Source organism: Indicator indicator, chromosome 29, assembly GCF_027791375.1.
Source record: "Indicator indicator isolate 239-I01 chromosome 29, UM_Iind_1.1, whole genome shotgun sequence".
Classification (NCBI taxonomy): domain Eukaryota; kingdom Metazoa; phylum Chordata; class Aves; order Piciformes; family Indicatoridae; genus Indicator; species Indicator indicator.
In genome coordinates, this window is record NC_072038.1 from 3770762 (window position 1) to 3911800 (window position 141039).

Here is a 141039-nt window from a genome sequence, read left to right on the forward strand (position 1 = left end):
ATACCAACTGAAGAGAAACTTAAGAACAAAGCACAGCCTGCAGACTCCCTTTTCACCCATCCCCGTCCTCTGCCTTTTTGTCACTTCACATTCCAGTGGGCACACTGATTTTTTTTTTTTTTTTTTTTTTTTTTTTGCAATTTTCTGGAAATTGTAGAAGAGTTACACCTGCTGAGGTCAGGAAGATGAAGCCAAACCTTTACCTGAGTCCACAACTGAGAAGACAACACAGCCACAACCCTACCCCAGGCAGTGAAGATGGCCTGTGCAGCCAGCTGGGTTTCCACAAAACATCAGCTATGAAGTCTTTTAACCATCTCCTTGTATACAAGACTCCCATATATTGTACAATCATCCCTTTGCTTCAGTGCTCTCTAAAATTTCATAGAATCTTTTAGTTCTGGTATTTTACTCCTGAATAATTGTTATGTGTCAGTTCTGGGAAAAAAAAAAATCACAGGCACTGGAAGAGCTCAGGCTGACCCAGGAAGACAACTGAGATACTGTTTTAAATCGTGACTGCAACTCAAAGAGGTACTCCTTTGAGCTGTGCTTTCCACTCCTGCTTGTGTCATTTTACTTACCATCAAAAGACTGTTCCAATCACTCTATCCTGCCAGTTTTCCCTGCATTTAACTACTCATGCTGTTATTTTCCTATTTGTTTAAGCTACTGGGAGGCGAGAAGCACTTGTGGCTGGAGAAAACAACACAGTTTAGCAGTTTCCTACGACCTGCCTTCACATGGCAATGCCATTTGGACCTTCTGAACTCCATTATCACTGCTAAGAAGCAGAACTTATGTGTAAGAACAAGGGAATAAAGCATCTTAAACCTCACTCTATTCTACTTCGTACAGGGCTTTTTAAAGCAGGACTTTCTAGAACAAAAGACGAGTGCCATTTCCCAAAGGGCCTCTTCTATTTTTAGAGATGATGCAACATCATGGAGAAGTTGTAAAGAAGAGCATCACAAGACTAATGTGGTCTCATTTTGCTCTTCCAACATCTTCCACCTCCATCCTAAGACCTCTCTGCTGCAGATCGAGTCGAGGCCTGAGAGCAGCATGAAAGAACTGAATGCAGGAACGGTGGTGAGATGTACATTAAGGCCAGCATCACAAATGTGCTTACACGGAGACAGGAAAATACACTAGATTTTATGAGAGCATATGGGATTTTGCTACCACAGCAGAAGTTCTGTGTGCTCAAAAAAGCTGGAAACTGTTTCAGCTTTATCACCGTTGGTCTCACCACACAGATCCCCAATCACAGAGCAGGTTTCTACAAGCCTCATATTTATATGTTTTGTGCTTCTTACATAGCAACAGAGGAAACTCATGTTGTACAGGAGCTTCAGTGGACCTAACAATAATGTTAGCATCACAATGTCTGTGGTGCCAAACCCCATGGAGATAACTGGCTGGACAGCCTCACTCAGAGCGAGCGGCAGGGGAGAAGCCACACTGGGAACTACAAAGGACCCAGTCCTGCAGGGTCCAGCCTGCAGCAGAGCAGGGTAAAGGCAAAGCTTTTTGTCTCTCTGAGCTCCTCCTCTTCAATGCACGGAGCTGAAGGGAAGTGAATGAGGCAGCATCACAGTGAGAATTCCAGAGAAATTCCATCTCTGGGGGGAAAAAAAAAAATCCATGTGCTGTTTCCTAAAATATTTCCATGCCTTGTTTCATTCCTGTACTGCAGAAGAAATATGATATAGCTAGATCTTGAAGAGCTCTTTGGCTGGACTCTCCACCCTCTTCTGTAGAAGGCAGGGAACAGAGATGCTCAATGTTCTCTTCCACACTGAGATTTTAAAACATGAAGATGTTTCCAACATTAAACAGCTACAAGTAGGTGTCTGCTACTGCACATTAGGAGGCATAAGCCTACAAAAGCAACTCCAATCCCTTCAGAACTGTCTATCACTGTGCAGGTATTTCAATGCAAGAATAGAAAGCAGTTATTTGAAGGTGTGAGTGAGTAGGGCTAAAGCTGCTTTCTCAGCCTGGACCCTGAAGGTCTGAGTGGTTTATTCAGGCTTTGCTCTTTGGTAACACTAGTTAACACTGGGAATAGAAAATACCTTTTGCCTGGGGCATTGTCTGTTCTGTGCCTTCCCTATTCATGATACTGAACATTCACTCTGTTTCCCAAGTCAGAAAATAGCTTCCAAAATACCCATTTCACAGTTTGCTAACTCCTTCATTGGGAGAGATGGATTTTTATTTTTTTCTTTTATTTTGACCCTGACTAGAAAACAGTAACACAATTTCCTTTGCTTTCCTCACTACACTTGCAGCTTATAGTCCAAAGCCACTTTGAGCAATATGAAGTCCAATGCTGATATAGTGGTTCCCAATTCTGCTTGATTACATAAACTGGACAGGCACAGAAGCCTTGTTGCAAGGCATGCAGGAAGGTCTCTCTTCCAGATATGTGTACACCTGGAGCCAGCATTCAAGGGAGGAGTGAGAAAGGTGAAGATTTCCTACTAAACCTCACCTTTCCAAAACTGACTTTCCCAGGAACCAGTTACTTTCCTTAACAGTCCAAGAGCAACAGACACACTGCAGGTATGAAAAGCTACTTACACTTCTAGTGAGCAGAATGGACTGTACATGCCAGGAGACAGTGGGAGAGGTAAAATTGTTCCTGAACCAGCTTTGAAGTGTTTCTCTATGCAGAAAGATCCTGGGGCAGAGGAGGACACTGTCCCACTCTTGGATCTACCACCTCCATAGTCAACACTTCTCTCTCCATGCTGGTAAGAGAAAATAAGTCCAGTGAGACCCATGCACACTCTCGAGGGGAGTCAGGCCCTGCAATACAGTTGGGAAAGCTTGATGCCTGTCTTTTGGCTGCCTCTCCCTGAAGGCTGTGCTTCCCCAGAGTCTGGTGCAGAGAGACAAGTGCTACACATGGAAAAAGATAGAAGGAAAGCAAGAACACAGGTGGCACAGTGAAAGAACACAGGAATGCTCCAGGCACTCAAGTGTCCCTAGGAAAGCCTCAGGTGGCAAGTTCTGCTATCACAGATGATACTCAAATGAGCTCACATGGAGAGAACTCCTTAGCTGCACTACATAAGAGAACAAATAGTGTCTCCCATCTTTCTAACAAGTATCTCATTTGGTAGGCAAGTCTCAGATTTCCATTCAGTTAGCCAGCTCTATAGTAATTATGCATTTTAGTTCATGAGTAGCATTTAGTGATGATGCCCATACAAGCAGCAGGCTCTCTATTTTCCTCCAGCACAGCATTTGATTGGATAAGCCATTAGAAAACTTCTACCGCTCACCAGGAACTGATGTACATAGAGAGGCAGCACCTTACACTTGGAGAATGGTGGCAGAAGACCTCTTACTGGTGAGTTTTCAGACATCCACTTTTGTATCTGGAGGCGTTTTAGCAATGTGTGGAAGCGTATTTTAGATCTAGATATCAGCACTAACTTCCTCAGAAGTCTGCAGCACAGAGCACCCTCATTTTGTAAGACAGCAGAGGAATCTGACTTTGTACAACAGACTCAAATCCATGCACATTCCCAAATTCCCCCAAAGTAGACTCTTGCCCACAATACAGCATGAGGTTTCTTAAAACTGATGAGTCTTAGTTTCCCAAGCACTTTTATAAAGGTTTATTTTAAGTTCTCCCACCCTGCAACAAGCCATTCCTCCTGACTGACCTGAGCAGACACTTCCTTTTCTCAGCATGACTGATGTCAAAACAGGCTTTTACCAAAGCTAACTGCTAGCTTTATTTTTACTGGAAATGGTGGATGCAGTAGCCAATAAACTTAAAAAAAAAAAAAAAAAAGACAATTTAGCTATGGCATTTGTCATATGAGGACAGAGAATGATTTAAGCTATCTGAAAAATTAATTCTTAGTGAGCTTCTCTGAAAAGCATGTCAGAGAGGGACCAGCTGCTCCTTGCTGTGAGTTCAGCCAGGCAGCATGGCTAACGTTTTCCAAGTGTATCAGTGAACAAGTTTGGCGTTGCGAGGAAGAGGCAAAAAGTCAATATGCAGAATGGAGGGAAGGAGCAGTGTGTGGTTACTGTTTTGTCACACCGAGACTTTAATGCATACTCAAGTATGCGAGCTCCCAGAGTTAGCAGGTTGACTGGGCAGTCTCCACAGGCAAACTCTGTCCAGTATTCTGGGGCTTTTAACTCCCATCCTGACCCCTGACAGACAGAGACAGGAAAAAAAAATCTCATGACCCCAAGTAAGGGACTAAGGCACAGCAGAGTTCCTCCTGCCAGCACATCTCCCCAACCTGCAGTGATAGATCTAAAGCTTCATTAGTCCTCCAACCTGCAGGCAACTCACTGAAGTCATAAAGCACATCATTTGGTTATCACAGAGCTTGTCCAAGAGCTCCTGCAACTCTGCTGCAGAGAAGGTCACCTTCAACAACCCGGAGGCTCATTTATCTGCAAGTGCATATAGAAATACGAGATGCTGGTTATTACAGGACAATCAAGTCAATGAACTGAACCCGAAGACAATGTTGTCTCATCAACCAGCTCACGGGGCACCCACAGCCGGCTCTGCATCACGCAGCTCTGAAAGACTGGAGAGAAGGACACCAAGTAGACAGAGATGGAGTGGCCTCCTCCGCCCCGACCCGGGCCCTGCGGGCCGCGTACGAGGTGCAGAGGGGCATGTCCAAGCTGCTCGGAGGGCATCTGCCCGAGAGCCGCTGCTCACAGACCCTGGGCTGCACCAGCCCGCCAAGGGCTGCCGCTGCCTGACGGGGCTCCGGAGGCCAAACCTGGCCCGGAGGTTCTCCCGCGGTCCAGCCTCAGCGAAGCACCCGAAGCAGCCCCTTCGAGAGCACAGCGCAGACTGGCCCGTCCCGACCTGCCCCGTCCCGCCCCGGCGGGGCCTCTGCAGTCGGCTGCGCTTCCGGGGCGAGCGGCCAGCGCCTGCCCCGAAGCGGCGGGGATCCAGCGTGTCCCATCCCCCGGCCGATGCCTGAGCTCGGGCCGGCAGCGGGGCGGGGAAGAGCCGGGAGCGCAGTTTGGGCTGCGGGCGGAGGCTGGCAGCGGCGCGGGCAGCGCAGGCAGCGGCGCGGGCAGCCGCGGCGGGGCCTCCCCGTGTTGCCGGCGGGCGGTGAGGCGGGAGAGGAGCGCGGCCGCCGCCATGGAAGAGCTGGATGTGGAGCCGCCGCTGATGGTGTGGGCCGGGGAGGGCCAGGCCGGGCAGGCGGGAGCGGGACTGAGCGGGGGCGGCGGGCGCCGCTGACGGGTCGTCATCCCCTCACAGGTGGTGCCGGGTGCGGACCCGTTGGCCAGACAGCTCTGCTTCGCCTGGGGACCCGCGGAGGTGCTGGTGTGCGAGACACTCTTCGGCCGCAGAGGTGGGTCCCCGTCCCGGGGCGAAGCCGGTCTGGGCCGGACCGGGAGCTGCTGCCCGGGGCGCTGACCGCGTGTGGTGTTGCAGGGGCCGGGGAGGGAGGGCCGAGCTCCTCCCGAGTCTTCGTGGTCCGCAAAGATCAGGACATCTACATCCAGACTCTGCGGAAACTCTTCAACGAGTCGCACGGGATCTTCATCGGGCTCCAGCGGAGCGAGGAGGAGCAGGCGGGGAAGTCGAGGAAAGCGCAGTGAGTGGATGGGCGTGGGAGGGTGAGAGACAGCCGCTGCCTGCTCCTTCTGCCAGGCAAATGCCATTGACCGACCAGGCTGCTTAGAGCTGCAGTGATCGTAGAATCGTTTAGGTTGGAAAAAAAGATCATTGAATCCAGCTGTTAACCCAGCACTGCCAAGCCCACCACTAAACCACGTCCGGTCCCTCGGTGCCAAATCTGCATGCCTCTGGGGATGGTGACTCCACCACTACCCTGGACAGCCTGTTCTAAGTCTTGACAACCCTTTTAGGGGAAAAATTGTTCCTCATGTCCAACCTAAACCTCCCCTGGTGCAACTTGAGGCTGTTTTCTCTTGTCCTGTCAATGGTTACTAGGAAGAAGAGACGTCCAGCTGGCTCCAACCTCCTTTCAGGGAGTTGTAGAGAGCCAGAATGTGTGCCCTCAGCCTCCTCTTCTCCAGACTAAAAATCCCCAGTTCCCTCAGCCGTTCCTCATGAGATGTGTGCTTCCACTTAAAAGTATTTTACAGCCTTTTTTCTGTACATGTGTGCCTTGCACAACCAATGCACAGCATGATACCACCCAGGCAAATCCGCAGCAGTGCAGAAGCAATGTTTGGGGGAAATCCTGATCCTTCCAATAACCATGCTGATCAATGCTTCTGCCTGCCTGTAGCCACCACACACAGCCTCACTGATCCTCATTGGATTCAGCCAAGTATTGGGAATTTCTGCTGCTGCAGAGAAACTTAAAGGCTTTAGTGGAGCATAGTCATGAGATTAAAACTCAAAACATCTTTCTCTGACAGAAGCCTTTTTGTGTTTGGCAGATTGGTTCAAGTGAGTAAAAACTACCGGTCAGTGATAAGAGCCTGTATGGAAGACATGCACCAGGCAGCCAGTAAGTTTGTTCATTCTCTTACTGCAATAGAAGGAAATGCTATTTGTGATTTAAAAAGCAGCATTTCAATTGTAAGTTAATGCAACTGCTGTAAAACAGCAAGCATGGATGGATTTCAGGAATTATCAAGATTCCATTTCCAGATGGGAGGCTTCTAAGTTGGTTTGTAAATCTAGTCAGAGATTTCCCCACCCTACCCCCCCAGTATTTTAATTGATTTTTTCTGGGGACTTGCAGTCATTTCTCATCTGAGGTTGCAGTTTTATGGGGAACTGAGTCCAAATTAACACCTTGCTCCTCTCCAAAAATGGTAGATTTTTCTCTTCCCTTCCATCTGTGCCCTGGAGCAATATCCAGATATGCACAGGATTTATAGGAAAAAAAAGAGAGTGATACAGTTTAAATAAAAATTAGCTTTCCTATGTGTGTATTCTGTAAAGTCTGTGCTTGATGAGTGATCATGTATTACTGTTTTTCAGCCCAGAAAGGGCTGTGAAAGGGAAATATGTCACCCTTTGACTTTCCTCATTCTTCCCCCAGTTTCAGCCCGGGACCCTGCCCTGCACGGCCAATATAGCACTCAGGTAACCAGCACTAAACTGAACATGAATCACTGGCTAGGAAATTCATCAAGGCCAGGGATGGGGCACTGGCTTGTCAGATTTAAGTCTGGCTTAGTATAGTGGATGTGTTTGTGACCAAGAATAAATGGAAATAAATGGCTCCTGTATGGGAAGAGCAAATTGGTCCCAGTATTTTGTCCTGTGAGCTGTAATAATGTTGCTTCATTGGCCTTTTCTTTTTTTCTTCCTTTCCTCCTTTGATGTTTCTACCCTGAAATCTCAGAAGTGCAAAAAGGCTGAAAATAACACTTTCTATGCTGTCTAGTATTTTTTACTAATGACAGATAATCATCACATTTCAATACACAGCTTCAATATTTTTTAAGTTTAGTATGGGTAAAGAAGTTGTGCTCTGTTTCTACCTTCATTTGTATCTCTGAAATGTCAGTATGACATCTCCTGTCTGTAAGAGCTGAGCTTAACCAATTGCTATGGGCAGCAGATGCCTTCATGTGGTTAAAAATCTAACTGGAATAGTTACTAAAACCTGAAGCATGGCCTTGCTTTTTTTTTTTTTTTTCTTTTCAGGTTTCTATTCTCTCTGCAATGGAGTTGATCTGGAACCTGTGTGAGATTCTGTTTGTTGAAGCAGCTGCAGGTGAACACTGAACTATCAGTTAAGACTGAAGGGCTCTTTATTTGCATGTTTATGTTTAAAATGTGTGTCATATTTAACATGTTTCAGAGATGACAAGTGTCAACAAGCCTTTTAATACCTCCTTTGCTTCAGCAAATTGCTTTCTTCATATTGAATTATATCAAGCTGCTAGATTTGCCTTCCACTTTTTCCTTTTGTGTAAATCACTACAATTTAAATTGCTGTTTTAACAGAAAGGTAGCAAAGAAGAGGGATATCAAAAGTTATTGCAAATTTATTTGACTTTTAAGCAGAAACACATCTTTAAACAGCAAACGTGTTGATGCCAAGTAACATTATACATTCTCTGCTGTTACTCCTTTAACTTTAGGATGCCAGCTTTGAAGTCAGCATTTTAAAGGAAATTGGATTATGCACACAAAAATACTACTCACACAGTCCCAGAACTCAGAAGAGAGATTCACAAATTGTAGATTACTTAATCTCCAAAATTAACTACCTAGTGCCAGATTTCCTTCTCACACTCAGTTAACTGATGAGTTGATACTAAATTAAACAGAAACATTCAATGGTTCTTTTGGTATTGCAAGATTTTTGATTGGAATCACTCACCTTTTATTTCTTCAAGTAACTGCCAGGCTCTACTGCTGTCCTGTCTAACATCTGCCACACAGAAATCTGTCGGCAGCCTGGTGCTCTCAGTCCACACTGAAGGAACTCCATTCCTTTGTGATTTGAGGGTGCCAAATAGAAATCCAAGCAGTAAACCTTACCTTAGGACTGTCAGACCATTAATATTAGAAGCTTGTAAACTAGCAGCCTGGGAGCTAACAGAATGAAATCTTCTCTGCATAAAGCTGGTCCCCTTCTCCTTCGCCTCCTTGACTGGGTTCGACTTCATGTCTGTGATGTGGACAACATGGTCCGGGAGGTTCTGAGCAGTGAAAATCCATCGAAGCATGAGCTCTTCTGGAACGTGGTGAGTACAGTCACCTGTGACACTCTTCATTCAAAAGAATCCCTGCCTGTGTGTTCTGCCTTCCTCCTCACCACTCAGCGCTAAACTGCATCTCAAAACCTATACTTAGAACACTGCTGCTGTCTGCCTATACAGGTCTCAAGGTGAAGCCATTACTGAGGATCATCCCACCCTTCATTCCCATCCCGATCCTTTCACTTTCATGCTCCACAGAGGTCGAAACACTGCGTATTTGAATTAGCAGAGCCTACAGTTTAAACGTTTTAGCTCCACTTAACTTGCCCAAATCACAAGTTCAGATTCCTCTCTGACAGTCTTCTCGGGTATTTGGTGTCCTTGCACAGCGTGGTGCTCACAGGTGGTTTTTGCAGGTGGATATCTTTGTCCTGCAAGGCCGAATGGATGAGGCACGGCACTTGCTCTCCAAGGAAGCCAGTGCTGATCCCACCTCGCTGAACATGTACAGAATCTTGGATGACTTGATGAAGAAGATGCCTGTGCCCAGTGTATGTACAAAGTGGATTATTTTCACATGGTCCTGTTGGGAATAGAGATCAGAGGAATGGCAGCATTAGTCCAGTCTATTTCATCTCTGCTGTGGCTCCTGTAACACTGCAGCGTGTTGACCACTGAAACACCTCAGCCTCAATGATTTACAGAAATAATGTTCTTGAGTTGCCCAAAAGACCCAACCATGCAGACAAAAACCTGTGAGGTGTCAAACCAACACACTTATGAAGATAATTTTTGCAGCAGGATACATTATCCAGCTGCTGATCCAGCTCCTGTGAAGAATTGATCTCTTGTAGAGAGTATTTTCTGAAGACTTTGCCAGCAGAGGTTCCTTTTGCAGCGGTGTCTCCTTGCAGAGGGAAAACTGCAGCTGCAGCAGAGTTATCTTTCATGGGACACTCTTAAGGTCCTTTGCCTTTGATGGGTAAAGAAAGACACTTCAGGTGCAACTGTAGGGCAATTAAAAAATGTTAGCAGCCTTGTGTTTATCTTTGTAGCATGAATATCTGTGAGTTCAGCACAGGCACCTGTTGTGATTTGACTTGGTGTTTATTTTATGTGTCTTGTCTCATTCCAGCTTGGCAACACCCAAACACTGACTGAGATGGAGCTGAAATGGCAGCACTGGCATGAAGAATGTCAGCGGTATCTACAGGATGGAACTTTTGCTTCCAATTCCCACATGGAATCCATCTGCAAGGTGTGTTGCTGCTGGGAAGGAAGGAAACTGGACAAGTATTTGAGCCACCCTTGTATTTCAGGAGCCCTATGTAGCTACAAATAGCTTCAATATGTCTGATGATCAAGAAATTTCAGGCCAGTCTTCTGTACTGTGTTCTTTGTTTTGCAACAGTCTTTGCAAGCCTGGGCAGATCATCTTCTCTTTGTGCTCAAGGCCGTTAAGGCTGATTAGGAAACAAGGCTCTGAGGAGGATCTTTTGTTACTTAATTCTGATTAAATCCTCAACTTTGCAAAATGGGAGTAGTGCCTGTGAGGAGTTGCAGCGCAGCTGTGCTGCACTTGCAGAATTACTGCCTGTTTTCCTCCCCTTAGGTCCTGCTGGGAGATGAGGATGCCATACTGGAGAAGAAGGAGCTCATGACCACTTGGTACCACTTCCTGGTTACACGACTCCTCTACTCCCACCCCACCGTCAAGCCCATGGAGCTGCGGTTTTATGCACAGGCAAGAAGTGCAATCATTTTGACATCCTCCATCATTTCTTGCACACAAGGGTTGCTGTACTGAAAGGAGAACTTTGGGAGGGTTGATACCTTCACAGCAACTGCAAACCTGTGAGGTTTCCTAGAGAGGGAAGATTCCCCTACAGAGGGAGACTGATAGAGCTGACAAATAATTGTTTTAAGGCCTGGTCTCTTCAGTGTCTGGTGTCACCAGTCTTGTTCCTGTTTTCCCAGTTTCCTTATGCTAAAGGAAGGGCAAATCTTTTTTGTTAATGTGTTCAGTCTCTATGACTTATCATTTCCCATAAAATAACCTAAATGAGGCTGCTCCATCCAAATAAATGTCTTCCTTTTACCATCTCACAGCTTCTGCATTTATCTTGTCTTGTAATTTCATTCCACAGTCTAGCATGGACCTGTTCCTGGGTGGAGAAAGCAGCCCCGAGCCTCTAGACATGATTTTAATGGCAGCCTTTGAATTTGAGATCCACCAAGTGATCAAGGAATGCAGGTTGAGTTTTAAGGTTTTTGATTCTTTGCTTTTACACTTGTTTCTGTGTGCATGTACTCCAGTAGCAGCTGGGGTGGGGGGGGATATGGGTACACCTCACCTGCTCATCCTTCTGAAGAATTTAACAAAAAGAAGTGAAGCAGACAGCAATGAAAAGTATTCCATTAGGTCTGGGACATTGCAGCCAGACATCACAGCTTCTGTGTTGGTAAGAAGTGGCTGTGGAAAACCTGACACATCCCGTGGCAGTGGTAGGCTCAGTTCTTTTCTTTCTTTTGCTTGCTTCAAATCCAGCATCGCCCTGAGCAACTGGTGGTTTGTGGCTCATCTGACTGACCTGCTGGATCACTGTAAACTCCTGCAGTCTCACAATCTCTAGTAAGTGTTTATTTGGCATTAATTATTCAGACACCCAGCAGCAGGGATGACTGACACAGCATGGGGAGTTTGGTTTCAAAAGGAGCATCTTGGGCGTATACAGAAGATGGAGAATAAAGGTGCTGCAGGTGCCTGCAGTTACAGGCAGCCCAGATGTGCTGAGAAGCAGCTGCTGACCTGATGAGTTTGCCATGGTGTTCAGCAGTGCCTCAGTACAGTTAGGAATTTTTAAAATATAATTGAATCTGAAATATAATCAAGGGTCAAAATGTTTGTGATTATTGAGAATGGTAAGAAACTCAACTAAAAAGAGTTCTGTACCTATTTTCTGGATTAATTCAAGTCTGAGGAATTGAATTTTGCTCTCTGAATTCCCCTGAAGTTTCTTAAAGCACTTTCAGTTATTGAGTGCTGTAAAATACTTGGGCAGGCAGAGAAAGCTGACCTGCATGCTTAGGCCTGAGGTACTAAGCTTATTAAGACAGCCCATGAGAAAACATGCTGCATAAATTAAAAGGACTTGTGAAATGAAACCAGGCTGTTTTTTTTCCAGTGAGGTGCACAGAATGATGCCATCTTTTCTCTCTTCCTCCCTAGTTTTGGTTCAAATATGCGTGAGTTCCTTCTGCTGGAGTATGCCTCAGGACTCTTCTCCCATCACAGGTAGAAACTTCTTCTTAACTCAGAGGACAGACTAACACTGGGGCAGCCAAAGCAAATAACACATTAATGAATTAAAAAAGGAAAAACTTCTAAAAGCCACTGTTAGGATTTCAGCAGAGATGTCCCTAAGGATCATATAACACCAGCACATCTCCTTTCCTGAACCAAAGACAGAAGCTATCTATTAGAAGCCATCAAACATATTGATAAGTACAGAATTGCTCCTCCCCCTGTGGCTGTTTTCACACAGAATCACACAGAATGCATCAGGTTGGAAGGGGCTCTCAAAGCTCATCTTGTCCAAGCCCCCTGCAGTTAGCAGGGACGTCTCCAACCAGATCAGGTTGCTCAGAGCCCCATCAAGTTTGACCTTGAATATTTCCAGGGATGGGGCCTCAATCATGTCTCTGGAGAACCTGTTCCACTCTCATTGTGCAGAACTTCCTTCTTACGTCCAACCTAAATCACCCCTGCTCCACTTGCAAACCATTGCCCCTCATCCTATCACTCCAAGCCCTTCTAACCAGTCCTTCTCCACCCTTCATGTTAGTCCTCTTCAGATACCAAAATGCAGCTCTAAGGTCTCCCTGGAGCCTTCTCCAGGTACAGAGTAATTGGCACCAAAGCACTTGTGAGCTGCAGGTATTCCAAAGCTGTGCAACAGGCAGCGAGTAAAAGCTGAAGTCTGAACCCCAAGTTAATCAGAGCTGTTATCAGTGCAGACTCAGATTCTCCTTGCAGCTTTCCTGTTGTATTTATTTAATGACTGGAATGCTTGATGGTGTTTCCTCTCTCAGCTTGTGGCAGCTGGGGGTAGATTACTTTGACCACTGCCCAGAGTATGGCAGAGTGTACCTGGAGCTTCACATTGAGCGGATCCCCCTTAACACAGAGCAGAAAGCCCTCAAAGTGCTGAGGATCTGCGAGCAGAGGCAGATGCACGAGCAAGGTGATTGATTTTTTTTTTTTAAATCTCATTGTTTTCTAGTGATAGAAATGAAACTGCTGAAACTAATCCTGTCCTCCTCTCTTATGTCTTCTCTGCAGTCCGCAGCATCTGTAAAATCATGGCCATGAAGGCTCTGCGGAACAACCGCCTGGGCTCTGCCCTGTCCTGGAGCATCAGAGCCAAGGATGCAGCTTTTGCTACACTGATATCTGATCGGTGAGTCAGGCAGCAGCCCTCAGGTGGGGGCTGGGGTGGGGAGAAGGCAGCTGCTCTGCAATGGACCAGGAAAGGTCCTGCTGCAGAAGGGCATTGTCTTTCCTGCAGACCAAGCACCTGCTTCTGGAGTAGAAAAGGACATCCTTGGGTACTCTCATCTGCAACACTCCATGAAGTGTAGATAAGCAACAGATTAGCTTTATCTAACAGTCCAGTCCTCTTTGACCTTGCTTTGCTAAACATTCTCTTGACAACATCTCCACCTTATGCTCTGCCCTTTCACTTGCTGTTTGATGGGCTGCACAGTGAGCCAGGGAACTGAGCTGGCTGGAGGATAATCCCCTTCTGTGCTTTACTCAGCTTTAACCAGTCTAGTTCACCATGCAGTGTCCAGACAAGTCAGTGGAAGGTACTTAACCATTTCTGTGGAAAAAGATCTCAAGCTAAAAATTACAAAAGAGGTAACAAAAAGGAAAGCTTTATTGTATCCCTGGTTTTGCATAAGATTGTCACAATATCTGACCTTACAGGGGTGGGAAGGTTGGTACACACTTAAGAGGATGCTAATGCTTAGCTTAGCCCTAGGTAAAAGCTACAGAACCTTTTCTGGTGCTTTCTAATCTCTAGCAATCCATGTCATGTATTTTTTATTCTTTTTTTGCTAATTGGAAATAGGCAGGTACCAAACCCTGATGTAATTGTGAAATTACATCCTGGGTAGGTGGCCAGGCAATACCCCATCCTCAGCAGTGTGAAACATGAGCAGTATGAGATTGCTGGTTTGGGTATTTTTGGTTTAGTTTTGTTTTTCATTGGTTCTTTGAAGTAGTGGAAATCATTATATTTCTTTCAACAGAAGGTAAAAGAAAACATCACAGGAAGCAGCTCTGAAAAAAAAGCAGCATAATGAAGGCTGTGACAAAAGAGATGAAAAGCTTTTAGAATTGTTGTTGTTCCTGCTGCTTACTAACTTTGTTTTTCCACACAGCAGAAAAATGGAGCTTTTCTTGTGATCTGGGAGTGTTATTTAGGCATCCACCAAGCCTCAGCTTCCTGTGCTCCTTCCTTCACTTACTCTTTTTAAAGAACAGATCACAACTATCACAAAACTACAGAGCTAGATGAAGTGTCTGGTTCAACACACACTAGCCCAGGTCATTGGCCACTCCCAGGAAATGGTTTGATGGCTTCTGAAACCCTCGCAGGAGGCTGATGAAGATGGAACTCAGTTCTATAGCAGAGTTTTCTGGGAAGGGATTAGGAGATGGAGAATGAATGAGGACAATGTTGCCCCCTCTGAGCTTTGATTATGTTTTACTTTCTCCCTAGATTCCTTAAGGACTATTGTGAAAGAGGCTGCTTCTCTGACTTGGACCTCATTGATAATTTGGGACCATCCATGCTGCTTAGTGACCGCCTAACGTTTCTTGGTGAGAAGTGGCCAGGGTTTGCATTCTGCTCTAATTTAGAACACAGTTAACTCCACAGAATTACTTGGATCTGTCTCTTCCTCCATCTGGCTAGGTCCTGGTTTAGTGATGAAGGGAAAGCAAGTGACTGAAGGTGATTTGGGATGCAGTCTGCTTGCTACCAGAGGACTGCGCTCACAGCAGGCACTTGTTCTGCACTCTTTGGTACAGGAGAGTCTGGAATTCTGACTTTTGTAGGTTTCCCCTTTCTTAGTTTTTTTTTCCAGACTGCATCACTGGCTAGAGAGACTTTGAAATATTAGCAAACACAATCTGGAAGACCTTAGGGGGCTTCCTTGGAAAAGTAACCCACTGGTTTAAGTTATTTTGGCAATGTGGTGATTTTACTGACTCCATGAAGTTCTCCAGTGCCTTCAAAGCTTACTTAAAGAACAGATCTCTCCTATACCTTCACCAGAGCAGCTGTGCCAAGCAACACTGGAGGCCTCCAGCTTGATTCCTACATACCACAGCTTCCTTCTGGCTGGCACAAGGCTGGGCTGTGGTAACCTCCCCATCTGGCTGCAGCTGCTCTGGCCTTTGATTAATGGACTGAGACAGGAAATGGAGCTAAAATGCACCTTTCTCTGGAACTGGGGCAGTTAGCAAGCCTCATTACCAGGGCCAAAATCTAACAGAAATTTGGAATAGCAGCTGGTAATTGGACTGACTCCCTTCTGGCTGACACCAGCATTACACTGAGGGTGATCCTGAATTTGATCTGTTCCTATTGAGTGCAAGCTTGCAAATCTGGAACTACATTTACTTCATTTAAACCTTATCCTAAATTAAGCCTAGAAGCCAACTGAGAGTTGCCAAATCGGTGATCCCTCATCTCTCTGTATGCCCAGCATCAACCAGTGACCCTTGCATCAGCCCCCAAAGCTCTGTAGTTCAGTCGTGTAGCTGTGGTATAGAGCAATCCCCTCCCTTTCTGCTTTTTATAGAGAATCAGAGAAGGGTTAGGTTGAATGGGATCTCAGAGGTCATCAACTCCAAACTCCCCTGCCACAGGCAGGGACACCTCTCAACTAGACTTGGCTGCTCAAGGCCTCATCCAGCCTGGTCTTGAGCACCCCCTGGGAGGAAGCAGCCACAACCTGACATCCAGCAGCCCAGGTCTGACAGACACTGACTCCTTTTGCCCTTCACCACCACCTGTGTGCAGGCAAGTACCGAGAGTTCCACCGGCTGTACGGGGAGAAGCGCTTCTCTGAGGCTGCCAGGTTGCTTCTGATGCTGATGACAGCTCACATTGCTCCTTGTACCTTCTGGATGACCCTGCTGACAGATGCCCTTCCCCTGCTGGAGCAGAAAGAGGTGAGCACACAGCACAAACAGCACCACACAGCCTTTCTTTGATTCCTGACAAGGTATCTCAAAGAGGTGAGCCCCTTTCTGCCCCCAAAAGGGCTGTTGGTGGCAGTTCCAGAACTGTGTGGCTGTCCAAGTGTCTTGCCAGTAGGAGCACACAGGACATCCAGGACAGGATATTCAACTCTCACCTAGAATAGAGCAGCAGAATCCGCGTATGCTGATGATTTAACCACACAGTTGCATCCAGTCCCTTCTGCTGTTTGGCTTGGAGATTTTTCTAATGTGCTTCCTTCTTCTAAGCCTAATTTTTCCTTTAAGATCCATCCAGAAAATGACAACTTAAGAAGTTACAGATCCATGACTGGATGACGCTCAGAGCACCTCCTCTGACTTCATAGCTGGCCCTGCTTTGTGCAGGCAGGAGGTGGCACTAGAGCCCTCCCAAAGTCCCTTTCAGCCTGAATTATCCTTGGATGGTGTGATGTAAGGGGTGAGGATGGAGCTGTGGGAGTGTGAGAGCATTCCCTCGCTCTCAGCTGCGTTACCTGGGGCTGGGTGATGTCCCTCACCTCTGTCCCTTGCACTGTCACTTCCACAGGTCGTGTTTTCAGCAGAGCAGACTTACGAGCTGATGCGATGCCTGGAAGACCTGACAGCAGGGAAGTCGCAGCAGCAGAAATTCCAGGTAGCTCCTGTTTTGAGGACAACTGGATAAGGAATTGGTGGGGTTGTGGGGAGGGTTGGGAAAAGCAAGCTCCAAATCCTATTCCTCTGTGAGGGCAGAAAAGAGGGAGAGAGCCCAAGCTGCTGAGGCTGCTGTGTGCTGGTACTTTTAAAGGGCAGCCAAATGAGGCATCAGCAAGAGAGATTTCAGTGGAGGCAAACTCAGCTCAGGAGGGACTTCCACTCCTCACTGATTTGGATTGGACTCTGATGCTTCTCCAAGAGAAATAATCACAAATGACACAGGCAGTGATGAGCTGAGATGCTGCCAACTAACTGCTCAAGCTATGGGGTGTTCAGGTGCAGAACACGGAACCATTTGCTACACAGGCAAACCACTGCAGCTGCCAGAAAAAAAAAAAAAAAAAAGGCTGAGTAGTGCTGCCTCTCTACAACTACCTGAAGGGAGGTTGGAGCAAGGAGGGGGAAGCCTCTTCTCCTTGATGGCAAGTGACAGGACCAGAGGAAATGGTTACAAGCTATGCCAGGGCAGGTTTAGGCTGGATGTTTGGAAATACTTCTTCACTCAAAGGCTTCTCAACCATTGGAATGGTCTGCCCAGGGCAGTGCTGGACTCGCCATCCCTGGGGGTGTTCAAGCAGCGTGTGGACTTGCTTAGGGACATGGTTTAGTGTTGACTCTTCAGTGCTGGGTCGAGGGTTGGACTGGATGATCTCTAAGGTCTCTTCAAATCAAATATATCCTGTGAGATATATTCTGTAAAAAGTAGGCAATGTAGCTTTTGTTCTTCTCAGCCCTGGAACAGGGCTCATACTGTCCCTCTTAATGACCTTTCCTTTCCAAAACCTACCTCCAGCTCATGACTGGGTCTGTCAGTCTAACCCAGACTCTGCTTGCTTTCAGGATGATGACATTGAGAACACCAAAGTGGAGATGCTGAGACTTGCTCTTGCACGAAACCTTGCACGAGTCATCGTCAAAGAAGGCACCTTGGATGGATCCTGAAGGTGGCAGCATCTGATTTTACTCCTCCTCTGTGGCTCACTGTACATAAACCTGACTGCTTTTCTAAGAATAAATGTCTTGTTTTGCATATCGTTTGGGCATTTATTCTTCTTTTCCATGAACACAACTTTAATGTAGCTTTTAAGAGGAAGCTGCATCTAACCATTAAGGTTGCTTGTTCCAGCATGGCCTAGCAACCCTCTCCTGGTGAAGTAAACCTCACTACCAATAGCAGCATAGAATCATTAAGGTTGGAAAAGACCTCTGAGATCTTTGAGTCCAACTGTTAACCCAGCACTGCCAGGTCACCACTAAACAGTGCCCCTCAGCACCACATCTATATGGCTTTGAAACCCCTCCAGGGGTGGGGACTCCACCACTGGCCTGGGCAGCCTGTTCCAGGGCTTAACTACTTTTTCAGTGAAGAAATTGTTCCTAATGTCCAACCTAAAGCTTCCTTGGCAGAACTTAAGGCTATTTCCTCTCATCTTGTTACTTGAAAGAAGAGAATAAACCCTTACCTGGCTCCAACCTCTCAGGGAGCTGTAGAGCCAGGTGGTCTCCCCTCAGCCTCCTGTCCTCCAGGCTAAACAGCCCCAGTTCCCTCAGCTGCTCCTCACCAGCCCTGTTTGCCAGACCCTTCCCCAGCTTTGTTGCCCTTCTCTGAGCATGTTCCAGCACCTCAGTGTCCTTGGAATGAGAGCCCCAAAACAACCCAGGGCTTGAGGTGTGGCCTCACCAGTGCCAGTACAGAACACAATCACCTCCCAAGGGTTTCCTTGGCTTTTCCAGTTGCTTTACCTCTTAACATCCCGATCTGACATGAAGTCCACCTTTAAACCACTGGGCTTCTGCCAAACAGCAACTGCTCCATTTTTGCTTTAGTTTGGGTGGTCCCAAGATGCTGGGCTGAGAATTAGGAATCCCAGAGCAATGGTCAGTGAGGGCCTTGCACAGCACAGGGTAGGGAAAACCATTTATTGACCATGCAGCAGAGCAGACGCGTTGGAGCTGTATGTACAGGTGTGGCTGTTGGGATGAAGCAGGAACCTCACCCTGCAGACAAGGGACATTCATAGTTTCATTTCCAAAGCTTTGAGCACTGGAGTCTCACACAGCCAGACCACAGCACTGAGAACAAAAAAGCCATTCTACAGAGGGAACTCGAGCTCTGCTGACTCCCTCCAAGTCACAGTGAGATTCACCTGTAGGCATCTAAAGCAGTGAGACTTGCTCCCTCAGGACACACTACCCTCATGCCTACTGTGTCTAAAGTGCTGGCAAGAATGTGAGGCAGAAAGGATTCTCTCCTTGTCCCCTCTACCCTAGTCCACCAATTTAAGACCCCTTTCTCTAAGGATTCAGGCAACCTACTCATCCCTTTCACCTGCATTCTACATCTACAAGGCTGGAGCCTTCATGAGCTTCAGACCAAGAGATTACAGAAGTTCCTTGGCCGAGCTTTGATCCCATCTTCAGGGCTTCTGCAACTGCCTGGTGCTTTCAATGAGGACCTCAGGCCTTTGAACCTGTTAAGTTCACCTCTACTGATTTTTACGTTGCAACACAGTAAGGAAAATTCAACCACAAGTAACTCCAAGCTGTGTTTGCAGCAATGTCTTTATCAGCCAACGTTAATTCCAGCAGCAGGTTCTCCTCTGGAGCTCTCCTACAACATGCAGGGCTCTCCTGTACTGAGTCTCTCAGTGCTTGAGCTGACTGCTCCCACCCATAGCTTGGTGAGAGCTGCTGCTTGACAGCACTGCTAGAAACACTGAGCTCAGAGTCCAAGGGCCCACCCTGCCTTTGCTTCAGTCAATGGATGATAAACCCCCTGATAATTCAAACCACCTTGTCTCAAAGTCCATTTGAGGCACTGCTTCAGGTTGGAATTCAAGAGGGAGAAGGAAGAGGCTGCTGGAATCAAGCTCTGGTGATTTAAACCTCGTTTCTGTGAGACTGGAGCTGGAGGGGTCAGCTCTTCTGCCCCTGATTGTGCAGAACACTGATGTCCAGCCAAACTGCCTTCTCCTTTGTGGAGACAATTGCACTTAGCCACTTAATACAGGGAACAAATAAAAGAGGGCATTAAACCCAGCACATGCATTGTCACAGCCCAGCAGAGCCTTCTTTCCTTTCACTGTCTGCTTGTTCCTATTTAGGTATCCTATAGCTCTATTATTTACATCTTGTGTGTCATTGCACTCCTCTCAATAAAACACTGTATTCTACTACAATAATAACACTGCCTGCATAAGGGGATGTGAGAGACATCTCTCCCATCCCTGGATTCAGTCACTGCACCTCATTAGTGATTGTAAAGACATTTCTGCACTCCAGGTGCTGTCCTCCACCAACACTGACCACTCCTCTCCAGCCCTCTTTACCTCCTCACTACACATTTCCTCCTTCCCCCACACTATGGAATGCAACAAAGACAGAAAACTAACCAGTGGAACCCTGGTGCCCAAAACAGATAGGAGAGGGACAATGTAAAATAAAGAGAACTGCAGACAGAGCAGTGTGGCACAACAGGCAGCCAGGCTCTGCTGACACTGACCCTTGGGAAGGAGGCAGGGAGCTAAGTGCCGCTTCAGTGTGACAAAGCAGCATCCCCTCACAGAGCCAGCATTACTGCTCAACATGCTTAGTGGGTCCAGCTCTGAGGAGGTGAAGTCCAAGGGAGGGCACACGTAAGGGCTCTGCACTGAGGAAGCTCATGGTGGCATCATCACCCCACCAGCCTGTAGGTATCTCTGGACAGCAGCACAGGAACAAGCCAGCTAAATCCCCTTCTGCTGGCAGGTCTCCCCTCAAAACACAATAACTTCAAGTTTAAATAGAGTGGAAGATAGAACCAGATTCACCCAGAGGTCAAGATAAAAGCAGCCAGCACTGCCTGTTACTGGCTGCCGCTCAGTTCACGCTTACAGAAATGTTTCAGGACCCCTTCAACGTGGGGCAAAACATTCTGGACTAAAGCTACAAGCAGAGTGGTCAGGACATGTAAACAAAGCTGAACGTCACCAGTGGATAGCATGTGTGTCCCTCCCCACGGCACACTCCTTCCAGTCCTGTGGGATCCTCTCCTGGTCCTGTCCCAGAGTCTCTGGCAGTGTCCTAAGGTCATAGATTCCCCCACTGCTCTACCGGGGGAAACTGATCCACTTCTCCAACCTCTGTGCTGGGCTGGTCTCCCAGTGTGAAGGTCAGTCTGTATCTCAGCCTCACCTTCTCCTGCAGGAAAAACAAAACCCAAGAGCAAGATGAGAACAGCCCCAGTTGCTCCTGAAGGAAACACTTCACTGTTAGAGCTCTACAGAGAGCACAAGGCTCTGGTTGCACATAGCAGGGGGAGCAGGGCCAAGGTTAAAGGTCATGGAGCAGTTCAGCTATTCAGCAAACCTGAGTTATTTACCTGACAGGTTTTATACCACAAAAGCTTTACTGCTGAGCATGGAACAGCAGGAGAGGAGCAGGAATGACCTGAGATAACAGTTTGGACACACGTGGCCAGCACTCATTGCTCAGCTGCTCTCCAGTAAGCCTGAAGTATGCTGCTGGAAGAGGTCAACATTTTCAGAATTGAATTCCTCATCATGTGGAGGAAGATAAAACAACTCCTGCTCTGCAAAATTCCCACTAAAAAGGGAAGCAGGAGATGGAACCAGTCCTTTAGTGAGGGGAACTCCATGTGCCTCCTGTGCTTTCAGCAAACCCCTCTAAACAGTTCTCCTTTTGGACCTCAAAGCTTCCAGCTGATGCTTTCAGGACCTTTTTGCTGTAATTCTCAAGCAGCAACCTGTAGATTTGTCAATCTTTAGAAACTGCTTCAGCACACAGCCCTGAGCTTTATGGAACAGGCTACTGAAAGGAGTGACTACAGCAAGGAAAAAGAATTAATCAGCAAAGGAAGTGTGAACCATCTTGCTGGGCTGCTCACAGGCACTTCCTCAAACACTGGAGCTGATGTGCTCTGACATCTGCCTGCTGGCTCAGGTCTGTCAGGCTACAATCCCCTACACAGCAGAAGTTATTTCTGCAGCACCAGCTAATTTGACATCAGCCACATTATCACCACAGCCAGGCACTTGCAGTGCATCTGGGAGTCAGACCAGCTACTGACAGAGCTCTGACAGCTGCCCTTTAAAGCTGAGCTTTAGATGTCTGTTGCCCTTTTGCTGGGACAGAAGAAAAGGACCTCCCTGTACCTCTCCTTGCTGACAGAGTCTGTTGGAGAGGAGATTACACAGAGGCCTGAGCTGAAACACCAACGTTGTGCAGTGACCTCCTCGGGAGGGCAAGGTAGGAACAAACAGCTCTCTCTGCTCAAATGTTTGACTCATCCTCCCCACAGAATTCAGGTCACAGCAAATTTGTCCAAGGAGGACAGCAGAAATCCCACTCCATGATGATCTGCCCCTCTCACCTTCGCAGGGTTTGCCAGAAGCATGACTTGGGTGATGGCAGCAGGAGGCTGGATGGGATTGAATGGAGACAGCTCTGTGCCAGAGGGTGGTTGTAACTTCACTTTCATGGACTGCAAATGAAAAAGAACACAGAACCTCAGAGATCATCTCCTGCCTTGGGGACAATGAGAGATTCACACACAGGCTGGGGAGATAACCACACACATCCAGTCTGGAGAGCATCAACCCAGGTGTGAGGATGAGGAAGCAAGATCAGCCCAGCTTGCACAAGGTGACAGGCACAGGTAGGCTGACAAATCAGCATTGGTCAGGTGAACACCAACAGCACCTTCCTATCTGAGTTATCTGCTGTCAGAGAACACTTTCACAACAACAGGTAGAGCACAGCTGAGACATGCTGGCCACCCAGAATTACCTAGGTGCAGTAAGAATCACACAGAATGGTCTGGGTTGGAAGGGACCTCCAAAGGTCATCTAGTGCAACCCTCTGTGCAGTAAGCAGGGACATCCTCCACTAGATCAGGGTAGCCAGAGCCCTGACCACAGTGGAACTTACTGTCAGATTTAGAATGTCTTTAGGACAAGAGAAAATGGCTTCAGGTTTCACCACGGGAGGTTAGGTTAGACACTGGGAAAAACTTCTACACCAAAAAGGTTCTCAAAGACTGGAACAGGCTGTTCAGGGAAAGTGGCTGAATCATACCCCTGGTTGTATTTAAAAGCCATCTAGATGTGGTGCTCAAGGATATGCTATAGTAGTGGCCCTGGCAGAGCTAGGTAATGGTTGGACTTGATGATCTTAGAGGTCTTTTCCAACCATGGAGAGTCTGTGACTCTGTCTTTCAGAAATTCTGGTTCTAAAGACCTCAAAGGTGGCTCTGTCCAACAGTCCTTGCTATCTGAGCCACCTTCATCAACAGATACAGCTGGACTGATGTTACCAAGAAAAACAGAACTACCTGCAGTGCTTGACTCACCCTGTTCAGTGTCCTCTGCCCCTGACAACCACCTTTATCTTTTGGAAACATCACAGCTATAGGAAGGTAGAGCCAGACCATCCCCAGTCCCTGAGCTCATGCCCAGGCATTCCTGACCACAGAATCAGGGCCAGGCTTCCCTACCTTGGGCACAGCAGCCTGCAGCACGATGTTCTTCACAGGGAGGGGTGCTGTGTTCAGCATGGAGACCACCACCACCAGCACGTCCGACCTGCCCGGGGGGCACTCCCTGGCGAAGTGCAGCAGGATCCGGAAGCCGTTCTTGTCGTAGGCTGTCACCGGGAGGGCACTGCCTGCCACGGGGAGAAGGGCAGGGGGAGGCAGGTTTGTGCTGCAGAAATCACCTGCAGCAGCAGCAGGCAGTCTGACTGCCCAGCTGGGACACCTCATCCTTGCTTTCTGCTTCGTCAGCTTTGTCAAGCAGCTCTGCTTTTAGAAAGCGTTCGGAGAGAGGCGAAACACTTGGGATACTTACTGGGTTTAATGGATTCCAAGGGAACGTGGACACTGGCCAAGGAAATCTCAGCTGCTTTCATGGGACTGCCTTGCTGCTGGAATGATGCTGGCTGGAAGAGAGGACTTCCTGTGCCAGCAGTAGAGCTGCTTGGGAAAGGAACTGGAGGGGCTCCTGGGGCAGTGGCTGGCAGCCCTACAGGTGCTATCAACGGGGCGGAGGTGGCAGCAGTTGGCAAAGTAACCCCAGGGTACCCTGAGGGTGTGGCCATGCCCTGGGTGACAGTCCTGCAAGAGAGACAGAAACACATGGGAAACTGAGCTGAAAGGGAGCCCAGAGAGAACAGCAGATCATGAGGACAAAGCAATGGCCTGAAGGCAGGCTGGAGCCTGTGACTCAGGATGGCCTCATGTAAGAAGCAGAGCTACAAGGGAAGTAGTGGTGCTGGTAGGGTCAGGCCTCACCCCTCTAAGTCAAAAGGACAGCAGAATCCCACCTTGGCACATATGAGCAAGGCTCAGTGGGCAAAGGCCTCTCAACTTCACACCACACATCTGTATCAGGCAACAGCACAGCTGCTGTGCTCCACCAAGCGGCGCCTGCCTTGCCCTCCCGGAGGGGGGACCCTCGTGTTAGTTTGTAAACTGAAACCCTCTGAGAGCAAAAGTGCCCATCAGACATTTCTACCAAAGCAGAAAGTCTGCCTCTGAACCTGGTGCAGCAGCAAGCTGGACTTTGTAACTGCAGAGACAAAGCAAAGTCCAGGACTTTTAGTTACCCTTTGGCTTCTTCAAGGAGTTGTCCCAATGCATCCATCTTCTGTGATGTATTGCTCCCTACAGAGGAGCCGAAGTACCCAGGAGCAGCTGGAATAGTCTTAGGAGGTCCAGCAGGGGCAGCTGGTCCAGCAGAGAATACAAACGGTGCTGAGTTTGCTGCTGGGATGCTAGGAGCAGTCTGGGAGGCTGTGAAAGCTGAGGGCAGCGTCACTGATGCTCCACACGTGGTCTGTGGTGTGTGATGGAGAAGTGGGTTCCCTGCAGGGTTGCAAGCAGTCCCCATTTTTGGGTTAAAGAAGTCCAGGTCCAGCTGGTCATTCTGCAAGAGAGGACAGGCAGATGCCCTAAGTCACTGCTACCCCCTGTGGCAGGTGGCACTGTTACAGAGGGAGAGAGATTTACCGCAGAAACAGGTGCTGGGTGGCAAGCAGCAAAGCCTGAGGCCTATGTCAGGGCTACATCTGATCTGTAATTTAAGCAAAGGAAGTGCTAGCATCACAGGGGGCAGGATGGGAAGCTGAGAAAGCCACGTTCAGGGATACCTACTCGGTTCAGACACAGATTTCAGGGCTAAGCCAGACTTGCCCTCACTTGCCCCAACTATGTGTGTAGTTTCTCTGAGGTGACAGAGTGTGTCCTGAGACCTTCCATGATGGCAACCCCTCCCTCCCCTTCCCCTGAGTCTCTCCTTTGTACCTCAAACATGCTCCACTGATTGTTTTCTGATGTCTCCTTCACTGCTGCAGGGGCTGGGTCGTTCAGGCCTGAAAGGAACAACAAGAAGTAGGTGACTGGAGGAGAAAATGAGCGAGGTGCAATCCCTTGGCACTTGTTCCAGAACCATCAAAAGACTTCATTCAGCTCTGCCAGAGACCAAGAACCTGATGAAAGACTGAAACAGGCTGCAAGTCTCTGTTAAGGAAAAGAGACTGACAGCACCAGTAGCTGACAGTCACCCCCTGCACACAGCTCTTCCAACCCTTCCTCATCTGCAGGGCCTTCTGCTGCTCTATCTGGGCTCCACAGGCAGGCATTCTGCAGGCAGCCTCTCTAAGGCACCTTGATCTTTAGCACAGTCACAAAGTCAGGGGTGAAATCCATACCAAACTGCAGCCTGCATGTCCAAGCACCTACAGAGATCAGACTACAGCTGCACTCCACTCTTACTTGACTTGCAGCCTGCTCTGGGGTGATCAGAGTCCTGATGCTGGCTCACTGACCAGGGTCTTCCACTCTGGATGGTGCAAGGGAAGTGTCCTCTGGGCTTCTCTAGAAGCCAAAGGCACTTCATGCTCCTTTTAGACACAGCACACACAGCCAGCCCTCACACTCAGGCTGGAGGAAGAACACAGCCTTACTGTTAGGCATGGCTTGAGGAGCCCTTCACAGAATCACAGAATCAGCCTGGTCAGAGAAGACCTCCAAGATCATCAAGTCCAACTGATCACCCAACCCTATCTAATCAACCAGAATATGGCACTAAGTGCCTCATCCAGTCTCTTCTTGAACACCTCCAGGGACACAGACCCCACTACCTCCCTGGGCAGCCCATCCCAAGGCCAATCTCTCTGTCTGGGAAGAACTGCTTTCTAAGATCAAGCCTAAACTTCCCCCTGCACAGCTTGAGACTGTGTCCTCTTGTTCTGGTGCTGGTTGCCTGGGAGATGAGACCCTTGCCTGGGTCCTTCAGTGTCTCACCTAAGCAGAGAAGCTCCTCATCCAGCAGGGAGAGGGAGTTGGTCGTGCTACTGTGCGGAGCTGGGGTGGCTTCCACCTGGCTGGAGGAACTGCTCCGGAAGGCCTGGGGAGGAGGCGGGAGAATGGGGATCTCAGCTGGGGCTGGGGCTGCTGTGGGGGCTGGTGCCAGGGTGCTGGGTGGCATTGGAGGTGGCGGGGTGCTGGTGACGTCCAGTCCAGCAAGGTCAATGAGGGTGTTGAGGTTACTTGTGGAGTTACTCCCTGCAGCAGACAGGAGAAGAGCACTTCTAGGAAAGAAGGCAAAAGGCTCAGAGCAAACCCAATGCACAGAAGAAACCATGGGAGAAATGGTTTGGATAACTCAGAGCTCCTCCTCCCCTCCTGGCTTGTGGCTCTTTATAAGCCCACATGCTTCCCACCTAACCATTTGCTGGCCACAAGCTACTCCAAACAACTCAGACACTTAGGAGATGTCTCTGTGAAAAGCAACACCTGCTCCAACCACTGCTCCTCCCCAGGTACTTCTTGTAGCAGAATTCAAAATCTTCTCAGCTCAGCTAAGGCTCAGGGACAGCTCACAGAATTGCATTAAACAAAAGCTACCAGAGAGGAAAATTCAACCTGTCTGGATCTTGGTATTCAGGACAAGTATCTTGCCCAGTAAGGTGCTGCCAAGAGGCACTGTGCACTCCTCTGCTGCTCCCCATGGAGCAATGCTTAAGTGGCTTCCAAACAGTAATTCTGTCACACACATCTCCAGAGCTTTCAGTGGTGAGACTGCAGTACAGGGTGGGCAGCTGGCCTAAAGTCACAAATAGAATGGCTGGCAAAGTCAGGAACAGGACCCCTGGCCTGGCTCCCACTCCTCTGCTTTTGCTCTTGCCCTTTTGGGAAACTCCTCCTCTTACACATCACTAGTAAGAAACAGGACAAATGCTGAGAGGAAAATTTATGAGAACTTCCAGCCACACAAACTGTTCAGCTGCAGGCTGTCTACTGATGTTATCAGAGGGGGTTACAAGCAATGGAAACAGCAAAGCTGCAGCACTGCTGCTCACATCCAGAGCTGTTTATTCACCACTTAGGAGCTGCCCTGTCCCACTCTGATCCATACTTGGTTGGCCACAAGGACCATCCAAACCTTACTTTACCACAATTAATAGGAAATCCCTGGCCAAAAGGTTCAGAGTTGCAGAATTCCAAAATGAGAAACAGTTGGCTTCCCAGGAACTCACCTTCCCCTGCAGGCATCTCCGGGAGATCCACCTCACCATTGATCACCTGCCCTTCGATGATTTTCTTATAGGAATTGATCACACGGGATAAGTTGTCACTGGCCTGCAGAATATCCCCTGTGTGCAAGACAGACAAATATGACCTCCCAAGACTTCAGTCACTTTGCTCCCACTCATGATGAGAGCACTCAGTTATCAACTAAAGAATCAGCAAGGAGAAACAGAAATATTTAGCTATGAGCTCCACCGCTCCCTGTCTTTGCAACAGTTCTCTAAGCTATACCCTGACCTTCCTAGGTCCATCCACTTTACAATAACAATGAAAACCATGAGTCCAAGTCTTTGCTCCCCACAGCAACTCCCTTCCCCTCCCAAAGCAGCAGCTCTCCCCCATTATTGCTCCCAAGCTTCCCTAACCTCCTACTCTACTGCCAAATCCTTGCCTGAATTGAAATAAGCTTTAAGAGGCAAGGATGTTGCCTTTCATCTGCTTGCTCAAAGTAAAGTGCATCTACAGTGAAGAAGGGTCCTCACAGCAGCCATTCCCTCCCTCAGCCCTGGCACAGTCCCAGGTCACAGAAGTAATTCAAAGCAGAAGTGTGCCTCAGTTTACCCAGACTGCTGTCATTATCCTCAGTCTCACTGGCCAGCTTGAACAAGGTCCGTCTCTTGGTTTCACACCTTTCATACAGCTCCTAGGAAGACAAAGGCTTTCATCAGCAACAGCAGCCAGCACAGAATGACCCCTCAGACACACACTGGAAAGCCCAGAAGAGAGAAACCAGCCTCCTTGTGCTGACCACACCAGTGTGGCTGGACACCCAAGATCCCCTGTCCCTGCCCTGCTGAAGCATTCCATGAGCCTGGAAGTCTGAGCACAGCCTGCAGCACCAACACAACACCTCTCAGTCCTCCTGCACATCAGCACTTCTGGCCAGCTCTAGTCCAAAAGGGATGTTTGTTCCTTTTTCCCTAAAAGCCTGAGGAAGAGGAGAATTGTGCTTCAACTGTCATGCTTCAGTTATGCTGCAACCACGCAAGAAAGGTGGCAAGAAGGAAACGTTTCACAGACACAAACCAGTTCCTTTAGCTTCTTATCACCATTGCAGGAGCTTGTGGTTAAAAATGAGGAGTTTTAACTTTTTTAGTTAGGTGAGCAGCACCTCTTGAAGGTCCCGGGCCTACCCAGGCATCCCTGGTGGATGATTTTTACCTTTCTGATGTTCTCCCAACTTGCTAAAGGTCTTCCTCTGAAGGGAAAGACCTACTGGCCACTCCACCCTGCCTTTAGCTTTGTCATCCAGAGAGCTGTGCAGTGAATGATCTGCAATCACTCTGTCCTGACAGGAGCAAGAATTACAAACTGCAGCTTCCTGATTCAGCCACACTGCACCTTTGGAGAGCAGCTGTAGCTCACTTCAGGCAGAAGCAAAACTGAGTCCTTTGGTGAAAGAAAGGATTTCAAACCATGGTTATTTTCTTTCCTGCTATTTCTAACAACTACTTTTTTGTTTCTCCCTGGTGCTCTCCGTTTGACTGCACTCTTTGTAATTCTCTGCAAAACTCAAGTCTGTAAGGAGAATCATGGAATTGTTCTGGTTGGAAAAGACCTCCAAGATCATCAAGTCCAACCATAGACCTAACACCATGATGGCCATTAAACCATGTCCCTGAGTGCTATGTCCACACATTTCTTGAACACCTCCAGGGATGGTGACTCCACCACCTCCCTGGGCAGCCTGTGCCAATCCCTGACCACTCTTGCAGCAAAGAAATTTTTCCTAATATCAAACCTAACCCTCCCCTGGCACAATTTCAGGCCATTTCCTTTCATTCTATCACCTAATACTAGAGAGAGGAGACCAAGCCCCACCTCACTCCAACCTCCTTCCAGGAGTTGTAGAGATCAGTAAGGTCTCCCCTCAGCCTCCTCTTCTCCAGGCTAAACATCTGAAGCTCCCTCAGCTGCTCCTCCCCAGCCCTGTTCTCCAGACCCTTCAGCAGCTTTGTCGCCTTTCTCTGGACACACTCCAGCAACTCAATGTCCTTCTTAGAGTGAGGGGCCCAAAACTGAACCCAGAAGCAGCTCACACTCACCTTCATGAGCTCCCTATCAGCCTCTGATGAGTCCTCTTTGCTGTAATGAACCAACATCTCATTCAGCAGCTTGACATTGTTGTTCACCTCCTCCAGCGTGTGCATGCGTTTTGTCACCTTCTGAATCCGGGCCTCATCCTTCAGGGTGTAAAGCACAGACATAAAAAAGGGAGTTTCCCTCTCAAGGTCTTCACCATCACAACAGCAGGGATCAGCTGTAAATCCTGTCAGGTAATGTCTATTTAAAGTTAAGCTAGAAAAAGCCCACCAAAAGCCCTCCCCGTTCATGTGAAGCTTTGCTTGCTCTCTCTTCACCACCATTCAGGAGCAAGTTCTTGACTATGAGGGTGGTGAAACACTGGAACAGGTTGCCCAGGGAAGTGGTTGAGGCCCCATCCCTGGAAATATTCAAGGTGAGGCTTGAGGAGGCTCTGGGCAGCCTGATCTGGTTGGGAATGTCCCTGCTGACTGAGGGGAGGTTGGACTGGATGACCTCTGGAGGTCCCCTCCAGCCTGGACCATTCTATGATTCTATGGCAGACGACCTCTTATGTTTCCAAACAGTCTCATTAAATAGACTTGAAGGTATGATTACATCACTAAAAATGGAAAAGTTGCCCAAAGTTCCTTTCTGACAACTTCAGATTGGGTTGGGGTTTTTTTTTGGGGGGGGTCACTTGATGCCACTTTACAATAAAGATGTGTTTGAAGCAAAATATTTACTAGGAACAAGCAGCAGCACAGTCTGCTGGAACACATCCACCCATGTCTGATCTGAGATTCTAACTAAAGCTGTAGGAGGGTCCACCCTGGGGACAAGAGAATCTTGAATGGAAGGATTTCAGTAACCTATCCCTCCTCTTCAGTCTGGAAGCTATCTTTTTTTGGTGAGATTCACAGTGAGTCATCTCCTGGAACCCAGGGCTTCTAATGACAGCCACGGGTGGATGCATCACAGCTCTGCAAACAGGAAGGTGTTTCCATGAAGCCTGCCTGGGAGAAGAACCAGTCTAAAGACTCAGCTGTGATGCTCCCATCAAAACCTGACATGAAATGTCACCTTGAGTGATGAGAATGTAGTTAATTACAACAAGGAACATTCAATCTTTGCCCCTTCTGGCCCTGTCCTCCCCCAGAGATGCCAACTTTAGACATTTTTCTGACACAAACATCTCCCACTTGTAAGCCTGAGTCAAAGCTACAGCACACTCATGTCACACAGAGCCCTGCCAGGGCATCAGCTGCCATCCCCTCTATGCAGTAACCACAGGGACTAGATCCAACTTAGCACTCTTGGAGGATTTCAAAGACATCAGAAGGCTACACATTGCTGATGGGCAGTTTCATTTGGTCCCACAACTCCACTAAGGAATTCTGTGCTCATTCCCAGAGCCTGGAAAACCCAGGTTCTGCCATCCACACGATCCCAAAGCTACTCAGCATTTTGAAGTCCAGTTGCTTAAAGCCTGGAAAGCAGACTGTTGACTGGGACCAATCCCACAGGGATTTCTTACCTCTTTTACCATGGATTTTATAAGTTTGTTGGCCTCCTGTAAGTCATCTGGGTTTTTGCTTTTCAGCAGCTTGGCTAGGAGCTGTAAGACATTCAGCAAACAAATAAAGAGCCTTTGGGGCAAAGGGAGGCAGTGAAAGGAATCCAACTAAACAATTCCCCTTTACTCTGCTCTGCTGAGACCCCACCTCAAATACTGCCTCCAGTTCTAGGGTCCCCAGCATAAGAAGGATGCAGAGATGTCAGAATGAGTCCAGAGGAGGCCACAAAGGTGATCCAAGGGCTGGAGCACCTCTGCTGTGAGGACAGGCTGAGGGAGCTGGGGGTGTTCAGCCTGGAGAAGACTCTGGAGGGACCTCTGTGACCTGAGCTAGACTGTATGGTCCTGCTCTGCAGGGGGGTTGGACTTGGTGATCTCTTTGGGTCCCTTCCAACCCCTGGCATCCTGTGATCCTATGACCTTAGAGCTACCTTCCAGTACCTGAAAGGATCCTACAGGAAGGCTGCAGAGGGACTTTTCTTGAGGCTGTCTGGAGACAAAACAAGGGGGAATGGTTTGAAGCTGAGGGAGAGCAGGGTTAGACCGGAGCTTAGGAAGAAGTTCTTCATTATGAGGGTGGTGAGACTCTGGAATAGGCTGCCCAGGAAGGTTGTGGCTGCCTCAGCCCTTGAGCAGCTGAGTCTAGTTTAGAGGTGGTCCCTGCACACAGCAGGGGGTTGGAGTAGATGATCTGAGGTCACTTCCAACCTGAGCCTTTCTGTGATTCTGTGAATTCAGAGGCAAAGGGATGCAGCTCTACAAAGCTTGCACTGCTTTCATGGATTCAGTGACTTCAGAAGTCATTTATGGTTTATTATCTTATGTGAGTTGTTGCACTCTTGCTTCTACACAGGACACAGACTGTGAAATCTTAGAGACTTCTGCCACTGGGTTAATTATTCCTCCCACACAAGATTTCTGGTCCTGTGTGTGAAACGTTCTCTGCCTTCCAGTACTAGAGCAGGAAGGTTCTTTAACCAGGAACAACTTCACTATGGTTACACAGATAAAGCCTTAACTGGAACTTCAGGTTAGGTGGGTGGAGAAGGCAATGAGTTCTGTGAAAGTCCACACCAACCCCCCCCCAGAACACAAACCAAATCAGTGCTCTGACCATGCCCTCAGCAATCACTTTTCATTAGTGATTTCAACACAAGTCTTCACTGTACCTTGGATTTCTCCTCATCATCAAACACAGGGTTTTTGGGACGAGGTGGAGGAGAAGGAATCAGGGTTCTGTCTGCAGGAATCACAGGATCAAACATAACAATGCCTGAAAGCAGAAAGGGAGCCCAGGTGGGTTTGCAGCACGGGCAGCCACAGCAGGCAGTGCACCTCATCACTGACAGGCTGCTGCCAGCAAAAGCAGGCAGGCAGTCTGCCCCTGGGTACCAGCACACTGCCCTAATGAGCACTACAGGAGCAGCTCACTGAGTGGTGCCAGCTGCAAAAACAGTTTTCTTTGATAAAAGCCAGAACCCCAGCAAATAAATGTGTTGCCATGTCCAGATTGCTCCTCTCATAGCTCAGGACAATCAATAGCTCTCCACTATTTGTCTTTCCCCCTTTCACTTTAGCTGTTGAACCACTAAGTGAAGCCCCAGACAACCCAGCTTTGTGCAAGCTCAAGGGCATGACACTTGTTAGGATAAATGAGCTGAGCAGGAAAGCAGGCAGCACTGCAAAATGGGGTGAGGAGTGGCCCCCCAACCACGGGTGGGGAAAGAGCTAAGCTCCCTGTGGTTCTTCCATTGGCTAAGCCTTACATCTGTGCTCCACCTCAAGGGCTTTCCTGGAACCAATTTTTCTTGTGCTGCAGCCACATGGCTTCTCAGCTGGGCTTTTTGCACTGTGCCTACACAAGGAATTTGTACCAGTTGAACCAGAAGTACATTGTAAAGCAACCTAGTGCAGAACACAAAAGGCTACAAGGAGGCTCTTCTTTCATTTTAAATTAGCCTCCTTCAAATCATTTAATAACCAGCTCCAGAAACACTAAAAAAAAAAAAAAAAAAAAGGCCTTGCAAACCAAACCAGAAGTGTTTGCAGGGTAGTTAACTAATCTGGTTAAAGAAAGCCAACTCAACCCAGCCCACAGCATTAAAACATAATGAGAAGCTTTGCAGGGGATTTCTCCCTTGTTTTGCCTCCCCTCAGAGCTTGTCTTGCTCCACATAATTGGAGGCTGTGTACTAGAAGCTGGTTCAGATCTAGGGAGGTTCTCCTCTCCCTCTACTCTGCCCTGGTGAGACCACACCTGCAATACTGTGTCCAGTTTTGAGCTCCCCAATTCAAGAGAGACAGGGACCTGCTGGAGAGAGTCCAACAGAGGCTTCAAGGATGGTAGGGGGACTTGAACATCCCTCCTGTGAAGAAAGCCTAGGAGACCTGGGGCTGTTTAGTCTGGAGAAGGCAGAGGTCATCTTATCAGCATCTACAAACATCTGAGGGGTGGGTGTCCAGGTGAACCTGCCAGGCTCTTTTTAGTGGTGCCCAGTGATAGGAGAAGGAATAATGAGTACAAGCTGGAACACAGGAGGTCCCACCTCAACAGGAGGAGAAACTTCTTTACTGTGATGGTGACAGAGCCCTGGAACAGGCTGCCCAGAGAGGTTGTGGAGTCTCCTTCTCTGGAGACTTTCAAAACCCACCTGGATGCATTCCTGTGTGACCTGCCCTGGCAGGGGTGTTGGACTCAATGATCTCCAGAGGTCCCTTTCCAACCCCTAACAATCTGTGCTTCTGTGACTCTCCTGCCTAAAGCACAGGCTGGAGAGAATGGCATCAATGAGCAGCTGGCTTCCCACCTTGTCGTTTCAGCATGTAGTAAGCATCCTTGATTTTGGATTCCTCTGGCAGTGCCACTGTCCAGCTGTACAGCAACTCAATGACTTTGGACTTCACCTTCTCTGAGACTCGGTCTCCCAGGTACTAACAATGGGGAAAAATAGGTCAATTCTCCACAGCCTTTTGGAAAAGAAAGCCTACAGCCAGTGCTATACATTGAAAGGTGATAATCCAAGTTCCAAGATGATCTAAGATACATCATCTTAAGAGTCAAAAAAATGCTCCTCTAATATATTTGAAAGAAGAGTGAAGAGGAGCTTTGTGATTACCTTCAGCAAAAGCAGCAGCAGCTGTTCTGCTGGCTTCAGGATTTGGCTACTTAAAAATTACAGAGTACAGATAACCACTCCCTCCCCTGTCTTAGGGGAGAGAATCTGGGAATACTTTGCTGCATCAATCATGCCATGGGGTGCTTCTGTCTGGGTTTGGCTAAATGAAGCTGATCATGAGTGCTGAGGGACTTAGCCAGGCACTCTTCACACAGCAAGTCAGCAGCAAGTTGAGGACTAGAACCCTACAGCACCCTAACCTCTGCATCACACCTCCCTTGCACTGATGCTGGCGTTTTGTTTGGGTTTTTAAGGTATGCAGCCAAGCTTCAGAAGCTCTTGAGTCACAGGAAGGTTTAGAACAATGCAGGGATGGCAAATGAGTACAACTTACTAAGAAAAACAGTAAGCAAAGCATTAAACCCCCCCCAAAACTTGGCTCTAGAATCAACACAATCAGCCAGCCAGAGCAGTGCAAACATTCTGTATGTTGCCTGTAGCTTACTGAGACCACACACACACACACAAAAAAAAAAAAAAAAAGGTAAACACAGCCATAAAGCTCAGGGACTAACCTTTGGAGACACAACTTTGATTAACTCGTTTAAAAAGCGAAACTTCCCTACTTCATTATGAAATCTTCTTCCACAATTCTTCATGCAAGCTTCCAGCACCTGCATTCAAGGAACAAAAGCAAGGGGCTGAAATGAACACCAAAAACTCTGCAGTACCAGTGTAGCTCAGAGGGCAACTGAACGACCCATAGCCAGCAGGTCGAGGGAGGTGATTCTCTCCCTCTACTCCGATCTGGTGAGACCACACCTGGAGTACTGTGTCCAGTTCTGGAGCCTCTATTACAAGAAGGATCTGGACAAGCTGGAATGTGCCCAGAGAAGGGCCAAGAGGATAATCAGAGGGCTGGAGCACCTCTCCTATGGAGACAGACTGAGAGAGTTGGGGTTGTTCAGTCTGGGGACCTTCTTGTGGCCTTCCAGGATCTGAAGGGGGCTACAAGAAAGCTGGGGAGGGACTTCTTAGGGTGTCAGGGAGTGATAGGACTGGGGGGAATGGAGCAAAACTAGAAATGAGTAGATTCAGATTGGATGTTAGGAAGAAATTCTTCCCCATGAGGATGGTGAGACACTGGAACAGGTTGCCCAGGGAGGTGGTGGAAGCCTCATCTCTGCAGGTGTTCAAGGCCAGGCTGGATGTGGCTGTGAGCAACCTGCTCTAGTGTGAGGTGTCCCTGTCCATGGCAGGGGGGTTGGAGCTGAATGATCCTTGAGGTCCCTTCCAACCCTAACAATTCTATGATTCCATGTCAGTGAGACCCATACTCCAGCTCTGCCATGCAGGCATGAACCTCCTGTCTCCAGGGGTGACACACCAAGACAAGTTGCTCTCCCATCCTCAGCCATGAGCACCTGGGTCAGTGACATCACCATTAGGTCTCATAACAATGAACACAAACCTTGCCTGAAGATAGCAACCAAAAGTAGCTGACACTAAACCAAACCAGAGTTATTTCTGACTACTTCTACTACAGAGTTATTTCTCTACCGCTACTGAGCAAGTCTGGAGTCTTCAGTTAGTAACTCAGCTCTCTCTCACTGCACACTCCCCCAAGCAGAGGGGAATCAGGGCATTCAGCCCCAAAACAGCCCCAGTGAACCCCACTGATACACGCTGGACCCCTCACACTCCACACAGATGACACAAAATGATATAGAGCTAGATTTAAGATGAGGGGTAAGGACTACCTACTGTCAAGGCTTGGACTGCCTCCCATTCCTGTGGTGACTGGATTTTATGAGCCAGGAGTCTCACAGCTATCTGTGGCCTGAAACAAAGCAGATCCCCGTTACAAACAAAGCAGGTGAACACTCTGAAGGCTTTTCAGACTTGCACAGGTTCTGCTGTGCTTAAATGAGACACTTCTCACACAATCAAAAGGAAATGCCTTTCAGTACTTTTCATCTTTCCATCGGTGCACAAAGCCTAACAAGAAACGTTCTGGGGATTTTCACCAGCCTTTGTGTCTGTACACAGGATGGGAAGTGAGGGCTGGTAGTCCAAGCCAGCAATTCCAGATTCCTGCTTGGGAGGGGCCAAACAGTACAGTTCCCAGCCCAGGAAATCACTTCATTTCTCCTGCATGAGTTTCCTTTTTCCAGAAGAAAACACTTCTTCCTTAGCTCACAGGAATGTTGTGACCCAGGAGGTTTCTTCAGCTAAGCCTTGTGAAGATTTTCAAGGCAGGAAGCCCTTCCAGGCACTCAGAGTTATAACCCCATTTTCCAGCCTGGCAAACAGACCCAGCCTGGCTGGGTGAGAGCCCTGCAGCTGCAGGAGCTGACAGCAGAGGCAGGTTCAGAATTCCCTTTTCCCAGTGCTCAGCTGTGTCTAAGCCATGCTGCCTTCCATGAAGGAGAACCCACATTTTGCAGCATCTTGTTTCTTATGCAGCCAGATCTTCCTTGTGGGATCAGCATATATGAAAGGAAACATGAAAAGTCCGATGAACAAATGATGTATTTTAAACTGTGAGTGCTGATTTAGCAAGTTCTACCCACCCTTCAAGTTCCTTGTTGATCTGGTCACAGAATCCAATGATGTATTCCCAGTCTTCCTGCCTGTTAGATGGGTTAGTGGCTTTATCTTTGGCAAGGGAAAAAGAACACATTACCAGTCAGGCACATGAAACAGGATAAAAGGTCATGCATTTCCTAGACAAAAGCATTTGATATCCATTGCCAACTACAACAAAAAAAAAAAAGGGAGAAAGACCAGACAGGGTATGTCTGGTCAGGGTCCAGCTGAGACATCCCAACCTCCTGCAAGAAGCCCCAAGTACTTCGAAATGTGCAATTTCCATACTGTGACTGAGAGCACAGAAGAAAACATCTGAGCTCTCTCAGCTTCCCTCTGCCTGAAATGCTTCTCTCTTTCTATTTGGCTAGAACTTGAAATTCCTTAAAGGCCAAAGCCTCACAATTTTCTACATAGGAAATTATTTTTGTATTCCCTGGGAGTTTCGGAGAGGAGCTGGAACATCAGATGTTTTATCTAAGCCATTTAGCACTGACACTTGCTTTTAGAGTGCCAGCTGATTTGTTAGATGTCTTTAGCATCCCCCCTGGGAATTATGAACTGAAATTTATTATTAGACATTGAGTTGTTCTTGCAAATAATAAACACCACAGCCTGTACCTGATCAGGAATTCCAGCCCTACACGCTCTGCTGGCTGGGCTATTTCAGGCTCCTGAAGGATCCTCCCTTGGGTACCAGGCCTTGCTCATTGTACTGATTGCAGAACAGTGAGGCTATCAGCATCTCTTTTTTTTTTTTTTTTTTCCTGTTGTGAATGCATCTTCTGCATGTGTTCTACTTAGCTCTGATGGAGCACTACACTTACAGCAGACAAGATGCCTGCTTTAACCCCATTTCCCAGCCAAGATGTCTGGATGTGATGGTTTTTCTTTCTTGTGAGGGAAGAAACACCACACTGTAGCTATGTATCTAAGGGTTGGCATTTAAGAAGCCTTCCTCCAAATTTTAATGCAAGGGAAAGAGCTAGAGAGAAGGAAATACTGCTGAGCCAGGTAGTATAGAGCAGAGGATGATGGACAGGAAAAACCAGCACACATCCCTGCACTTTCATCACAGAGAAATAAACACTAGGTTACAAAGTGTCATCCCCCCCATCATTAAAACATTTCTTTTTACCTTTCCACAGGCAGATGAAACAGCTGCCAAACATCTACTCCAACACCTCACTTTCACAGTGCACCTTAGTCCTCCTACTGTGGCAACCCCACAAGGCTTGCTGATGTTTTCCTCCTCAGGAAGGACAGCTGGAAAGCCATTCTGTAAACTGTGCCATGGACTCCATCTGCAGAGGTGAATCTGTGCCTGCTGCTGACTTTCATGGGACCCTGGGTAAGCAAAAGGCAGCAGCCAGGGAGCACTAACTGCAGGATCACATCTCGTTGTACAAGCTGAGCTGCCAAGATACTTCTTGAACCCAAGAGATTCAAAGGAAGCTTAGTTTAAATTGCAGCCTCTGCAGAGTCAAGCATGTGGCACTTAAACCTTATTACCACACTCACAACTGCTGAGCACACTGGAAGCATCATGAAAACAGGGACTTAAAACAATCTAAAGTCTTTTCCTGCAAGTCAAATGGCATCGAGCATGGCTCAGTGCTTCAAAGCACCTCTGCTGCTCTGCAGGCCTAGATGAGACAGACAGTTCTTGGCTGGAGCTGATGGAATTTATTTACTAAATGCAGGAAGAGCACAAAGAAGTAAAGACACTCAGCTGAATGACCTCCTTGTTGGTTGCACATCCTGAAATTAGCAAGAAGATCCAGTGCAAACAGGAAAAGGTAACCAACATCCCAAGCATTAATTTTAAAACTGCTCTGAATATCTCAATGACTTCTTGGAACGACCCTGGGTTGGTTGTTTCACACTCTCAGACTGGGTTCAGACTCATTTAAGCTTCTGCACCAAAGGCTCTCACACAGCAGAGTCTCAGAAGGAGAGATTACTGAAGGGAAGTTACATTCCACGTGAAGAAACTCCCTGTTCCCAACATTCATACAATCTCCACATGAAACCCTTGTTCATAAAAGTTAAGAAGCTTGATCAGAAGTCCTGCCCTGGCTCTGGAGCCACTCAGTTACAGCCACCTGAGCACAGCATCCCCAGTGAGCTAAATCACTTCGCTTAACCTTTTCAGGACATCCCTACCTGAAGGTGCATCATGTCTACCAAGGCATAACTTAAACCCCTCTATGTGTATACAGAAGGCTTAAAATGTGGGTAGGGAGCTCCTCTGCACTGCCTTATAAATATGCTTCAATCCTTATCTGTAAGGATTCATTCCAGGAAGGAGAGTTTGGTGCTGTGGAGTATCAAATCCTTGGCTTCTCTGCTGAAACCTTGTCAATGGCCCATTTGGCACTGGTCACAAAGCTTGCTTTCAGAGACACTTATCCACCAGGTCCCATCCTGAAAATCTCATTTCACATTGGCAACCAAGTGAATCTGAATTGTCAACCTGGGAGCAAAAGGCTCAGGACTACTCCAGTCCTGCCACCATCTCTGATTTGGCTTTCAGACAACTACACTGAGGACTGGAAAAGCTGCTTCATACCTGACCTAAGTGTCAGAGTCATCCAGCCCCAGTTGCTCTGTCAGACCCTGAAACACTAATGAGTCAACATTCAGATGCATCATTAGATATGGAACAAAGGTGCTTATTTTCTCTGTAGAGAAAAGATGCTGGAATGCAGAGAACCACAGACCACTGACTGGTAATGAATGCTTTCTTTTCCTGGGTTTACTTCTCTACTGAAATGAGCCAAAAGCTATCCCAACAGAGTTTCCCCAGGACAGACTTAGAATATGAACTGGGAATCCCCAGCCCAGGCACACTGAGTCTACCCTCCTCCTGGGGGTAGTTTGTATCACCAGGAGGAGGAGAATGTTGACTTGCAACAATAAAAGAGAAAAAAGAAATTAACACAATCTAACCTTTTATCCATCTGCATCTATTGCACACATGGACATTGCCTGGGCCTGACATGAGCATAACACAAGCCTCCCTGTGGATGCAGTAGGAAAGGCAGCACTGAAGTCAAAGGATCCAGCTGTTTTTGTACAACTGACATTATTTTCTAATCTCCTGTTTCAGCTAAGAGCAGAAAAGGATCCTGCCCACATGGAAAGCACAGGAAGGATCACCTGCTCTCATGGCAGCTGCCTGAAATGAGTCAAGGAGACATGAAGATGCCAGAGCATCCCTGGCTTAAGAGCAGATCTTGCTGCAGTATCAGGACACGAGGATGCTGTTGCTTCATGGGTCTGTGACTCTCCCTGATGACAGAGACAGGGCAGCGTGGCAGGCTGCACGCCGCCGGTACGGGAGAAAATCATTGGCAGTAAGACATTTTCCACCCCCCTGTGCCTGGGAAGTTGGCTGTGCTGCTGGGCAGGGCTGGCCCTTCCCTTTCAAGCACACCCTCAAGGTTAGCATTAGACACAGCTCTGTGATGCTTACAAGACCAAAGCCCTCAGGAGGCTTGGTGAAAGCTCACAGACGCAGGAGCTTTGCACTCTGCTTTCCTGGCCTGCAGGACTCCTCCGGTAATTCACCTACAGCAAAGGCTGCCCTGCCATGGGAGGAGCGATGCAATCACACCAGCACAAATCACTGTGGCAGTGACCTGGCATAAATGCATCCTCTGCCATGAGAGAGCAACACTCAAGCCCTGAAAAACGTGTACACCTCTGCAATCAGCTCACTGCAATACTTCCTACAGTGAGTAAGGCCTTTGCTACACCAGCACCACCCTTCAGCATACATCCTCTGGTGGAGAAGACCCTACTGCTTTGGCCAAGCAGAGAGAACTTCTCTCTTAACTTCCACCATTAAAAAGATAACCCCCACCAAACAACCAGCCAGGAAGCTTTCCAGGCTATACACCCCGAAATATCCTTCCTACTAGAGATATTTTCACACACAAACTGAACTTGGTGAGTCAGTTCTCCTTGGAGAAAGATTAAAAGGAAGGGATGTGGGCGTTGCTTCATGTGTCTCACTGGCTACAATAAAAGATACTGGCAAACTGTGGGAGTTCAGAGGAGGAGCAAAAATGCTAAAGGGACAGAAAGGATTGATCCATAATGAGAAAGAAGAGCTGAAAACGTCGTTTAGCCATTAAGTCCTATAACAGATGCTGCTGCTGTGTATGCATTTAAATTCTATATATGAAAATAACAAGAAAGAATAAGAATTATTCCATCTTGTTAGAGAAGAATAACTCCAAAAAGATAGCTGGGTTTATCCTTTAACATATTCTGGTTAATGCTCACCTTCTGCTGTTTGCCTGGTGCCTGACTACTTGGGAACCTCACACACTGCTGTAATTAAATAGCTATTAAAAAAAAAAAGAAGAAAACCTAGGCAAGAAGCCGGTGACGTGCAGGACAGGCTGCTGAGCACAGCAGCAGGAGCCCCTGTACATGGAAGATATGGAAAACAATTCCTGTTCTGACTGATTCATTCAAGAATCACATCCCAAGCTGCCAGCACCAAATCAGGATCGCACAGCACCAGGTTCTGTGCAGCCAGCAGCTCCAAAGCTCACAGGCAGTATGGACAGACACCCAGCAGAGGAGATACTCAGCAAGGACTGAGGATCAGCAAGCCATGGATGGGGCTTTCTCCCCGACACACTGTCTTCAACGTTTAAGGTTCTGTGTCAGAAATACCTTATCCTGACAAAGGATTTCTAAATATTCAGTCAGTGTGGAATGGACGCTGATAACTCCTGCCCTGAAACTGCAGCCAGGCATAAAGCAGAATGTATCTGCTTGAGAATCAGGGTTGTGTAACACACGGATACAATTTATTTGGGAAAACCCTACAGTTCTCAACCTCACCAACAGCACCGAGGCTGTGCACTTGGCCAACCAAACCCAGGCGAGGGAAGAAGAGGCAGCAGGGACAGGCACGGGCCATGAGCCTTTATCGCCAAATAAACTCAACAGCCTTGCAGGTGCTGAGAAAGATGAGCTACGAACCCGCCGGCTCCTCACATTTCCCGACAAGGAAACTGACTAACGGCCCCGACCCGCTGCCGTGCCCTTGCAACCACGGCTCTGCACCTCCCCTGCTGCTGTCGCGCCGAGGGCGCTGGCAGCGGAGCGGGCGAGTGAGCACCGGGAAGGGGAGGCCTCAGCCCCCTGCCCTCAGAAGGGCGCGTCCCCCCGCAGACAGAGATGTGTGCTCCGGGAAACCATCCTCAGGGTGCCCACATCCCCCCTGCCAGCCTCCCCTGGGCAGCACCGACCCCCAAGCAGCTGCGAAGCTCCCACCTCGCTAAAGCGGGGAGTGGAGAACGGGAGGAGGAGGGCGGCGGTGAGGCGACGGCAAGGGCATGGGAAGCCTAGGTGGGAGGGAGCGGGGCTGGGAGCCCCAGGCAGGGAGGCTGGGGGCAAGGAGTACTCACTCAGCCACGACTCCAGGCTCTCACCCTCTGCCTCCGCCATGTTGCCGCCCCGGCCGCGGGCCCCGCCCCGGCCGCGCGAGAACCGCGATTAGTGGGCGGGGTCATAGCTAAGGACCGCCCCCTTGGTCCGCGCTGGGCTCCGCCCCGCGCCTGGCCCGGCCCGGCTCGGCGCGCGCAGGGAAGATGGCGGCGCCCAGCGCGGCGGGGCTGAGCTGGAGGCTGCGGGCCTGGCTGCCCCGGTGAGCGGGGCTGGGGAGCGGGCGGGGGGCTGCGCCTCAGCTGGGGACTCACGGGCGAGCGGTGGGGTGCTTCCCGGGCCGCGCAGCGCCCGGCTGAAGTGCTTTGTGGGCTCGCGTAGGAGGCCGTGCAGGCAGGGCCGAGGGGTGTCTGCGTGTGGGGCACGGCACAGGTAGTGCAGGGGTCTCGGTTCCCTCCTTGCTCCTCTCCAGACCACACCGAAATGCCGCCTCCTCCTGCGAAAATTAATAGAATTCCAGTTTCAGGTATTCATGCCCGTTCCTGCGAGCACAGAGCTGCCTGCAACCTGGGGGTCAAGGCGGCGGGGCCCTGGGGAGGTCGATCCCTGGGTACAGGGAGGTGTGCTCAGCCCTGCCTGGAGCTGCGGCGTGGGACTCCTATTCGGACCCATCCAACTATTGCCTGATAGCTTTGTAGCAAAACTGGTGGCCTCCTTGATTTCTGGCTCTGCTGCAGCAGAGAAGTGAGGACGCAGAGGAAAGCGGAGATGCGGCTCACATCTGACACACCCTCCTGAGGTGTGCTCACTTCTGTCCCCATCCCGGCTTACATCGGTTTACAATCCCTCTCCTCCTCTTGTTCTTTGCAGGCTGATGCAGGTGAGATGGAGTCGCTACAACCCCAGTTATTTAGAGCCAGAATTGAACAAGGAATTGTTTCAGAAGCCTTTGGAGGAGCTGTCTGAGGAGGAAAAGGAGAAACTGGAGCTTAGGAAAATTCACCCCATAAAAGCTGCTCCTTCCACAGTCTCCAGCTCTGTGTTCAGCGACCCTATGATCAGGTCAGAGAAAGCATTGTCTCCTCTCTTACAGCCAGGTTCCATGGTGCCAAAATGCTTTGGAGCTGTGCTGTCCTCCTCAGCCTTCTCTTGCTGTGCTGCCCACTGCCTTCTGTTACAGCACAATCCCTTTATTCAGGTTAATCTTTTCCCACAAAGCCAGTCACTGACGTGCAGTGATTAGAGATAATTACAGCAGATCTGGCAGCACCCAGACTTAACTATGGGAACAACACAAAAGGGGGGTGGAAGGGCTTTTTTCTGTGGGTGATAAAGTCAGAATTTAAGTCAGACCTCATCTGGCTTTGTGTTTTCAGCAAATTCACCAATATGATGATGAAGCATGGAAATAAAGTGCTGGCCAGAAGCCTCATGGCTCAGGTAAGAACTCATGGTTCTTCTCACTATTATGTTAAAACAATTGCAAGATGGAAGGCTGGGATGTCAGGCCCACTGGAATTGGGAATTACCAGCCATTGGGTCATCTCTGAGGTCCTTCCCCTCTGCACACACACTATCTCACCATTGTTTGTCTGATAAGACATATTTTGCACAAGCCCAAACCTCACTAAGCTCACAGCCCAGTTGGTGACAGCTTAATGCAAAACATTCTCTTTCCACTCTTCAGTATCTCTGGGACCTTTGTACTGCAGTAAGCTCAGAGGATACCCTTAAAAGCATGATTTCCTCAACAGATCATCCTTCCAGCTCTCTTCTGTATAACTTGCCAATGAAGTCCCACAGAAGTGTCACCTGTATGACCCAGCTTTGACCCCTGCTCTGACCTACAGTAACTGGAATTAGCTGATGGACCCATCTGGTGTGTTCCACCCTTGAAATGGAGACACACATTGTCCAAGTATCTGCTGGTTCCTTGGGACAGAAAAAAAACCCAGGCTCTGTGCTCCTGAGTCCAGGCTTTGGAGGGGAGGATGCTCAGTGCACACAGACCTCTGTTCCTGTATCCACTTTGTCCCTGTCCTTCCCTCCTGGCCCAGATTTGTGCTGTTTGGCCTCCTCACCCCAATGCAATGTCTGATCAAGGGACTGAAGAGCTGGAAGAGAGTGAAGTAAAACTTGATTTAGAGAATCCCCTACTGGCCTGTTGCCTATAGGGCTAGAAAGCAGCTGCTCAAGTGAAAATGGTGTGCTTGTGAGAGTGCTGTAACTGCATGGAGGGGAATGATCCATCTGCTCTGCATGTCTCCTCTCTTGTCTTTGTCCCAAGACCCTAGAGGCCATTAAGAGGAAGCAGCTGGAGAAGTACCACAAAGCTCCAGAAGAAGAGAAGGAGACAATTGAATGCAACCCTTATGTCATTTTCCACCAGGCTCTGAAAAACTGCCAGCCCATCATTGGGCTCAGCAACATCACAAGAGGAGGCAAAACCTACCAGGTGAAAGGAGAGGAGGGGGGAGCTGGGAGCACACCTGGTCAGGAGAGAATTAGCAGGGGAAGCAAATGAACTGGTTTCCACCTCTTCAGCTCAAGGTTTCCTCTCCTTGGAAAGAGAGAGACTTTGCAATCCAGATTAAAGCAGCAGCTGCTAGAAACTCTGTCCAAGATCAGGACTCCAGCCTGTGAGCATGGCAGTTCCTCTGAGAGCAGTGGTCTCTGCTGCTCTCAGTAGATAAGAGGAATATGCAGGAAATGTTGTCCAAGGAGACAGAGATCAGTGACAGGCAGCCAAAGAATTGGCAGTCCCAGGGCTCCCAGTTCCATCCTCTCTGCTGCATCATGTTTGGGTAGAGGTCACAAAGCCCTGGGGCAGGGCAGTGGATCAGAAAAGGTCAGCTAGATGCAGTGTGATCCCTAAGGAGCAGACTCTGTCTGTCCTGGTGTGGGCTCTGCAGCACTGGAGTCCTGTTGGAGAAACAAGACTTGGAGACATATCTCTAGTCCTGCAGTGCAGGGGAGTGGTGACCATCTCTGCTAGCACAAACCAGCCTGGATTCAGTGCCCAGACCAGCCAGAATTCCTGACAGGGGCCATTGTCTGCAGTACCCAGGGCTGATCAGAACTGTGGTAGCAGTGGGCAGGTTTCTACAGACAGAGGAGATGACCTGATTCGTGTTGATAAATACATAAAGGGTGAGTGCCCAGAGGCTGGAGCCAGGCTCTGCTCAGTGATGCCCAGTGACAGCACAAGGGGCAATGGGTGGAAGCTGAGGCATAGGAAGTTCCATGGAAACAGGAGGAAGAATTATTTCACTGTGAGGGTGACAGAACACTGGAACAGGGTGCCCAGGGGGGTTGTGGAGTCTGCCTCTCTGGAGATATTCAAGACCAGCCTGGATGAGTTCTGTGTGACCTGGTATAGGTGATCCTGCTCTGGCAGGGGGCTTGGACTGGGTGACCTCTCGAGGTCCCTTCCAGCCCCTAACATTCTGTGATTCTGTGAATGGGCACAGAGCAGCTGTTAGGACCTGGTTGTACTACAGAGAGCAGCTGTTAGGACCTGGTTGTACTGCTGAGAGCAGCTGTTAGGACCTGGTTGTACTGCAGAGAGAAGTTGTTAGGACCTGGTTGTACTGCAGGGAGCAGCTGTTGGGACCTGGTTGTACTGCAGGGAGCAGTTGTTAGGACCTGGTTGTACTACAGAGAGCAGCTGTTAGGACCTGGTTGTACTGCAGGGAGCAGCTGTTGGGACCTGGTTGTACTGCAGGGAGCAGTTGTTAGGACCTGGTTGTACTGCAGGGAGCAGCTGTTAGGACCTGGTTGTACTGCAGGGAGCAGTTGTTAGGACCTGGTTGTACTACAGAGAGCAGCTGTTAGGACCTGGTTGTACTGCAGGGAGCAGCTGTTAGGACCTGGTTGTACTGCAGGGAGTAGCTGTTAGGACCTGGTTGTACTGCAGAGAGAAGTTGTTAGGACCTGGATGTACTGCAGGGAGCAGCTGTTGGGACCTGGTTGTACTGCAGGGAGTAGCTGTTGGGACCTGGTTGTACTGCAGGGAGCAGTTGTTAGGACCTGGTTGTACTGCAGGGAGCAGCTGTTAGGACCTGGTTGTACTGCAGGGAGCAGCTGTTAGGACCTGGTTGTACTACAGAGAGCAGCTGTTAGGACCTGGTTGTACTGCAGGGAGCAGCTGTTAGGACCTGGTTGTACTGCAGGGAGTAGCTGTTAGGACCTGGTTGTACTGCAGAGAGAAGTTGTTAGGACCTGGATGTACTGCAGGGAGCAGCTGTTGGGACCTGGTTGTACTGCAGGGAGCAGTTGTTACGACCTGGTTGTACTACAGAGAGCAGCTGTTAGGACCTGGTTGTACTGCAGGGAGCAGTTGTTAGGACCTGGTTGTACTACAGAGAGCAGCTGTTAGGACCTGGTTGTACTGCAGGGAGCAGCTGTTAGGACCTGGTTGTACTGCAGAGCAGCTGTTAGGACCTGGTTGTACTACAGAGAGCAGCTGTTAGGACCTGGTTGTACTGCAGGGAGCAGCTGTTAGGACCTGGTTGTACTACAGAGTAAAGTTGTTAGGACCTGGTTGTACTGCAGGGAGCAGCTGTTAGGACCTGGTTGTACTACAGAGAGAAGTTGTTAGGACCTGGTTGTACTACAGAGAGAAGTTGTTAGGACCTGGTTGTACTACAGAGAGCAGCTGTTAGGACCTGGTTGTACTACAGAGAGCAGCTGTTAGGACCTGGTTGTACTGCAGGGAGCAGCTGTTGGGACCTGGTTGTACTACAGAGAGAAGTTGTTAGGACCTGGTTGTACTACAGAGAGCAGCTGTTGGGACCTGGTTGTACTACAGAGAGAAGTTGTTAGGACCTGGTTGTACTACAGAGAGCAGCTGTTAGGACCTGGTTGTACTACAGAGAGCAGCTGTTAGGAGCTGGTTGTACTACAGAGAGAAGTTGTTAGGACCTGGTTGTACTACAGAGAGCAGCTGTTAGGACCTGGTTGTACTACAGAGAGCAGCTGTTGGGACCTGGTTGTACTACAGAGAGAAGTTGTTAGGACCTGGTTGTACTACAGAGAGCAGCTGTTAGGACCTGGTTGTACTACAGAGAGCAGCTGTTGGGACCTGGTTGTACTACAGAGAGCAGCTGTTGGGACCTGGTTGTACTACAGAGAGAAGTTGTTAGGACCTGGCTGTACTACAGAGAGAAGTTGTTAGGACCTGGCTGTACTGCAGAGAGCAGCTGTTAGGACCTGGCTGTACTACAGAGAGAAGTTGTTAGGACCTGGCTGTACTACAGAGAGAAGTTGTTAGGACCTGGTTGTACTACAGAGAGAAGTTGTTAGGACCTGGCTGTACTGCAGGGAGCAGCTGTTAGGACCTGGCTGTACTACAGAGAGAAGTTGTTAGGACCTGGTTGTACTACAGAGAGCAGTTGTTAGGACCTGGTTGTACTACAGAGAGAAGTTGTTAGGACCTGGCTGTACTACAGAGAGAAGTTGTTAGGACCTGGCTGTACTGCAGGGAGCAGCTGTTAGGACCTGGTTGTACTGCAGCACACAGCTTGCTGCCCCTTTTGCTGCAGCACAGTGCACATCCACACCTCTCCAGCTGGGCCTGTGTGGCTGCAGGAGCAGGGCAGGTCACTGCACCCCTGCAGTTTGGTGACTGTTGTGGTTCCAACCTTGCCCAGGTCCCAGTCCCTCTGAAGGACAACCGGAAGCGTTTCCTGGCCATGAAGTGGTTGATCACCGAGTGCAGGGAGAACAAGCACCGCAGGACACTGATGCCTGAGAAGCTCTCCCAGGAGCTGCTCCAGGCCTTCAACAACGAGGGGCCCATCATCAAGAAGAAGCACGTGCTGCACAAGATGGCAGAGGCCAACAGGGCTTACGCCCACTACCGCTGGTGGTAGGGACGCTGTGCGCGGGACACGATGCCACCAGCCCCAGGGCTGCCTGCCTGATGGAAGCTGGGGAAAAGAGGGAAAGGTGACAGATCCCCCTCCAGGCAGCTTCTGAACTAAACCAGGGACAGCCCAGCCCATCCCCACAAGGTTCAGTTCCTTTGTGCTCGTTTGGGTGGGGGAAGGGGGAGCCTGAGTTACCAACCCTGCAGACGATTCTTTCATCATCACTTCTCTGTGAGGAGAAGCCTGAGATGTTTTTCTTGGAACAAGGCTGTACAAAATAATCTTCTCCTTCCGTGCCTCCTGGGGGACCTGTGTGTCTCTGCTCCTGTAATCAATGTTTTTGGCTGCACTGCTAAGAACAGAGCTGGATGTTTTCCCACACCACAACCAACCTTAGTGTGGTTGGTACAAAAGGCAATAAAAGGCCCTGTTTGATTTTTTTTTTTTTGTTGTTCTGGTCATCAGCAACACTGTCTGCACAGATCTGATAGGATTGTCAACAGCAAAAATAAATCCAGTTTTATGGGGAAGGTTTCTTGATTCCAAACCTTTGTCTCTGTTGTTTGACTCTCACCCTGCTCTTTCCACACCCTGGTTGTGTAAAGCCATGCTGAGCCTACACAGAGGAGAAAATGAGCATTGCAGCCTTAAGGCTTCAAGCAAGAGCAACCTCTAAGTATTGTTCGTAGCCTAGCAGCTACCTGGAGAGCAAGCAGGACACATGATAGTGGAAAACTTTTTATTAGAAAAAAATCCTTCAATAGACCTATTTATTTCCTTTCTTCCTCTCCCATTGCTATAAGAAACCATAGCTGAAACTTGCTAAGATCTGAAAAAACATGGCAGTTATTGTATAAAACTTAGAAAACCTCTTCCTAGCTACATGTCCTGCTGCAGGCTACCCTGTGGCAGGTATTGGTGGCTTGTGACCTGTGGGGGAGGCTGTGTGCATGCAGGTGCAGCCAGCGTGCTTGAAGGATAGCCTGGGAAAAACAGGACTTGGTTGAGCTGTCTGTGAGGCCACAGTGTTTTCTGTGACTTGTCCCAGGGAACCAGGTACAACCTGAGCTGTGAAAGGTTTTCCCTCTGTCTCCCGTAGCTCTGCTGGTGCTCAGGTGAACCAAAACCTCCTCAGCCTAGACTGTGCTTTCCTCAACACCCATCTAAAATGCTGGTTTGACTCAAAGCCTTCCTTGCCCTTTGCTGGCAGCAGCCCAGTGTTGGACAAAAGCCAGTGGGAGAATCTGGAGGGTGAAATGTTCCCTGCCCCTCCCACCTCGCCAAGCCTCCAAAGTGAGGCCAGCACCACTTGGCAGCCCGACAGTCACCTGCCCAGAGGCTCTAGCCAATATAAATCCTATTTACAGGAAGTGCCAGAAAAACATTAATGTGAAAAAAAGAAATTCCAAGTTGGTTTGAAGCTTGCTGGTGAAAGTGCTGGGGGCCTCTCTCCCCTCCCTGCCGCAGAGGTTAATCTGTCACCTCGCTGTAGTAGTATTTCTGGGCAGCGTCCGTCATCTTCCAGTCGGCCGCTCGGAACTCGATGATCTCCAGCAGCAGGAGCTGGGAGAGGGAGCTGAGCCCCTCCTGCAGGAGGAAGCCATCTCTGAGGAGGGAGAAGAGCTCGTCCATCCGCTGGGAGTTCATCTTCTCCAGCTGCTCGCCGATGCGATGGAGCTGTAGCACCAGGCAGTCCACCTTCAGGAGGAAGGGGAGAGGGCTTGAGTACACCACGGGGAGCTTGGGTGCATCTCTCTGCAAGTCCCCAGCAGTCACTTAGGGATCAGCTCAGCCTGTTCCCCCTCTTCTGCATTTCCCAGAGGCTACAGTTCTGCTTCCCCCAAGGCTCTGTCACAGGAGATAGGAGAGGCTGAACGTCTCTGGCAAAAGCATATCCTGAAATCCCCTCTCACAGACAAAAACTCCCACAAAAATGCACCCACAACAGGGGGAAAACGGTTAATGTCCTGCAGGATATCCAAGAGATGATGGCAAGGCTGAAGCTGAGCCTGGAGCAAGGAGGTGCCTCTAAAAGAACAGAGGGAAGTGGCTGAATGTGCACTAAAGCTCTTGGACAGTCCAGTGTCCCCTTGCAGCCTGGGCAAGGGAATCACAACCAGCACCTCCACCCTGCTTCCTTCTGGGCTGCAAACCCTCCTGCCTGGTGGTCTCCTTCCAGCACATACTGGGGAGGCAGCTCTCCCTCCTCTGCACCCCCTGGGCTGTGCTGCTCCTGATCTTTGGCAGGCCAAAGGGGACATTCACAGCCCCTCTGCCCTGCACTCACCTCCTCCTCCTTCCGCAGGCTGTCAGGCTGGGCCAGCCGGAACAGGCAGTCGTACACAGGGTTCACCAGAGCCATCATGGGCATGTTGTTCACCTGCAACGAGGCAGGAGCCAGGGTCAGCTCAGGGGCAGAAAGGGGAGAGTCTGCACTTGCTTGAAAGAGCTGCTCCCTTGCTGCTCTTCAAAAGAGAAGAGCAGAGTTCAGCTGTGCTGCCAAATGCTGTACCAGTGGGATTTGCACGGAGCAGACGTTCAGGTCTCCACCGCCAGAGAAACTGAACAAATGGTGCAGAAAACACCGAGTTTTAAACGTAAGCAGGTAGCCATGGGAAACAAACCTGTGGCCACAACATTTTTCCTGCCTGCAGTTCTACTTGCATAATTTTTACATCTACTCCAAGCAGGCATCCAAGCACACAGCACAGTGAGGGCCTGGAGACAAAGCCAGAATGTGGGCTAGAAATTACACAACCATCCACAGGTGCCCCCAGCACCTCACAGCCACTAAACTGTGTGGGACGTTTGGGAGCAGGCAAATCAGGGGATTGCAAACATCAAGGTACAACACGAGGAAGCTCAGGCTTTGTGACTGTTCCCAGAGGTGGCTCTGCCTTCTCCAAGCCTCTTTGCTTGCCTGTGGGTAGCAGTACCTCCAGCCGCATCCTCATGCTGAGAACCAGCTCCAGCTCCCACTGCTGAGCCTTGGGGCTCCATCCAACACCTACCCAACCCCCCTGCCCTGCTGTCTATGAAACCCTGGGCCCTTCTAGCAGCCCTGGGCTGCTCCTGCTCTGGCTCCTTACCCTCAGGTAGTCGAAGATGTTGCAGATGAAGGTGACGTAGCAGATCCACGCCTGGAGCGAGCGGCTGCGCAGCTCCTCCCTGTCCTTGTACTCCTGCTGCAGCCGGTTCAGCAAGCTCCTCCGGAAGATGCTCTGCCCAGCTTGTTTGCTCTCTGCCTGTGAGCCCACAAAAACAGGATGGAGGGATGAAATGGGGATGTGAGAGGGGCAGGGGGATGCTGCTACCCTGCAGAAACCCTCCTGTGATGGCCCAGAAAGACAGGGAAGCTGCAGCTAACTGCCCGTGCTCACTGGTTGTTGCTCTGTGTGCTGCAACTGCAAGAAGCAAGTGGCAGAGAGGAAAGCTTGGCTGAGGGGACAGAGCACAGGCCTGGGGCAAAGCCCAGGGAGAACCCACACAGCTGAAGTGTTCCATGGTGTGAACAGGAGGAGCTCTCACCTGGATGATGGTGTAGCAGATGCGCCCTGCCTCCTTGCTGAACACACAGTCTTTGAGGGACTGATCCACTATGATATTGGCCACTTTCTCCAGGTCCACGTTGCTGGGGTCTGCAGAGAGAAGAAAAAGTCAGGACCCAGCACCCTTTGTCCCCTGCTTGCTTTGGGGTAACTGGCAAGACACCAAGGTACAACCATGCTACGTGGTGCTGTGTCGGTGTGAGCTGAAACTCCCCCCCCACCAACAAGTAACCAGGCTAGCCCAGTCTGGAAGCAAATGAAGGCTGTATTTACAAAGCAGAGTCTACAATCTACGATGAAATGCAATGAATATGTACAAATATACAAAATGCACAACATTTACAAATATATACAATCAACAGAAAAGCACAACCAATGTCCCTTTGCTTCCCCACAAGGGGACCCTCCCAAAGGGGCCTCTCTCTCTCCCAGGAGCTTCCCCCCAGACTCCCCTGGACAGAGAAGCAGAGTTAGTTAAGCAGAAAGTTGTTAACTTAGCTGCCATGGTCAGTGTGTGTTATCTTCAGCCAGAAGAGAAGAAGAAACAGCAGCCAGACAGCCCAGCAACTGCCCCCACTGCAGAACGCAGAATGTGCAGAGTGCCTACTTTGTTTTGGGTAATAGTTCTTAAACATTTCTATCTATCCAATGGAAGTGTTTAGAACAATTGTTATTTTGCTTTCTTACACCCAATAGTGACTTATTTACACTCTTTCACTTTCTCTGTTTTGAACTTTGCAAGGAAAAAATTAAAAAGACAGTTTCAAACCACCACAGGTGCAAAACCTCATGCTTGCTCCAACATCAAGAGTCACAGCCACTCACACACCAGCTGCTTTGGAGATACCATCACCAATGCTGAGTGGTCCTCCCAGGCTGAAGATACAGCCAGAGTGATGGAAAAACAATGGAGGAACAAAGATACTACAGAAAGGAAGAAGTTGGTCTGAATCTGAAAGCCCAGTATTCCTTCAAAGCTGGATTAGCAGGAGACAGACATCTAAACTCCCCCTGGGCTTAAAATAGAGATGTGACTGGTGAGCAGGAGACCCCAGGGGCCAGGAGGACAAGGTGGCCCTGCAGCTGAGAAGGGCAGAGAGCAGCACTGGAGAGGGGTGAGAGGCCAGGTCTGTGGAGAGATGCTGGGTTAGAGCAAGAGAGAAGAGTACCCTGAAATTAGAGAGAACCCTCCATGATGAGAACCAGGAGCCAAGTTGGATCAGCTGCACCATTAAACACTCAGGAGGTGAGAGGGGGCAAGAAGAAGCAAGGACACAAAGACCTTCCCTGAGGAGATTCACCAACAGGACCCAGTCAGGGATGAACAGCATTTATGAAACAGCTTTTCTGCTCTTAGCAACTGGTGCTCCTTAAAGGGGTCCAAGCATTCAGCCTCATCTGCCAGCCAAGCTGCACACCCTAGAGGAGCTGGTAAAAGGCCTGCTGACCTTTGAGGGCTGTTTTCAGCAGCTTCTGAGTCTCGGTGTCGAATGACTGTATTTTGTACTCCTCTTTGCCCGTTTCCCCCATGACTGGACTCCTCAGGCCAAGAGTCAGGGCAATGTATGGGCTAGTGACAGTCCCTGGGGAGAGAGCACACAGAGCTTAGTTGGATGCAGAGGTAGACGTCCCCCCAGCAAATCCCATCTAGTGCTGGAGCACTGGCTGCTATCTGACAACCCCCAGCTCTGTTATTAGAGCAACCAGCTCTGGCCCTAGATCTGAGCAAAGCTTCACTCCCACATCTTTTTAAGCCTTATTTCCTAGCAGCCTGTGATAGGACTACATCTTCAGAGACTTTAATTCTTTCTGGTACAAAAACCGTGTTGCAGGCTGTTACCTGCAGGTTCAAAGTGGGCAGCACAGCAAGGCAGCCCCAATATATACCAACCTCCCCTCAGAAGGCTTCCCTATGACTGTATCACAGGGAAGCACATGCAGGAGCACCCCATGCAGCCTCTCCCTTGTGCCTTTGAAACACCAGTTCTGCTGGTTTCACCCAACAGCCTGGGAAGAATCAAAGCTGGCACTAAAGCATCCAACACAGACTCACCAGAGTGAGCAGAGCCCCTCTGAGTCAGGCTCCCTCAGCTCCTGGTGAAACACAGCAAGCTCCGCAGCCAAATGCCCAAATGCAACAGCTCCTGTCTGCAGTCAAGCAGAGCTCTGCAGCACCAAGACTGCTCCTAAGGAGTCTCTAATTTTCTTCCACTTCATGCTACAGTGAAGACAGCAAGGAGGTACACATGGTACAGAGAGGAAGGGCTTTCTTTGCCACAAGCATGAGATGATCAGCTGGGTTCAAAATGCTGGGCTGGGCTGGCCAGGCCAGCAGCACAAACAGGAGAAGGCAATTGGCTAAAGGAGTTTTGCCAGCTCGTCGAAATTCCTGGGCCATTACTCATCCCTCTCTGCAACCAGGTCCCTCCCCGGATTACAGATGACAGCCCATGGCCCTTTAGAGGCATGGGACACAGGAATGAGACACAGGCAGCCCAGCCCCTCGGACACACCACTTGCCATGAAGCCGTGGCACAACTCAGGAGTTTGCTGGTAGATAGAGGCCCATCTCTGCCTTCCCCACGAGGCCCGGGGCAGATCCTGCCCCACATAATGACAACCTGCTCCTGCTGCTCTCACAGCGATGCTCTCACCTGCACAAGGTTACCTGCCCTGGGACCCACACGGAGCTTTCCTCCCCAGATGGACTCACAAGTAGCTGGGTGCTCTCTGTGCCACGTCTGGTTGGCAAACACCTTCCCAGCTGACCACTCCTCCTTCTGCACCGCCTCTGTCCCCCGGATCTGCACTCACACTGTTCTGCACCGCCAGCAGAGTGGCCCCAACTCTCCAGCAAGCCTTGCCCCCCACCAGCAGCACCTCTGAACAGCAGGAACCCAGCGGGAGCTCAGCGCTGCGCACAGTGAAGCATGAAGTGCCCGAGCCCGCCTGGCAGCGTCACTGCTGCCACCGCCCAGCACCTCCCGGAGCATCCTTCCCCACGGCCCCCCGGGGACAGGGCACGGCTGCTTTGAGCTGCCGTGTCAAATAACCCTGCCCAGAGCAAACCACAGCGTGCGAGTACAACCTGCCAGATCTCGTCTGCATCGGAGATCCCGGCAGCACCAGGACCACCCGGCTGGTGGCAGTGGGTGACACTGGACACAGCAGCACCCGTGGGGACCGAGTCCTCTTCTGCAAGTGGTCCCCACTAGAGGAGCTGTCCCAGGGACTGGCGTGGTTGGGGTCAGCACCCTCGGTCAGCCCAGGTTCTACCCTGCAGGGTCACACCCGGCCACTGGAAGGAGAGGGAGAGGAGCAGCCTTGCTCTGCCGCCCCTGAGCACCCACCCGAGGAGCACCACCAGCTGCCCGGGAGTCCTGTCCCACCCCCGCCCAGCCGCAGGAGGAATCCCCAGCGCCGAGGCGCCTGCTGCCCGGAGCTCTGGGCCACCCGAGGCCCCCGGGCACCCCCGCTGCCGCCCCGCCGAGCCCCAGCCCCGAGGACGGTACCGTCCCCGGTATGGAGGCAGCGGCGAATCTCGGGGAAATACCCCACCCCCGGTGCCGCCGGGCAGAGCAGGGGGGAGCCGGACGCAGTCCCACCGACCTGCCGGCCGCCCCCGCTGGGTCCTCTGGCCACCGGGGCATCGTCGGAGCGTCCCGGGCCCCGCCGCCCCGGCCCCGCTCCCTCCCGGCACGGCCCAGGTTTCCTCTTAGGTCATTTCCTAGCCGGGGGAGGGCCGGGCCGGGGCGGGAGAGCGGCTGCAGCCGCCGCAGCGCCACCGCCTGCGAGCAACGGGCCACGGCGGCCCGCGGGGCTCGTCCCCGGAGCCTCCGCCTGCGCCCACGGATGGCTCCAGTAAGCCCCGCAGGGCACGGGCGGCTGCCTCCTGGCTCCCCCGGGCATCCTCACCTGCGCCTCGGGCACTCCCAGGTACGGCCAGTAACGCCCTGGCTGCTCGTCCGTTCCCCTGGGCACCCCAGGGAAGCCCCCCAGGGAAGCCCCCCAGGCACGGCAGACTGCTCCCCGGTCCCTCCCACTAAGCACTTACCCGCCTGTCCCTGTCCCCCTCGGGTTCCCCCGCCGAGAGCTGCTGCTCTCCGAGTCAAAGCCGCATTTAAACAGCCCTTCCCTCTGGGCCAGGGCAGATTGCATGGGACTGGCATGGAAAAAATAAAAAAAAAAGCTGAGGGAAGGGGAGATGCCCTGAAGCAGCTCGCTGCAAGAGGAGCCGCGTGTGGCACAGAGCACTGCACCGATGTCTCTCCACTCCCCACCATTTCGCGGTGAAGATCCATCGTGGGGTGAAGACTTTGAAGGGTTTAGAGCAGCCGAACTGCTGAAACCAGAGGACAGCCCCAGGCAGGGCAGATCCAGCAGTTTGAGAACGTTTTCTGCAGCGCTGCAGGGCTTCGCTGCATACAAACACAGCCAGAACTCATCCCCCGCGGGTGCAGGGCTCGGGAGCAACTGCCGCGGCTCTCACAGTGGGGCCGTGATGGGATGGGGGCTGCACAAACCTCCTTAGCTGATCCTCCTCGGTGTGGTGGCTCTCAACGACAACACCCAAATTGTCACCTCACACCACAGAGGAGATGGGGACAGCTTTATCTGCTGGTGGTGAGCACCCAAGACCCAGTGATGGGAAGGGAAAACCAGAGGGCTCCTGCTGCCCCACGCTCTGGGCTGTAATTCTCCCTTTTGGACAGCAGGAGGGCCAGGAGGGTGTCCTGTAGGCTCCAGCTGAGCCTATACACGAGGAGGAAAGGAATAACCAAACTGCAGCCAGACAGGAGCATAACAAAATATTTATTGCACCTCTCCTCAGAGGCAGGCAGGTGCTGTGCTCGGGGGCCTTCAGACAACAGCAGCAGCAAAACGCCACAGAGGACAACAGTTCCAGGTCACAAGAAAAGCTTCACCCCAAATTAAATACAATCTGCTCCAAGCCCCACTGTGGAACATTCATTTCTTTTTCAAACACCACACTGTGCAGCTCTGGATGAGCATCCTGAGGACAGGAGTGTGGTAGGAACTCAGTGAGCCAGCTGAGGACACAGAGTGTTCACCACGGGACTTGTGCGTTGATGTCCTGATGGTGAGTCCCCACAACCACAGCACAGCTTGCATTCAGTGCTTGGCCTGCTGCTGAAGTGCTTTTTGGATGCTCTGATGGTAAAAGGCACTAGAAGAAAACAAGTGCAACTCCTGAGCAGCTTGTGAGGTGAATTTCAGGTGACACAAGGGCCACTGATAGGATTACACCAGAGTGAGATCCAGGCTATCCCAATGGGAGAACCCCATGCAGTCTCACAGTGAGTCACCCACCCTGTGGAGTCACTCACACTGAGCTGCTGTCTAGTCTGAGAGCAAATCTGTCCCAGCTTATGGGAGAACAAGGTAACTGCAAACCTCTCCCTTCTTCCACTCCTCTGATTCTAGGAAGTTTAGCTTCACAGGGTGTGTTGTGCCAGAGCAGCATCAGAAACGAGACCTGCCCTCCTAGTGCTCTGCACTGACTGCTGCCCGAAGACAAGACAGCATTCCCGTGACAGTCCTCACCCCTGCTGTGACTCCCATTAGCCCAGTGCGCTGGAAATTTACAAGAGGGATGCTGCTGACCAGAGACCAGGGATGAAGCAACTGCTAGATGCAACTTCTAACACTCCACAGCTGAGGTCCTCACTTCTTTCTCCTTCACTCACTAGACCAGGTGCCTTCACGGGCTGCAACATTTATGACCAATAGCCCCAAGGGATATACAAACCAAAGCGCTATGACCACGGAGTGTCTCTTCCACAGCCTGGGCCAGCCTGGCACAACTTAAACTGGCTTTGCCATCTGTTGGGTGGAGGCAGGTTCATTTAATGAGAGGTGGAGGAAAAGACTACTCTAGAGAGGAAAAGCTGCTCAGTGTCACCCTCCCGGCAGAGCAGCCAAGTTACTCACCCCTGAAGCTGTTTGCCTGCATCACCTCAAGCTCCACAGCACACTCGGTGAGCATCACCTCAGCAGAGCACACAGTTTATTCTTTTACCCCTGTGACAACCTAAGCAGCAATCCTCCTCCTATTCCAGAGGCTGATGAGTTCCTGCCAGTCTTCCCCTGTTTTGTGCAGTTTAACAGCAGCTCTTTGACATGAAGTGGCAAAACCAAACCAAAACAAACAAAACAAAAGAGTCTCTAAAATTTAGAGAAGATGGATGGGACCCAATTTCCTATGGAAGCCCAGGTCAGCACAGAAAACTTCCTGCTGTGGCCAGTCCTGTGGCTGCTAACCATGAGGGCATTCCTCTCCATCAGCAGGCAGCAACAATCCCAACCTGTTTGTGCCTGTTTCAGGTGAGACATTCCTGCCCCTCAGAAGGATGTCGTGAAGCTAAGTTCGTGCTGGTTATGATGTCTTTCCAACAACAAGAGATGAACAATAAACAAAGGCAAAAATACTGTTAAGATGATTTAAGGGGACTCTCAGAAGAGCCTAAATAACACAGAAAGTGTTTCTAAATAGGACTGAGAAACTTCACATTTTCTCCTCCAAGCAAACCTGCCCATTTTTAGAGTACATGCAGCTAACAGCACCTCTTAGAAGCTCATATATTTATCAGCCTCCTGCCACTGATGATGCTCAATCAATTTAATTTTATGCATTCTGTCACCTGCAGCCAAACAGCCTCTTTGCACTCCAAGATCTCTAACCACAGCAGATGCAGTCACTTGGCCTGGGCTTGCAAGGGACCTTTCTAGATATCTCATCCACCAGTCAAAGAACCTCTCACAATAGCTCAGGATAAGTGAGCAACACTGATATGTTCAAAAAATCCCCAGGAGAAGCTGCATCAACAGAATGGAATTGGTCACTCTGGAATCTGGCCAGACCTTTTGGGATTAACACCCTGAATACTGCAAAAGGGCCACGGAGAGCTCTGTGTTAAGAGCTGTCAAACCATGCTCTGAAAAACTGCTGTGCTCTGCCCTATCCACCACTGGCCAGATGACTAACATGAACATGCTTTTGTATCACAGTGCCTCTCCCTCCATGTCTGCCTTCCACACACTGCTCCAACCACACCCTGCTCGGCTTGAAAAAACAGAGAATAAAAAAGGAGGAAGAAAGTAATTTTCCTCTTTTCCCCTGTTACGTAAATCAGAGTTGTTTTCCTGGGGTTTTAACCACTCCAAAAAGCCCTTTGAAACTGCAGAAAAACACTTCTCCAGGTCTAACTCAAATCATCTTTTCCTTGTCAAACACCATGTCACACCAACCAATTCCCACTGGATGTTCAGTCCTCTCACTTTAAATCTAGTCAAAACACTTTCATCCCTTAACACCACTGCAGGACTGAGGATCAGAAATGTATCGAGGCCACTACAGAAACACTTTCTAGAAACACGTAAAGGTGCTGTTAAACAACAACAAAAGACATTTAGTAGTTTCCACAGGATTTTTCCTTCATTCTCCCAGCTTAGACTAAATATGTCTAAGGCTCTGTAAAGCATTTGTTTACTCACTGCATTGATGCAAAGAACCCTGAAGTAAGATTTGGGCTTGTGCGTTGAATCCCCTTGAAGAGGGGTTCTCAGTCTTCATGTCTGCTTGGAAAAAGGGTGACTGAGGCAATGCAGGACCCCAAGAGATGTATGGCAAAACACAAAGGAAGAGAAATGGGCACTTAGGATACAGTCAAGCTCACCAGAGTTGAAGAAAGAGAAAGTTTGGGACAACATGAGCCACTAGATTCTGTGTTTAAGGTGGCTGAGGACATGCAGCCAGTAAGTTTTAAATCAGGACGCAGCAGCTGGCAGCAAAGAGAAGGCAGAGTGAGGAGCTGTGCACATTAAGGAGGTGTAACTGACTTCACAACAGCAGGACAGAGCTACCTGTGCAACGTTGAGAGAAGAACGTGCTGCAAACAGCAGGCCATGGAGTAAGGAAAGAAATCTGTGCGGGTGCAGCAATGCAAAGTGGCTTCATGTTGGGTAAGCAGCACTAGCTAGGCCAGGATCCATCTCTGTGATCCAGGCTAGTGCAGGAATTCACCCACTTGAGCAGGTGCCTTGTGAGAGCTCAGGCTCTGCTAGGTAATGTCTGCTTGGTTCTCCCTCTCCCCACCAAACGTGTGCTGATACTGGGGGAGACAGAGAGAAAAGCGCTCAATGGAAGCTGCTAGCTTCCAGCAAAGCAGTTCAGTGTCTTCTTGCAGAACTGCAGTCACCTCCTCCTTCTGCTTGGTCCCAGGAGGTGATTTCCAACAGGCTGGTGGAGCTCTGATGTTTCCAACATGCTTGTGACAGAGAAAAGCCACCAGTTTCTGCTCCTCCAGGAGAACATCAGGTAGCCATGTACATGTGCCTGTCAGCCCTCCTTCCTTGGAGTTCTATCATTGTTCTTTAGGGCACACAGCAGGCTGCAGAACAGCTCATACCAGAAGAAGATCAGGCCAGTAGAGACAGCAGCCTTCAGCAAGCTGGGTGAAAGGCCCTTAAAGAACCCACCTGGGCCCTCCTCTCTCATGATCTGTCTCATGCAGTCCAGGAGCCCGCTGTACGTCCGTACCTGGGAGAGACACAGCAAGAAGGTTAAACAAGGAAACTCCAGCACAGATTACCTGGAAAAGAACAGAGACAGTCCCAGACTACACAGGAACATCATCTAGCCATGCAGCCTGGAAATGCCTCTCTGGCTATTGTTAGAACTGTCAGTTTGTGGAGTGGGGGTAGAGGGAAAGCCACCAGTATTGGCTTATGCAAGTCACTCTTACTGAATGCCTCTAAAATCTTTATGCTTCTGTAGCACCAATTATTCACGGTACAGGTTTGTGAAGGAATGACTTCAGATTTGAATTTGATTAGATTTAGAATCCTCCTGTTACTGGTTTCCATCCCCTTCACTCTCTAAGGAAGGACAACTTTCCAGTTTTCTGGCAGAAAGAAGACAGCTACAGCACTGAGAGGTCTCTAATGAGCCACCTGCACATTACTGTGTCACACAGTGAAGGTTTAACATCTTGTGACACATCAATGCTAAGAACAAATTCTGCACCTCACTGGAAAAGCATCCAGTGCAATGAGTTAAGACTTCAAATTTATATCCTAGAGTTTCTTGATTTGCTTCTCACATCCAAGGAATTTGAAGGAAAAAAAAAAAAAAGAAAATGTCCACCTCTCACAGGAAAAGAGAGAGTTCTTCCTGTATTTGTCTTAGAGAGTACTTCTAAGTGGTAAGGATGGTGCTAAAGAACACTGGAAGTATTTCACTTGCTTTGAATTTCAGGATATTCTGGTACATAAGACACACTCTGAGCACTTGGTGCCCATTGCTTGTATCAAAATATTAAGTGCAAAAGGATCCTAACAGCCAGGTGATCCTACCACAAAGCTGGTGTCATCCTCTGCTAGGATTTTAGTCCTGAATCAGAAATACCAAGCTGCAACTAGGAAAGTAAAGTAAATTGAAACCCCTGGGCCTGCCTAACTCATCACCAGCTCTGAGAGCCATCCTGATGGAGATGAACGAGAAGGCAGACCACAAGTACATTGAACAATGTCATAAAATGATCCCAGCTTACTCATGAAGCTATTCCTGTTACCAAGTGAGACCAAGACTCAGCTCCCAGAAGTTCCTTGGGTGCTCCCAACCCAAATATAAATGTGACAGGTCCAATGGTGAATCAGCACTGCATTCAGGTGCAGTGGACTGGCTCTGGGTTGCCTTGATGCAAATCCATGCTTAGGAAAATCAATCCCTTCCAACATTTCTCACCTGCCCAAAGGCTGCCCGGGCATGCTCGAAGCCACCCACTTGCAGCCTTTTTTTGAACACATCGAACGGGTAGGTGAGGGTTTTGCTGAGGATTCCAGCACAGCTCCCACAGATGAGGTTTTTCATGTTGCCTGAGAAGCAGAACAAGGAGAGGAAAAACAGATATTAGCAGGGAGTTCTGATTAAAGCTCCTGAGAGGTAAGTAAAAAATCTCAAATCACTTTTCACAAGAAGTAAGGCCAGAAAGGCTCTTTGAGGTCACACAGAATTGTTTAGGCTGGAAAGGACCTTTAAGATCATTGAGTCCAACCATTAACCCAACACTACCAAGTCTGCTGCTAAACCATGTCCCTCAGCACCACATCTTCACAGCTTTCAAACACTTTCAGGGGTGCTGATTCGATCACTTCCCTGGGCAGCCTGTTCCTGGGCTTGACAATCCCCCAGAGAAAAAAATATTTCATGATGTCTAATCTAAAACTCCCCTGGCGCAACCTGAGGCCAAGTGCTTACCTCCATTCTTTCCTTCAGCTGGAAGCACCCATTCAGAAAACTGCTGCAGGATGTTGTAGAAGGAGAACTGGAAGCCAGCATATGGAAAGACAGCAACTATTGTGGGGGTCAGACCTCTATAGAAAGCTCGAGGCCCTTCTGTCTGGTACATGGTCACCACTGCATGGCGGAGGTTGTGATAGATCTGGAGAATAAACAGAGACTGACTCGAGCAAAACAGGCTTCAAAAGAGCAATTTCCAGTAATGAGGACAGGCATTTCCCACTGTCCAAAACACAACTGGCTGATTTTCAGCACAAAGAGATGAATCAAGTGACTCTGCACACTGTCACACAGTATCCTCAGCTAAGCACTTGTGACACTTACAAGTAAGCTGACAGCCTTGATCTACCTCTGAGCCACAAGAGACTAATTGCAGGATGCCCCTTAGCTCTGCCTGGGCTAACATTGTACCCTACAGCCAAGCTGTGCTGCTGAGGGGAAGAAACAAGGCACAGAGCCGAGAGCTGTGGCCTGAGACCACCTGCATCACAGACATGATTATTTATTTTTCTCTTAACAGCTCTGCCTGCACCTACAACAAAATTTATCCAACATATGTTGTGATTCTTCTGCAGGCTAAGTCACAAACACGAAACAGCTCTGATACAAAGCCATATAAGTCTAGTTCTTACAGGCCTAATTAGCATGGAGATCAATTCTTGCATAAAAAAGAACATAAAATAGAGGTGAAAGGTGACTGGTTTCAAATATCATCCCCACCATTATCCAAACACGACTCCCTGCAAGTGGAAAGTTTCAAACACACAATGTTCTACAGCCTGGAGCGTGTGTGCTATAAATGGCCAGCAGCAGAAATGAAAATTGAGTTATCCTGGTAGGGGCAGTTTCTCCTCCTGCATCAGTGGTCAGGAGTCAAACACAAGCAGGAGCAGCAAGACGTCATTAAGGAAGCTGTGTCAACAGCACAGGGGAGAGCTTGGCAACAGCACAGACACTGCCCAGAAACACCACCTGCTCCTTTAGGCTTTTCAAACCTCCTGTGCTCACACAGGTGATATATTGCTGGTGCTGTGGGAGATAATTGGTTTGGATTCAAAGGGACCTTAAAGATCATCCAGTTCCAATCCCATGTCATGGTCAGGGACACCTCCCACTAGACTAGAACTGGACACAGCTCTGCAGGTGAGGTCTCCTCAGGGCAGAGGGGCAGGATCCCCTCTCTCCATCTCTGGCCACTAGTGCTCTTGGCCTTCTGGGCTGCAAGTGCCTATTGCTGGCTCCTGTCCAGCTTCTCACCCACCAACACCTCCAAGCCCTTCTCTGCAGGACTGCTCTCAATCTCATCATCCCCCAGCCTAGATCAAGATCTAGGATTGCCCTGACCCAGGTACACGATGTTGCGCTTTGACTTATCACGAGATTCTCTTCAGCCTACCTATCCAGGTCCCTCTGGCTGGCACCCTGGCTGCAGGATGAGGCATGGCTGAGAGCAGCCAGCCCTCACTTTGCACCCAGGGAACCCTGAGCCCTACCTTGGGCTCGCCCTGGGCAGCGAAGCGGGTGCGCAGCGTGTCGACAGGCTGAACGGCGACGGTGGCGGTGCAGGCGGCCAGCCCCCCGCAGACGAAGTGCACGAAGGAGCCGCGGGCGTCGTAGGAGGTGACGTTGTGCACCAGCTTGGTCAGGCTCTCAAATGCCATGAACTTTCCAGAAACAAACACACCACACACGGATCAACTGCTTGACCTGTATCGCTGACACCTAGCTTCCACTCCTCTCCTTCCACCAAGAAAGCTCCACCCACCGCTCGTAGCCACCTTCTCTCTCTGTCCTTCAAAAGCCCTTCCCAGCTTGCAACCTGTTGGAGAGTTGTGTGCTCAAAGCATACCTCGTAAAAAGCACCCAGCAGCCCCGGGAGTGCTGGAAATATTCTGATCCCTGACACTTCTTGCTAGAGCTTGCATTTAGAATAGGGAAAACCTTTAAGGGCTCTGAAGAGTATTTGCTGCTCCTTCATCTTCTGGTTTGCTATGCTATCCACTACTCCTTCAGCTTCTGCTTGTAAACCATGTTGTTACTGTTTACAAATCCAGCACAACAATGTGGTGTAAAACACCCCCAGCAGCTTCATTAGTTTTTTTTACTAACTTGCTGTTAAGGTGACAGTATGAACGAAAGCAAAAAAACCCACACAGGCCTGGAAGATGAGCAGCTAAGCTAAATGTCAGGAGCAAACAGGGCCTGTCTGTGACACTTGATACAGCCAGCACTCAGTTTCTCCTAGCTGTGCTCCAGGCTGGCCACACAGGCTGCTCAGGGAGCTCAGCAATATTAAATTTAGAACTGTACAGCTACATATCTGTAAGACTGCAGCTGGCTTGCATCAGTACAGGGTAAGCCTGCACCTGCCCACATGGTCTGTCTCAGAAAGGGCAAAGCAGAACCCTGTCTACATGTGCTGGGCCCAGATGGTGTCCGGGCACCTTACCTGAACAGCTCCATAGCCAACTGAAAGGAACTGAGCAGGAACATGGCCCTTCCAGAAGGCTACCAACCCCTCTTCCTGGAAGATGCGTTGTACAGCTTGCAAGATGCCATGATACTTAGCCCCTGGGTTTCTGGAGGAAAGCTGCTCAATCTGCAGCTAGAGGAAAACAGGGAAAATATTTTCAATTCCATGCTGCATTTCATTAAGACTCAAGTGTCCAGTTCAGGAATTCACAACCCTAACAGCCAACCAGTACGGGAGATGATGCTCTGCCTTCCCAAAGAATCACATTTGCAACTGACTGAGATGTTATTTACATGGGACTCTAAAAGAATAAAACAGACATGCAACACAAAGGTAATGAGTAGAGATGATGGTGAAATGAAACTCAGTGAGATAGTGGAGCTCATTCATAAAAGCAGAGAAAGAGAGAACAAACTATGAAAAGCACAAGATCCTATTCAAACACAAAAGTTAGATAAGCAGCAGCAGTGGACACAGGACACTACCTTGCATAACATGTATCTGATGTAGGTGAGGGCTGCCCAGCAGATTTAGTGCTCCCTGTTTGCACAAGTGACCTGTTCACCCAGGACATGACCAGCTCTGCTCTCTAACAGGCTCTTTCACCCCCTGACCCCAAGAACACCATGTGGCAGGTACCTGAAAGCGGATCTTGATGACATCCAAGGGACTAACAAGGACCCGAGTGACCAAGCCAGATGCTGATCCTGCTACAGCTGCTTCCACCGTAGAGACACACTTGGCCTCAGGGTCATAGCCAACCATGCCTGCCTGGTGTCCCCGCAGCCTGGGCAGGGGAACAGGGACCTCAGTGAGCCCTCCCCAGCCAGGAGGCTCCTACCCAAACCAAGAGTCTATAGCCTCACCCCATAAACCCCTTCCTCATCTTAAGAGCCAAAGACACCCTCCCTTACCCCAAAAGCCACGGAGACCCCTCTCAGCCCAAACCCCTCCCGCACCCCAAGAACCAGACAGACATCCCCGTTCTCACCCCGAACCCCAGACAGACACCCCTGTTATCACCCTGAACGCCACACAGCCACCCCCGTTATCACCCCAAACCCCAGGCAGACACCCCCGTTCTCACCCCAAACCCCAGACAGACACCCCCGTTCTCACCCCAAACCCCAGACACCCCCGTTATCACCCCGACCCCACGCAGACACCCCCGTTCTCACCCCAAATCCCAGACACCCCTCTTCTCACCCCAAATCGCAGACAGCCACCCCCGTTATCACCCCGAACGCCACACAGCCACCCCCCTTCTCACCCCAAACCCCAGACACCCCCCTTCTCACCCCAAACCCCACACAGCCACCCCCGTTATCACCCCGAACGCCACACAGCCACCCCCCTTCGCACCCAAACCCTAAGCACCACGAGACACCCTCCTCACTCCCCTTCCTCACCGAAAAAAAGCCACAACCCCTCCACGCCCCACGGCCGCCCCCCCCTCCCCGGACAGCCTCCCTTCTCCCTGCGGGCCCCTCAGCAGGCACCGGAGGCTGACACTGCCGGCTCCTCACCGCGGGCCCCGCCGGGCCGCCTCACCCACTGCCGCCGGCGACTCTGCGCCCCAGTGCACCTGCGCGCCGCGGGGGCCGCTGGGAAATGGAGTCCCCCCGCTCCCGCCCTTGGAGCGCGGGTCCGAAATGGCGGAGCCGGGACCCGAGCGCTTGGTACCTCCAAAGGCAGGGGCTGCACACACGGCCCTGCGCTCCAGCTGGCAGTGGAACAAGCGGGGATTGAGGCTTGTCCTGCAGCCCAGCACCAGCCCTGCTGCTCCCACCCCCCCCCGAAGCTGGTGAGGGGAAAGAGAATCACCCACAAAGGACCCACTGACAGTAGCTATGGCACCATGGCTTTGCTCTTATACAGTCACAGTAGCAACAGACATTTTTCTTCTCTCCGTACAGCACAAGGAAAGGAAGATTTTCTAAACTTTGCAGTGGATACCTAAAGTACAAATAACACAATTTAATCAAAATGTGTAGTTCCCAGCATTTACAAAAAAGCCAAGAGTCCCAAACCACACCGCAAATCTGTATTGACTTTGTATTGACTTTACACAATGGCAAATAACCATAGACTACCCAGGCATTTCCAAGTAATCACAGCCTGCGTGACTGTGTCTCTATTTGAGCATAATCACCAAGACAATTGTTAAAGACCAATCCAAACCCACCTTTAGGCCTTTTCCTTTTGTATATTAAACAGAGCACAGAATTCACAGGTGCTTTCTGACCATCAGCAAAGGCTGAGGAGAAGCTGCAGAGCCAAGAGTGGCAGCTCCTGCCAGGTAACCTGCCCGCAGACCTTGTTAGCACAATGGAGCAGTTCACTTTCTTCATGCAAGAGAAGCGGAAACAATCTGTGAGGCACTGATCAAGCAGAGCAACAGTCTGAGCCACGGATGTTGTGCTTCCACGAGTTATGCCTCCATCTTCTTCTCTGTCCTTCAGTGAGATGCTGCAGAAGTAACGGGTGTGCTGTTCTCCATCACTGGCTCCTTATGACATTACAGTCTGTACCACAGGTGCACATGGACAAGTCAGTAAAAAGCTTGAGAAGAAACCCCAGGTAAATACAGAAGTGCTGCCCTCCCACTGTTGATAGATACATGGTGTTCAGTCCTGGAAGTGACACTATCATTCCTGTCCCTACTGCTTGATACTCACAGTGCCACACCTGCCAAATCACACAGCTCTCCACTGACTTGACAAAACAATGAATCCACCCACAGAACCACAGAACCGTTGAGGCAGGAAGATACCTTTGAGATCACCAAGCTGAACCACTCACCTACAGCTCACAATCCCACTAAACCACTACTATTAAACCAAGTCACTCAGCACCACATCCATGCATTTTTAAAACGCCTCCAGGGATGGTGACTCCACCTTCCTGGGCAGCCTATTCCAGTGCCTGAGAACCCTTTCTGGGAAGAAATTATTCCTAATATCCAGGCTGAACCTTCCCTCGCACAACTTGAGGCCATCTCCTCTTGTCCTATCACTTGTATGTGAGAAGAGACTGACCCCTACCTGCCTCCAGCCTCCTTAGAGGTCTCTCATCATCCTCCTCCTCTCCAGACCAAACAACCCCAGATCCCTTAGCCCTTCCTCACAAGACTTGCATTCAAGGCCCTTCACCAACTTAGTTGCCCTTCTTTGGACATGCTCCAGCACCTCAACAACCTTCTTGGAGTGAGTCACCTGAGAGCCAACTAAACCTATACTAAAGGCTAAAGAGTCTGAGCACACCAGGCCAGAGCACTCCTTACAGCTTTTCCCTCCCATGGCAATTTAAAATCCTCCAAATCAGCTTGGTCAGTTGGATTCTGGTCACTTAACTGAAATAACAGACAGATGCTCAAGTGAAGAATTCAATGTATATTTATTATTCACAGTTAATTACTATCTACCAAATGCTGCTGCAGAGTTAAAGGATTAAGTACATAGGCCTTTTTTTTTTTATTTAAACACTGATTTTTTTTAATATATATACACACACAAGACATATGTCTGCAAGGCTGCATGATATACACCAATTCCAAAATAAGGAAACAATCAAATGGTCCAGGTGTAGAATGCCATAGATTCCTTTTTCCAATCACTTTACAAAGAAGGAAGAAAGTGAGTGACAGCTAGCAAGGAGAGGGGGGAGAATGTAATGCTCTACAGGATAGCTCTCTCTTTCATCTGCTGGAAAATTAAAAGTGTAAGGCAAAGTCCATCTCAGGAAGAAAACATTTGTAACACTTTAGTACAAAAAAAGGCACCCTCCAACAAAAGCTTGCCCGTGCTTGGGCGGGGCGGGAGGAGATCTCCGCTGCAGGTTTTGGATTCGTTGGTGGGGTGAAGGGGTCCAGCCAAACGGCCATCAAAAGGAACAAGAACACAACTGAAGATTGGCACAAAGAGCGCTGAGGCTTGATTGCTTTCCTGTCCATCCAATTTAATGTCACACACTGCTCTGGTGGAGGAGCAAATGGCCACGAGAAATGCCGTTACGGTGCGGGGTGGGGGATTACAGTCATCACACAGCCTGCTGTGAATGGGGAGTGGGGTGGGGGGGGGAAAAAAAATCTGCTTCAACAGTAACACTGACCTGAGGAGGGAGGAGAAACTGGAGAACAGTGATGCCAACCCCACTTTTCAACAGTAACACGACTGCAAATATTCCCTATCCAGGCCAAAGAGACAGGCTGATTACATGCATCACATAGAAACATTCACTAATAGCATAAAGTTTTTTTTTTCAAGCACTATTTCTTGAGGTTTCTCTGCATTATAAAGTTTTCCATCAAAGGAATGTACATTTTACAGGACATCTCAGGGCTATTATTTTTCAAACACCCCCCCCTCCCCCCTTTACCCTCCCTTCCCCAAAATATTCTTCCTCATTTTCCCTGGTCATAACTTCCCCCCTTCCTCTTACTTATTTGAAGCTCCTGATTGCAGTTCCTCACCTCTGAGCAGCCCAAGCAGCCACTTGGAACACCTTGATTTTACTTTGCTTGGAATAAGGGAAGTTCACAACAGTAAGACAAAATCTTAAGATGAAAGCTCCATTTCTGTGTGAAGATTTTGCTCAAATGTCCATTGATAAAACCACCCTCCTTTACACCTTTTTCCCCCCAAAAGTATTTATTTACACATAGGCAGAAAAAATCCCACTGAAAAGCTCTGGACTGTCCTTTTAACTTAAAAATAATAATAAAAAAAAAAAAGAAAATAAGGGAAAGGCACTATGGAAAAAATTACAAAATGTGCTCAACCGTACACCTTTAAGAAAAACCAAAAGAGCTGTCAGCACAGCATCAACAGACTTCAATTGTACATTGGAGTTTCTCAAAGCAGCTCTGTGACTCAAAAGGAAAACAACAAAGAAAACAAAAACTAAACAAAAAGCCACACAACTCTTCTCCCTTCCCCTGCTTGGAAGCTGCTGAGCTTCAGAAGAAAGTGCCAAAGGAGAAGAGACAAAAATTAGATTAACACCTCATCTTTCCCAGGCAAGAAGAGCTGAATGTTGAAGGCAAAAGCAGAGACTGGTAATTTTTTTTTTTTCCCCTAAAGGCAGGACTGTGGATTTGGTTCTTCTCTCATGTCCCTTCATGTCAAAATGAAGACCATTTGCAGAGAGAGAAAATACCAGCAGAGTTTCTCCCTTTTCCTTTAACTGCATGGCTAGGACTTTATATGGCATTAAAACTTCATGCACTGATGGGACAGAGGAGGAGGGGAAAACAAGAAGAGTGAATGAAAGGGGGTAACCCAGGAGCAGCTGAGGAAATTTGTTATTTTCTTTCTTTTCTTTTTTTTTTTTTCTCCTTTCTCTCTCTCTCTTTTTTTTTTTTTTTAAAGACAAGTTTTGGTGTGTAAGTTGAACTCTTACCCCCCCACCCCGCCCCTGAAGTTCCGTACTGAGTGAAGGAAGGATCACCTCATGGAGAAAAGGTGACTCAGGTTTTTATCGCCGTGTGATGTTAGGTCACTGGCTGCAGTTAGGCTCTGTATGTGTATTTACTGTTTCTCTGGTTTCTTTAAATAATCTCTAATATTTCTCTCTAGATGTTCCGGTTCACTGGGGTCACGTAGTTGCGTGGAAACATGCCCGTCTGTCCGTGGCAGGCTCCCTTCCACCAGTTGGGGTCAGAATTGTCAAGGACTTGGATAAAGTCTCCACGACGGAAGCCCAGCTCTCCTTCCTCCTGGGGATCAAAATCAAACAGGGCCTGAACGTATGTGGGTTGCTGAAAGAAGAAAAAGATACACAAAGTGAGGATCATTCACAGCACTCCAGATGCCTCCTCCCTCAGGCAGGAGCGTAACAGCAAACGTTTGGGCTGCTTCATTTCATTGGGCTGGAAGGGTTCTCAAAGACTGGAACAGGTGGTTGAATCCTCATCCCTGGAGGTGTTTAAAGCCTGAGGGATGTGGTGCTGAGGGACAAGAAGGATGCAGAGAAACTGTTTACAGAGGCCTGTAGTGATAGGACAAGGGGCAATGGTTTGAAATTAGAGAAGAGCAAATTTAGATTGGATGTCAGGAACAAGTTCCTTGCCAAGAGGGTAGTGGAACACTGGAAGAAATTGCCCAGGGAGGTAATTGAAGCCCCATCCCTGGAGACAGTCATGGTGAGGTGGATGAGGTTGACAAGGCTCTGGGCAACCTGATCTAGTTGAGGATGCCCCTGCTTACTGCAGAGGGGGTTGGGATAGATAAGAGCATGATGAGAGTTGGAAGGGACCTCTGAAGATCATCCAGTCCAACCCTCCTGCTAAATACACAACATGATACACAAAGCTCCCCCTAAAACCTGGATGTTGGCATTAAGACTCTCCAGGATCAAGAAGTCATAGCTCATTTTGCCTGCTCAGCAAACACTTCCATTCTTACAGTAAAGCTAACGGTTTATTTAAAATGCATCTGTACTCTTAAAATCATGAGGCTAAGACGGTATCTTCATGCTTGTCATTCTCAGCCAGCTGTTTTCTCATCCTCTCTTATCACTGACCAAACAGTGCAGACTGGTTACACAGACACACTGGGACAAAGGGTGCCCACAGCACCTGGAGAGCAGCATGAATTCCACAGCCCTGGACTTCAAGCTAGAATTAGAATGCTGCACATAGAAGGCAAGAGGATTTAGCCAAAACTGACCAAGAAAAAAAAAAAATCCAGTTACATGCAACATAACATTCTGATTGCCCTGGGAAATGGAACAAAACAAAGAGCTAGATAAGCACAAGCTGCTCTGCTGGCACTTAGCATAGCTTTTGGTTTCTCTTAACACTAACTAGATCCAAACCAGAAGGCCTGAGCTGTTCCATATGCTGCTACCTGTAAATACCTCTTCAGGAAAGACCAGGTCCAAAACTTCCCTGGCTGCTGAGGGATACAGTTCTGGCTATGAACCAGTGTAATTAAACTGTCCTTTCTTACTATGTCCTAGAACCCATTTGTAACTCACAGGAATCAGGTATTTTCCTGCAACAGTATCCATAAACGTGAAGACAAGCCGAGAGTTCAAGCAGCAGCAATAACACTTTGTCAGAACTGAAAAGGAGACCAGGGAATTCTCAGGTAGGCTCTGCACAGACATCCAGCTTATTTACCAGTGGAGAAGTGAAGACTGAGAGGAGCTGATAAGCTCAATGCTTATCAACATCTAAAGGGAAGGGGTCAAGAGGATGAGGCCAGATCTTTCAGTGGTGCTCAGTGACAGGACGAGCAGCAGCAGGCAAAAACTACAACCCAGGAGGTTCCACCTGAACATCAGGAAAAACTTTGCTGTGAGAATGCTGAAGCCCTGGAGCAGGCTGCCCAGAGAGGCTGTGGAACCTTCTTCTCTGGAGAGATTCCAAACCTGCCTGAACATTGTGATCCTGGACAGCCCTGCTTTAGCAAGGGGTTTGGACAGGATGATCCCCTGAGGTCCCTTCCAACCTACACCATGCTGGGATTCTAGCTGCAGGTTCTAAAGATACACTTCCATCCCTATCAATTTACTCCAAGATGCAATTGAAGTTCAGAGCATGGTTGTAATAGTCTGAACAGGGCACTCTACAAAGACACTTCTCTTACCTGTGGCACCTGTTCAATGTCCCGGAGAAATATTTGCTGGTTCCTGGAGACAGATGTGGATCTGTGATAATCTACCAGCTCGTTCAAAGAATTGAACTTCACCACCCAGAGGAAATACTTGCCAGCCCCATCTCTGAGCACCTTAAAGTGCTGCACATCATTTCCAAATCTGTATGGAAAGAACAAAGAACACAAACCAGCACACTCTTAGTCACAGAGTACTTCTCCCCCTTGGGATCATCAGCACAAAAAGGTCCTTCAGGGCACAATGAAAATTGACAGTGACATTGGTCATATAAGTACCAGTTGGCTGCTGTAAAAAAAAACAGATGTCTGAAAACCACTTGTCAACTGCATTTTACAGAAATCAGTGATCAGAGATAGAAGCCAAGAAGTGAATGTAGTTTGAAGCAAATCCTGCAAGCTTCACCTGTCCTTTTCTGACAACAGGACTTGGGTTTAAACCCATCCTTTGAAACCACTCTGAATCTGCAGAAGTTTGAGGTCTTTTCATAAAGGATGTGTCACAACACTCTACAGCTTGGATGACTTGAACTATTTCAGCTTTTTATTTCACACAACGTTGTCACATAGCTGGCACCCTGTACATGGGCTTCTTGAGGTACATATGCAGCCACCCGAGTCACTGAAGACAGTGCAGAGAATTCCCAGGGGACATGCCATGGCCTTTGCAGTACAAATCCAAGGTCACATTGATGTAGCTGTTCCATGGTGCCTTCCAGTTCACATTCCCAAATACAAGCCCTTGAAGTCAGGCAGCATAAAGGCTTCGGTTCAGCTCCTCACACACAGCCATTTCCCAACTGACCTGAGGCAGTTCACGTTTGTGCTGCTCTTGCTACAGTCCTGCACTTCTCAGTCTCAGTCCTTCCCTCACACAGCACCACTGGCTCTGTGACAATGCAATCCATAAGCACCAGTCCCATTATAGGAAAACACTGCCACAGGGAAGGTAGGAGTGCCTCTTGTGGCAGCCAGTGTGGACCCCGGCAGAAGCCTGCCTTGCAGAACAACTCCCCCTAAGGCCCCCAAATGTTCAGAAGGTGATGCAACTTCAATTCTGTGGCACCAATTCTTTCTGACAAATGATGGCATTCACTAGAAGCTACTTGCCCAACATTTTATCCTGAATATAGAGGAACTCAGAAGAGGTCCATTGGGAATTTCCAGGTGAATAGCACATCAGTATTTTCACTTCATTCAAAACCACTGAAAGCAGAAGACAAACGCTCCCCACTTGGCATGCACAGCTTCTCTGTTGGCTGAAAATGCAGACACTATCCTGGCTGCAAAGGTAACATGAAACATCTCCTGAGTACCACCCCTGCTCTCCTTTTCTCAGCCTGAAAGCTTCTGACCATTTCAAATCCTGCAGATCACTGTTTAGGAGAAAGACTTTTCTAAATCAAACAAACAAACAAAAAAAATCATCTGAGAAATTACCACCAGATGGCAATGCTAAGCTAAGAGGCAGGCAGAGCTTTGCTCTCACAACTGTTTCTTCAAGGAATGCACTTTCTGGAATGAAGCTTTCATTCATATCTAGAGTTCCAGCTCTGATGATTGGATCCCAGACAGAAATACAAACGTCTCTAATAACCAGTGGCTTTAATCCAGTTTGTTGGCATGACCCAGTGCTGCTGCACTGAAGGACAAAAACTTGGTTGCAGACCAAAGATGACCAGGAAAAAAAAAAAATCCCAACCAAAACAACAAATCACTGGTAGCCACAGAATATAGAGAAAAGTAGGACTTGGCCATAAATAATCAAAAATTGTTGTTAGGGCTCTAAAGCAAAATATTTTTCATTTCTGGTAGGAAAGGGGAAGATTACAGAAAATATTTTAAAAGCTAACATCAGCTGCTGAGGATAGAATCCCTCCCACCTCTAACTCACATTTAATTATGTCATACACCCTTTGAAGTTTCTAACACCTCCGTTTCACTGTCACTTCAGATGGGCAAGACAGGTAGCATGGCACTGTGTGGGCCATGGCTACCTAGCAGCAACTCCTGCTGGTTAACAACCAGTACTTCTAGTACTTATTATAAAAGATGAGAACTGCTCCTCCTCACTGCTGCTATTAGACTCTCTGCCAATGTGGAATGCACCTGTGAGAGAGGGAACAGCTCTCTGTTTCCACAGCTCATGTCCCAGTGCTAGGTAACATGAATATGCCCAAAGCATGTGCCAAGCAGACACGAAAAATATACTTGGAGGTGGTGTATTACCCAGTGAGAAGACAGCACAGGAACTTACCACTGCAAGAGAGGAATGAAAGAGGAGAGCAGAAAACAAGTGGCTGTAAAGACGAGGAATGGGATCCACAAGCAAACCAACAAACCAAACCTGGGATTACATGAGCCAGACAGCAAGGTGCCGCCAGCTCAGCCCTGTAAGATCCTTACAAACAGAGCGTACACAGTTGTTCTATTTGAGAAGGAATAAATGAGTATCACTGGAAGAACAGGAATGCCACAGGGCATCTGGGAGAAGATTCCTGCTCCTCAGCATTGACAATCACCTCAGAGTCCAAATGAACGGTAGATGGCCTGATTACCACACACAGTTGCTTCGGGGCATTACTTACTTGACTGAGAGGGAGAAGTCCCCTGGAGCGCTCTCACTCTCCCTGATGAGGAAGGCACCATCATGTCTCTGTTTGCCTAACATCTCCTCAGCCTTCGCTCGGGGGATCTTTCCAAAAAACCACCTGGGTAGTGAGGAAAAGAAAACAAGAGGGAAAGGTAAGAATGTTCATCATTTCATGGAAGAGCCCTGGGTATTCACACAGAGATGAAATTGTTTCTAACACAAATAACCACACTGCACCTCCCTCCAATACAGGCTGATGAACCATGCAGTGTTTCACAATGTCTCATCCTGGCAATGAAGCAACTATGACCTGATAAGCAGGCATTTGCACTAGCCCTATTTCACCTAAATTAGCAAAGCAGAGATGTGGTAAGAGAGAAATACTCTCTCTCAGGATTTGCTTTCAGAGGTGGAAAAATCACGCTCAAAATTTAACACATTATTATGCACATTGTTTTGCACCCAACTGTATCTGTGGGTTAGGACAAGAACCTACTGTAGGCACACAATTGCTTCACAGCAAAGTGCTGCTTTAGGACACTAAGACAATCACTCTGGCAACTGGCTACAACCTTGGACAAAGTTAAAATGTCTTCTGTGGTCTGCACTGTTATCTTCATATTCAGGCCTTACAACCTAAGGCCAAAGAGATTAATGCCTAGCTCAGGCAAGAAACTCAAGTCTCTTCCTCTGTCACTAAGGAACAGTCTCATGTCTCTACCTACAAAGTTTCAATTGTCCAAACTGTATGATGCCATCAACTCAGAGACAAAAAAAAAAACAAACCAAAACTAAAGAGCCCTGCACTGGTGACTGGTCACTACAAAACTTCTCCAAGATACAGCAACATTTATTTCACCATTAGTACCTAAAGATAATCAGTGGAAAGTAATTACACAGTCTCCTTATTACTTAATGTCTCCTAAGGAGAAGCCACCCTTGTTTTAACCACGATCTGCAGAGCAGAAGATACAGAAAAATGAAGTTATTAAGGACTAAGCACAGAAACAGCACTATTTTAGTGAGCAGAAATCTTGTAGTATTTGAAAAATGCTAAGAAAAAAAAAGTGGTATTTGCAGATTGAAAGGGAAACACTGGGAGTTCACTACCAGGTTTCTCTTCAGAAACCTCACAGCTGTAGAAACAAGATCCTGTTTGATTAACCCATTCTGCACAAATGCAAAGTGCACTTTATACCAAAACCAATTCCTAGTCTCACTTAGAGCGAGTGGCAAGGCACAACTGCTTCAGCAGAGAAGGAGTGGCTGCATTCAGCAGCTGGTTGCTCTCACAGCCCCGAGTTCAATCTGACCTCCAACAAAGCACTGTGGTCCAAGACAGGTATCAGATGTCAGACAGCTAAGGCAGGTGCTAGGAGTGGAGTTACATGCAGACCAAGCAAGAAAAGTTCCCTCAAGGTCTCCCTGCTTCACTGCAGAGGAGTGCTGAGCTGGGCATGCAGCTCAATTCTAAGAAAGCTGCTGGTAATTCTTGGGTCAACAGCCCATTTTCTTGTCTTCTCCTGCAGTCAGGACAATCTCACAGCTTTCACATAAGCTGTCACATGCAGTAACTGCACTATGGAAGCCACATCTGAAATTTTGAGGCAGCTGAGCAGAAGTCCAAGCCACAGGCTGACCACCTTTGTGGCACCAGGGGGTGAATGTATCTCTGGCAACCAAATTATCAGCACTGACCACCAGCCCCTGGTCATGGGATTCTTACCCACATTTGCATTCGCATTTCCAGACTAATCCAAGATTAAAGGCAAAAAGCTGGGTGGTAGGCCACACGGTGTGGGAAAAGCAGAACCCTCCTCACAACCAAGAAAGTACAGCTTTCAGTTCTGACTAACAGATCACACAGGGCAGAAGCTCTTACCACAGCCTATAACCATGGAGATGACTGACCTTAGAGGAGAATATTTAATAACAAGAGCTCCACTCACAAACTTCACTTCCTACAGTGAGGGTTTTGGTGCAGCAAGAAGAAAGAAGCTGCCTGAAACAGTCGTTCCTAGGAGGAGCTGAAGCTTTCACCTTGTCACTAGACCTTCGTAAGAGGACAACAGATTACTTGATTACCACTCTGCAGCTACTGGCAAGCCCTTGCTCCTCTCACTGGCTGTCTTCAGTACCTGCTAACCATAGAAGGCTACAGAGAAACACATCCCTGTATTATATCAAGGTTGATGAGGCTACACATGAGGCTACTACACGCAACATACTCATTAAACAACCCTAGGACGTCCCCCTGTAAAAGAAGCATCCACTGCACATTTACCTACACAGCTCCACTTTGGCACTGAAAATGATACATCTTGTTTACAGATTCCCTTTCCATGACCACCTAAGACATGTTTTACTCCCTTGCAAGTCTTTTTGTGTACTTGCTATCCCCTGGAATGGAAAAGGAAAGCTTTTCCCCACAATCATCCTATTTCCAGTGATAACTTCATGGTATTTGGTGCTTTCCTGGAGGGGTCTGGCAACTGTGCCACTTCTGGGTACCTAAGGTGGTGATAGAAGCTGTGTCTACTTGTCTCTCACTGCACTCTGTTGCCTTCAAAAGTCAACCAAGAGACACCATGATGTGAAATTCATTTGGTTTCCTGGGCTGTTGGTCCAGTTTTCAGAAAGCTAATGATGTCTTGCATTTTGTCTCTGACCAATGCTACATAAAGCAAGGTTTATATTATGACTTCAGATATTATGCCATGGTTCTTGTTTACAGAGTGTTTTAATTCTGTTTAGTTCTCAAATAACTCTCAATTACTCACATGTGACTTGGAAATGAAAGCCTCACCTTAAAAAACAATGAACACACCTCAGTCACGAAGGAAAGCCTCAAGGTGCTCAACAGAACATCTATGATTCTTCCTGAAGCCTCAGAAATATATCAAATTTCCCCTCTAAATTTTACTGAATCACTACAAAGTACAAATGTACACTTTGATTAAAAGAAATAACACTTCCAAACACTTTCATCAAACTCTTAATGTTTTCTGCCAGCTGTTCCTGAGTCACTTTAAATAGAAAGTCTACAGATCTTTCACAGTTCTTAAACTCCCCTGCACTTTTAGAACTTCACTACTGCTTTAGACCTTCAGAATAAAAGGAGCCTGAATTCTAAATAAAAATGAGATGAAAAAACCCTTCAACAGATGAAGGAAGTAGAGTTCCTTTTAAAGACTACTTAAGACCACATTTGTAAAGCACCAGAAATCTTGTGCACGTACAAGTCTGCTACAGAATGGCTGAAAAAAACATCACCAAGAATTATCAAAAATCCCACATGCAGAAGCAGGCCAAAGAAATGGACCACAATGTTCCCACAGCTTCCCTGCTGAAGAGCTCAGCTTGATAAGAGGGCTCTCCAATTAGCTTTGCAATGTAGGTGAAAACTCATCCAGTCAGCACTGCCCAACCAAATCCAGGCGTTGCTGCTGATGCTGCACTAGAGGGAGATGCAGTGGCTGCCACAACACAGAGCTCTCACTGCTCTCAGGCTCACTTCAACTGGCAGTGTGGCAACTCCTGGTTTTACTCAGCACAACGTTTTAGTTTGGCTGACTTCCTCCATGAAGTCACAACACTGCAAAGTGAGACCTCAGCAATACCTTCAAGAGAAGCTGATTAGGAACACAACCACTTCAGATCCATGCACCAGGTTGCTCCATGAACAGCAAATCCTTCCCCTGTCCCTTGAAGGGGAAGAAGAGAAGCAGTCCTGACACTGAACTGCACTGCTCTGCCTTCACAGGAAGCCTCCCTGCCTAGAGCTTCCTGCAGCTCTTCTGAGTATCATGCCTATGTCTTCTTACATATTTGCTTTGTTAATTGATGTGGCAATTCAGATTAACCCTTCAGAACCCTGGTGGTTCAGCTGGTGACTGTGAGCCCCCCATTTTCCTTTCAACTCCATTTGCTAACAAAACAAACTGGAAGATGTGCAAAACACAAGCAAGAAGAAACACTGCATTTAAGACCAGCTGTGGGGCTGAAGGATTTAGGGTCAGATCTTAGGACAGGATTTAAAGACATTTTCAGTTGCTTTCTTTCCAAATCCCCTAGAAAAGCTCTTCTGCCACAATCTAACAATACAATTCGATACTAGTCTGAGAAAAGGAACATTCTCTTTCACTCCTGGTCGGCTGCCTGCAATTTGCCTTTTGTATGACTACTCAGAGAGCTCTGCATGACAGCTAAACAAACACTATGCTATAAAAACTTTTGCATAATTTCCCAGGGTTGTTAATGCACTTAGTTAAGGCTCCCAGTACTGCTGACACATGGAGCTAACTCCATCCAGCTGCCATCAGCAGTTTAAACATCTTTAGAAAAGGTCACATCAACTTTGCTTGAAAAATCACTACCAACTTCACCCACTTGCAGGCTCAGACACTGTCCATCCCCTTTAGATATAAAAAAGTGAAAACATGGCAGCTCTATCCCTGCAAAACAAAATACCATGGGTGATTACAGAACAAACTGAGCAACATCATATCACAGAAGACATCACTGCAGAGTAACTCAAATGCCTGCAAAACTGTTTCAAGAAGACATGTGATGACTCAAATCAATGAGAGAGAAATTGCAATGTACATTTGTGATCCCCAGTGGACAGAACCATCAGGGTAAACCAGACATGGTACTGCAGCAGACAAGGCTTGAAATGATTTCAGAATTTCCTTGTGCATCCTTGCTTCATATCTTGCTTGGCTGCACTACAGAAGTAGGAGCTCCTCTCCTCGGGGCACAGTCCCTCAGCAGCTTCCTTCTGCTATTTCAAAAGAGCCCTTAGAAAAAATAATTCTTGATTGAACTGCAGTATCTTCATGATAATTACAGCCAATTAACAAATCAATCATCAGGTTTTGTGAGCAACTGAAACACTATAGCTCATCATCAAAACTCTGATTACAGGTTTTGCTGCTTTTCTTCACTTTGGATCTGTCGCCCAGACCTTGCTGTTTTCTTGTTCAGGTGTTGACGGATCTCAAAGGTTGGCAGAACCAGAGTTTAGTAGAAGACAACAAAAATAACATGAACTGACACAAAGAACATACCCAGTCATGAAATGCTGCTGTTTTCATATGCTAGATTCTTTGCGTCTAAGGGGAAATGTTCAAAGCAGTTCTTCAAATACAGCTCTCTGGAGCTGCAAATCAATGCAACTATACTTGTGTAAGAATGCAGACTGTTTTGTGAGGAAGGTGTTGGACCAGATGACTGTAAGAGGTTCCATTTAAACAATTCTGTGATGTAACTCTCAGGATGCAACACAGACATACAAAGAGTTCAGCCCAAATATCCTTAAACATTTTTCTTGTGAATGCCACAATTTTTCCTCTTATCTGCTACACTAAGGAAAACAGAATTATCACAAGAACACACTTGCATCATCACAGAATCATAAAACAGCTCAGCTTGGAAGGAACCTTAGAGATCATCTACTCCAACCTCACTGCCATGGACAGGGATGCCTCTCAACTAGACTTGGTTGCTCAAGGCTTCATCCAACCTGGCCTTGAGCATCTGCAGGGAGGAGGCATCCACAACCTCTCTGGGCAACCTATTCCAGAGCCTCATCACCCTTGTACTAAAGAACTTCTTCCTAAGATCTTCCTAAACCTACTCTCCCTCAGCTTAAAGCTACTCCCTTTTGTCCTGTCACTGAACACCCTAAGAAAAGTCCCTCTCCAGCCTTCTTTCAGGTTCCTTTCAGGTACTGGAAGGCAGCTCTAAGGTCCCCGTGGAGTCTTCTCCTCTTCAGGCTGAACAACCCCAACTCCCTCAGGCTATCCTCATAGCAGAGGTGCTCCAGCCCTTGGATCATCTTTGTGGCCCTCCTGTGCATTCACTCCAGCAGTTCTCTGTTCTTATGATGGAAACACCAGAACTGGATGCAGTCTGACTAGCAGAACACCAGAGCAACCACCAGAAAAACTTCCAAAGCTTCAGCTGTGAGCTGAGTTACAGCAAACAGTCATCCCCTAGCCATCCATGTGCATGTTTTGGTAGATGTAGCAAGGTGCACCTTGAAAACTATTCATCAGAAAACCTTCCTTCTGTTTGAGAGGACGTGAAAAGCAGTATTAGAGGTGGATCATCACCAAAGCTCTACTCACGGATGTGGTTTCATTTCTATGTAGTTCTTGGGAATGAAGCCATCTTTGCCATTGAGCTCTGCCTTGTACCAATTCTGATCACATTCTTCATTCAAAACCTGAGGGAAACAAACAAAACCAATAACATTATTTCTTCCTGTTCCTGTTCCTAAGACTGCTCTTCTAAGATGAACTTCTGAAAAGCTGCTAATCATCCTGCTCCACTGCATCTCATGGGTGTGCAGAGCTGTGGGGAGCAAAAAGATGGATGAGTAATTTAAGACAACCAAAGGATTTTAGTGCCAAATCCCCACACTTGAGAAGAAAGTCACTGTAAGTCCACAGGCACTTTTAACAAAACTAGACTGAGATCTGTGCTAAAGATAAGCTGGCTGCATAAGCAAAAAAAAAAAAATATCTTTGAAATCTGCAAGCCAGGAAATTCTGACTTTTTTTTTTAATCATTTCTAACGATCTCTTTTTCCTGACTTCAGCTGATGAACCTGGTGCTTTCACCCAGCTTTTCTGCATCTGCACTGGTTGCACACTGGGTTATGTTAAAGATTCCAAGCAACATCTATATTGGAGAGAATCACAGAATTGACAACATTAGCACAGGTCCAGCTGCAGATCCAACTGTCTGCTTCAGCTGGTTTTGCTGATACAAGTTAAAAGCAGGTTAAGTGGGATGGCAGAAACTGCCTTGCCTGTGGAGCATTTTTATGCTAACAAAGCAAGTCAGGCACAAACCAACACAAAATGCAGGTGAAGAAAGCTGCTTCTTTGAATTGCACCTCGAATACTGGATTCTGTTTGGGGCCCCTCACTCCAAGGAGGACACTGAAGTGCTGGACTGGGTCCATGGAAGGGCAACAAAGCTGGTGAAAGTTTTGGAGAACAGGTCTGGTGAGGAGCAGCTGAGGGAACTTGGGTTGTTCAGCCTAGAGAAAAGGAGGCTGAGGAGAGACCTTCTGGCTCTCTACAACTCCCTGAAAGAAGGATGGAGCCAGGTGGAGGTCGGTCTCTTATCCTGGAAACGAGGGACAGAATGAGAGGAAATGGCCTTAAGTTGTGCCAGGGGTGATATAGGTTGGACATTAGGAAAAACATTTACACCACAAGAGTGGTTAATTAAGCCCTGGAACAGGCTGCCCAGGGCAGTGGTGGAATCACTGTCCCTGGAAGTGTACAAAAGACATGCAGATGTGGTGCTGAGGGACACGGCTTAGTGGTAGGCTTGGCAGTGCTGGGTTAACAGCTGGACTCTATGACCCTGGAGATATTTTCCAACCTTTATGATTCTGTGATTTATTTTTTTCCCTTTTAAAGGGATATTTTTCTTACTATAACTTTATTCTAAAGATCAGGAGTCACAAGAGAGGAGCCACATAAATAGGCAGCTTTACAACACACAAAGGGATACTTCAAAGCATACTTGCTCTGAAAACTTCAAGGTGTTTTATTTTTCATTGTATTTCTGTCAGCTGGTAGAGTGCAACAGGCAAGCCTGGTACACTGCCTGAAAGCAGTCTCATCCTGAATGAAATAGTATTATGTCCTTAAACAAAGCCATGCTATAGCTTGAAACCACCTCTCCTCGAAAAGATTTTGATGGTATTGGAAGTAAACACTACCCCCTCTCCCCCTTAAAATTAAGCACCACAACACCACTTTTTCCCTGAGCACTTCCATTTCTTCTCAGCTTTCTGAGGCTTTTTTAATTTTGTGGCAATGGCCAAGAAAGAGCCTGATCTAAAGTTTTTAAAAGGAAGAAGAAATATACTTAAAGCCTCAAGTCACAAAAGTATCACATGATTAGCACTGCCTGAATGCAGGAAGATGAGGAAACATAAAGAGAAAGACAGTGTGAACACAGATCCAGAGATCACAGAGTTATGGTCAAGAGAGAACCTCAAAATCATCACAAGCAATTATTGCTGTTTCTGACATTTAGGGTGAGTTGGGTTTGGGTTTTGTTTTATTTGCTATCTCACTAGTTTCCATTTTTTGAAAGGGTGATGAGAGGAAATAAAAATTAAAAAAAGGAAAAATAGACAAGCATTTGCCAGTGCAGGCTTTAAATTCTTACAGCCCATGGGAGTGCTTCAGAAAATCAAATTCTAAAGATCCAAGTTTGCTGCCACATACCAACACCTTAACCTGCCTCATATGAAGGAGAAAAACTCATCACCTACTGAAAGGAAATCTGGTAAAGCACAAAGGGAACTGACTCAGTCTCCTCAGTGAATTCCAGTGGGTAGCAGCTACCTGACCACTCCTTAACTCCCAGCCAAAGAGGCTGATGGTGGATGTCCATCCTCTAGCTCCAGCACTTCCACTGAGGAACTAGCACAGCAGCAGGGCCACATCTACAGAACTTCAGCTGAGCAATGACATGCATTTTACAGCCCATTTCAGGATGTTTTCAGTTGAAGAGACTTTAACACTTACATATCCTAAATACTTTTATATAGATACAAGCATCTTCGGTGCAGTCACTACTTTGGGCTTCCATGTATTTATTTACAAGCACTGTTCCAGCGTGCACTGCAGCTCAGCCGTTTAGCAAGGATAATCTGAGCACGGGTCATGAGCAGTTCAAGTGCGGCTCTGTTACAGGCTGTGAGGTAAAAGCCTGCACATGGAGAGCCGACGCCGATCAGCTGATGTCTGCTGCATTGCCTGAAAGCAGGAAAACGCTGCCCATCTCTCACTGTCCTGACTGTGAGGCAGCACTCTGCTGAAACGTTCAACCCCACATCATGAAGATGACACCCGCAGGCAGCTCTGAGCAGGGAAGATGGAGATTTAAAACCGGTATGTAAAAAACCAAACCAACAAACAAAAAAAACCCCAAAACCATTCATAGAGATGAGGGAGACAGAGGGCACAGGTTGAAGCCCATGACTCAACTCATGCAGAGACTGGGGCACACAGCTTGAATGGTCAGGAAGTTTGGTTGTTATGTAGCTCAGCCACAGCCACTGGAGTCATTTACAATACAATGGAACACAAAGGTGACCCATTCTGATGTGACTTCACATAAGGCAAATCCTCTGCCACAGCCTGCATTCCTTTATCAAAGCCAGCACAGATCAAATCTTTGATAAGATTGTGTGCTACAAATTAATTTCATTACCATCAGAGACCAGGTAAGGGATATGGCAGGCTGCTCTTCCCCCAAGAACAAAAAAAAACTGGATAAATTGTAGCTTCATAGGAAGGATGTTACCCCCCCCCATATTTGTGCTTTTGGCAGTAGGTATTTAAAATGATCAGAAATTCTAATGCCCAAATGTAAATTACTTTAATGAGTTTTATCTCGCTCTGAAGATATGCTAATAGATTTGGAGGAGCCAAATCACACAGGGCTTGGGGTACTCATTAAAGCTTGGCCAGAAGCCAAAAACCAGCGAGGGAGCACTGCTGAGGCAGGCATTAAGCTTTGTGACCAGAAGAAAAAAAAAAAAAAAAAAAAAAAAAAGCTGGATAAAAGGCTTGGTGAGGTGAAGTGCCTACACACACGCATGTACAACCTGTTCTGGGGACAACAATGCATCCTCCCCAGCTCCCCCCCACCTTCAGTGGCTTTGTTTGCTCCAAGGACTTTTTCCTGCTTCACACCCAGACGGTGTCACAGTCGGTTGTCCTTTCTAGGGTCATTTTAACTAGCTGTCAGGGCTCCATTCACAGCCTGGCAGACAGCCAAAGTATCCATGCCCTATGTTATATACCAGAGAGCTTATATACACAGAGCCAGCATGTAAACGGCTCTGTTTTCCTCCTTCTGGGTCTTTCGGTGTGCACTCAGACAGCAGCACATGGCATTTTCTTTATGCAGCTCCACCTTCAAGAGGAGTCACCTCCACAACCCAGCTAGCTACAAACCCCTTTTTTTCCTGACAGTATTTCAGACACTGCTGGAGCTACTCCCAAAGCTTAGTCAAGCAAAAATGACTTGTACTGAAGAACCTTAAATTCAGGACAGCTTCACAGTCACGTGGCACAAGGGTGGAATTCTTGTGGCTACTATGAAGTTATGTGGCTATTATTTATTAAGACATAGGAACATAAAATGGAAGAGCCTGGAAAGGATCTCTGGAGATCATCTACTCCAACGCCCTGCTAGCTTAGGTTTGCCTAGATCAGGTTGCACAGGATCAATTTCCAGGTGGGTTTGGAATCTCTCCAGAGAAGGAGGCTCCACAACCTCTCTGGGCAGCCTGCTCCAGCACCCTCCTTAAGCTCAAGTGAAACCTCCTGTGTTTTAGTTTGTACCCATTGCCCCTTGTCCAACCACTGGGCACCACTGAGAGGAGCCCAGACTCATCTTTCCCTTTAGATATTGATCAGCATTGAGAAGATCCCCTCTCAGTCTGCTCTTTTCCAGGCTAAAGAGCCTCAGGTCTCTCAGTCTCTCCTTGTAAGAGAGATGCTCCAGTTCCCTAATCACCCTTAGGCTCTCCCCAGTCCTTCTTCTACTGGGGAGCCCAGAACTGGATACGACACTCCAGGTGCAGCCTCACCAGGGCAGAGTAGAAGGGAAGAGAACCTCTCTCAACCTGTTGGCTACACTGTTTTTAATGCAGATAAACTGCAGAACAGTGCTGTAAAAATCCAGCTTTCAAAAAACTTTTATGCCACTAACATCCAGTAGTGAAACAATTAGAAAGTGAGTTTGGAACACATGTGAGGACTCTGCACTGGTGTACCTGGCTCAGACACTGACAGCTGTAATGAAAAAACTGACTTAAGTAATTAAACCATTTATGCTGCAAAACATTTTAAGAAAAAGCATCCAGCAAACCCATCTATCTCCTACCTCCAACTGGCCTCCAAGCCATTTCCAGATAGTAATTAAGATTAAAATTTATCCCAACCAGTGCTATGCCTCTAAGAAAAATACAGATTCTCAACTGAACCAAGCTAAGATTTTCCCAGACTTACCCAAGCTATAAAATTTAGTTGAAGTACTGCATGTGTCACTGGATTTTGCTTTGAAAATTTCCCCAAGTACAAATAAACACAGATAAACCAAGCAACAAAATGAAACAAGTATTTGCTGCTCCAAACTGAGACAGCCTTCAAAGAAATGGAGAAGGCACAAACATTCATCTCAACAATTGTTAAAAGCTGCTGCTCCTGGTATAGGTCAACACATAAAGCATTCCTTTGCAGCCAATCCCCTTGTCTGCTGTAGATCTAATCAACTCCATGCCAGAGTGACTCTTCCTTTCACACTGGGGCATCTGTGCCTGAGAGGAGGAAGAAGGAAGGATATTTTTAGCCACTACATTTGAACACATACTGCCATGTGATGTCCTCAGTCTGCAGTCAGGCCTGTTTTACAGCAAGAGTGGCTCAACTGCTGTCCGTCAGTTTCCTAGGTTGATAATAGATCTCTTATCAACAAAAGCCCATCTGTTCCCATCTGAAGTGGAGAAAGAGGCACTGCTGAAGAGCCCAGTTCCCAAGTTTTAGCTGCAACAGCTCACAACATCAAGTACCCCCAGCCACTTTCAGTTCCATACCTAGCCAATACTCCTATGCACAGCTTTTCCACCTTCGTGAGTCATTGCACACCAGTTTTAATCCCCCTAAATCCAAACAATTTTCAGGAACACACAGGCACTGAACTGGAACATAAGAAGCAGATCTGGCATCTCAACTCTCAAGCTGACTCCAATATGCAAGCATGCAACTAAACATAAGGCCTCAAACATACTCATGTGCTTGTGAATCTAAGCAAAGCTCAGAATGCATGGGGCTTGGAGACAAAATCCAATAAACTCCATCAGAAAGAGCTCTGAGTTTTGGCTAAATCTCCCTCTTTGCCCTGAACAGTAAGGTTTGGGGATTCTTGCTGTGCTAACTGAAACAGAAGGTGACACAACCACTCCAGTACAACCTGCTAGCTGCCAATGTGGTTTTTCTCAAAGTTGTGCTAACGTTGCCACAGAGCAAAGCTCCTGACACGCAAACTAGGGCAGGAATTAAAGTTTAAAAAGTGAAGATGATTCAAAGGCAGCAGTTCTGAAACACAATTATGCCTGGAAATTACTTGTCCAGGGTTGAAACAGTGGTTGGGAGGATGCTTCTCACCCTCCTCAGAAGTATTTTAACACAGCTTTTTGTTTCAGAGAAAAATGCCCCCCTTTGCTGCAATAAGAGCTATGAACTAGCCACAAACCCAGCAAGCAGCCACTGCTGTAAAGGAAGCTACACCTGCAGCAAGTTCAACACACTCCATAGTGTGGAATTTTCCTTTACCACAAGCTGACTGCAAAAGGCACTGGAGGACATTGTAGAATGGTTTGGGTTGGAAGGGACCTCCAAAGGTCTAGTCCAACCCCCTGCAGTGAGCAGCAGTGACTTCTTCCACTTGATCAGGTTGCTCAGAGCCTGGTCAAGCCTGACCTTGATTATCTTCGGGGATGGGGCCTCAACTACCTCCCTGGGCAACCTGTTCCAGTGCTCTCATGGTAAAGAACTTGTTCCTAGCATCCAATCTAAATCTACTCTTCTGTAATTTCAAGACATTGCCCCTTGTCCTACCACTACAGGCTTTTGGAAACAGTCCCTCTCCAGCCTTCTTGTAGGCCTCCTTCAGGTACTGGAATGCTGCTGTTAGGTCTCCCTTGAGCCTTCTCTTCTCCAGGCTGAACAACCCCACCTCCCTCAGCCTGTCTTCATAGCAGAGGTGTTCCAACCCCCTGATCATCTACATGGCCCTCCTCTGGACCTGCTCCATCAAGTCCATGTCCTTCCCATGTTGAGGGGTCCAGAGCTGGATGCAGTACTCCAGGTGAGCTCTCACCTCTAGAGCGAAGTGGCAGAATCACCTCTCTTGACCTGCTGGCCACACTTCTTTTGATGTAGCCTAGGATGTGACTTGCCTTCTGGGCTGCAAGTGCACATTTTTGGCTTATGAACAAGTTCGTATCTTCAGGGTTTTGTAGAAGACAACCCAAGACCCTGCCTGGTAACCTGCAGCTCCCTGCCACATCCTCCTGTTGCACAAATCCCCCTGAGGAAATGAATCCTCCTCACTTTGGCTGCCTAATGCCATCAACAAGGAGGCTGCACAGAGGAAAAGAGCATCTTAAGGAAATCTAAGATAAACTAGGCAGCAAAATTGTAGCTCAGGTCAAGCCAAATCAGAACTTTTCTCTCCTTGGTGTACTCATCATGACACAGTACAGTTAAAATTAACTTCAAACATTGAATACAAAAAGGTACATTAGACAATGAGGGTGACTAGCTGAAGAACACACTGCTGCTAAAACATTTCAGGCTTTTCCTTTCATTCAATTTATTATCATCACACATAGGAAAAGCAAAATATTCGCATTTTTCAGAGCAAACCCTAATGCATCAAGTTTAGGCACACTTTAAGATTGTGAATACTTGCTCTCCAGCTGGGTATAAAAAGGTCTGAAAACACTTAACAACCATTGAGAAGTGTTACTGGAAACAATGAAAGATTGTTTCTTAAACTGTACTCAATTCCCCAGAATTGCAGTATCTAAATAATGCACAGAGACTGCAATACATCCATGTGTTATGGATACATTTTCATTTTCACCCTCACCCCCATATTCATTATCACTGTAGAAACCCTTCTCCCACCCTTTCTAATGGCACATAAAGACCACAAAGTACAAATTCCAAAAACATTATTTCAGGTCTTCCCACCATGACAAACCTGCAGTACAAGGGCCCTTCCTCCCTGCTCCTTGAGCAAGGCTTTTGTCACAAGCCTTATCTGAAGTGACAACTGTTACTTCACCACAGTGCTCACACTGACAGCATCTTCGGCAGGACAAGCAGCTGAAAGCATAACCCAAGAAAAGTAACTTCTGAAGCTGTGCAAATCAAAAGGCTAGTCTTTGGGTTACATGCTGCTGTCTCTAGATGTGTTTTCCTCTTAAAGAAACAAAGTAATTTCCATTCCTCTTGAAGGAACCTGGTAACCTAGTCCAAAATAAAAGACAAAGATGAAAGACAACAAAGCAAAAATGTCTGTGTAAGGCACTGCACAGCCACTCTAGGATCGAAGTTTCTCTTTCCAAGCTGTAAGTAATATTGTCCTTCAAGTCTATTGCAGCAGTCTGCTCATCTCTGGAATCCTAATCCGTCTAAACATTTGTAGGTAAATCCAGTATTCACCTAACCTTCAGAAAGGGCTGATGGGGAAAAGCAGCTGGGTAAGAATACAGGAGAGGATATTACTTTTAACTAGGTGAGATAACAGCAAGTTGCAATTACAATTCTATGCAATATTGAACTCCAGAGAAAGAGACAGTGGTCCAGAAATCCGTAACAACACTGGCTGGCAAGTACAGTAAAGACTGTCCTAACAAAACAAAGTCCAAAAAGAGGAATGCAGTTAGGATTTAGCATTCACCTTTCACATCAAAACCACTTGGATTTTTGTGTGTGTGCGCATGTAACACAAAAATACATGAGGCAACTTTAAGTTAACTGAGATACAATGAAGTCTAGCCACACAGACAGGACTCAGCACAGACTACCTTACCCTGCCTCTCGGGCCTTGCAAGTCTTGTGCTCTGGCAAAAGCCTTCAATTATGAAGAATTATTTATGTATTTAATAGGAAGGGAAAAAAAAAAAAAAGAGAGAAATAAACCAAGGGAACAACCTAGACAACTCTCCCTATGGCTCACCTGCTTTAGTTTTACATGGCACAAGTTGATGGGAGAAAATAATCCCAGTATTTTAAAATTGTATTTGCAGTGACCTCCAAAATGTCTTAATGGAGATCCTGGAAAGAGTCAAAGCTCAAGGAACTTTGCCATAGGTCCCCTCTTCGATTAAGTTTCCTTCTGTGTGTGAAGTTTCCAGTAGCACAAACACAGAGGTAAAAGGATAACAATTTCACCACTTCTGCCTGCACTGAAGGATAGTGAGCTGTCAGCCTCAGCAATTACAGATTATCTTCAATTTAGTCCTCCCACTACTACCATTTGTATAAAGGTTAAGCTCTAGCTACCACAAACCGTGTATTTCCAAGAAGGCTAATGCAGAAAGAACGAAAAGAATGGCAGTCTGCAGAGAAAAATCACTATTGGTGATTTTATAACCCAAACAAAAATAGCTTTACAGAGCTATAAGTAGCTACAGCTACTGTTTTAATTAGGCTTCCCTCATCTACGAGACCCCCAAGTGTTTCAGCAGCAGCAGGGACTCTCAGAAGTGAGATTCATTTTATGTTCAGTAACTTTTATGGTGCTGAACACTAATTCTGATGAACTTCATCACACAAGGACAACTGCTCAGCGTTTGGATGCAGCTGTGACTGCGCTGCCTCCTTTCAGTGCCTGATCAAACTGGCAGTGCAAAAAAAGGAAAAAGATTGGTATGGCAGCCCAAGCCCCACAGCTTGGCTTGCAGACAGAGAGCAGACTACGCTACAGGATTCACAAGAACAGTTTCTTAAAAAGAGGAAGGGGAGTGTTGTTTTTGCCCAACAGACAAGGGTTAGTTTACAGGACTAACGACCAGGACCAGCTTGCCTTTCAGAACGAGCTGTAGAGCTCAGGATGTTATCACGGAAACAGAAGAGAAAACATCCTTCCTTCACCTCAGACCCGATCCACATCCAATTTGGAACACTGAAGGGCAACAGCACTTTGTCAGTGTTCTGTTGGGCACAGTGGATGACTTTACTCAGGTACTAGTGGGGATGGCCATTTTGCACTCATTAGTGTCTTTCCTCATGGAGTTTTAAGAAGGGTCCCAACGGGAGAGCCATCAGTGAAGCACACAAGCTGAACAGGTCCAGCTCTGAAGCCTAGAGAGCTCTATACCATTCTCCCCTCTCTTCTTTACTGAGTGTGGCAGTTTAGGCTGGGTGCCCCCTGCTACTGCTGCATGAGATACACCTCTGGTGTCCTGGGTGCTCACCCAATAGGGGTGGACACAGGAAACGACGTATTTCTACCCATAAACCCTGCGCCCTATAAGGCCATCTGCAAAGTCATTCTCTTCCTCTTTCTTCCCTCTCTGCTCCCACGGGAGATGTCCTCTCTTATTGGGTAATGCCAGGGGAGTATCCTCAAGGCCTCTTAGGCCTGTCTAGGCCTAATGCCAGGAGGAGAACGGAGCCAGGGGGGGCAGTCTCAGACCTGGCCAGCCCGAGACTTGCCTAGCAGTGGGAGGGGGGGAAAGGAAGAGCCCTGGGGGTTTTGGGTAGACCCTCAGGTGGGAGGAGGGAAGGATTGGGAAGCCTCTTGGGAAGAAGGGAAGAACTGGGAAGCTTTGGGAATTACGTAACGGGCTCTGTACGCTTTGGGATGTTCTCTGCCACTATGCTTTGTAGTTTTCTGTAGCTTCACCAATTGCTTTTCCATTTAATCTTTCCATCACTCTCCAATCCGTTTGTGTGAGTCTCATCCTTTTGTCCCTTTCGGGGCAAGAGAGGATCTGTCTAGCCCCAAACCAGCACACTGAGGAAAGAAAATAACCTTGAATTCCAAGTTAAGAGCAGCTCTATTTGGGAAAGGTTCAAAACAGACCCCCTACACCCCAAAATAACCCAGATGCCTGAGCACATCTGTACATAAAGAAGAGAGTATACATCGCCTTAAGTATTTAATAAACCCTCAACTTTGAGAAGAAAAATTCTGAACGAGCTACTTTTTACCTAGTGGTCAGAGTAACATCTCCTGGTTTCTATTCATGTATCTGCTACTAACCCAAATGCTTGAAAATCCAGGCCCTCTTAAAAGAGAGGCTGTTTCCAGCTATCCCCTCAAGTTTAGGGGCATGAAACACATCTGTTATCATATGCTCCAAGTACAACCAGCTACAACTTTTCAGGCCATTAATGAAATCATAATGGCTTTTGTAAGAGCTCTTGGCACAAAGCTCTGACAGATGAAGGTCGAAAATCACTCTACCAGAAAATAATAATAATAAAAATCAAAAGCTCTCAAGCATTCCAGTGAATGCTTCAGAGCTGCCTTCAAGCTCCACAGTGAAACACTGCAGAAATGGCAGCAGTGGCCTTGTGGCAGTTTGCAAGTCTATCAAAATCATACATTTCTCACTTACACAACTTCTCATCACACTTGGCTCTGTTATAAACCATTACCTGGTGTGCATCAAAGAGAAAAACTGGAAAAGGTAATGAAGAACAAGGAGTAATAACATGTGCTTGCCACTGCAGCTGTGGTTGCCCTTTTAGATCTTTACAATCCAAATGAGGCTGGTCATACACAGTGAAAGTGAAAAATACCCTGGGGAAATACAGATGCATGACAGTCCATAAATCAGACTAGATTCATGGCTTGTGAAATCCATTCTTAATCTGTTTTGCATAACAATTTCATTTCACTACCCTATAGTTCCTATTTGCATGTATCTATTTTGTCCTAACCTCTCTTACTAAAATACACTGCCAGAGAATGTGTTTCTCACCATCTCTGAGGAAGGACACATACACCTAGTTCTCAGAGATAGGGACAATTCCCCTAGGCTCAGAAGGCAAAATTCCTTGCTAGACATCCCATGTGTTGCTTTTCAACACACTGCAGCAGTCAAGATGACTAAAATATTCACTAGAGGATGAAGAAAGGCTCACATTTCACTGGACAGGATATTAAAACAGTAACAACCAGCCCTTAATCATCTCAGGCTTGATACCCCAAACCTCAACAGACAATCCCCCAAACTCCTCTGTCAAGATAAGAAATGCCCAAATGAAGGCACTCATGCTCTCTGTTCCAAAAGGAGGACATGAACCTTTATCCCTGCTGTATCTCACTGCCCAAGAAACCACAAAGTCCAACACTCTACTCTTCCACTTTCACTTTTAATTACTGCTTTTCCAAGCACACCAACTCCAGTAATTTCCCTATCACTTTGAACCAGACAGGAACAGTTGTTTGTAGAGTGACATCAAGCAACTGCTCCATGGAAGAGGTTCTTTATTACAAACCACTCCAATGCTTGTACACCACAGAGTTGCTCTGATGTCTGTAAGTAATAGCAGGTTAAAGTCTAAAAGGATGTGTTAAGGAAGGCAAACTGCTTCTAACAGCTGTGCAGAGCAACCTTCAAAGCAGGTGACTGCAGCCTCCAGAGTTGAATACTGCTCAGCATCCTGCAAGAATGCCACACCACAGAGGGCAACGCTAGCCCAGCACTGGAAAAGCTGAGCAGGAGGAAAGATGATTCCTAGTGGAACAACCTGGACTTCATCTTTGAGCAGGAATTTGGAGTATATATCTAGAGAGCAGTTTTATAGCCTTGTGGACTTCAAACGACAGCCAATACTGTGCACACGCTCAGTTGAAGGATTTCATTGCTTGTTTTATCAGTGTCACAGCCCTGTCTGTACATCTCATTCCTTGTCTTCAGAGCATGACATCACCTCCATTTCAACCAATTTTCCACTGTGACATTTGGGGTAATTTCAGAGGAACTGATACCTAGCTAGTTATTCCCCATCCTGTACTGGTGCACTTGATTACTTCTGCCTGCATGTAAGGCTGTGTTAATTCTTGTTGAACATCTTCCTGGTTTTAGAACACATTTCTTCAAACCACCAAGATATTTTTAATTGGTATCTTCAGCATGCATAACTCCAACTCAACCAGCAGTCACCACAAACACTACAAGCTTGCTCTATTTCATCACCCAGGTCATTCATGCAACATTATCATACTCAAGATTACATTGTGCAAAGACACTCAGAGCCTTGAAGTGCAACGGTGAACTGCTGCCACCTAAGCCTGATTGTGGTTTCCTAAGTATCTTTACAATCCCTCCTACAGCAGGTTTCACCTAAGTAAGGTCTCCCTGGTTGCTCATAAAACATGCTGCTCATGTCACTGCACTACCAGGCTGGATAGCCCAGGGTGTCCTGGTAAGTATAAGTGTCTAACAACATCTCTAAAGGGGTATCTCAGACTGGAAGGGATCCCAAGCATCATTTGATCCAACCTTTCTAGGTGATAGTATAGTTTAAATGAGATGGCCCAGCACCCTGTCAACCTCAGCCTTAAAACTGCCCAATGTAGGGGAATCCACTGCTTCTCTTGGGAGATTACTCCAAAACTAAATACATCATGGAAACAACAGTCTTCTTGTACTTTGAAAACCTGAGAACAGGTAAAGAAAGAATGGCCATGCCTTGTACTGACAACCAGACTATTTGATGAGAAGCAATACAGACACCAATGCTAACTGCCTGCTGCAAAGCAAGCCAGGAGGAAAATACATAAAGGTTGCCCAGAACTACTATCACCAAAAATCAACTACATTTTGGTGAGAAACACTACCTGCTACATTGCAAAGCACAGCAAGAAAAGATGTAGGCACTAAAGGGCTTAAAGAAAAATTTCAGAAGTGCTCAAAACACAGATTTTTGGCTTTTGGTTTTAAATAAAGCAAATTAACTTGTTCTGTAGCTGCTCTGTCTGTTTTCTCCAGTGAAAATGCTGCCACAACCACATGAGCAAAAGGTCCATCATACATCTGAAGATTCATAGATTGGTTTAGGTTGGAAGGGACCTCAAAGATCATCTAGTTGCAATCCCCTTGCCATGGGCAGGGACACCCTCCACTAGCCCAGTTTGCTCAAGGTCTCATCCAACCTGACCTTGAACACCTCCAGGGTGGGGGCATCCACAACCTCCCTGGGCAACCTGTTCCAGTCTCTCATCACCTTCACTGTCAATAATTTCTTCCTAATATCTATCTTCCTAAGATCATGACAAGGGGCAGATCCTTGCTGGCTATTAGCAACATTGTGGAGAGGGGGAGAAGGCTTTCAGTGCAACTCATGTATTTACAACATAGATAATCTTGAAAATCTTTTTTTCCTTTAAATGCATGACTTCATTTTACATGTTTTATTATAGTATTTATTATGCATTTGTTTTACAGTGTGGACAGGTTAACAGAGCAATAAAAGCCTTAACTCTGCTTCATCTGGTTTTAAAATTGAGAGGCTTGAGGATTCTACTAGCAGAGATTCTTGCATTCAGTATCAATTGCTTAATGTTTTATTGCTTAATATTTTACAGCATTGTAAATGTTACCGAATGTGAAGCAGTCTTACTGAGCTCCTTACCAGAAAGGTATCAGTAATAACATTTGACAAATAACTATCTATAAGACAAAGTTCCCAAATGATTTACACCTGATTTGCTCTACTGAAAACATTCACATTTCAAAAGCTTTGAAACACTTTAGTTATTCTGCTAATACTGAACTTTTGTAGATTTCAAGTTTTTTTATTAACAGTGCTCAAAACCACAGTCAAGTTATGCTTTGAAAGGTGGAACATTTACTCAACTGAACAAAGAGCTACAAACCAAAATCCAGATGACTTAATCCTGGGACGAGGATGCTGACAGGAGTCTGTCAAAGCAGTCAGCAGTGCTACTGTTAATACTGATCTTGTAGGCTTCTGGATCTCAAAATTAACAATTCCACTATTTAACTCATACTTCTGAGTGTGAATTCCCACCCAGCTACAAACTGTGAGGCCACCCTGACCACTTTGTAGTGGCTGGCTGCTGGAGCAGCTCTGAGTTGGTTTCTGCAGTCACTGCAGGGTAACTGCAGCCTCCCACATGCAGCCCAGGCAGCACTAGCAGGCTCTTGTCTAGTTCAACAGATTGGGGAACTGATCTGACTGCAGGACAGCTCAGGGAGGTGGCATTTCTCACTTGTCTCAGCTGACTGGTTGGCTACACAGCTAGAGCTACCCCAGCAAGTGCAGGGTACAGCTCTGGGACTGAAGCAAGCAGCTGAGATGAGAAGGAAAGGAATAGGGCAGGACTGGGTGAGCAGGCTCTGCCATCAAGGAAACACCCTTCGTTTCAGTTTTGGAAGACACAAACCAGGTCTGCTCTACAATTCTTGCAACAAATCACCTCAAAACCTACATATGCAAGAATTAATAGTTCCATTATTAATTCTCCATCCATGCATTTCAATCCTTACCCTACTGGAAGTAAAGCAAACACGTTGAAATTTCATTTTGAGATGAAAAATGAACATTACTTTTAAAATGTCCACATAGGATTTTATGAGCAATTGTTGCAAATAGTTCCACTATTAATTCCACCAGTTCCACAAGGTTTATCTTGGTACTTAAACAAAGCAGAGACTGGGAAAAGGTGGACAAGAGTTCAAGCAGGAGCACGTTGGTAGTGCTGAAAAGGGGCAGCAAAACCTTAAGACTCAACTGACTGCTAGCAGGAGGAAGGGAAATGGGGAAGCAGGAGTGAGTGACTCAGGCTTACAGAGGTTTCTGGGTCTACTGATGACAGACTTATCTGGGAAAATATTAAGACAACTTTTATTTCAAGCTGTATACAAATTGAAGCTGGGACCTTAAATGGGTAAGATGGAAAGAAAAGTTACCTTCAGGTTAGCCAGCCAGGTGAAGGCAAGTCTCACACTGATGCTGGCAAGAGATATCTGAAAGTTTCTGCAGCAGAGACAGAAACAACACAGGCTTCATGCATGAAACATCTCCCAGGGTCAGGGACACTTAAAAGAAATACTGTTGTGCCGATCCAAGTCTCTTCTTCTGCTCCATATTTTTCAGCACTGACAGCTGAAAGTTTAATTCTTTACAGATGACATCACTGAGATGCAGAGCAGAAGTCATCCCTTCCATCCAACTGCACATTGCGAAACTGCACACGTGAGAAAGAGCAGGATTTGATGACTAGATGTGTAAAAATTGCATGCTCACAAAACTCAAACCTTTTACACTTCAGATGTCAAGTAAGTGTTAATTGCAATATCCTTTCTGCAACAATCAGTATTTATTATGAGCAATCCATCTTTACTAAATCCTTGCACACCTAAGACAGACATGTACTTTTCTGCCAGTCCCTAGAGCACTCTGCAATTTGCATTTCAAAGTACAGAAGAAGGAAAAGCCCAGGTTCCATTATCTTGAGCTAGCTGCCCCAAATGCCATCACCAGTCACTTCAGACCTCAGCTGCACTTTGGGCAGTGAAGCTGAAGTTGCCATTTCCTGTTAGCACCCAAAGGGGTGCCTTAATGGTCTAAGAACAGTATTATCACCAGCTCTTTGCACTGCGTTTCCCCCAGCTTCAAAATACATCTAACACTCCCCATCCACGCATTTCAATTCCTGTCCTACTGAGAAAGAGAAGTTAACAGGGTTGAAATATCTTTTTGAGATTAAAAATGAAAATTACTTTTTAGAAGTTTACATGGGATTTTATGAGCCACCATTGCAAAGCAACATCAGTGCACTGATCGGGAGAATCCCTCCACGAGCAATGCCAGTCCACATGAAGAAGTTGTATTTTCTACTGATGTTAGGACAGGCAACAGCAGCTGTACCTGCACCTTGAGGAAAACATAACTTACCTCTGGCCATAAAATTTACCAGGCATGCTGAGGAAGAACAAAATGATCTAAGTGTTTATGGAACAGAAGACACAGATCTTTAGTAAGCAAAATGGAAAAGCCTAACCAGTGATAATTAGACCAGAAAATAGAACTTCAAAGCCCCTCTTCTACTATGTTATGAAAAATCAGCCTCCCTTCCCAAGGTTATGTGAATCTTTCAGGTGTAAGACGTTCCTTAGAGCAACAGATACCACAAACTGACGACCTGCCTCATTAATGCAGAGCTTCCACAACTCTGTCTGCTTATGCAGGAGTCATGGTTCATGTTTACAGAGACAATCCTTTACTTTGACTGCAATCTGTCCCCCACTTTGTCCACACTGAAGCCCTGGGGAGGAAAATGAAAAGTTTTGCATTGCTATAGAAAGAGTTTGCTGTGCTTATATGAATTATCCTTCTCCTACAATAAAGATATGACTCATATCAAGTGTCAAAGTCACTGAATCCTCAGCATCTCTCATTTTTCCTTCCACCCTTTACAGCTCCTCACAGAAGTTATTACTGAGGGAGTGTCACAGCAGCAGCCCTTACATCACCATCTATTCCCCCTTCCTCCTCTGCTACCCCAAATGGAACAGGCATGCTATCACTAAGCCAACTCATGCAATTCTTTATTCTTTGCAATTTCCTACCTCTCATTTGAAAAACAAATACTTCACTGTTATCTAAAAATACATTAAAACTCTGCCAGCAGCTCAGCATTCGAAGCAAAACAACCATCACCACCCAGTGCGAACGCACAATAGAAGCAGCAGTTTTGGTAAGGCGAAATTTTAAGGAGTTCTTGAGAGCAGCAAGAAAAATAACTCAAGTTGTTGAACAAAAAGAAAAGGCTGCTCTATAATCACCGAGAGAACACTGCTCTGCCATCAGCCAAACGTATAGCCTGAGGGCAGGAATGGAGGCTCCAGTCTTGCAGCAGCAAAAGCCTTCACAGCAGCAGTGCCAGCTTAGGGTATGCTGATCCAATTCCCATGCCAAAGCTGGTCTCTCCCCAGTGCAGCCAGCACAACTACTTTAAAGCAAATCAAAGACAACCTCAGCTAAAAAAACAAACAAACAAACAAAAAAAAAACCCACCACCAAAAAAAACAACCCCAACAAACCCCTCTCACTGCTGGCTCTCTTCCCATACCAGTTCACAGTGCAACTCTACAGATGCCTGCATTGCCACAAGTACCAGTGAGACACAAACCCCAATATCCTGTTTATAAAGCAAAGACATGTCCCCAGGGCAGCCATTCCACAGGTGAGGTTTGTGACAGAGCTAAGCCAAGCTTCTCCCAGTACTTTCTTCCCTCCAGCCATTCATTCTCACCTCTGCACTCTCCATCCCTACCCTGTGCTGGACCAAGTGTTTGAGTAGTTAAGACTGACCAACAGGGTGAATTAAAACCATCATTTGCAAGGGCTCCTTTCTGCCAGCCTGCTCAGTCCCAACAGAGCTTGGCCACTCGGGTGAATTTTCCATGAGAGCACAGGAATTAGCAGCCAGAGGAAAAGCTCAAGTGGCCCCTGTACTACAAAACAATGCACCTAATTAAGTTACACACTCAATGTACTCTAGAGAGCTGAGGCAACAACTTTAGTGGTGTCCTTGCATTGTGTGCTTCTCTCCAAGCCACCCCAGATGTAACAACACAAACCATTCTATAGAATGTGCCACACAGGAGGAACTTGCCTCCTTCTATTCCAGCTTTGATGTACTAACATCTCTTTTCCTCTTCCCTGTCCTCCAAATGCAACTTCAGGATGGGAACTGGAAAATACACGTTCAAAGATGACCAGCAGAACAGCCACAGCAATATTCTAATTCTGAAAGCTTTCCCTGCAGCAGCTAATCTAGAATGCCATCAGTACAGGACAATAAAGTCTCCAGCATCCAATCAATCTGTTTGAACATGAGCTACAATAAAATACAAATCTCTTAAATACAGAGAATCATATTTGCTTTTTAACTCTCACAATCAGCAGCTGTCATTTTGCTTTCTTTTCCTTTACAGACCTGAAGAAGCAGTAACACTTGTTTCCTACCTGGTGCCTGAAACTCTGCAGAAAGACCAGAGCTTCCTCCACAAGTTTAAGACAAAGACCTCTTGTAACCCTCAAAGTCCACCTGACAATGTTTACATGAGTGTTCTCAGTAAAACATATTAGCCCACTGCAAAGAGTCCCTTTCTTCATCATGGACTGGGAAGTTAACCCTTTCCAATCAATTAAATCAACTGACCTCCCAGTAACAGCAGAGCTGTGCTGTAGATACTAGAAAGATTCTGTGCTCCAATTCACTTGCCCCTTCTTTATTTATGTGCTAGCTTAACAACTTAACCCATGACAATTTCAAGTCCTCAGCTACAGATTTTCCAACGTCTTGCACTAACTTCTGTGTAATGAGATCAGGAGACATTCTATTAAATTTTCCTTTTTTGTGTGTCAAACACTGGAACAAAACTCTGGAAAATTCCCTTTTCAGAAAAGCTAGGAAAAAAGAAAAACCAAAATAAATCTGACCTATCATGAACTAAAGATCTCCAGAAGGTGCTCTTATTTTAGATTACCCAAAGTATTAAGCTGAAAATGGAACCCTTAATAACCATTACTTTTTTGTTATCATATATATAGGAGGAATTTTATCATTTGTAAGTGAAGGAGTTTCTCTCTTCATCATTTTAGACAGTTGATTTTGACAAAAAAAATATAAAACCCCAAAGTGTATTATCAGTAAGTCAGAAAGTCTTTAAGGGCTTATTTCAGGATGATATAAACATTTAATCAGGAATTTACAGAACATACTCAACTAGCTTTTCACTGATTTTTTTTTTTTTAGCTGTTGAAGAAAGGGTTAAACCCAGGACATTTTCAAACCTAGAGACTAAGTGTAATGAGATCAGAATAATAAGATTACCATAATCTGCCTCACACACATAGCTAGGATCAGCCCTAATCTCTTCATTTTGAGACAGATGGAAAAAGCATGAAATCAGAGATAACAGGAGGCCAATTTCCTAGAATAGGCAGCTTTTCAAGGTTCCCCATAGCTGTAAGTCAATATTTTGCTAGATTTATACCTATTTAACCAATTCTAATAGAACATATTGGAAGGAAGAATCAGGCATCTCCAAATCTCTACTACACAAACAACAACAAAAGAAAAGTAATACATCAATGCAATTTTAATATGCTGCAGAATATTAAAGGCTAACTAATTTACTGAGACTCTAGCCAATACCACTCCCAGATGCTTTAACTGGAAACTGTGAGCAAAGAGCCAATCATGTGAAAAACAAAGATCTCAAAATGTACAACTAGGGACTGCTTATTGATTTTTACTCTAAGGTGGATAAACACCCTTAAAATAGCAATTTGCATCTGTGACCAGTTTGACACAAAGCAGCTGCAGCAAGAGGCAGTTTTAACCTTGCTTTAAGATAGTATATTACAGGGGTGCAGCATGGAATGACCCTTTCAATCTTCTGTTCTGCAGGATATGAATATTTGGAGGGGGGAGAGGGCAAGCATGAAATAGCCTCAGATATACAAGATAGCTGAGAGTGATTTATGGTGGCCACTATCCAGCTACCTCAGTGGAACCTGGCCAAGAATCAGCAATAGAGAAACTCAGAGGCAAGAAAAAAAAAATCATGCTGTATTTTAGCACTAAATAGAAGCAGGAAGATGCCTTGAGATTAAGTAACACCATTAAGGGAAACAGAGGTAAGCAAGAAATCATCCAAGGAATTAAAAACAGACTGGTGGTTATAAGATAAATGGAAAATTATTTTTTCAAGCAGCTAACAGCTCCTAACTCTTTCCAGAAAGAAAAGCTCTGCCCTGTAGGTCAGCAAAAGCCTCAGGCACTCCAAATCAAAGCCTGCAACATGAGACCTTTGAGGTTGGATGTGAAGTTTAGCAGCACTGTCAGCTAGTTAGGCAAAGACCTGAGAAAGGGAAAAAAACCCAAACCCCAAAACACCACAAGATCCAATCTCTTCCTGAGCAGGTTCACCTGTCAGCTCAGACTAATTACTCTGGTAACTCTGGGTATGTTAGCAGTTTGTGTGCATCTGCTCTTAGCCAGTAATTTTACAACATGTCTTGATTCAGCCCACAAAAAGCCTGTTCACACTCCTGCAGCCCTCATGGCTTTGTATCATAATGTATAGACATAGCCACAATTAATTATTTGGTTTTTATCTGCACCAAGCCCATTCTACTGCCTCAGCCCTGTTTGTACACATTCGTAATTTGCTGCCTCACCTCTTATCTGTGCATTTGAACCCTTAAATTTAACTCTCCTTTGTGGGAAGACATAGAGATCTGAGAAAAGCACTTAGCACTCATTTCATTTGGGGATGGTTCACTGAGGAAAGCTAGAAGAGGAGATCAAATGATCAGATCAGTTCCGCAGGGCTGGTCAGACAATCCTGGCCACATAACAGCAAAATCAACAGCAGCTCAACTTCAGCCTCCTGGCAGGGCTGAGATTTTGCTCCCTATCAGAATCTTAATCCACGTGAGTGTAAACAAACCCTTACTTAAAACAAGACACCTTCCTAACTAGATTAGAAATTCATCTATAAATCAGAATTGACTAAAACGAAACTGATCTTTCCCTGTACAAATCAAGGCAATTTCAGGGCACACAACTAAAAATATTTTGGCTCAGCATGACCTAAAAAGCTTAATTTTCCACAGTGTAAAACCCACCACTTAAAAGGTACCCAAAATACTAATTTATCACTAAGAAACTGCAACTGTATTCATCAGAGATTTGTCAGCTGCAGAGGGGTGGTTTTAATTGGCATATTTTTGATGGATGCAATTTATTTAATATGTTTTTACTGACTTAGTGTCTAGCCACATCATGAACTGGAGAAGAAATGTGCAGGCACTTGGTCTGGCTGATCTTTGGAGTAAGAATGCTTAAGAGAGACAGGAACTCTTCTTGTTTTCCAGTAACTGCAAAGCTGCTCAGACTTCCTCTCTAGTGGGACATGCACACACAAGAGGAAGACTCTTGCAAATGGTTTCTGATCAGAAGGCTGAGTATCGTCTGACTCACTCCTGTCACATTTGCATCATGCAAAGCACACCCAGAGATCTTGCAAACCACTCTGAGAGCCTAAGTGTATGTATCACACCAGGCAAACTGAAGGCAGCTTCCACAATCTGCTCTAGAACATTATACCCACTTAAAAACATTTCACAGGATGTCTCCAGTCTCATAAAGCAGAACCAAAGGAGAAGTGAGATGCAGCTTTACTGTATGTTATATGAGTAGCAGTGATTCTCCTGCCCACTCAACACTGAATGAGAGAGAAAGAAGATAATAAAGAGGCCCTTTAATGGAAAAAAAGATTTTAGCAAAAAGATTTTAGGAGACTTGCTTTTAGAAGACCTGAGATGGCAGAGTTGCCACTTCCTTGCAGCCATGTTTCATGGGATGGGCACAGCTCACAGTGCAGCTTCTGGCAGTCATCAGCCAAACTTTGAAAAACAAACCAAAACCCAACCAACCTGGTTGGTTTAAAACACCCCCCAAACAACCAGGATTATGCTGCTGTTGCACTAATAAACTGAAGTTCAAAGACAGTTCAAAGAGTCCATTCTTTCAGACTCTTCAAGTCATCACTGGAGGTTGTTAGCAGCTGCAACACAGCTTTCACCAAGCAGCTTTGGTCATTTCTCTACCTAGTCAGGTACCTTAATATTTTTAACATTGCACTCTCAGTCATTTATGAGGAAGATTTGGGCAGTACACTGACTCAGGATCAATCCCAGCTTTTGCACAACTGCCAACACCACCAGCCTTTTGTGCACAAAGCCTCTTCAGTGCTTTCACAGCGCCTTGTGCCTTTATCAGATGTCAACCTCAACAGGCCAAAAGCACCAAGTTCTATACAAACACAGAGCAGGGCTGGTGTACTAACATCTCATGGTGATCTTTAATTCATGCTAATTTGAAGTTTAAGAAGAAATGTACGATTGTTTTCAGTCTGCTGCAGAATAATGAACTACTATATCCCAGAAATCTTTTAATGACGTTTAAGTTTAGCCCATTTTTGTGTCAGGCTTTAGTTAAAAGTGTTGATTCACTCCAATGCTAATTCTTCGTTCTTCTCCAAATGCAAAATTAGATTATGGTTCAATTTCTGAAGAACCAACAGCATCGAGAATGAAACACCCACAACTCTGTACTCACACAGTTGGAATAACAAAATTCAGAAATACAATGGCCTCAACTTAACCATGAAAAGCCCAACAATTTCTGGCAAAACAGGAAAGATCAGCCTTTCAAAAAGAAAACAAAAAACCACTCCATCAGAGGCTGTAAAAATATGCACTCCTCAGTAGACTCAAAAAAGAACATGCTTTGCTAACTAATCATAGACTGAGGAGCTGGAGAGAAGGAGTCTGAACCATGAACAAAGAAGCAACAGCTGAAGAATAAGGATCACTCCTTTTAAACAAGCTATCAGAAATAAATGGCCTACATCTAACTCCAAAATGAAGCCCGAGATGGAATGCCAGAAGCCATTGTGAGAGGCAAAAACTGGAAAGATACCAATAACCTCCACTTTGGAAAAAAGAGGAGGAAAGATGACCACCACATGGTAAGGACCACATGCATATGAGAGCTACCTGATGGTCTGGAACAGACTCAACCCAGTGCAAAAACAATGTTCCTGCTCTGACTTGAACTGGGAGGTGCAAGGCCCAAGAACTCCAGAGCAGGTTTAACTTGCAGTCTATGTCAGAAAAAGGCCAAACCCACAGTTGTGGGGGCTTACTGAAAGTAAACTTCTGAAGGGGAAGGGAGAGGGGAAAATGAGGAGCATAAAACCAGAATTGACATCTGCATGTCTAAGTGATGCTTTACAAAATTTCCCCTTATGTTATGAAGTTCCTCTTTCATTTCAGAGCTAATAACATTGCATTAGTTCATGTCCAATCCTCTCCATAAAAGGAAAGTAAAACATTTAAATAGAATTTGCCCACAAGACTTTAGAGTAGGAGAACTTTGCATATTTAAGAGACTACCTACAATATCTCAGAAGAACAGAGAAATAGAAAACTGAGAAATACTGACACTTTTTTAATGTACCATACTATTAGAAACACCAGTAATCTCTACAAGAAAAAAAGTCTATTGCTGCTTTCCTGTCTTATGGGCATAAGAAAAAAAAAAAAAATCAAAAAGTCTTCTTACATGAATAATGCAGAAATGCAGATACTAAATGCCAAAAGCAGTAACTTCCTCCAGAATCCTAAACTCAAGACAGCTGAGGCACCAAATTCTTTATGGAGAAGATCAGAGATAACTAAACCCATCTCCTAATTAGTGTCTCAAATTAGAAGAACTGATCCAGGTCAAGAACAAATTAAAACAAGAATAGAACTCGTTATGGCTCCGTTGCAATAACCTGGAAGGGATATCATAATGCAGGACACTGACACCCTAGGGTATATTATTTGACCACAGACTAATTTTAAGCTCCCAAGTACATTACAGTAGCACAATACCTCCATTGTAAGTCTCAGTAAAAGCTAAGGCACTAAAATTCTGCCTTACTGGGAGGTTCCAGTCAGAAGACCAATGCTTTGACCACAAAAAAACTCCCCCCTGGGCCCTGACAAAGGGTCAATCATTCCTACACAACCAAATGGGATTTATAGACCATGTGTCAGTTTGGATATTTACAAAACTTCCCCGAAAGTGGAGTTCTGCAAAGACCTCAGTATGTGGAAGCCATCTCACTAATGGACTCACAAACCAGGATCTGGTCTTATCTAAAGATATTAAATACATATATTGCATCATGACAGATGCCAGTTGGTCCCAGCTGGTTTGCAGCAATATTGCTAGTGTGCAGCCATAAAACCTCCTTGGAAATATGGCTATCCAATTAAGTTGACTTTCAAGCAGCTGTTTGGAAGCTGGGCTCTTCTGGCAAAGCTATAAAAGCAAAAAACAGTCTTCACCTCAGACCTCTATTTAATCAGTGGCAAGAGAGCACAAAAACATAACTCCAGATAGAAGACGGATGAAGCACTAACTGAGATAAAGTGGAACAGCAGCAAGGCCAAGACTCAGGCTTTTCTAGGGTTTATGGGGCTGCTTCACTTAAAAAAAAAACCCTACCCAAAACCCAAACCAGCTCATGTTTTCAGCTATTCATCTCCACAAATGTTCTCACATGTACTCACACTACACAGAAACCCACCATCAGCAGCTGAGTAAGAGACTAACAGGGAAAGCAAAGGGTCAGAATCCACAGGGAAGGGAGGCTGTACCACAGGGATCCCAAGAGGGGCTGTGCTGCTCAACAGCTTCACCAGAGATCTGAGCAGGCCACAGAGGTGAAGTGGCAAAGATCACCAAGACACTTATTGAACATACTCAAATCTTACAATTCATGAGCTGCACAGTTTTTAATACTAGAAGACCAAGCTATAAATGTCAGATTAAACACAATATACAAAATAACATCTAAGGAAGGTAGATATAGACTGGATATTAGAAATTCTTTACAGTGAGGATGGTGAGACACTAGAACAGGTTGCCCCAGGGGGGCTGCAGATGGCTTCTTCCTGGAGGTGTTCAAGGTCAGGCTGGATGAGGCCTTGAACAACCTGGTCTAGTGGGAGATGTCCTTACCCATGGCAGGGGGGGTTGGAGCTACATGGTCTTTGAGGTCCCTTCCAACCCAAACCATTCTGTGATTCTATGAGAAACTCAACCAATCACCTGTAGCTGTATGAAGTAGAGGTTTTAAAGTATTAATCTTCAGCAAACATCCTGGAATCTTGGGGGGTGGAATTGGAAAACATATTAGAAACATTACCTAACATTCTGCTTAGAAAGAACCAAACCAAACATTCTGACATTGTAAATCTGTTCTGTGCCAGCCCCTGAACACCCTGTGTACTCTCAACTCAAAAAATTAAAATTAACTGAAAAAGTTGAGAAAGGAGCATGAGGAAACTTAAAGTATGGAATGGTTTTGGGCTATAGGAGATCAGACTCCCCCAGCTGCCTCCTCAGAGAAAAAAAAAGGCAACAAAGAGGACATTTGCAAATACATTCTTCTCACGAGAAAAACAGGGAGAAATCACAGAATTATCAGAGTTGGAAGGGTCATCCAGGTCAAGGATCATCCAGTTCCAACCCCCCTGCCATGGGCAGGGACACTTCACACTAAATCAGGTTGCTCAGAGCCGCATCCAGCCTGGCCTTAAAAACCTCCAGGGATGTTACTTCTACCATCTCCCTGGGCAACCTGTTCCAGTATCTCACCACCCTCATAGTGAAGAGCTTCTTCCTAACATCCAATCTGAATCTACCCACTTCTGGTTTTGCTCCATTCCCCCTAGTCCTATCACTACTTGACATCCTAAATGTTTTCCTATTATCTCTTTCAAGGGGAAAGGGAAAGCAGAGGGGCAAAGACCCCAAATTGATAAAATTCCTAAGTAGTATGTTTCGGACCAACAATGGGAACACCTGTCAACATTGAGAATTTAATGCTGTAATGTACAGATGGACTAAAAATGGCTTTAGAAAGATGCACAGAAGGTGTGGTCATCAGTGGTTGCTGAAACAATAGCTCAGATACAGTTTCCAGCTGAGAAAGTCACTAAACCTTGACTACAGGAAGCCAAGACCTTAAACAAGGAGGAAGATGATGTCCAGTGCTAAATGTCTCATTTGACAGAGGCAGCACTCAAGGGGTCCATCTAGCCCTGTCTTTAATGGCAAATACAGCTACTCAGAGGAAGGTAGAGGAACATTATGTGTAAAGAGTTTTCTATTACTTTTCATCATGAAAAATGACATACAATGCACTTCAGATGGGAACTGCTCTCAGCATGATAAGGAACAGCATTTTGCCATTACAGAGAGTAGAATTTACTTCCATAGGAGAAAGTCTAAAGCATAATCCATTATAAAGGTGTAATAAACAGGATTATCTGTGGCAGTGAATAGTGAGTAGGCGAAAGCTGAGTAACACAGGTAGTTGGCAACACAGTACAAAGGCTACGTTAAAGGTCAGCTCAAATCTCTGTGCTAGTGCTGAAAAACCTTGCCAAACCCATGCACACCCCAGCAGTGTTTCTTGTTCCCTGCATTAGCACATGAGACTCAGCTCCATTCATTTGGATGATGGCCCCCTCCCCTCCCAACTAGTAAGTGGGGACCACGATCGAGAAAAAAAACACTGGGGGGTCTGCAGGAGTTACAGACATCTTTTTTTGGATTGCAATCCTGAACAAAAGCAGCTAGATCAAAGCAAACTGAGAAAATGGTGTAACTGCATTTGCTTTGTGAGGACTTCAAGCAGCCCCAAAGGGTCTAGAGTTAGCCCCTTGTGGGGTAGCTCAGACATTTCCACAGAATTTTAATCTGCAACTCACACGAGCCACCCCTGGGGAGACTTCAGGAGCTAAGCAGCTGAGCCCCTTTTATCAACATATTGCCTTACATTTAATAACTTCAGCTTTTTTTTCAAGTTTAAAATAATTGTTCTTCTCAACAAATAAGCTTTATGGGGAACTTATTACTCATAATGTAAATATCAAGTCTCTCTAATCTTACTGCAGCATCAAGCAGATGTTTGTAATCCAAACACAGGCAGGTGGAACAAAACCCAAACTTTTGAAGGAAAAGAAAGATCAAGACAGTTCATAGAAATATCAGAAGCCTCCTTTTACCTATGCTCTTCCTTATTTTATCACCCTAATAAACGGGGTGAAGATTGCAAGATTTCCAGACACAAGCTGTAAAGGAAGGTGTGGAGGCCAGGAAAGCTGTGTCAACTACAAAAAACTTTGCTTATCTCTGTTTACTGACTTGTTAGTTTTAGTCAGTGTCTTCCTAGGTACAGACACAACAGCTTTCATCTATTCTCCCTGGCAAAGAACAGTTACATTCCTAGCCTAAAAGGTAGTTTTCAGGAAAAAATTAAGGAATGTATCACTTTCTGCAAAGGAGTAAGGAAGTGTCAGGACAGCTTGGTGCTGAAGAAAGTTTAAGCACCCTGGTACAAAGGCTCAAAATAGACAAATCCACACATTTGTTTTTGACAAACTGCCCTGCAGCAGAGCAGAGGTGTCAGTGCAAAGCACATTTTAAGAAACAAGGACAGAAGTCAATGCAAGGAGGAAGCAGAAGTAACTTCTTTTCAGGAGTCTGAATTGCCAGCCCATGCTTTATCACTTCCGGGTCTTGACAAAGCATTCTTCAAGGGCATGCAAAACAAAATTTAGGTCTAGAATATTCACCACAGGTTCTCCTAGCGCTGCCTGAACAAGGCACACTTGTGAAGATGATGTTCAGCTCACCAAAATTCAAGTACCATTTTAAGGGAAGGTTGGTAAAAACATTTTAAATGCCAAACTTCACCTTTAGAAGTTTGCATTGTGCTTGCCTCCATTATGGCTTCCACTTCCTCTTCATTTTCCTTCTTGCTTTCCTCTGGAGGACACACTTTGAGCACTTGTTTGCCTTTGCTCACCAGCCCAAAGAATCTGGGAATTTTCCCTTGATTAGTTATGCTCCCACCACTAGTAAAGATTGGAGAACAAGATCTGAACTACACCGGAGTGCAAGAAAATACCTCTTAAAGTGGCAGATTTTCCAGAGGAATTAGAGAAAGATGCTGACTTCTGAAGCTTAAAATCCTTCCTTGTATTTTGAAACAAATCCACTTAAACTTAAGCATAGCTCTTCCCAATCACACCACAACCTGCTGTTAACAGCAGAAAGAGCCAGATCAAATGGTTAAGATATCATTTTCATATTTATGCTAAAGCAGCATAGGTAACAAAAGAATACTCAAAGCTTGTCTGCACATCAGGATTTATAATGGAAAAACCCACTCAAGCTCAGCAAGAGTTGCAAGAGTTTAGAATTTTGTGCCAATTTCTCACAAACCAGAGGGGCTGACTGGCTTAGACCAGAAGCCTTCTGCACCAGTAGAGCTGCTATGATTAGTGGAACCTGCTGGCTTATACATAACTCATGAAGAATTCCCCCCTTTCCTCCCAAGGGAAACAATTTTGCATAACAGCAGCATTTTTCCCCCCTCCACACATAAACCTGTAGAGTTTTAGTACAAGTCAGAGCAAGAAGTAGGTTGGCTCAATGCAGAAAGCATGAATTCCAAAGACAAATTATTTAAATAAGAGGGTTTAGAGACTAACAGTATAATTACAGTTCATTTCAACTGAAAAAAAAATAAAATTAAATAATGTTTTCTGCTCTCTGCAAGAGGTCCAGCCACAGTGGAGCCAACACACAGCTCCTGACAAAGCATGCAGGCTGACATGAATGCATGCAAAGCAGCTAACTTCAGCAGGTACAAACAGAATTAATCTCTCCTGTTTAGTATTCCCTTACTGTATTTTATTTATAAAGGTCAGTAACGTTTGAAGATCACAAATATTAATTAATTGCTCTACAGAGGCTGACAATCTACTTCCTGGACAAAAATAGCTGTCCTAACTTTTGACCTGCACACATGGGATCAAAAGCCCAAGTGATTTGATGAGTCTTCAGTAACAACAGGTCTGTCTGTTTTTACAACCTCAAACAACTGGAGACAAAAGGATTCAAGAGCAGGTACAGAAACTCAAGTAAGCAATCAGTCCTTCAGGGGAATAAAACTTTCTTAGGCTCTTCAAGACAGTTAAGACATTTTTAAAAGGGGCTTTGATTCAGTATATAGAGAAAACCACTATTCTTTTAGTAAAGAGAGAAATACAGGCTGAGGAAAATTATGAACACAACAATTTAAAATGCAAATTTCAGATGCATCTAGTAACTAATCAGGAAGTATTGTAGAGTAGCATCTGGGTTTCAAGAATATAATAAATATCCTAAAAATAATGATTGTGAGCAGTTTTGGAGACTGTCAGCTCACTTTTTGCACTTAGAGCTCAGCTGTATAGCCCCATGTGTTTAGCACATGTCACCATGAAAAAAAAAAAAACAAACCACATTCTTAAGATTGTTAAACCAATTCTCACTTGAGTTGTCAGATGGTGGCACCAATCATGCAGAGAAGACACGGGAACAAGTTCAGGCTCCACCACAGACAGTCTGCTTCACAACTGTTGCTTGGTTCCATTCGAACACCTACTCTTATGAGGTGTCACAAGATGACTTCAAAGTTGCAGGCATGTGCCACTCATGAGCAACGCTTGAAATACTCAGCAACAGGGCACGAGCCTAGAACGTGACAAACAAAGTGCAGCTCCAAGCTTGACAGATTGAGATCAGCAACAATATGGCATTTGGGGGGAAAGAAATAACTTTATACAGCATTCCCCAGGCTGTAGATAATGCAATCCCTCCCCTCAAAGTCATAGAAATTATTCTGTCTTATTTTCTCTCCCAAGGCCCAAAACATCTAAAAACCACATTTTTACTTCCTTGTACATATTCTAGTCACTGATGTTTGCCTAGCTTGGGAGATAAACATTAACTGTCACTGCAGGGCCAGCAAAGGAAATGAAAGAGCAAGAACTGCTGGGGGATAAAGCTGCAGATAAGAACTTGGGTATCAAACTGCTGCAGTATCAGTGCGCTGATCTGCGGAGAAATGCAGAGCACATACAACTCACCCACTCATTTGCATTTTGAATTTAATAGAACCTACAGAGAAAACTGGAAATTATAGAGATCAAAGGCAGCTTTCCTACTAAAATGCTAAATAAAGCAAGCAAAAACTAACAACACATCGAGACCTAGTGCCTCTTTTCACCAGTGCCCCAGTGGAATGGATTACTACACAAAAGCTCCATTTCCAAGTCCGAAAAAATAAATGCATCTCCTTGCTCACTCTTCTACCTTAAATTTACTCCACATGCTTAGAGATGACCTCCAGAATGAGCTGCTCCATCACCTTTCCAGGGATGGAGGGGAGGCTGACTGCTCTGTTGTTTCCTGGGTTCACCTTCTTCCGCTTTTTGAAGACCAGAGTGACACTGACATTACATTCACAAGTCACAGTTTCATGTCTAAGCAGCACCTATCCCACCAGCACTGAAAGATGGGTGAGGGCAGGGAGGGAAGAGAAATAAGATTACCCTTTGCTATACATCTTGCTAATGAATACCTCCAGAGCTGCTAGCTCAGACAGCAATCACATATCCTGTAACACAGAACTAAGCACAGGAGAAGTGTTCATCCAGAGTCTCCTGTAGGTTTTGTTAACGACGTTGAACCCCATAAGATGGTTCTCATTACTCCAGCTACCTGAGATCTAGCTTTGTCACAGCTACAAAAAATACACTCCCATCTCTTGACTACACAGTGCAGATGGCCCTGTCACCTCTGTGCAGAGGAGTGTGATACACCCCCACGCAGTTCTGCTTCTGCTTTAACAAGACTCTGCTGTCAAACCCAGAAAAGACACCTGCAATTCAGCACCCCAGACCAGAATTGTGATGCCACACACACAGCTACACAGAAAAACTCACCTCAGCTAGTTCATATATGTTGCCAAATCCTTTGCTGATGCTCATTATAGGAATGGTTTTAAATGTGCTTTTTATTTGTGTGGTAGGGGTGTTTGGATTTTTTTTTTAAGTTGTTTATTATTATGATTCTAGAACTAGCTTTGATTTTTCAAACCCTTCAAGACCTACACAAATCAAATCATTAACAATTTAGCAAAGGTTTTAATTCAGAGGTAATCAACAAGTAGATATGGAAATCTAAAGAGCCTTAAAAAACACAACAGCTCTGTCTCAGTAATGGTGAAAATGTCATAATGTTATCTTTAGTAGTTCGAGTTTAGATTTAGATTGTAAAATTCATCAGCTTTGGCAAATTACCTTTCCTTTTTGCTCCATATGAGATTGTAAAATCTTTGTGTCCAGTGCTGTTAGGGGACTAATTTATCATTTTCAGAGCAATTTCAAAGAATTAGTTTTGCCCAGCACATGTTTTCCCTGAGGTTTAGGCTTCAGTTATTGATTTCTAGTATATACCCACTGGCAACTTTAAAACACAAGGGATTTTATCAAGGGGTCATACAGTTCACTGCTTGTGGTAACCTGAGTACACAGACAAATTGGACTCCTTACCTCCCCTCACTTAGCTGGATCCTTACTATTATAGTGAGAGATCAGAAAAGTCTGGATTTCACTACAAATGGGATCCCTCCTCTTCCCTCAATTAGCAGGAACTTGAAAACTGAACACTATGTTTATGACACTCTCAATCCTTTCTACAAGCCAATAAAAGTCATACTCCCTCTTTTCTTCCATCAGCTGTGATCAGGCTTTTGCTATTTTCATTTAGATAAAAGGCTAAACCGAAGTTTGTCCATCAACACTCCTGATATCCCTCAGAATAACAGATTTTTATTATCTGCAATTCTTAAGACATTTTGTTATTGTATGTTGATCACCAGAGAAATGTCAACGAACCAGAGAGGAGAGGTGACGTTTTTGTATTGCCAGGGGAGAATAACAAAAGCACATCACACTAGTTGCAGTTTGACATGTCTTGAACAAGGCAGATAAATAATTTAGCAAGCCAACATTTGATTTGCTGCCATGCCTGTGCTAACATTTTTTAGACTGTCACACCAGTCACATCAAAAGCTGGACCTTGCAGAGAAGCTGTAACAGCAGTGCTTCCACTACACTGGCAAAAGGCAGCTGGAGCTTCAAATTAGCATAATTTCCCCTGGCTATAACAGAAGGCAATGCATGTTAAGTTCATATAACCAAATTAGCTGAGCTGACCACTAGCTTTAATCAACATCTTGGTTTGACGTTCAGAACTCCAGGAGGCTTCAGGTAGCACACAGCTCACAAGAGCTCATCTTTCCCTGCTTTCAGTGACAAGTTTAAATAATCATCACAAATAGCTACACTAAATAAGAACCAAGATGCTATTTTTAAGGAGGAATGTGTTTGCTCCTTGCTTGCAAAGGCTACTTTACGCCTTCTGTCTGGAATACTCCATATTTGTCTTCTGCAAAGATACCTTCAGCAGTGCAATCTTGTTCTAAGCACATCCAAGCTCTTTCACAAACACAGAACATGAATGCTTTTTTTGGGCACAGGCATCTTGTGGAGGTGAGGTAGCTCCTTCTCATGACCCTTCCCACTAATACTTAGAGAAGTTAGCTAATAAAACATACCCCACCTTCAGTTAACTATCATATGAAAGAGGAACAATAGTTGACACGTCTGTACTAAAAACACAGGCACTGAGCAGTTGGGTAGACAGAAGAATGCAAGCTCGTAGAGCAGCATCTCTTCATAACACAGATCTCCAACTGCCAGGGTACCAAATAACTACATTTAAGGTAATTGTCTTTATGAGTCCCTGAGTTTTGTATCCTTAGAATGCAATACTGATCACGTATTGATGACAAGTATCTTCATTCAAAGCCATTAGCCATGGAATATGATCTAAGTACATCTTTACAAATCAACCACCACATGCAAGAGAGTTGCAACTCACAGCTAAGTCACAGAACAACATCGGTTGGAAAGGCTCCTGGAAGTCACCAGCCCACCCTCATGCTCAAAGAGAGTCTAATTAGAGCAGAGTGCTCAGGGACTTGTCTGGGTATCTCTCAAAACTGGGAATTCCACAACTTCTCTGGGCAGCCTGTTCAGATACTTGACCTGTTTCATTACAAAGCACCCAGTGCTTGTGACTTGCCTGAATCATTAATTCAGAAAACTTTCTCACATACTAATTTTATCAAGATCGTGCTGAACCCAAACCCTTACAGAAAAAGGGGAAAGATTAAGGAGGTGTGAAAGAAATGGAGAGGAAATGTGACAGTGAGGATAATTTCACCCAAAACAGAGCAGAAGTCTTTGCACTATTCTTAAGTAAGCCATGAATTCTTTACAGTTATGGTGATGGAGGACTGAAGCAGGCTGCCCAGAGAGGCTGTGGAGTCTCCTCTGCTTTGGCTAGGGGATTGGACTTGATCTCTGGAGGTCCTTTCCATCCCCTAACATTCTGTGATTCTGTGGATTCCTATTCTCTAGCACAGATACCACAACATAACAGCCAATGCAGGTGAGGTCAAAGACAAAGGATGAGGAAGAAGAGAAGGGAGACGATGCTCCTCTCATTTATCATCCTCCTCCCTTCATTCCAAAATGTTTCTCTGTATCCAGACACAGAAAAATGGTTTTCATGCAGGAACTGAAAATGCCACCTCAGCATCATCTGTTTGCAAACACTCAATCCTCTTAAAGGCTGACAGAAAGAAAATCAGCCTAGTGGCAGTCACGTGAGCAGAACCTCTGGCGACAGTCAAGTGTCCGACCGGAGCAGGGAAACCGTCAAGTGGCCAACATCCTATGGAGGAATGCCTTCTTTTAGCACGTAGGAAAGCTGGTTTATATGTCACACAAAGTGAAAACCTCCAAATGAAGGATGATGGCCCTCTATTTAAAACACTACCTGAATAACTTTATTCATCCAAACACTCCATAAGTGCCCCTGAATTAACTATGCTGACAACTGAGACAGGAACTTACTCCTTGCTTCAGAACATCACTTTCCAGCTATGCCCCAACCCTACCCCAGAAACAGAAGGAGGAAATGGAGAAAAAAAAAAAAACAATTCTAACATTCAATATATTTATGAATGTGTTTAGTGCTCCTGTATTAACCATGGAGAGCACCACGGTATTAACTATGCTTCAGATTAGGTGTAGGAGGAATAGAGAAAAGAAACGATGATGAGATGAGAGGAAGGGTGATGATTTTTCTTCTCTTGTCCCCCTCCAGCTCCTGCCAAACCACCAGCAAGCATCAGCACACTCTAGGTCTGGATACTTGCCAGTTAGCACAAAGGCCAACAAAACCAGAAGCTGCTAGAAATACAATAGTTTTTGGGGACATAAACCCCAGAGACTGAGGTTAATGACCCCCCAATTTCAATTAATACAGCAAGTGAACAGGGAAAAGACTGAAAAAGCATCATGGCAACTGTCAACTATTCAAAGTGAAAAACAGTAAATGAAAATTTCAAGTAGGAATCCCTCAGTTTCCTTTTCTGACTTCTTAAGAACAGGACAGCTCTATCTTCACACCTCCACCAGGACACCAGTCACCAACAAGTTTTTGAGAAGCAATGTTCTGGTTTTGCCAGGACAGAATCATAGGTCAGGCATGGGCCATTAGCAGTTTGGAGACAGCCAGGACAGCTGACCTGAACTGGCTACAGGTGTATCCCAGACCAGAAACACTACACTCAGTATAAAGGGGAAAAATTTGCCAAGGAGTAGGGAGCCTCCTGCTACAGCTTTCTGCTTGAGCTTCTCATGACCTTGCTCCTCTTCCTTCTCCTGTTCTTCAGGACTACTTCCCTGTTTAGTGTGATCGCTGTACCTTTGTTGGGTATTGGGATCAGTTTTGTTGTTTCATTAAATCCACTTTCATTTCAACCCATGGGTCTCCTCTCCTTTTCCTGATTCCCTTTCTCTGCTGGTGACAGAGCAACTGCTGTAGTTTAGCCCTAGATATGGGATAAACTGAGACAAGCAACCACCAGTTCATAAAAAATTGTGGTATTAGAAGCTGCAGCACCATGCTGTAATCAGAAGACACAGAGGGAAGCATCAACCTTTCCTTTCTCTGGAAGAGGCTTGCCAGGGAGTATTTAGTCTGTTTAAAAAGTTGAAAGCAAGCTGCCAGTTTGCATCTCCTGCATGGCAATACCACACACTTCTAAAGAACCCTAAACAGGAGCGTAGAGGGGATCCAGTGCCCTGCCAGGGTTACAAAAATCACAGAAGCAGCTTTTACCATGTAATGCCCACAAAAGAAAAGGCCAAGCACTTTTCCTCTTCACTCAGCTGTTTTACAATTGCAAGCCAAAGGTCAACTATCCTCACTCACTTTTGGAAACCAGCCACAAGATTACTAACCACCAGCTTAATGGCCACAGTTCAAATGCTGCTCAATCAAGTCCTGACTATGTGGGTATACAGCAGTAATGGCACCATGACATCATAGGCAAGTTATCTGCTGAAATCAGGGAGCCTGCATCTTTGCCTTCCCTCCCCACAAAGAGAAGCACCAACTTCCACAGAGCAGGCATTAAAGTGATCGAGATTTGGTGCTTTCCTTCATGTGGCCAGGGCATAACATTCTGCTATGAAACAATCCTTTGCATCATCATGTGTCCATCAAACTAACTCTGTATTCAAGAGGTGCACCAAGACAGGTGTCTAACAGCTAGATTTGAAGAAGTCTCCACTACCTGTCAAGCTACGTGTGCATCTCAGCAATGGATATCTGAAGAGTGAAGCGTGCAGGTGTATTCAACGTGTGGCAAATTGATTTCTCTTCTCAATTCACTAAGAGGCAGCAGGCCTGACCTGGTTAATAAGAGATCATGAGGCACATTGTGGTGGGTTGAATGGGATAACCTGAGATTTCTCAGTCAAGAGAAAAGTACTAACAAAACAGATCTGGCATGTCTGACAGAAGTTAACCTCCACAACCTGAAACACATTTGAAGTGAACCAGACTCTCAAAATAACAAAGTGTCACTGAAGTTGGCCAGTTTAAGTGAACTGTAAGAATTCTAATCAGTTTTGCCTTATTTGTCTGAAATTCACCAGCTTTAGAGAATGATCCTTACCACTCTGCACAGAACTCATCTCACCTATACACTGAAGAAGGATTCCTGAAAGTCCTGGAATTTCCTCTAACTTTAGTAATAACCTTGAGCAATTCACCATTTCTGTGACTCAGTTTAGTCATCTATGAAGTAAATAAGTAACACTGGTAAGCATATTCAGAACATGTGCTGAAAGGAAATACAGTTTGAAGAACTGTTCTTCAGTGCTTTGAGGAATGTCCAGGCCAGCTTTATGGCAGAGTAGGAAAATCCCTGCCTGTATTCCAGAAAAACACAAAAGATTCATGTAGTGTAACAGCATGCACAGCACCAAGTTTCTCTTACTGTGACAGAATTTGTATCTATGGGATGACATCAATGGCTAAGACTCAGAACATCTTGCTATCAGCCATCCTCTTCAGCTGGAAGAGTTTTAGCACAAACTACACTTTCAGAAGTCTAAAACATTGTTTTTCCTTTAATTCTTAGAGAAGAAAATATTTGTCCATGACTGAAATTTTTGCCAGGCATTTTTCATATACTTTAGCAAACTTCTGCACCATACTAGGTGAAAATAACTACCAATACGCTTTGTAATAAACTATGTTTCATTGCACTTAATTTTTTTCCTTCCTGTTCAGCATATTCTACAAGCTGTCTTCAGCTATGCTTTCCCTCAGATACACTGTAAAAGCTGGAGGTAGCTAGCAGTAACCCAAAACAGAAGAATACAGCTCAGTTTAAGAAAAATAAAGGTAAGGTTAATCACAGAAGACTCCTAAAATTCTGAGTCTTGAATGTTTCGAAACAGCAAAAGGAAACACTCTGGTAATTCACACAAACACTGGCATTGAGGTGTACAGGTCTCACAGACATTTGTGGCTGATTATGGGCCAGAGTTATGCAGCATGTGAACAAATGCAATTATTTTAGTCTCACGATACATTTTTGGACCCTTTCAGTGGCCACCCAGTAACACTGCACCTTTAACAAAGCCTCAGTTATGTTATTGAAATATCAACTGTAAAAGATGCACATTAAGGTTACATGTAGAAGTTGTTCTTTCCATCTCAAAACAGTAGCTAAAAATCAAGCCCTTCTGTGGCAAAAATTTTAAGCAGATGAGTAATCCCACAGAGGTCTGCAGGACTTGATTTGTCAGCATACACAAAGTTACAGCCTTGCATCTGCAGGACAGGCACCTCTCAAAAGAGTTTTCACTCAGAGCATTTTAGAAAGAAGCAGCTTAAAATACTGTAACACTAAATACATCACAGTAGGAAGGTGAAGCCCATCTTTTATGCTAATAAAGAAACTGTGACTCTGAATGAAGAAAACAGTCTGCAACACAGCTCTTATTACTGGGAAGCAACAAAGCTCAGAGCTATGCTTAACTCAGCCCAAATCACTATGGGTTTTTGTATTTTACTCTCTTCCCCCAGCCCCAAATAAAATGTGGGGCTTATTCTGTGTGTCCAGTCCTTTAAAAATTTTAGAAATTCAAACATTTAAAAAATTCCTTTACCGTAGTCAAGATAAAGCCTAAAAAGCCTCCAATATATTGAAAGAACTATAAACCAAAATTCCTCTAATGCACTCCAGCATCCAGTTATATCTGCGCAGATCCATTAAATATTCAGCCATGAGCTTATCACTCGAGTTCATCAGGAGTGAAGATAAAATTCGGCACCAATATTTGACAGCCTGATGATAAAATATTATCTACTGAGAAATAATCTAATCACTGTTCTTTGATATTGGAATCTTTGACAGGAGGCAAAGGAAAGAAACACCAAATTGATCTTGATGACATTAAGGGTTTCCTCTTGTAGAAGGCAAATCAATGTAGAGATTAGCTTGTACTTCGGCTTATTTACCATCAAGTTTACGACTAAGTTTACAAATATTCCAATCCCAGAAGAGAGAAATTAAAGACTTTAAGATGTGTGTTTAACGTGGAAACGAAACAGCCTCTCCTGCGCTTGAAGAGGTCTGACCGCGATTGAGGAAATCTTAAGGTACCCTAGTAAAAGCAGATGGCGTTCTCCGGGGACTCGGAAGAGGGTCAGGTCTGACGGACAGGAAGAGACTCCGGAGAGAAGCTAAACAAGCCCAGGGCGAAAGTGAGCACTCCCGAGCCCTTACCCTCCACTTACCTTAAGGATATCTCCCCGTTTGAAGCTCAGCTCGTCGTCCGCGGTGGCTTTGAAGTCGTACTTGGCGATGGCTTCCATGCTGGGGCTGCCGCGCAGGGCGGTGCGGGCAGTGGGAAGGAAGCGCTCCCCGAAGCCTCCGCTCTTCCCGCGGCGGCTGCCGGCTCAGCACTCCCGCGGCCCGGCTCCGTCCGAGACGCCGGCCCCGTCTTTCACATACAGGGAGGCCGGGGGACGATCCGCCCTAGGGGAGGGGGAGGAGAAGGAAGAGACGGGCCATTAGGGGAAGTGGCACGGATCGATGGCCGGGACCGCGCCCAGAGCCGCTCCCTCCGCCCGGCGCGGCGCAGCGCGGCCGCCGCTTCCTCCCGCCGGCGCTCGCCCAGGCCCGGCTCGCCCGAGTGACACGTCCCGCGGCCAATGGCCGCTCCGGCCGACGGCCCCCGGGGGCGGGAGGCGGCCCCGAGAGCGGGTCCCGGCCCGCCGGGAGGAGCTGCCGGCTCCGCGATGCTCCGGGACTGGGGAGCCGGGCAGGCTGGGCCCGCCGCCGCTCCGCGCAGCCCGCCTGGCCCCGGGAGGGCAGGTCCGCTCCGCTCCCGCCTGGGAGCAGCACCGCCTCTCACGGGAAGCCACCGGTTCCCCGCAGCTCTAATAATCGCCGGACACGAGGGGCAGGAGGGCACGGTGAGGTGCCGCACCCCCGGGGCGGCCCATCCCCGCTCCCGGGACACGAAGGTGGACCCATCAGCCCCAGGCCACGATGGAGACAGGCGGCAGTGGAAGAGCGATGTGCTCCTGTCCCCTACACGGGGGAAGCCCTGCTTGGAGATGCAGCATAGAGAAAGAATTTGGGGTCGTCCCCGCCATGCACGCTGCTCGTATCAAATTAAATACACAATTAGACAAAGCAGAGAATCCTCCTGTGCCTCCTCTGTTACAGGACTTTCCTGGACTTAATACGTCTATCAAAAAATGTCCTAAAATAGTGCTGCATAGAGACAAAAGTTTGGGCTGACTGCAATGTGAAAGCACACATCATGAAACTCCTGCATCTTGATCAGCAATGCGTGTTTAAAAACCTTCGTAAGCACAGCAGGAAAATCTGCAAGTTTCTCTCTTATGGGGCGAGAGAAGAAACAGCATCAAATGTGGCAAAGCACAATCAGACACTCTGAGGCCATTGAAAAAGCTTCAATCTTCGTCTCAAGTTAGAATAGGAAGGATTTAATCTAACTCCATCTATATTTGATAGTGGAGACGGTGAGTGACCAGAAAAAAGTCAAGAGAATAAACCCCATCCTGAACACCCCTCTGAAGAGCTGGCAGAGGTACACATGTCAATGACAATTCCAGACAGCAGAGATCTGACAAACACCACTGAACCCACGCACCTGCTAATTCAGGCCCAGAAAGAACCCTGCTATAGCAGATGGCAATAGTATTTTCTCATTTCAGAGAAAAACCTGCCTTACATAAATGCAGTTCAGCAATTAACATGCTTATGTATTCCATGAGTCCCATGTTTGCCCAACCTTCAGCTCACCATGAAGAATAATGAAGCTCGAGGCAAACAGAGATTTCTATCGCAGAAGACCAGCAGAATGGGAGGAGGTATTTACAGGATTTACCTTGAGCAAAAAAAGGACCAGCTTAGTGAAGTCCTCACGTGGACTGGGCTTGGAATTTTTTCTGATACTCCTACCCAGCACTACTGGAATGTCAGCAAGACTGACAAGCCTGTCAGCAGCACAGCGATCACAACTGAACTATCTGCCTCTGCCACTGCAGCTATCAGAAGTAAGCACACTGGATCCAAGCTTTCACCAACACACATAACTACAGCCAGAGTGTTTCATCTTAGCTAGTTTAGCTTAGATGATTCTAAAATACTTTATTTTTAATGCAGATGAAATCTTTCTGATGTCAGTCTGCCACACTGCACTAGCACACTCAAGTAAGCACCAGCAGCAACTTTCCTTCACCAGGAACATTTCCCCCTGACCAGGCTCTACTGTACTTGCTTCACCATCTCCTCAACTTTCTCACCTGCCTTTTTTGGGTTTAATCACTGATGGTATTGTATTTATCCTTTCCTGCTATTACAGCAGAATGTGAAGGAGCAAGCAGGAATGATTGCACATGAAGCAGCAGAACATGCAAATTCAGGCATACCATCTGCACGTCCCGTACCTTTCATGGTAAACACCAGCCCTTTCTATTCCTTCTTAAAGGATAAATATTACTGGCAGCAAGATTTTGGTGTTTCAAACACAATGCATCATTACACGGGCATGCAAACACCTTCAGCTAAGGGAGAGCCCTCACTTACAAACCCAAAAATCTAACAGTGCATTGCACAGCTTCAAGAAGACAGCAGAGGCTCAAGACACATTTAAGAAAGGAATTACTGCCAACTGGTAAACGTTCTTTCCTTTGGGGTACCACAAGTGTTGCTGCCTAGTGCTGCATTAGCAGCTAAGAATGATTTTTTTTTTTTAACGGAAGGAATTAATAGTCAACTTTCTAGGAGAAATTGATGCAGCATTTCCAAGAACTCTACTGGCATTTCCCTGAGCCTAGCAATAATACAATGTTGGGAAATTTTCCAGCACAATTCAAGATGAAAGAGATTCATCAGGCAATTTTCTTTAGACATGCGTTCCCATTACTACCACCATCCCATGCATTGTCAGCACATAAAGCAGCCGATGTTTCTAGGTAACAATACTAACAACAGCTGCACTGTAGAACAAAACTTGAACCATCAGGACTTAGGCAACAGTGTAGCTGAAGTTTTGGCATGAAACTTACACGTTAGGAAAAGCTTTGAAAAGATTAAACCAAGTTACACAGCAAACTGAAAAAGGCAAACTCAGAACATGAATTCCCTTAAAGTCACTTAAAAGCATTTGCTGTTCACTAATCTTATTAAGTAACTTCTTAATAGAAGGTTAGACACATAATTACTAAAATACAAACCAACCAACTGCATAGCAAAGGGGAAAAATAAGCTCACTGGGGAAGTGGCTTGTGCAAGGACCCTGCCCACAGAGAGCACAGCTGTAGGTGTTTGCTTTAGGCAGACAAAACCGAAACAGGACACGTTGCAAATACTGGAACATACCCCAGCTCCAGAGAGCTCACATAGTATAAGATGGGTATGAATGGGTAACACTCAAAATATGAACACAGGTTACAAGAATTATCAGACAACTTTACCAGAGAAATGACTAACATTTCTCAGAATATATTCAATATGTTTTTCACCTCTTGCCTTACTGTAATCTGGGGCAAGATACCGTTTTCTGCTTTTAAAAAATCGGGGGGGGTGGGGGGGAGGAAGAGGAGAAGAGGAGGAAAGAATAAAAGGCAGCAGATGCAGCTAACAGTATGTTCTTATTAGCGACACAGAACTGCAAGTCAGGATAGAATAAAGTCATTCTAAATACAAACCACCCTGTTGCAGCCAACAGGAAACAATCCTCATGTTCTTCTCAACAGCTATTTCAAAACCACACAGGCAAAGGTAGGCTCTTTATATTGCTCATACAAACAGCGTTTTTTTTTTCTATCAAGCAAGAGCCTTCTCATTGTTCTTTCCACTATTTTACTGTTCTGGAAAGTGATATGGGCAGGAATAGGGGAACAGGCAGTTCAGAAAAGCCAAAGCCAGGGAAGAAAGAAGATACAGTCAGTGGAAGATTTTGCAAAGAATCAGATCCTAAGCTTCATCAGCTGTTATAGGACAAAACACTGCTGAGGGTGGTAGAAGGGAAAATGTGTGGATACATCATGAGGAAGACATGCAGAAATGTCAGGCTCTAGACAAAAGAATAGAAAGAAAAAATCGTAAGGGCAGAGCACTAATTCAAATTAGCCAAATAAGGAAGTATAACATAACAAATGAAGGAGGTAACATATAAATTAAATTAGCAACTATAGACTCTAGAACATTCAGGGTCATAAATGATACTCATGATCTATTAGCTTAATGTGTTTCAACTTCATTAAGCACATCTTGTCAGAGGACAACTCAAGATATCACCTACAAAACTAAGCTCTGGCACAAAGCACAGATAAAATTATTTGATCTGATAAGTATTATCAGGTAATTCAAAACTGCACCTCTGCCAAGTTTATTTGCCATGCTTTTTTCTGCCTTCTTATTTTAAACTCCATAAAGTAGACTTAAATAATACAAGCTTGCCTGGCATTATGAAATACTTAAAACACTACATGACTTCATAACAGATGACAATAATTGAGACATTGTGACAAAAAAAAACCCTCTCAATCTCTAAGGTTTGTGCAGAAATGGATTACAAACAACACTGTGTTGAACTGTGACCCTTCAAGTTTTGGCCACTGACCACAGGCATTTAATATTTTTGAAAGCAAGGAATGAATGTCCCTAAACACCGTACTTATCCATGAACTGCTCTCCCAGTTATTAACTGTGCTACATAATATTTTTCTCTCTAGGTTATAGAAGACATGTCTGAGTCAGATGTTGTGGGAGTTAACAAGACTGCATCCTTGTCTTCTGCAGGTTATTTGGAGCTATATTGGCAAGTGAAACCATAGCCCACAAAATCAACATCGAGCCTCATGCAGGAAGTTCAGAGGAGAAAGAAGAGACTAAGACAAAAATGTCTTTATCATAGAAACTCACGTTTGAAGCATGATCCAAAAGGTCTTTGGAGAAAGAAAGGTATGGATGTTAACCTGCCTACAGGGTAGCCACAACCTTTTAACCTTTGGAAGAGGCCTGAAATTATGGAACTCTTCTAGGGAACATTAAAAATAAGCCCCAAGAAATACCACCAGCCGAAACTCCACAGACGAACGGCAAAGACGAACGTGACCCAAAACTGAAGCCCGCCTGGGAGACCCCCGCACGGGGAGCTGCAGAGAGACTCCTGCCCGGCAGAAAACGCCCCTAGAGCACAGCACCTTGCTCCAACCCCCTCCGCCAGTCCTGCTCCGCAGAGCCCAGGACCCCGACAAGCACCCAGCGCCCCAGGAAGGCCGGGCCCTGCCGAGACGCAGGCCCACAGCCCCGGGGCGCAGAGACCGCGCTGAGGCAGCTGCTGCGGAGCCCGTCGGGGAGAGGCGAAACAGCCCATGATCCCAGGCCGCGGCACAGAGGACCGCCCGCCGCCGGGACTCAGCATGCGTCCCCCTCCCGCCCAAGACCCATGGGGGGCTGGCGAGCCGGAGCCCCGCCGTGAAGTGCCTTACCGCGCCGTAGTAGGGTGAAGGCTAGGGGGGGTCGGCAGCCCGCCGCCTGCCTTCCTCCCTCCTTTCCTCCACACACACCCCCTCGACTCACCGCGCAGCGCTGGGGGGCACCGCCCCGCCCGAGGGTTCTCGCCGCCTACCCGGCCCCACGCGGCCCGGCCGCCCCTCCAGCGCCGCCTCGGCTGCCGCTACGGCCCCGTCCCGCGGCCAGCCCCCCCCGCCCTCCGCCGCCTGCTCCGCCGCCACCGTTCCCGCTGCCAGTCTCGCGAGAGCGGCGCTGTCAGGCGCCCCCCGCCGCCGCGCCCCGCCCACGCGGGACGAGCGTCTGCGCGCTCCCCGCCCCGCGCTGTGGCTCTCCGCGCATGCGTAAAGCGGAAGACGCTCCGTGCGCGGGGCCGGGGCTGCTTTTTTTGACCCGCCGCTGCTGGTTACCTTTCCTGAGGCCAGCCTGACCCGGTCACCACGCCCCACACTCGGCTTGGCCGCGGGATTTGCGGGGGGAAGGAGCGGGCAGAAGCAGCAGCTGAAGTACCTGAGCCCTCCCAAGCACCGCTTTGGCACGAGCCGTGCAAAAAAAGGGATTAATCCCGCAGCCGAGGCAGCCACGATTTCGGGTTTCTGGGGCCGAAACCACTCTGGATTTGTCTGGATTTGCCTAATTTATCAGTGCCTCTGCTTGCCTGGGAGACAGCGTAGCGTACCACAACGCGGAGCTAGCAAAAATTTCGATTAGAAGCTACCTGTAGCTAGCAGGGAAAGCTCCACGCCGGCGTTAACACCGAGCTTGTGCGAGCAGTGTTTGAAGGGGTGCGGAACCGCTCACCCATCTCCTACGGCAACGACTATACCTGGTAGAGCCGCTACGTGACAACTACCATCCCTTCCGAGCACTGAGTAAGGCATTAGGGGAAAAACACAACAGTGTGACCACACTGTGCAATTAAAACATGCACGGAGGGCAGAACTCAAATGGCACAGGCGATAATTCCAGGGTTTAGATGACCCTCGTGACATGCTTTTAGCATGAACAGCCTAATTAGAGCAGAGAGTAAAACACTTGCTTAGGTAAACATCAGGCTGTGACTCCTCAATAAAGCCACTGAATACAGTTCCTCTGGCTCTGGAGAGGAAAGGTGAGTTTCTGAAGTACAGGCTTTCCACAACTACTGTCCTGCTCCCCTGAAAGGATGAGCCAATTACCTTTATTTTTCACTCCCCAAACAGGCTATTCCTGACCCCCCCATCCAGAAAAAGATGCTGAGACTGGGAACGTGGAAAGTCTGAGCACAGCATGTACCACAGTAGAGACACAGGCTGTAAAGTTCACGTCTAGGTTCATGTAAGAGTAGGGTTATTCTGGACCTAGATTACATCTAATTTAGACATAGAAAAAAAGATAATTTATGACAGATGCATATTTTCAGCCTCCACTTAAACACACTTAAATTTTTATCAATAAACCACCACATTGGTTGATCTCCCCAGCTGTACTTTGCAGGGCAGGGGGTCTATCATGGTTTCATCGATATCAAGATGAGAATAACATCAGAATATATACTGCTACCTCATGCACTCTGGCTTGCAAACCACATTCTGCAGACATTACCTGCTGATAATCTTAAGCAGCTAGACAGATTCCTGAGAGGTTATTTCTGGATGAAATTGTTGTTTAAACCCCTTAGCAAGATCATTTTTTCATCCTGATTGCATTGTACTTAAAGGGTTTTAGCTTGTTCCCAAATAGGGGTGTTAGGGAAGGTGTGAATTCCCCCAATGCTTCATTCAAAAATTGGAAAGGGTGGAAAAAGGGAGCTAAAGGATTTGAGGATGCTACAAATGTTTCAGATGTTCTGAGGATGCAGAAGTGATTCATCTCCAGTGACAAAGACTGATGAAATTGGAGATGGATTCCAAGATCCCCCAAGTCCCTGATACTTGTTCCTAGATCAGGCTTACAGAATCTCTGGTTTCATGTGTGACCTCAAAATGAGGATTTATAAGTTCTTAGTAAGCCTTCTATAAGTTAAATAATGTCTTCCCAGAAATGTTATAGCAGCTACTTTTAGCTGGACTTGAAAAGCCAGACATGGCTAACAGCTGCCAGTTGAACCATCGCTACTTTAAGAGGCTGCAGCTGCTTGACTTTAAAAGGGCAGACCTAGAAAATCAAACAAGCAATGAATTTTAGAAATAGCAGAGATCAAAGTGCTAGAGAAAGATATTCCTGATAAAGGGGTCTCTGAGATATACTTGCTTGCAAACCAGTTAGTGTAAAATATTCCCCCAGCTTGCAAACGAGTTAATGCTTTAGAAAAATACACAACTTACTGTGCAAACAGTGCAGCTTCACTATGGCGAAACCTGAAATCCTGGCAGAGCTGCAAGCAAGGGTGAAAAAGGCAACAGAGACATTGTTTTGCTAGAGGATCAATTTCAAATGCTTTTTAGTCTGGGAATAGCTTGAATTTTCTGTGACAGTTTGTGGTGATAAAACATAATCCCAGATTAGCTCTGAGTATTTTAAGGAGTACGAAGAGTAAGAAATGCCTGACATTTCTTTTGGATACCTTTTTAAACTTCCCAGAGCAGTCTGGGGAAATAAATGTATGGGATTTGCTAGAAACAGATCAGAGGAATGTTTGTTGAAAACTGTATTTTTGTGTAAGCAGCCACTCAAGATTTAAAATTGTGGCTTGGGATATTCATATGAATAGTGTATTAGCACCTGAAGTTACTGATGATGAAGTTTAGAGTTAGTAACAGCAATTCTGTTAGCACAAATCTTGCTGAAGACAAACCATAGTGATAATGTGCCTTATCTTGACGTGGTCTTCAAACTATTGCTCCATTACTGTCTGTGTCCTTGCAGTGGAATTTAATTATTATGGAAACTTTTGCATTATTAGGACTCAGAGCTCCAACTGTACGTCATCTGAAGATTAACTTTTTCTAGTGTTGTCACAGCAATGCAGGAACTTGGTGTATGTTGTCATAACATACTGCTCCAGGAGAGCAGCTCTGGCCTGTATTGAGGGATACACAATGCACATCTTCCTCATTTTTGTCACCATCTTAGTGCTACTGAATGCAGTAAATGTACCTCCTTGTAGGGCTGATGTAAGACATTTATTGCTAACTAGAAAGCTATTCTAGACTGTTTCTTTTCATTCAGAGGAATAAAGAAATGACCTCTCACTCCCACTTGCTGAGAGCATCAACACATGCAGCTTCAAAGGTGGTTTTGAAAACTAACCATCAGAGCTTAAATTGGAGCCCAGGGGCCTCTGCCTCAAACAAAAGAGCAACTAGGAAGTGTTGGTAGAGCTGTTGAACCTAGAGAGGGTTCATAGTCAGAAAATATTTGTTCTAGCTTTGATTCATATCTATTCTCTATTGGCAAACACAAGTTAAAAGCTTGTGAACTGACAGAGTAGTGAAAAAATTGAGCTAGTGTGGTCTCTGTTTTGTGTGCACGGAGAGCAAATTTAACTACAGCAGAATCTTTCTGGTGATAGAACAAGATACAGAAAGGGCCCAGAAAATTATCACCTCTCTTGAGTGAGGCAGAGGCTGCAACAAGAAAAAACAAAAGCGATCCCTGATTTGTAGTTCCTTAATTTGAAGATGTTAACTTGATGCAAAGTTGCAAGAGGGCAAATTCTTTAAGGCTGCTAATCAAGAAGGGGGAGAAAAATGTAAAATCTGAGTACTTTAGATCCTGTCAGTATCAAAACTAAAACAGGGTGGGTGTAATTCCCTTGAGCACAAGTAGGAACTGCACAGTGGTTGTGAGAGTCTTCCATCACATACCAGCTCTAACTGAAGGAACTGCTGTCCTTGAGTAAGTCCCTGCTTCACCAGCACTGGTGTTTCACAGACAGCTCACCTTGAAAAGCTTCTGAAATGTAATTTCTTTACCACAGCGTGACTTAACCCTACATTCTACATGTTCCATCTGCTGAGGCACATGCACAAGAAGCTTTCCTAATATAGCTTTCCAAGATGTCTAACTTCATCCTTTGTTTTTTGCTAAAACCACTCTAAGCCATGAGAATCTGCAATCATCATGAACTACAACATACAACTGCCAGTTTAAGGAGCTGTGTTTGTTGCAGTGATGTTTTTGAATGCCATCTGGCACAATAATTGTAATAATCCATTACTAGTTTTCACCTTTCTTACTCTCATGCATTTCCTGATTTCAAAGAATCAGAGTGACCCATTTTATTTTTAAAGCAAAATTCTGACAGGCTCAACACATCGAAAGATCCTCAAACGTTCACACTGGGATTCTGCACGACACTGCTGCAGTTCACACAGCACAACACTAAGTTATCCGAGATGTACCTTGGCAGCCTGATGTATGGACCAAGACAGAAAGCTTCCTCTCACTGAAAACAATTCAGACAATCTGCTAAGGGGAATGTAGGATAGATGCAGATGACTCAAGATAATCCTGCTCAATTTTCTTGCAAGCTGAAAATGTCATGCCAGAAGACTCTTCTTCTGACAGCTGTAGAGGAATTGACCTGCTCTATACCTCTGTCTGAGATGCACAGGAATAAAGTGGGTGCGGCAAACAGGGGAATGCCAGGAATGTAGGCACAGCAAGGAGGGAATCCTGGGAATGGGGCTGTTGATATTTGGTGCATGAACATTACTTTCTTGCCTTTTTCTTCTCACATCAACCCATGCTGGCCTCAGTGTAACAATCAATCCAGGGATGTTGGCCATAAAACCCAAACCTATTCCATTCACTGGATATTTGAGTCTGTCCTGGAGCAGAAGTTGCTTCAAAATGCCTGAGGCAACAAAAGAGCAATGAGTATGACCTAGCCCAGGAAGACGATAAACACCTTGACAAAACCCAGCATCTAGGTGCTAGTCTTAAAGTCAAGCCACCTACAATAGATCTGTAGATAGAATAAGATAGAAAAGGCAACAGATCTCCTTCATTCTTAATTAGTATTAAAATGGTTACCAAGCAAGCTGGACCCAGTGATGGAGTCTACAAGATTTAACTGGTATTACCGGAGTTTCTCTAACTCCCTAATTTAAGATCCAGGTTTCTAGTCTAGATAGGATTTCCCCATATGCCTATATCTGGAACATGGTGTGACAATAGCAATTAGAGAATCAGACAGCAAAGCTACAGTCAAAAACCTATCCACGTGTGTTTTCTCTCCTTACATAGCAGGAAAGTGACTGGATTGGACAAGTACTTTGCTGTACATTGACTACTTACTTTCATTTTAATTGTCAGCTTTGTGTTAGTGATAAAGGCAACACTATCAAGGGGCTATAACAGATGTATACATCTACACACTGTACCAATAGCCATATCCTGCAAACAGAGGCAGAGGACTTTCCCAAAGCCATGAAGTTGGCGAGCATTAGGAACAGAATTCCCAGTTCTTGACTTCCGAGCCTTGCTGTAACCATCAGGCAGCTCTCCCTGTTCATAAACTATCCCAATGCTCTGCTCTGGTTATCACAACTGCCTGCTCCTGTGAATCTGCCCAAGTGCAATAAATAAGTGTTGGTGCTTGTGACCCAGACAGAACAGCTGATCTGCCAAAACAGCTTCACAATTTTACTTATTACAGATCACAAGAGCACTTGTGAAGCAGCTTCATTACCATGTGAGACAAACAGGGACTGTTCTGACTTTTATAAATTAGGAGTCAATAAGATTTAGCTTAGCCTGATAACTAGAAGAAAAAAAAAAAATAGAGTCCAATACAAAGCCACTCAGGAGTCTTACAGTAAAGCTGAGTGAGGTAGGAAGAATGTACTAAGGCAGATTCTCTCCCATGCCATATGTGTTTCTATAGTCACAAAGAGAAGAAAGGAAGAGAGTGTTATAAACATGACTATGTAGGAAATGCTGCTCTACCTGCGAACTCTTAACAGCAACTGCTGGCATTAAACAATAAAATGAGTTGGCTGGGGTCACCCAGAGCTGCTTAAACTCTGAAAGAAACCTGTAAAAGGGAACCAGATCCAACTATAGTGTGCCATCTCTCTTTCTTTAGTACAAAAGAGCTTCTGCTTTCTTCCTACTCCCAATTCAGTCATCTGTCATTTTCAGGACAGCCTGGAATTGTCAGTTCAATTACCTTTCAGTTTGGAGAAAAACAAAGCAGATGCTGTTTGCTCCTAAAAGGCAGAATCTCTTTTGAGGAATATCTCCTCTCACTTATTTTTTATAATCAGACATTGAATTCTGTGCATCTCCCTTACTTATTAAAATCAGAGGAGCTGGGAAATAATATTCTTCAGCCACAATGAAATACTATCTGCCCTTCAGCTTTGGTAGAGGTGTTGGTCAATTCAGCTAGTGCTTTTCATTTTTAAGACTCAGACAGCTTTTGTAACAATCTTCCTCTTTTACTTTCTCATCACTACAGACACATTAGAAATCTGGTCAGTCCCCAGCATCTGTCATGAAATGTGCAAAGGGGTGGGGGAATCAGACATACAGCAACTGCCTTTTCTAAATAATACAACATTTTCCCACCAATTTAATTAGTTTTTAAATTATTGCTGCAGTACTGTTCAGAAATGCTATGCATCTATTGATCAAAATGTGACTTCAACATCTTGGCACAGAGGCTAACTAAGAAGGAAAAAAAACAAAAAGGCAAAGAAAGGGTTTTTTGCATACAATACCTGCTTTAAAGTGGTCCTACTCAAATCCTCATGTCTGCTCTACCCGCAGCAGCACACTGATGAGGACTGACTGAGAGGCACAGGGAGGTCAAATAGTTCCCTTGGATCCGTCGGGCAGAGGCGGAAGCTTACTGCAAACTGAACGTGTCTCTGCCCATATGTTGTGGTCCCAAGAGGAGAAAGCATATCCCTGCACTGAAGACATGGTGAGCATGAAATTAAGTGTTTTCAGACTACATACACAGGCTTGCAGTGTCTGTTTCATTTCTGTAAACTCACTTCCTACCAAAATGATAATAGGAGGCTTTTACAGAGTGAAACGAATCCAAACAGTACAAGGATGGGGGGAAAAAAAGCATGCAAGAAATAGTTTTTAATAGCTGTTTTGAAGCAAGCATGGGAAGGGAACCTAATTTGCAGGCAAAACTGAGCAATCTGAGGTTTCCATACCAGAATATTACATTATTATAACCATCTAGAATTAACATTATCTTGTTTAACTTTAGACCACTCATTCATAATTCTGTCACATCAAAAACAAGAGGCTGATGATGTAAGCACTTTTTATAGAGCAGGTCTTTACACCGAAGGTCTCAGATCAAAGAGAATCCCAGTTTAGTGCCTCTGGAGTAATCCACATCATTTGCCTTTTGAGTTTTCCCTTTGTCATCTAGTACCAGAATACATAGGAAAAGTGCTCTCTGGATACCTGTCCTATTTCTGAATCTGTAGCAATATTCCAATTAAAGGATGTTTCTACTCTTCCAATCAGCCTTGTAATGAGGCCCTTTGATAGTGTTTCTCACTTAATGTCAACACTCTCCAAGCACTAGGTGCCTAAACCACTCTGAGGTGAACAGAGGAGGAAATAAAAGCACAAATAGGTTAAAGGTCAGGGCTATCAGCCCCCAGAATTGCACATCTCATTGACAGAAATTCTATACACAACATACTTGTGAGTGAAAACAGGCTTTATTAGTGGCTTGTTCAAGACCCACAGGGAATCAGTGTCAGAGGCAAAATCATCCAGACTCCAGATTTCTGTTCAAGCTATATCTTTACTCTGACCTTTTAAATAAAAGCTTCTACTAATTAAGTAGATTTTATTAGAGGTGGAACAATCTAAAGAGGAACTAAAGAGCTACTCGTGCAGCACTAAGCATAACTCATGATCTTATGTTATTACAATTCCAGTAACACATTTATCCTCTTCCCCTTCCTCATACCATCTCTAAATAACACCAGAAATTCCCCAGACCTGCCATTTTATTTCTTTCTGTGACACCAAATCCAGTGTCACTCAAGTGTATTAGAATTGTGGGGTTTTTTTGTTAACTGATTCTAGGGAATTTTCTGGGTAACATGCAGCTCAGGAAAACCAGGAGGTTTGTGGCTTTCATTCTCCTCACTAAAACTTACATAGCATTTAAAAGAGCTAAAATCTCCCCTATCTCACTTGTGGAAATCCTGCACTGTGTGTACGCTGATACTGTGAAAGCAGAGTGTCTCAGAGGGACATTGAGTACACTCCCAAAACACCATGTTCACAGCCAGAACTGCATCTGCAGGGAAAACAGCTAAGAGCTGAAGTTCTTTGTACAATTTATCACCATAAAGTTGCAAACCAGGCTCTGGCATCTATAGTTTAGCTCACTAATGAACATCAGTTTTCTAAAGAAAAATCTCACGTGGGAACTGTTGCATCACAACCTGGGATAGTACAAACTCTGCAATGAATTACAGCAGTGGGGAAAAGAATTAAAACTAAGGGACATAAATCTCTGCAATTTAGCTAGTCCACTATTATTTCACAGAACAGTTTAGGTTGGAATTTTAAAAAGTCATCCAGTCCAACCTCCCTGCAGTCATTAGGGACATCTTCAAATAGATCAAATAGGTCCTGTCCAGCCTGACCTGGAATGTTTCCAAGGATAGGGCATCTATCACTTCTGGAAAACCTATGCCAGTGTTCCACCACCCTCACTGTAAAAAATGTCTTCCTTCTATCTAGTCTAAATCTCCTTCTTTCAGTTTAAAGCCATTACCTCTTTTCCTGTCACAACAGGCCTGCTAAAAAGTCTGTCCACAGCTCTTACAGACTTTTAATTACCCAAATGCTGCAATTCAGAAAGCAAACCCCAAATCTATGTACACAGAGGCACAGAAGTGAGCCATCTCTGCCTCACACCTCTAATTTAATTTCCAGACTCTACAGAGGCTTACATTTCTTAACAGATTGCCGGCTTTGTGTGCAGGTTCCCACCACAGCTTCCTGTGCTTCTAGCACCTAGTGTGTGCATTCGCCTCATATAGCTCCCATGAGACTTCCAGGCAGTTGGTTACTCTGCAGCAAGAGCGGCTTTTCAGAAGGAGATCTGCAGGTGTCACCCTCCCCTTGCAAAGGCACAGATCTGACAATGGGAGACCCTTTCTTCCTCAATCCTCCTCCGACTGGGGCACCCACCACGGCGTGCCCCTATGAAAGGGGTTGCAGCCTTAGGCCACACGCCGCTCTTGACCCTTCTCCCCCCCAACCTGGGTTCTTGTCACCCCCGAGTCACTTCACTGCCTCTCAGTACCAGCTCTCTGATGTCGTCCCGGCAGCCGCGGGGCCGGCCGCTGTGCCCGCCGCCCCGCTCAGCACTGCCGCTGGGACCGAGCAGCCACTGCTCAGAGCGCGGAGTCCGCTCAGGCTGCCCTCAGGGCGAGCCCCGACCTGCCGCCAGGGCAGATGGCTGGCTTCGCGCGCCACTCTGGCCAAGCCAATCACCGCGCGGCGTACGGGTGGCGGCGCGCGATCTCACCAACCAGACGCCGGCTTCTTGAGGCCGCTCCGAAGCGCCACTGTGGGTCTCCTGCGCCGTGGCGTCCCGCTTGCCAGTGACCCTGATGGCGGCCTCGGTAACGCGGGGGGAGGCCCGGCAGACGAGCGGCTTCCTCGCCGAGATTGCCCGGCGCGGGTGGTGAGTACGGGCCGAGCGGCAGCGGGGCGCGGCCGTACTGCGTCCCGTCGAGGAGCGGGACCAGGAGGGGCTACCTCAGCTGGAGGCTGCCCTGCCATAGCGGGGGAGGCCCGAGGCAGAGCCGGCGGCGGTCCCGCCGCGCTGCCCCCGCTCCGTCCCTGCGCCGGAGGTCCCGCGCAGTGCCATTCCCCTCACACCCCCTCCTCCCTTGACACCTCGTTACTGAGCGGGTTATTAGGGACAGGAAATAAAAAACGACCCAGAAAAGGCGCTCCCGCACGTGTTAGCCGCTTCTCCCGCAGGGAAGGACAGGCTCCGCCTAGCAGCGCCGCAGAGCATCCCCCGGCCACCGGCCGCGGGGGTTCCCCTAGTCCCAGCGAGGCTGGCAAGTGGAGGCCGGGCCGAGCCTCCGCGGTGCAGCCCGAAGCGGGGTACTCCAGCAGCTGTGGGTGTACTCGGGGCAGCCGCAGGTTTGTGCTCAGCATAAGGGGTTTAGGGATGCTCCCAAATTCGGACTAAAGCGCCTTCACAAGTTTGCCTTGATCCCGTACAAGCTGGGATAGCAGCCTCGGTTCAACCGGTTGTTTCATTGTGCTTTACTCCCGCGCCTACCTCATGGCAGCCTGCTGATCAGCAGAAGTTCATAGCGCACTTTTTTCCCCCCAGACATCCACTTGATTTGTGTCCAGAAGCTGTGGTCCGTGTAGTTCTCTGATACATCACCGCTGTTTGTTGTTTGGGAGCTTTCTCCTCTGAGAATGGAGGCCATGATTGCTAAGAAACGGCCTACAAATCCCAGTTAAAACCCATTCAACAAAGCACAAGAAGTTTGTTTTAGCTGATTCTATCTCTCTAAAAGATAGCTGGAGAGGAAGGGAAAGCCCACAGACAGGGGTGGATATGGTTTGAATTAGGCATTTAAGACTCACAAGAGTTTTCACAGGACACCTTGTGCAACTGAAGAGTTTGTTAGTCTTAACCAATCTTGAAAGTTACAAAGATAACAGCAGATGAGCCTAGGCACCCATTCATGCTCTTGAGGCAGCTACCAAGTAGTACAGATTTCCACCTTTTCTGAGAAAAGGAAGTTGCTAGAGGATACTTGTCTACAATACAATTATTTCCTCCAGCAATTTTAAAATAAAGTTCCTAGTTGAACAGAGAGCTCCTACACGATGAGATAGACTAGGATAGCAGTGAGTGAGCTCTATGAAACTGTTTAGGTTGCTTAAAGGAGCATGTTCCTATATATACACCTCCGTAACAGCTGCTGTACTGCATTAAACTACAGGGCTTGCTCAAATATAGCAAAATTTGAACAGCCTGGCAAGCAAACTAGATTCATTTTTTACAAAGCCAGCTTAATACAGGCATACATATAAATAGCTACACTGTGTTGGTTTTACACAAGATACTTGTTCTTTAGTGCTCTATATTTTGTTGTTGCCTTTTACTCAAGCACATCAAAACACTTCACATAATATTCTTCTTAACCATGACCCTTTAAATGAACACATTCCCAACGTTTTTTTACCTGATGAGAGGATTAAGATATTAGGGCTTTTAGTCTAGGTCACAGAACAAGTCAATATTGCTACTACAAGTACAACCATGAAAACAAACCTCCTTCCTTCATGCTACAGCTCTATCTGTTGAAGTCTCTCTGTCTTTGTGGCCATCCTTGCTTCTTCTTGGGTCCTAGCCAAGCTAGCTGCTGGAAGCCACAGCAAGCACTACAGAAACCAAGCTGCTTCAGGTGGAAATGCAGCCCTGAAAGGGAGGTGCTTTGTGAGAGTTTATATAGCCCTCTGCCTAAGTGGGACTGGCTATGAGCAGGGCCAGGGACCACAGCCAGGAAAGTCTTTCGGTAGGGCTGGCTGTGATGGTTTGAAACTGTCTTTTTAATTTTTCCTTGCAAAGTTCAGAACAGAGAAAGTGAAAGAGTGTAAATAAGTCACTATTGGGTGTAAGAAAGCAAAATACTGATTGTTCTAAACACTTCCATTGGATAGATAGAAATGTTTAAGAACTATTACCCAAAACAAAGTAGGCACTCTGCACATTCTGCGTTCTGCAGTGGGGGCAGTTGCTGGGCTGTCTGGCTGCTGTTTCTTCTTCTCTTCTGGCTGAAGATAACACACTGACCTTGGCAGCTAAGTTAACAACTTTCTGCTTAACTAACTCTGCTTCTCTGTCCAGGGGGGTCTGGGGGGAAGCTCCTGGGAGAGAGAGAGGCCCCTTTGGGAGGGTCCCCTTGGGATTGTATATATTTGTAAATGTTGTGAATTTTGTATATTTGTACATATTCATTGCATTTCATCGTAGATTTTAGACTCTGCTTGTAAATACAGCCTTCCTTTGCTTCCAGACTGGGCTAGCCTGGTTACTTGTTGGTGGGGGGGGAATTTCAGCTCACACCGACACACTGGCCAAATAGAGTCTCCTGCAGGGGCTTGGGCAGTGTTGTCCAGCCCTTAGGCCTGCAGGGAGCTGGATTCGTTATTATTAACGCCTGTAATAATGCATGGGATTGTTGGTACACCAAATAGGGCACTTTGGATCTCTGTGCAGAAAACTTTTGAGTGAATAGTGGAAATAAATTCTTAAAGAGCTGCAGAGAAGTTCTTAAAGAGCAACCAAGAGCTCCTCTGTTTTCCTTTCACAGTAGAGTGAGTCAGCTCATTGGCCTATTTCTAGACACAGCTCATGATACAAATGTTCATCATAAAACTTTCATGGAGCTTGTTGTGAGAGTAGCAAAACACAGACTGCTGTGTGGATCAGTGTCTTTTCTAGGCAGGGGCAGTGCTTTGCTGTGAATGAACTGTGAGCTCTGTCTGTTAATGGCCTTCAGGTACTGTTCTGCTTCAGGGGGCTCCCAGAAAACACCTTCCCATCACCACAATGGTTGTTAAATAGCTCCAAATGGCAAACGTTGTTTTAACCTAGTTTTACCATAAACCTTCCATGCAACGTCCTCAGTCACAAACTGGAATTAGAGAAAAAGCTGCACTTTTATCTGTGAGTCAGTGTATGCCAGCAAAAATCAATTTGCTAGAAAGTCATAGAATCATAGAATCAACCAGGTTGGAAGAGACCTCCAAGATCACCCAGTCCAACCTATCACCCAGCCCTATCCAATCAACCAGACCATGGCACTAAGTGCCTCATCCAGGCTTTTCTTGAACACCTCCAGGGATGGTGACTCCACCACCTCCCTGGGCAGCACATTCCAATGGCAAATCACTCTCTCTGTGAAGAACTTCCTCCTGACATCCAGCCTAGACCTCCCCTGGCACAGCTTGAGACTGTGTCCTCTTGTTCTGCTGCTGGTTACCTGAGAGAGGAGACTAGCCCCTGCCTGGCTACAACCTCCCTTCAGGTAGTTGTGGACAGCAATGAGGTCACCTCTGAGCCTCCTCTTCTCCAGTTTAGTTTGGGCAACTAAACTAAAATCCATTGTGTGATTTTCTTGCATTTCAAGATTTTATTTTTAAAGGGAAGTAGTTACACAATCCTGGTTACCATAATAACCAGTATAATGATGAATGACAGCTGTCACTTTTGCAGTGAATTCTGGCATACATTTGCAGTTGTCATTCAGGGCATTGTGCCCCAAAGCAGATGATGTCTTGTTGCTCTGCAGAAGCTGGAGGGGCTCTTACAATTTTCAGAATTGGGGCTTTGTTACATTTCTCACTTTGATCCAGACCATACAAATTGTCTTTTTCTGTGCCAGCCTTAGACTACCTGAATCAGAAAAGGCAAAGCAATTCCCTAACAGTCTCTTTTTTTTTTTTTTTTTAATAACCAAGCAAGGAAAAATGAGCATAACAAAGATCTTTCAGATTTACTGTACCTTAATTTGAAACAGAATCAACTTCTGTGAAAACAGTGAGGTGGTCTCCAGTAATTTGATCATTCTTCAGAACACATCCATTGATTGCTTTCAAACTCACAAGAAAAAAATTAAAACAAAAATGTATTCTTTCACTTGTGTAGCATCTTGTTTTACCAGTCTTAATCTTGCCAGTAAACCAGTGGTCTGACTCTGACAAGTGAGCTAAAGCTATTTCCTACTCCCCTTCTCCCTCCTTGTTGCTCAGCTTTTGTTTTAAGCCTTTACTGTCCTTTCTAACAAGTTTAGTGTGGAAGTCGTGTCTGAAGAAAGAAGGAAGGATTCAGAAATAGTTTTTATTGGACCACTCTCAGCAATTAAAAAATGAATTTCACCTCCAAAAGGCACACTTGTCAGTTGGAAGACAGATGTTGAGTCCATTTCAAGTTTCATCCTGTTCCTGATTCAAGATAGAGTAGATTCCTCTCTCTTAATTCCTGTCATTTGGCAAGGCAAGCTGAGCCTGTGTGAAATACACTCCTGATTCTTCACAGCCGTGCACAAATGAGCTATTTGACCACTGCTGAGTTGCTAATACTTAACACATACACAGCATCAGTTCAGAAGATCTCCCTTACTTCCCAGACAGTAATAAATTTACAGTTTCTCTCTGGAGCAGATAGGCCTGTGTCTATCCTAATTTCAGGTTATTGAATCAGAGAATATTTACTGGCCCGAATTTTGACAAGTTTTTTCACAAGCAGATATGGAAGCCAAGAAGTGTGGCTGCCAGCTTCCTTGCAGTAATTACTCTGAGCTCTCAGTGGGTCTCAAAGCAATTGACAGTATCATTTGATGCACCTGTGGAAGCCCATAGATCAGCAAATGTGCCCATGTTGCAAATTATCAGGCAGACATCAGCTCCTCATGAGTAGGAAGACTATGGTTCTGCTGATAGCAAAACAATCAGCTCTAATCTCAGCCATTTTCTCCAAGGCAGCAGCTTTTTTTGGTTATTATCTGTTCCCCCGTGTTTCTATTCTGGGTGACAGATCAGGCTTCTGTTCTTGAGGAATTCAGTTTTGGCAGCAAGAAATGTTCAGTCTCCCCAGCATTTTTTCACAGACTAATCTAGGCTGGGAGTTTTCACTAAACATGAAAGCATCAGTGATTGAACACTGTAGGGAAAACAATATCATTAGGTTGATTTCTTTTTCTCCCTAAAGACTTGCAGCTTCTGAAACACATTTTTCTTTGCCAGTGTCTAGAGGTTGTGTGGTTATCTGATCTTTCTGTTTGTTAGTGGTTTCAGAAGTTGTGTACGTAATGTGTCATGCTGTATAGCATCTTGTTAAATTTCAGCACTGATACCTCATGCTCATCTCGTGAGGTTTGGTTAAGTTGCTGAAATCTTTGGATTTCAAAGGAGGATCTCAAAGCATAGTGTTTATTACCTTTATAAATAGAGTGACTGCACAAGACAGTATTACTTGAAAGATGGTTAGGTAATTGAAATGGCCTCTTTTAAAGCTCTGCTCCTGCTGTTCAGAAGGATGTTTCAGACACTACAAGCTACAAGACTTACTCTTCATCAGGGCACTTCCAAGCAGGAATGTGTTTGGGCTGGTGGGAATGTGTTTTTCAGATTTGAGAAGGTCAGGGTATCAGATATACATGGCAACCCCAGCACTGGCTTAAGCATAAACCAAAAAGGGTACTGGTGAAACAGGAAGCTGGACATGGGTCAGCAATGTGCACTTGCAGCCCAGAAGGCCAGTGGCATCCTTGGCTGAATGAAAAGAAGCATGGCCAGCAGGTTGAGAGAGGTGTATCTGCAATTCTGCTCTGGTAAGACCTCATGTGGAGTACTGTGTCCAGTTTTGAGGCCCCCAACACAAGGGAGACGTGGAGTGGGTCCAGAGGAGAGCCACAAAGATGATCACAGGGCTGGAGCACCTCTCCTGTGGGGACAGACTGAAAGATTTGGGGCTGTTTAGCCTGGAGAAGAGAAGGCTCCAGGGCAACTTTATAGCGACATTTCAATATCTGAAGGAGACCTACAGGAAGGCTGGGGACGGACTGTTTAGAAGGGCCTGTGGTGATACGACAGGGGGCAATGGTTTGAAACTGGAGCAGGGGAGATTTAGGTTGGACATCAGGAGGAAGTTCTGCACAATGAGTGGTGAGACACTGGAAAAGGTTGCCCAGAGATGCGGTTGAGGCCCTGTCCTTGGAGACATTCAAGATTGGACTTAATCTGGCCCTGGGTAGCCTGCTCTAGTTGGAGGTGTCCCTGCTAACTGCAGGGGGGTTGGACAAGATGACCTTTGAGGGTCCCTTCCCTTCCCTGCAGACCTCTTCACATAGCTATGGGCTGACTCTGGGCTGAGTTTGGGATATAGGACTTCAGGAAAGTTATCTTGCTGTTAGACGTGCATGCACTGGATTGAGTTATTTGGTGGACCTCATGTTGGACTTCACTCTACCTAATGATTTGAGAGTATTTCTCAGGCTGAACACAGCATGATGGCACTTGAACCGTTGTCCAGCCTTTTCCAAGTTTCGTGGCCTCCTTTGGCATGAGAATCCTGAGCAGGATGGAGTATGCTGGGAAGGTGAAAGGGGTAGACTGGCTGCACTTGGAGCCTCTGGTGTCTGATTAGAGCAACCACAGCTTTAGGCATCTGTGATTGTCAGTGGCTGAATACTTGCTGCCCACTAACATGTTCCAGCAAAGCAGCCCCACTTCATTTCTGTCCTGCTATCTGGCAGAGTTTGACATGTCGACGCATGAGTGACTAATTGCCTGGGCAGACAGAGAGAGATAACAGGGAGGACAGAAGAAGGCAGATACTCTGGTGTGGAAAAAATAACAGCACACAAAACCCCCAGGATACATCCAGAGTGTGGTGAGTCCCAGCTGTTGGGTAGGAGTGATGCAGAGACACATCTGGTGGTGGCAGTTACAGGAGTCCCTGAAACAGAAGAGTCTGGGAGCGGGGCACACAAGGACCTTGTGGGGGCTGGAAGGGATGGATGCACAACTGGAGTCTCTGAAACAGAAGAGTCTGGGAAGGGGGCACATGAGGCCCTTCATGTGGGGTGGAGGGGATGGATGCACAACTCTGCAGATCTGCGCATTGCCTACAGAATTCATGAACTGCTTCAGCTTCTTCATGTGAAGCTGTTTTCTGAGTGTTTGCAAGCCCTCTGTGATGCATGTGAGGTTTTTAGTTGGTGTGACATAATTCTTGCAGACTTCTGATTTTACTAACTTATGTATTTGAAAGAAAGCACAGAAATGACACTTTGTGTGGCTCCCTGGTGCAGGAATTGAGGGAGGATGGTTTATGATTGTACCCTGCCTTTGCTTTTCTTTACAGTTATCCTAAGATATTCTGACCTATTTAGGATTAGTTGTGTTTGGAATTCTTGGTTCTAAATGAAAACCTTTTTTTCAAATGTAGTTCCCTTCTGAAAAAAATCAAACATTCTGCTTCAAACATCCAGACTGGCACAGGAAAGAAGTGGCCTCTCTGCTTTCTGTGTTTGAAATGTTTACAATCTGACCATTGTTGGCACCATAAATTGGGGATGTGAGTGGAATTAAACTGCTCTCAGTGCAGTTTGTTCCAATTTTGGAGGAAGC

At 46.5% G+C, this 141039-nt stretch overlaps 6 protein-coding genes across 11 annotated transcripts; 2 read left to right on the forward strand and 4 right to left on the reverse strand.

The window, feature by feature from the left end:
- Positions 1-5146: 5146 nt before the first annotated feature.
- Positions 5147-17628, forward strand: NUP85 (nucleoporin 85). Its single transcript, XM_054393734.1, has 19 exons — positions 5147-5179; positions 5270-5363; positions 5447-5609; positions 6424-6494; positions 7035-7078; positions 7646-7715; positions 8573-8694; positions 9066-9200; positions 9785-9907; positions 10262-10393; positions 10797-10903; positions 11198-11281; positions 11879-11944; positions 12742-12893; positions 12992-13109; positions 14439-14539; positions 15747-15898; positions 16494-16580; positions 17483-17628. Exons 1-19 carry the CDS (start codon positions 5147-5149, stop codon positions 17582-17584), a joined length of 1956 nt encoding a protein of 651 aa, XP_054249709.1. The 3' UTR covers positions 17585-17628.
- Positions 17629-20710: 3082 nt separating this feature from the next.
- On the reverse strand, positions 20711-42005 carry GGA3 (golgi associated, gamma adaptin ear containing, ARF binding protein 3). Of its 2 annotated transcripts, XM_054393711.1 has the most exons (17): positions 41966-42005; positions 36518-36602; positions 35709-35784; positions 34520-34618; positions 33636-33759; positions 31998-32101; positions 30790-30870; positions 29276-29413; positions 27792-27873; positions 27179-27295; positions 25944-26204; positions 24942-25009; positions 24245-24564; positions 23488-23753; positions 23136-23305; positions 22014-22124; positions 20711-20821 (listed from the first exon to the last, which is right to left on the reverse strand). In XM_054393711.1, the coding sequence occupies exons 1-17, from the start codon at positions 42003-42005 to the stop codon at positions 20711-20713; spliced, it is 2253 nt and encodes a 750-aa protein (XP_054249686.1). The 2 variants fall into 2 exon arrangements, with proteins under 2 accessions (XP_054249686.1, XP_054249687.1); XM_054393712.1 differs by lacking the exon at positions 34520-34618.
- A 143-nt stretch (positions 42006-42148) lies between these two features.
- MRPS7 (mitochondrial ribosomal protein S7) lies at positions 42149-48336 on the forward strand. The gene is made up of 5 exons (XM_054393861.1): positions 42149-42204; positions 42813-43004; positions 43319-43382; positions 44230-44397; positions 47594-48336. The coding sequence occupies exons 1-5, from the start codon at positions 42149-42151 to the stop codon at positions 47813-47815; spliced, it is 702 nt and encodes a 233-aa protein (XP_054249836.1). The 3' UTR covers positions 47816-48336.
- Positions 48337-48586: 250 nt separating this feature from the next.
- On the reverse strand, positions 48587-52890 carry MIF4GD (MIF4G domain containing). 3 transcript variants are annotated; one of them, XM_054393835.1, is made up of 5 exons: positions 52809-52890; positions 51341-51450; positions 50902-51057; positions 50100-50192; positions 48587-49510 (listed from the first exon to the last, which is right to left on the reverse strand). In XM_054393835.1, the coding sequence occupies exons 1-5, from the start codon at positions 52888-52890 to the stop codon at positions 49283-49285; spliced, it is 669 nt and encodes a 222-aa protein (XP_054249810.1). In that variant the 3' UTR covers positions 48587-49282. The 3 variants fall into 3 exon arrangements, with proteins under 3 accessions (XP_054249810.1, XP_054249809.1, XP_054249811.1); XM_054393834.1 differs by having other exon boundaries at positions 48587-49587; positions 50078-50192; XM_054393836.1 differs by lacking the exon at positions 50902-51057.
- Positions 52891-59710: 6820 nt separating this feature from the next.
- Positions 59711-64919, reverse strand: SLC25A19 (solute carrier family 25 member 19). The gene is made up of 6 exons (XM_054393915.1): positions 64794-64919; positions 64131-64286; positions 63175-63345; positions 61640-61823; positions 61127-61257; positions 59711-59920 (listed from the first exon to the last, which is right to left on the reverse strand). Exons 1-6 carry the CDS (start codon positions 64917-64919, stop codon positions 59720-59722), a joined length of 969 nt encoding a protein of 322 aa, XP_054249890.1. The 3' UTR covers positions 59711-59719.
- A 4663-nt stretch (positions 64920-69582) lies between these two features.
- GRB2 (growth factor receptor bound protein 2) lies at positions 69583-118793 on the reverse strand. Of its 3 annotated transcripts, XM_054393699.1 has the most exons (6): positions 118680-118793; positions 83999-84014; positions 80495-80642; positions 74359-74481; positions 71747-71915; positions 69583-69912 (listed from the first exon to the last, which is right to left on the reverse strand). In XM_054393699.1, exons 1-6 carry the CDS (start codon positions 118755-118757, stop codon positions 69727-69729), a joined length of 720 nt encoding a protein of 239 aa, XP_054249674.1. In that variant the 5' UTR covers positions 118758-118793; the 3' UTR covers positions 69583-69726. The 3 variants fall into 3 exon arrangements, with proteins under 3 accessions (XP_054249674.1, XP_054249675.1, XP_054249676.1); XM_054393700.1 differs by lacking the exon at positions 83999-84014 and having other exon boundaries at positions 80495-80592; XM_054393701.1 differs by lacking the exons at positions 74359-74481; positions 83999-84014 and having other exon boundaries at positions 80495-80592.
- Between the last annotated feature and the right edge of the window lie 22246 nt (positions 118794-141039).

Excerpts from the sequence above, each read along its gene's own strand:
- NUP85 (XM_054393734.1), top strand. The coding sequence starts at position 5,147 with ATGGAAGAGCTGGATGTGGAGCCGCCGCTGATG. Across the intron at positions 14,540-15,746 it reads TGACCGCCTAACGTTTCTTG|GCAAGTACCGAGAGTTCCAC; the intron begins GTGAGAAGTGGC and ends ACCTGTGTGCAG. Across the intron at positions 15,899-16,493 it reads CCCTGCTGGAGCAGAAAGAG|GTCGTGTTTTCAGCAGAGCA; the intron begins GTGAGCACACAG and ends TCACTTCCACAG.
- GRB2 (XM_054393699.1), bottom strand. The coding sequence starts at position 118,757 with ATGGAAGCCATCGCCAAGTACGACTTCAAAGCCACCGCGGACGACGAG. Across the intron at positions 71,916-74,358 it reads GACTTCTCCCTCTCAGTCAA|ATTTGGAAATGATGTGCAGC; the intron begins GTAAGTAATGCC and ends CTTTCCATACAG. Across the intron at positions 69,913-71,746 it reads ACATTGAACAGGTGCCACAG|CAACCCACATACGTTCAGGC; the intron begins GTAAGAGAAGTG and ends TTCTTCTTTCAG.
- MRPS7 (XM_054393861.1), top strand. The coding sequence starts at position 42,149 with ATGGCGGCGCCCAGCGCGGCGGGGCTGAGCTGGAGGCTGCGGGCCTGG. Across the intron at positions 43,005-43,318 it reads TTCAGCGACCCTATGATCAG|CAAATTCACCAATATGATGA; the intron begins GTCAGAGAAAGC and ends TTGTGTTTTCAG. Across the intron at positions 43,383-44,229 it reads CCAGAAGCCTCATGGCTCAG|ACCCTAGAGGCCATTAAGAG; the intron begins GTAAGAACTCAT and ends CTTTGTCCCAAG.
- MIF4GD (XM_054393834.1), bottom strand. The coding sequence starts at position 52,890 with ATGGGGGAAACGGGCAAAGAGGAGTACAAAATACAGTCATTCGACACC. Across the intron at positions 50,193-50,901 it reads ACATCTTCGACTACCTGAGG|GTGAACAACATGCCCATGAT; the intron begins GTAAGGAGCCAG and ends GCCTCGTTGCAG. Across the intron at positions 49,588-50,077 it reads GAGTGCAGGGCAGAGGGGCT|TGACTGCTGGGGACTTGCAG; the intron begins GTGAATGTCCCC and ends CTGATCCCTAAG.
- SLC25A19 (XM_054393915.1), bottom strand. The coding sequence starts at position 64,919 with ATGGTTGGCTATGACCCTGAGGCCAAGTGTGTCTCTACGGTGGAAGCA. Across the intron at positions 63,346-64,130 it reads TTGGCTATGGAGCTGTTCAG|TTCATGGCATTTGAGAGCCT; the intron begins GTAAGGTGCCCG and ends GTTTCTGGAAAG. Across the intron at positions 61,824-63,174 it reads CTGCCCAGGGCGAGCCCAAG|ATCTATCACAACCTCCGCCA; the intron begins GTAGGGCTCAGG and ends TTTATTCTCCAG.
- GGA3 (XM_054393711.1), bottom strand. The coding sequence starts at position 42,005 with ATGGCGGAGGCAGAGGGTGAGAGCCTGGAGTCGTGGCTGA. Across the intron at positions 27,874-29,275 it reads CTGATAGGGAGCTCATGAAG|GAGCTGTATGAAAGGTGTGA; the intron begins GTGAGTGTGAGC and ends TTGTCTTCCTAG. Across the intron at positions 24,565-24,941 it reads ATCAGTGGAGCATGTTTGAG|AATGACCAGCTGGACCTGGA; the intron begins GTACAAAGGAGA and ends CCTCTCTTGCAG.